This window comes from Crocodylus siamensis, chromosome 15 (assembly GCF_052110815.1).
Source record: "Crocodylus siamensis isolate JL-2025a chromosome 15, ASM5211081v1, whole genome shotgun sequence".
Classification (NCBI taxonomy): Eukaryota; Metazoa; Chordata; order Crocodylia; family Crocodylidae; genus Crocodylus; species Crocodylus siamensis.
The window spans coordinates 14,657,016-14,799,835 of NC_143409.1; the positions used below are offsets into that span (position 1 = coordinate 14,657,016).

General features: G+C 50.2%; 1 protein-coding gene and 2 long non-coding RNA genes across 6 annotated transcripts in view; 2 read left to right on the forward strand and 1 right to left on the reverse strand.

Moving 5' to 3' along the window:
- Positions 1-884: 884 nt before the first annotated feature.
- LOC149852127 (uncharacterized) lies at positions 885-45,901 on the forward strand. Its single transcript, XR_016439293.1, has 4 exons — positions 885-982; positions 10,995-11,064; positions 17,651-17,980; positions 45,127-45,901. It is a non-coding gene; the product is annotated as an uncharacterized LOC149852127 (long non-coding RNA).
- A 1,332-nt stretch (positions 45,902-47,233) lies between these two features.
- Positions 47,234-85,645, forward strand: LOC149852128 (uncharacterized). Its single transcript, XR_016439280.1, has 3 exons — positions 47,234-47,328; positions 84,493-84,642; positions 85,449-85,645. It is a non-coding gene; the product is annotated as an uncharacterized LOC149852128 (long non-coding RNA).
- Positions 85,646-123,343: 37,698 nt separating this feature from the next.
- RHCG (Rh family C glycoprotein) overlaps positions 123,344-142,820 on the reverse strand; it is a 20,056-nt gene continuing 579 nt past the window's right edge. Inside the window, exons 2-12 of one of the 4 annotated variants that reach the window (XM_090029086.1) lie at positions 140,052-140,269; positions 133,212-133,398; positions 132,310-132,460; positions 129,964-130,111; positions 129,017-129,183; positions 127,532-127,669; positions 126,498-126,634; positions 125,810-125,934; positions 125,073-125,146; positions 124,662-124,739; positions 123,344-124,139 (exon numbers count right to left, since the gene is read on the reverse strand). In XM_090029086.1, the coding sequence (XP_089885212.1) occupies positions 124,671-124,739; positions 125,073-125,146; positions 125,810-125,934; positions 126,498-126,634; positions 127,532-127,669; positions 129,017-129,183; positions 129,964-130,111; positions 132,310-132,460; positions 133,212-133,378 (1,176 nt within the window). In that variant the 5' untranslated portion in view covers positions 133,379-133,398; positions 140,052-140,269 and the 3' untranslated portion in view covers positions 123,344-124,139; positions 124,662-124,670. Of the gene's footprint in view, positions 124,190-124,661; positions 124,740-125,072; positions 125,147-125,809; positions 125,935-126,497; positions 126,635-127,531; positions 127,670-129,016; positions 129,184-129,963; positions 130,112-132,309; positions 132,461-133,211; positions 133,399-140,051; positions 140,270-142,820 lie in introns of all 4 variants that reach the window. The other 3 variants (XM_090029087.1, XM_090029084.1, XM_090029085.1) reach the window with 3 other exon arrangements.

Here is a 142,820-nt window from a genome sequence, read left to right on the forward strand (position 1 = left end):
TAGAAGAGGGTTCAGAGCGCGGCCCCGTCCCACCCGCGATCGCCCGGGACCAAGTCCCGCGGGCTCAGCCTGGGCGCTGCCCCTGCGCTGGACGGCGCGGGCGCTGGGTGGGCGCCGGGGGAGCGGGCCCGCGTGGGGCTCGGTCTCCGCCTCGGCTGAGCCGTCCATGGCCCCGTGGGGTCGTCCCCTGGCCCGGGCGGGCTGAGGCAGCGAGGCGCTCCGAGCCGGCAGCTCTGGGAGGCCCCGAGCCCGGGGAGCCTGAGCGCCGCGTGTCCGCGGGCAGCCGTCGGGCACCCGCTTTAAAGCCCCGCGGGGCGGGCGGGTCCGGGCGGGGCGGGGCGGGGCACCGCTTTCCCCCCCTTCTTCTTCTTTTTTTTTTTTTTTTAGGTCTGGGAGCCAAAAAAAAAAAGAGCGGGAAAGTGCTGTGATTTGAATGCGCGGGCGGGGATTGGCTCTGCCCGCGGTGATGTCACTTCCCAAAGGGGGTGATTAACATCAGAAAGGAGTCGAAGTTGGTCAGTAGGGAGGCGCCGGGAGCCGGCGCCCGAGCCCTCCGGCCTGCCCCGCCTGCGCGGCGGCCGCCCCCGACGGCGGCCCGGGCTGCGCGGCGCTGCGCTGCGGCCGGCCCTCGCCCCGCAGAGCCGAGCCGAGCCTGCGCCCACCTTTGCAGCGCACCCCTCGCACTCACGGGTCTCTCTCTCTCTTTTTGTTTGTTCTTTGCTTCCTCGCTGGCAGACAGACGAGCCCCGCGGCCCGGCCGCCCACCGCCCACGGCCCGGGGCAGCCCCGGAGAAGGAGGGCTGTTTCTGTCTTTGGTTATCTAGCTGTATGAGTGTTCTCGAGCCGTCATAAAGCTAGATAACCGAAAGTAGAAATGACTTCCCCACCGGCGTCCAGCGGGGGAGCGACGGGCCCGGCGGAGACGCGGCCGCCCCTTCGGAGGAGACCTGCGCCCGGCGCCGCGGGCACCTCCCCGCTCCAGGTACCGCCCTGCCGCGCGGGCTGCGCTCGCTCGCCTCCAGCTGCTCGCCCGCGTGTCCGCGGGCTCTGCGGGGCGGGAAGGGGAGACTCCCCATCCACCTCACGGCTCGGTCCCCTCGGCCGCCCGCGCCCGGGGCCGGCTGGCAAAGGCCGGCGCGAGGGCCCGCACACCTGTGGCAGCCGCCCGCGCCGGGCGCTCCCCGCGCTGCCGGCGGCGCAGGCCCGAGCCGGGAAACATAACGTGTGACCGCGGCTGGCAAATAAAACAGCAATTGGGAAATCTGCATTCCGTCCCCATGGCAACCCAAAGCGCTCTGCTTAGTCTCTCCTGGCGCATTTTAGCAGCCGCCTGGAGGCCGACGAGCCTCCGGCCGCGGCGCCCGAAGCCGGAGCAGCGGTCCCCGCCCGGCCGCCCCGCAGCAGGTGGGCGCGGAAGTAGCCACCTCGCTGCCCCTCTGCGGCTCGGCCCTCGCTGCACAGGTGCCCGGCCGGGGGTGACCTCTTGTGCACCAGAGCATGCTCGGGGCTTCTGCAGCAGTTCAGCAGGGAGGAGTAAGTCTAGGCAGTTTAAGCCTTGGCGGGTCTAAGTCTGGCTTGGCTAGAAACCTGCCACTGAGTCTCAAACTTTTGTCCTGAGAATGAAGCGGGTCAATGTGGGCGGAGGAGCTCTGGGGCATTCCCCAGCCTCCTTCATCTGGCATCTTCGTTCCAGCTCCCTGGTGGGTAAAAAGTCATGCTATGCCAAAGGGGGTAGTCCCTGAGAGAAGGGCTTTGCTTGGATTGAGCTTTCCACTGGCACTCTCAGGAGGAAAAGGAGCGAGAGCCAGGAGTCCTTTTCTTGTGGCCTTTGCAAAGGCCCACTCCACCTTGTATGCGTCCGAATCCACAAGTCCCACAAAGCGAGGGCAAAGCGCTCATCAACCTCGCAGCCAAGGGGTGAACAAACAGCCGCCCAAATAATAATAAATAAAGAGGCTCCAGATTAAAGTCAGACTATACATCAAGAAAGAAACTTCAGAGGAGCTCTTGTTATTATATATTCTAATGAGAAGTCTTTGGAGAAATTAAAAAGGGCAGAGGAAGAAGAGGATGCCTGCGCTAATTCCACAGGAGGCCTCCCAGGGAAAAGGCTGTGTGAGTTTGAACGCTGAAAAGCATGAAGGCCTGGAATTAGACTATCATTTAGAAAGCGTTACTAATCCGAAGTTACAGCAGTAATTCCATGATTTGCTGGGTCCCACACGCAGCGCCAGAATTAAAGATACGGATTTTCTAGAAATGGAACTCGACTGTGGCACAAAGTCTCGGCAAGATCAGAATGAATCATTCATTCCGAACACAGCAACACACGTGTCATTACGAATCCAACTTTGTTCTCTCCAAACCATCTGGAATATGTATTCCTGGTGTAATCCCAGAAAACTTGGAAGCAAGTGGAGGTGAGAAGGATGGACCGTAGCATTGTCCCTCCTTCCTGTTTTATTTTATTTTTATTTTGCCTCTGTGTTATAATGGAGGGCACTCTCAGATATTTCTTTGAGAAATAACATCGATCCAGATGGAAACTACTTGATCTGAGCTCTTTTAAAACTAGAATGAACAAAGCAAGGGAGAACTGAGCTGGGTGGTTAATGAATACATTTATTCATGAGTAATGATTTGATGGAAAATAATGCCAAAATTCACAATGAATATTATTCACAATGAATTATTCGACCAGCTGTGCTGGAGAACATATATTCTGTTGGGAATATTTCTGCACAGGCAGGGAGATTAGCTAGCTAAGCCCATAGGTCTCTTCCATTTCTAACTTCTGTAATTTGATGGAGATGAGAGTACAAAGAGATGACTTGAAAAAATATAGAAAAAATATGGTTGTTAAATATGACTTTATGAAATTAAACAGGCTGTAGAAACAATGTTTTCACATGCACCAGTTAGAAAGAATCGGATGCAAATGAAGTATTTCCTAGGCTCATAAAGTTTTAATCTAATACTCTGAGCCAACGCACATTGGATTTGTGCACCGGGCTCAGCACAGCGGCGTCAAACTTGAACCCCTTCACACGTTCAGTAGGTGCATGCTCTTTGGCCTGATTTTTTTGCATTCACGAATGTGTTTGTTTGCCCAGTGGGGTAGGTGCAGTAAGTTTCACCTGCAAAATTGGAGGTGGAAATTTAGGGAAGGGGCTGACCCATTAATGCCTCAGCTCCCAGGTTTTGTGCCTTGTGGGTCAGACTTAACAAACCCTACCAAGCTTTTGTTCTTTTTGGATCTGTCTGTTTTTCCCCAAAGAAAATAACTTGGCAGAGAAGTTGGCCTCCTGCTTTTATGTGTTAAAAATCTGTCCTCAGGGCATGTAGTGTTCTGAATGGAGAAACGGCGCTCCAAGTCTTGTAGTGCTTCAGCCTTGCTACTTGCCGTGGCTATTGTTGATTCATTCATCTGACCACCCCCTCCATCCATGAGAGGCAGTTCCATTTTGCTCAGCTCTCCTTCAAATGCCACAGTTACATCAATATCATGAAAGTCCGTCCTTTGGCAGTAGCTAGGGCTTGGCAAGACGCAACCTGAGCGTGAAGGGCCATGGGCCCACAAAAGGTTGAATCCTTTAGACCTTATTTGGCTCCAGTGGGATTGCTTCCGTGCGGCACGGTGGGGCTGAAGCAAGGACGCATCCTGATCTTCGAAGGGTCGTGAGTGCTTGTAACCCACACAAGTCAGAGGCAGCCCTGGTGATCGGATACCCTCGCGATGGATGTGGTAATGGAATCTGAAAAAGAATAGAACAGAACAAAATAACAGGCTGAACGTTTAGTGGATATTCTCTTTGCTTTCTCTTCTCTGTGGGATACTTAAGTTCCTTTCCACGCATGGTGGAGCTTCAATATTCAGCGTAGGCAATTTGGGAATGAGATTTTTCCATAAAGCTGCAGCTAAGCCATCTCTGTCTTTGCCCTTCAGGCAGTGCTCGAATGGGGCAGGTTAAGGTGGTTAGGTGCTAGCCGAAAGCGTCCTGAAAACGGTGTGTTTAGGGAGGCATGGACGTAGACTGTCACTCACGCCTCTGTCCCTGCGCAAAGCACCGCTGTGGGACTCTCTGGTCCCAATCCCCTTTCATTCTTGTTCGCTTCCTAGCTGTTTAGTCTTCCAGTCAGTTCAGATCAAGGCTGAAAGGGGAGTGATTTGCACGTGACGGTAGGAGTAGCCAAAAAACCGCAGACACCTACGGTGCATCTGAGGCTGTTCATTCCCTGCATGTTTGAGAACCTATCTGTGCTCAGAGAAGCTGTCTGAGACCTAACATCCTCTTAGACATCAGTCGCTTCCTACCACCGGGGTTTTCTCTGAGATCATTTGAAGCCTCGGTCCAAATGCTGATTGGATAGCAGTGCCTGTCATTTCTTCTAACTTCATCCGTCTCTTCCATGGGACCTTGAAGCCTGTCTGCTCTCCATACAGCTACTGTCTTTATCTAGCTTCACCCATAAAACCACAGAAGGTGGAGGTAAAAGAGGCCTTTTGGTTTTATCCAGCCGAAGTGCTGGTGGTCAGTGTGGGGCTGTCCTCTTTTGTACATTTACTGGAATTTCATCCAATCTTCTCGTAAATGTTCAGGGGATGGGACTCTGGCGAAAACGGGGAATGCTCAATGTCCGGCCTCTGCACGTGCAAACACAAGTGTGTGCTCGTATGTCAGAATTTGCATGCCTGTCTCCTAAAGGGACAAACGATTCTGGGAGGCCTGTGCAGGTGCAGGCATTGGAGCTGTTCAGGGGTGAGCAGAGGTGTTTGCCCCTGCCCAGAGATGGTGTGTGCAGAGTTATTCATGTGCCAAAATGGCAGCTGAGTAGACGCAGGACCCTGACGTCCTAATTTTATCACTCACAGCTTTGTAAAATGCCCATTTCTATTGCACAGGGTCTCCATGAGGTTCCTCAAGGGACCTGTGAGTGTACCGTTGCTGTGTGTGTAAGATGGCTGTGTTTGCTGGCCTTGCTGACTCTCTGCACCACGTGACTTGGTGAAGTCACTCTTTTCAGGCTTGTTTTGTGGCTTGTTTCTTGCCCCCGTCGCCTCTCCTCTGCTTTGCTGAGCCCAGCTACCTTGCTCAAGTAGATGGCTTGCTGCCCAAGGATGCAGGCAGCAGAACTGTCTTTTCCAGCTGTTTAACAGAGCTTTGATTCAAGTCAGTTCCTCTCCGAACTCTCCCTGTCCCCCTGTTTGACTATTAGGGGCCAGGTCTGGTGCCTGTGGAAATCTGCTTAGCGACCTTGACTTCAGTGCAGCAGTATCAGTTTACAGTAGCCGAGGATCTGGCTCCAGGTCTCTTCGGCAGGAGTCCCCATTCCAGGTGTCATTGGCTATGTTTATTCACTGGATCAGGTTCAGTTTAGGGACATTTGTCTCAAAAGCGCAGGGGCGAAAAATCCATTGAACTCGGTCTCCGTCAGTCAGCCGTCTCTTGGAAACTCAGATTGCTGTTCCTATAGAGACTTTCTCTTTCCCTTCACCCTGGTCCTGGCTTAAGTATCACTTAAAGTGGGCCCTGCTCATTCATAGACAGGCTCCTTAAAGCAATTGAGACTGAAAGGGTTTGAAAAGAGGGGACAGTCCTTCAATGGCAGGACCTTGGGCCAGGCTAATTGGTTTTGGTTCAAGGGGATACTGGATTTGTGAAAAGCCCAGGGACGCCTTTCCCACGCCAGATCCCAGCTCTGCAGGGGAGAGGTGAGGGGCGCAGGGTGGGGAAGAAGGAGAGCACAATGGCTTAGTAGGTGAACGCAAGTAATAACCCCAAAACTCACCTGGTTTGGGGTGTGTCGGAGTGCCTGGCTCTAGGCTTCCTGACTCCCGGATGTACCGTCCACACAGGCCTTGAGCAAACACGGCTGAACGATTGTCACAGCTTTGTTGCTCTGCACATTTAAGATACAGGGAGTGAGAACAGGGAAGAAGTAGAATTATCCTGTGCAGCTCATGTGAGAGCAGATTTTAGTCCCAATAACTTGGTAATATTTTTTCTTTGTATGTTCATGTGTCTTTTATTTTTTTTTGTTATTAACACTGAATCATGGTCAAACTGTGTTTCCGAGTCTTATGTCCTTTCCCTTTCCTTACAAGTCACTTCATTACGGGCCTTAACCCAAACATGGAAGCAGGAATGACTTATAGGCACATCATTTCTTGGTGCATTTTCTGTTAGGTCACATTTTGGGGCAGCTTGATCTCAGTGAACGCAGTTTCTTGGATGTGAAAAATAAAGACATGAGTTTTTTAGGGTCCCTTCACACTCCCTCATTTCTGTTACAATTAACATAAGAAAAAATGTAGTCTGTTCCAAATACGGTAGAGAAGTCTGGTTATCACAGAGCTTAGATTCCACATGAAAATGGCTAAGACCGACAATGCAACGTGTCCTTACCCTGTATTCCGGGAGGAGCTGGCACTGACTTCCATATACCAGTTGCCTAACACTTTCTATTACACAAGATTCTTGTAGCCTTTTTTTTGAGAAACTCTGACACCTCTATTGTTTGCTGCAGACCCTTGAAATTCAGCAGGGGAGGCTCTTGGGCTTGGAGGACTGCCTTTTCTTTGTCCTGTGAAATTCCATTCAGGTTTAGCTGAGTTATAAACTGTTATAAAAGATGTGCCCACACCCCGTTCCCTCCTCAGGAAAATTTTGGCCTCCTCCTCAAATAATAACTGAATGTGAACATTTTAGAGAGTTATGCACATGCCCCTGCCCACATTGCAAGAGGAGCAGGCACAGCTCTGGCAGGTGGGCATGGAAGGGGGAAATGCTAGGGAAAGCTCCCACTATAAACCTCTCAGGGCCCCAGCTCCTGGCTCCAGGGGTCCATCTCCAAAATTTGGAGGCAGCACAGAGGCTAGCAGTTCTTGGCACGGGGAGATGTGGAGCAGGAGAGAGAGAGAGAGATAGAGGGAGACTGTCTCACTAGACTCACTGGTCCAGTTCTCCCCCCCCCACCCCACTCTGGGAGAACAGCTTTCTTCTGTTTCCAGGTAATGTTAGTCCTGTATTTCAAGAAGTCTGTGCTGAGGTTTCAGGCTTCCTGCTCACAATGCAGGAATGTTACGGTTGGACACAATGATTTTTTTTTTCACTCCAGGGCTTTATCTGTATATTTAAAATGAACATTATTTAGGTTGCAAAGTCAAGCGTTTGGAAGTTCAGAGGTGCCAGATTTAAGATTGCCCATGCAACCTTACTGCAACCCCCATGCACGCCTGTGCCGTGATAGCGTCTTTAATTACATGATCACGTACTATTTTTAGCACAATATCTCTGCCTTTTTCCACATCCTTTCCAGGGCTGAATGGGCAGCTGTGATTTTTGGCATTTCAGTTCTTTCAACTGCTGGATTTTGCAAGCTAACGGTTTTTTTCTTTTTTAATTCTTATTTTTTAAATTAATTGTGATGTTTCTGTTTGCAATCAGATCTGCACTGTCAGGGAGTTGCACATATGGTAACGGCGGAGCTCTAGAGGGGAAAAAAGACTTACTAGATGATTGGCTGCATTCCTTTGGATAGATGGGGAGAGAAAACTGATCCTACACTTGATCTTAGCCAAATGGTCAAGAAGACATAGGCACGCTGAAGGGGGAATTTTCTTTGTTCCCTGAGAAATGGCCTTGATGTTTCCTTTGCCTTCAGTTCTGCCTAGGTTTGTTTCTTAGGGCATTTTGGTCGTATCTTGAAGAATCTTCAGCTTGTTTATTGGATTTATATAATCGGGAAGAAATAGATGCCCACAGGAACATATGTACACATGAACAACCCACCCCCCGCGTAATCACTCCACACAGATGTACATTGCAAGCTCACAAATATTTGCTGCCATTGCATTCTCTCCTTGATTTGCATACTTGTTCTCTCCACTGTCGTTAATGGGAGCTGTTCCATGTGTCGAGAGGAGAAGGGAGGCCTTTGTATATTAAACAGGAGATCTAATCTTTTTTAACTGCTGGAAGAATTGTCCATATTTTACTTTGGAAGTGATTAGACGCAATGCAGATTTATCTTTGCTTGGAATGGCCTATTTCTTTGTTGGGAAGTTCCATACTTTGGATTCTGTTATCTGTGAACAGACAATAGATTATCCCCCCTTTTTGCAGCAAACTGGACTTGGGTCAAGCAATGTATTTAGTTTTTATTTATTTAAAGGAAAGTGGATGATATTTCTTTTGTTTTATTTTTCCAGTGAATAAGATAGCTCTGGCTCCTTTTTGCGTGTGCTCTGCTGATCCAAAAGCATTTTTTTTTCTTCCAGTCAGCAGTGTATTTGCCATTGGTAAAAATGTCTGTGGTCTGTCAGACCCAAGGGTTTTTAAATCCTGACATCTGTATCTGATGGGTGTGTTTGTGTGCCCGCATTCATGGCTATATAAGTGTGTTTGTGTTTGCCCTGTGTTTGTATAAGCATACGTTTTTGTGGGTGTCTTTCAAATATCTTCACCCTCCTCCCTACCTGTACAAAAGTCAGTTCATTAATTAGACTGAGTAAAAGGGCCCCATCTCTATCTGTGATGCAGGCAATAAATGTCTATTCTCACCCTGCCTCCTGTTAATGAGATAGAGACAGGTAAGCATCACACATACCAACTTCCCTGCCTTCAGCAACATCAAGGAAACAGTGACAAGCTATTAATGGAAGCCAGTGGTCCTCGTGCTAATTAGTGCTTCCTTTTCAACTTTTACCTACCTGTGTGCTGAGATCTCCAGCCCAGTCTTTCCCCTTAGCTGATATCCCTTTGTTTTCAGTCTGTTTCTCTTTCCACAGATAAATCCATTGGTGGATTAAGCAAAAGTATCTCTCAATTCCCCAGTAAGTTGTTTTTTCCATGGGTTCAGACAGAATGCTTTATGTACCCTTTCACTCCTCTTTCCCCCCTGCACTCAGTAATTTCTGTCCTGATTCTACGTTCTTTGAGGCTGTTCATAGCAAAGGTCCTCTGCTGAGGAAGTGGGCTTGGTACCACCGCAGGATGACGGGTCCCTTATTAGGGCACAGCTAATCTCCACACTTGGTGCGTGACGCTGTTGGGTCAACAGTGCCCATGTTAGTGGAGTGGTTCTGGAGACATAAACCAACCCAGTCACGCCCCGGCTAGCTCTTCCCATATCTGTATGGTCTTTTGACATGCGTGTGGCTCCCAGCATCATGAGAGATGAGGGCTTCACAGTCGGGGCTTCCCCTTGCAGGAAAGATGTTTGAGACTCGGGAGCTCCTTGCTGTCATGTGGCCAGCATGGCTTTGCAAAGGGGAGAGTATGAGTCTCTTACGTTGAGTGTTGCAGCCTCCTGTAGGAATGATCCTTAGACAGCTGTGCCACTGGTGCTCTGTTATTTTGTTGGAAAGGGTGCGTGGGAAGCAGGAGCTCAGTGTGTCACCACCAGCCAGGTGCACAGTGCTGACCGGAGGCGGCTACCCAGTCGGATCACAGATCACAGTTATGGGACGTATTCAGCCAGTATATTCTGGGCACACTTGGCGCCAGCTTGAGTTGGCGCCCATTGACTTGCAGAGCATGCAGTCTAAATGAACACAGCATTTACCAGAAGCTGATCAAGCCATGCTGGGCCCATGTCTGGGCTTGCAATACTATAAGCCCCTGCCCAAAACCCATCCATACAGTCTCTTCCCAGCTCTGTTGTCTTCCTCCCAGACCCACCTCCTTAATCTTCCCCTCTCATCTGTTTTAACAAGGCCCTTGGTTTCTCACTGCTGTATCGGGCCCCCACATACTGCCAGGCCTGAATCCCAAGGAACCTGCTTTAATCTGCCCCTGCCATTCGCAGTCACAGACTGTGCAGACCCTGCAGCCTTGTGGGGATGCTTGGGCGGAGGGTGAGGGGTGGGTGGGTGGGTGGGTGGCGGGGCAGCAGGAAGAGTCAGCCAGGGCTTGCACATTAGCTAATTAATTTTCATGACTGAACTATGTCTGGTCTCTTCTCAGCACCCCTCACCCACCAGGATCATTCTCTCGTGCTCATAGACAGACGCACATGCACGAGACACGTCCTGTTTTGGCTTCAGACTCCTTCCAAAGCCTTGAAATGCAAACAGTTATTTTGTTTATTTTCCAATGGGGGTTTCCCTGCTTCACGATACACAGGGGCCCCTGTTTCACATTAGCTGAGTCTTATTAAAGGCCGTGCATGAAGGCCAGTTACTCCCAGCCAAGCCATATGCTGCCTCCCATCTATAAATCCAACCTTTGAACAAAGCCTTCTGTACCTTGGCCCATATTTCTGCCCAGCCTGCCCGCTTCTTTTCTCCCCCTCTCTCTTATGCTGAAGGTTTCTTAGTGCCAGGGAGATATGATAATTCTTGTGGAGAGAGCATGAAATGCCTCTGCTCTTTGTGTCTGTTTAATTCAATGAGAACCCCAGCCCCGGATGTCATGAATGGTGGCTTTGTACTGGCCCTTCCTAAGCTCCAACTGCCAGCCCTGATCTCTGTCTCTGTTGTTTCCCACCATTGGATACTGATTAACAAACTAAATTATTTTTTCTCCCTAATGATGTTTTCCCACTTTGCCCACCAGGCTGGAAGAAGCCATGGGGAGGAAAGGGTTCATGCAAAGGATGAGATAGCCAGAGAAAAAATTAAAGAGACAGTGTTGCTCTCTGGGATCTGGCCACACAGATCCGTTCTGCTTTATTTCCTTATTAGAGAAAATGATAGTGTCTTGCTGTATTTTACAGGGCTGCCTATGTTGCCGCTAGGGAATGGGGTTAAAAAACATTTGCATAAACAAAGCATTCCTGGATCTATAACATACAACTGTGTTAGTATGTGCGTGCGCGTGTGTAATACAAACCGTGTGCACACAGGGGGGCGGTATCTTGTGGGTAGTCCCAAATTTAAGACATATTTTGCAGCTGTTGCTCGGGGAGCAATGTTCAATAATGATGTGACATCCACCCATACATGTGGCAGCCTTTTGCTAATTGAGATGAATTCTCTCTTCCTTAATCAGACCTGACTGGAAGTTCACAGACTGGGATATAGTGGGAAGACGCAGGACCTCTCTGTGCAAGCAAGGAGAGGTGAGTCAATGGACAGAGTTGTCGAAGGCATGATTTGAACTTATGCTCTGAAGTCTCAATCTGCAGCCTCAATTCCAGGTCAACCCTTGCTCTCCCCGCACCCTTAGCTCACTTTTCCAATCTGGGCCAGCAGATACTTGCTGTTGCTCTGTAAGTCCCCCAGCAATAATTCCTCTCTCTATATATAGAGTAGGAGGTAGGAATCAAAGCCAGGTCAGGATGCAGCCATCTGCTTTCTGAAGCAGTGGTGTATCCTTGGCTTGCTCGTGAACTGGGAAGAAAAGCAGCTTATAGAATTTTTTAAAAAGAAATTAGAAGGAAAATCCATTGTTATTTACACAGAAAGAAAATGCATTGGGGAAGGCAAAGCCTCCTTTAACACTGGTTTTAAAAACAGAAGATAGGAAATGCTGTTTGTATTAAACTGTCCTAAGGTCGAGAGGTCAGACTCCTGAACTTCTCGGCAGAGAAGCTGAAAGACCTGCTGAGTGCTAGCATCGTGATCTGAGAACTTGTCTGCTAAGAAGTGGGAAGAGATCATGGACTTGTTTTTGGCAAGCTGCTGGACAGGTGGTGGGTGGTAAGTCTTGCAGAGAGCAGAGCCCTGTCTCTGCTGTCAAGAGAAGGGCCTGTAATTTGCCACAGGTATATCTGGTGTAGCTCTATCCACGGAGGCAGCACTGCAAGCTGGACAGGACTTGGATCCAGAGAGCAGGGCTGAGAGACATTGGCAGCTTAAAAAAAAAAAGCAAGCCCCAAACCTAGCTTATGTGGTGGCTACTGCCAGTGGAGCTATACCAGCTACTAAGAATGAGTGGCCTTACTTTTAACAGTTTAAGCAAAGCTGGAGAAAAATAGACTGGAAAAAGGGTGCCCTTTGTCTAGAGCCAACTGGAGCTCCCAGCAAATGGCGACCAGTCTGCCATCTAACAGCAACCCAGAAGAGTCACCCTCTGCATAACCCTTCCTTCCCACCGCAGTTCTAATCGCCCTTATTACTTCTGCAAGGTAGAACAGGGCAGCAAAATGGCTGTGCGATGGGCTTTTTCATATACCAGGATTTATTAAGAACAATAGGGGAAATCAATCCATCTATGTAGAATACATCGCAGGCTGCGATGGGATAAAGCATTTATTCCGCTCTTGAAGGGTAGAGCTATAACTCACAGGAGGCAAAACCTTGAGTGCATTGGAGTCACTTCCCCTCATGTGTGCAAACAAATACTTCAGCCCCTGGCAACCCGCTAGGCATTTCATTTGTGTGCAGTATTTTCTCCCTCCTTTTTTGGAAGAGATTTCACTCAATGAAATGCTCTTTTGGACCAATTAAGGGGTTGTCAGTTGAAATACATCATGGAATTCAGCGGGGAGGGGAGCGTTTGTGTTTTTTATAAAGCGGCTTTTACAAAACCTATGAAAAATCGAAGTGCCTCCATGATCTGAAAAAATCCTCTTGGAAAGAGTGTTAGTCAAAGTTTGCTGCAGCCTTTGCTACTTAACTCAAGAGGCAAAGGCTGAAATTTAGCTAGAAACAAAAATATAACTAACTAACCTGTGGAAGTTGAGCAGGGGAGAGAAATGCAAAGAGTAAAGAAACAGCTGGTGTAGGGAGAAATGCATCCACTGTTTAAACGCCTTCAGTTTTAAGAATATACAGAGCCAGGGAAAGTATCAAGTACTTATCTGATGATGTCTTTCTCAACGGGAGGTTTGGGATGGGACCAAGTTAGCAGGGGGTAAGGGTGATCTTTCAGGTTATGTGGGAAGTCATAAGCATGTGGGTGTCCGTGCACGCATTCACGTGCACACACACACAAACATGATATACTCTCATTTCAATACTCAAAGCAACCCTTTCCCTTAATCCATTTCCCTTTGGTCTCATCATGTTTGTGGTGGGTGGATGGATGGGAGGTGGATCTTGCCCGTCAACCAGGCAGAAACTGGGAAGATTCAGGGAGGTTGAAAGAATGGCAGGAGCAGCTAGAAAAGGTGTTGCAGAGCTGATCGACACAGCCAAGCATTGTGCAGCAATTGGGCAGAGACGGATGAAATTACTTCCTTCAGAAGAGATGGCTTTGTGGGTTACGTGGCACTGTGAATATGGGGTTAACCCTGTCATCAAAATCAAAGGGAGAGAGGGGGTGAGAGCAGGCAAGAGCAGGAATGTTTTATTAATGAAACCGGTCCCTCGTAGGCATTCGTCATGAGGCCAATCCTCCCCGTTCTCGGCATCCTCCTTTGGCTACTGTCTGGGCTGGGGTCTCACTTGGTACCTGTTCATTTACCAGGCAGCACCCACTCCTATGTGCTGTCAATACATGCTGTGATAAGCGTCACCGTGTGAGCTGGCTAGACAGGGGAAGGACGGGAACATACTTAGTAATCCCGATGGCCTGAGAGAGGGGAACACAACTTCAGATGCAGCGGAGCAGCGAAATGTGGGTTCATACCTGTGACCTGAGAGGCCCATCAGATTTCTGACTTTATCTGTAGCTCTTCATCTCCATCTCTATTTTGGGCATTTAGCAGTAAGAGAGGCCCTGTTTCGTGTGGCAGGAGGCAAAATTTCGGTCCAGAAAGAGAGGCCTGCCCTTCAACAAAAGGCAGGTGGGAGATTCGATGACCAGCTGCCCGTGAGCCCCTCCACCAGGGTCCTGGGCAGCCGGTGGCCTCCTGGGTGTCTGTAGTCGGGATTGACAACGTGCTGGAGCTCCTTCTCCGCCAGCATCCGGCCCTTTCCCCACATTGTCTGAGGCAGGTTGTGATTAATAAAGGAGGGAGCTGCGGGAAGGGGGAAGGGCTGTGGAGACTTTGACAGTTGCTTTGTTAAATCAACAGTCACAAAAATATATGTCTTGTTTATAGAGTAGGAAAGAGACTGAGCTCAGTCCCACAAGCAGCCTTTTAAGAGGTTGCTAGTATGGAGGGGTGTGCATGTGCCCGTGTGCCTTCCGTGGGTGGAAACGCCAAGCCCGGGAGAGGCTGGGCCAGGAGAAAGCCTGGATGGAAGAGGGGAAGGGGACCCATCACAGCACCGCTCCTTCCCTGCGGGGGCCCCCTCGGGCTGATGTTTGATCTGAGGTTCAGTTGTTCTGCTCAGACACCTCAGGATGTCGAGGGCTGGGCTACAGCCTGACGAGGAATAGGATTAGATCTGCATTTACATATGAATGTGCGTTTGCATAAATCTTGGGTATATGCCACATGTATGTGCGCACACACACGCTTGCCAGCTTACATACGCACACCTCGATTGATGAGAAATACCCGGGCGCTGTTGCTGTCTCAGCTCGATGGCAAACTCGTCTGTATGCGTGATTTGAAATGTTGACTTCCTTGGGGAGCTGGGGGGACAGCTCCTCTTCCCCCCGCCCCCCCAATCTAATCATCAGGACAGTGCTAGGAGTGCTGCGGTTCCTCACCACTGCACACAGCTTTTCATCCTGAAATATGGAGGCTCCCCCCAACTCCAAGTTGTGCAGGCACCATAAATGTTTTAAAAAGAAGGTTCAAATGGGTCACAGCGCGGTGAAGATGCTGACCTCCGGTCTACACTGTACCCTGTGGGTTGGCTGAGCAGCTCAGACCCATGCCTGTAAAACCAGGGGGTGACGTTATTTCACGGGCACAAGGAAGGGCAGGCGTTCTGCTCTGTAGAGCAAGGTGTCTCGGTGGTTTTACCTGTGCATGCTAGGTGCTGCTCCTGCTCTAATGGCGAGCATGAATTTAAGACTGCACGGTGTTATATTCTGGTGGGGGAACTCCCCATGGGGAGGACTTAACCTGAGTAGAAAAGGGCCTTATCAGGTTTAATTTACATCACTTTGTTAAAACGAAACTGGGAAAAGCCAGCTTTATTGCAAAATAAATTTGTCCATGCAAGAAGTTTCATCCATATAACTGAACCTCTGTAATTATACTGGTATAATTTCCCATACAGCAAAGCCCAGAGTGTAGCAGTTAGCCATCTGTGCCTTTTGTTTCTCTGCCCAACAAAGATGTGCATGCAGCACAGGACGCCCTACGCCTGTGCATGGCTAGAACCCCCCTCCCTCCCTATTCAGCTATAATCTGGGCAATGAGGCTCTGGTTCGGGCAAGGGGCTTTCAGCATGGCACTAGTCCTGCTGAAGTAAAATATGAATCAAACCTTCCCCTTACATTGCTTTCAAGTAAGCAACTGCCATCATCACCCCAAAGGCAGGTTGGAATCATGAATGGAAGGGGTGGTGTTGATGAGAAATTGTCTCTCTGAGATGTGATTCATGCCAGCTCAAAAAAATGTCTAGGAACCTCTGATTTAACACCGGAAGGTTTTCAGGAAATGGAGGGGAGCTGAGCTAATGGTGCTGATGTCACCTTAACATTTCCATTTTCTGATTGACTTTACATTGACAGCATGCAACATAAGGATTGGGGGTTTGATTTAAATCTATTATTATTTTTAAGGCACAGAGAGAGCATGGGAGAAATTGCTTAACAATGGTTAAATCTATTTACACCAGGGTCTTGAAACGTCAAAGTCATACTGCCACCCAAGGCTAACTGCCCACTGGGCAAGCATGGTTAAGGCACACCTGTTTCTGTAGTCAGAGGCACACAAGGGAGTGATGTGAGCGGCATTGCATCCTTTTACTCTCCGGCCCAAACAACTGGGTACCCACCTACAGTTGGCTTAATTGGGGGTAGCCTTTATCATGAGTCCAAAGTAGGCTTTGCACTGAGCCATCCAGAGTGGTAGCAAGGCACTTGTACCACTCTGCGACCATGGCCTACAGGCCTTAAGATGTACATCAGCAAAATTTGCAAATGTACAGGTGCATCCATTTATGTGTACAAATTCCCATCCTAGTGAATGCAGAGCTGATAAATGCACATATAAATGGTCTGCTAGACTTGCCTTCACCCATTTTGCATATGCAAGCAAATGCCCTTGCAGATTTTGCAGAGAGCTGAAAATGTTCATCCATGTGCATATAGCACAGCTCTATCCATTTATACTAAATTGTGACTTCAGATACAGTGAGAGTTTCAGAGAAGGTAAAATTCATTCTACAGAAAAGAGCTTGTTCACACTACCTATCCTACATGCTAACCATTTTTGTGAGGTTTAAATGCTCTGAGCACCAGGGTGCATTTGTGATAGATTGAGTGTCACCATAAGCTGAACCTTTTGAAGACCGCAGAAGTTGTGCCTGAGTAAGGAATGAGAACAAAGCCTTCAAGACTGGTCCTTTTATGAGTGTCACATTGATGTAACCAGCCACTAATTCTCTAAGCTTCCTCTTGAACTGGCTGGACAGCAGTCAGGTTTCCCTCTTTACTTTCGTTCTGGCCCTCCTGCTCCAAGCATTGCCTTTGATTCTCTACAGAACAGAGACATAGCATTACGTCTTTGTGGGTCGTTGTTTATGCAGCCTTGCAGTTCTCACACATGGACTTCAGTGGGGTTTGTGACTGGAGAAGAACTGCAAGTTTAGATCTTCTATCTGTGTCCTGATCTGTAGGTCACAGGGACTGATCCCAAGACTCAGTCCTGCAGTGAGGGGGCAGTTTGTGGTCCATCGTTGTTGTACTTGGCTATGGATAAGGTTGGGCAAGGAGCTGGCATACATCCATACCGGGAAGCTCTCACTTATGTTCTTTCCTCCCTGGAGCCTAGGGAGCTGTTCCCTCTAGGACATATCTGTGCTTTGCCCACTCTGGTTTTAAATATCCCAAGGGCACCCTAGGCGAACTGTGTTCCTTGGTGCCCCCCACCACTTCCAATGTAGAGGAAAATAAGAAGTCTAGAATGAACTTTTGCATGTACTTATCTGAGAGACTAAAAATTTTTTATTGATTATTTCACACTTTTCATTAACCCTAAATCTTAAATGCAACTGGTGAAATCTAGGGTGCTTTATATTAAAAAAAGGGTGGTTGGAAGGGAGAAGGAAGGTGTAGAAAATCAGTGTCATGAGCTGTAAGATGATATAGGAGTAGGGGTTCATTTTTTTAGGATGACGTTGCCAGCGGCATGCTCTTGTCATAAGTCCGCTTGAGAGTTGAAAAGGTAGGAGCAGCAATTCTGGTGACCTTTCCTCTGAGATTTTTTCAGAGGTCTTTCTCCCCTTGCCAAACCAAAGGCCTTAGACCAAGGTGGAGCTGTAGCCGGCCAGGGCTGTTATTTAGAATGATGCTCCTGTTATTTTGTCCTCCATATAATTTTGGTGCCCCCCAAATGTTGGCACCCTAGGCGACCGCCTAGTTCACCTGCTGGTTGGGCTGGCCCAGCCCAAGGGAGAGGGCTTGGAAGGAGACCCAAAGAAGAAGATAAGTAGGAGCCAGAGGCTCTCATTCATTCTCTGAGCAAAACAAGGGAAGCGCTTTGCACTTCGAGGAGAGCCTGGGTAGGAAGGACAAGCCTAGGATGGGTGTATACCCCTCCCCGTAGACTGAGGGGCTTTAGCCATGGGGAGCAATGCAGTGATCAATCAGTTAACAGGAAGGATCTGTTTTCTTCTTTCTGCGTGTAACCATGGCATTATGCCCATGTACAGTACTCGTTGAGTAATGGCTGTGCCTTATTGTCTCCTGCATAGAGCTTGTGCGACATTCTGCAGCAAAGATAAGAAACTCCCCATTCGGCATGAGCAGCGCAGGAGAGGAAGGTGGAGGGGGCTCCTTCCTGGCTAACCTCCCCTTTCCAGTTCCCCCGGTCTCCTCCCCTCTCCCCGGGATCATCCACCCTGCATGGAGTCCTCAACGAGTGCACGCGGAAGACAAAAAAGAGCGGCTGAGAGAGGCAGCCCCCGCGAACACAAAATCTGCCACGCCAGGCCACGTTTGCTGCCGTTTGTAGGCTGCTAGGTGCCAGGAAGCCATTTTGATGGAATCAAGTGCTGTGTGTAAGATGGCCGCATTGGCATGAGGTAGGTTGCAGAGCTGCCTAATCTTTACCATGCTACCTCCCGCACGCCCGTCTCCTCCTTATCTTGCTAATTACCAATGAAGGCAGAACAATAACTGGAGCTGGCATGCCCCAGTTCTTTCTCTGCCACCTCCTTCCTCAGGCGGAAAATCTGTGCACACACATGCACGCGCGCGCACACACACACACAGCTCCGCTGTGATATTAATTGAATTAACATCCTTTCTAATTTGCCGTGTGTGTGCGCGCGCACGGGCACATGTGCATGTGTGCGTTGGCTCCCTTCCTCCTTGTCATGATCACCCAACTGGTAGGGAAGACACAAATGCTTTATTTCCATTCACCCACTTGGCTGCATGCAAAAAATCCTTAATGACATCTAGGAAGTGTGGGTGGTGGGGGGCAAGGACCCATCAGGGATCTGGCAGACAGAGCTTGCAATATGTGCTGAGATAAACCACCTCTGGTTTATTGGCTGATTAAAATATCCATTTCCCTTGGATCCATTTATTTCTTTATTTTTGGGGGAGGGGGAATGGCCTGACAAGATTTTGCTCTTTTAGTGCTCATTGTTTCTCTCATTAAAAGGGCACATGCGATTTTTTTTTTTTCCCACCAAGGTGTTTCTATAAACCCAGAGTCCCCTCAGTGACAAAGAGAGAGTCCCTCTTTAGACTTGTATGTAACAATGACAAAAGCCTTTAAAACCATTTTTTCCCCCAGTGATTTCAGACGGCTTTCCCCTAAAAGGAAGTTAAATACATATCATTAAATCTAAAGCACTAAGCTTTGCTCCTGGTAACTATGCCATGCTTTTTGTTTCTGAAAGTATTTGTCCATTTGCTAGAGAGCAATCAAAAGAAGGAAGAAACCCTCCTCCCCCTCTCCCCCCAGCTTCTCCCTTTGTTTAAACCCCCAAATATCTCTATTTATTATTGTTTTAGAAAATAAACATGTTTTTATATGTTGCCTTACAAAATCCATATCTATCCCTTCCCCACTCCCCATGTGTGCTGTAGGGCACTCGTGGTCATGATGATGATCTCTCTATCCTCTATTTAAGCAATGCTTTAGTATTTTTCTGTAATACTTGGAAAATGCAGTGGTAATATTCTGAGTTTGGCTGCTTGGGGCTTCAGGATATTGCAGTATTTTTTTTATAAGGGGTAAACTGAAAGCTGTGATTTAAGTATGTAATGCAGAATACAAATGCCATGCCCTGTGCATATATTTCAGGGGCATAAAGGCCCACACAGAGAGCCACCATCCCACAAAAACTGGGTGTCAGAGAAAACAAACAGATCCTCTCAGATCCCAGCCAATATTGCTACTCTTCCACAATACGTGTATGTAACGTATTGATATAAATATTTCATTTAGAAATTCTGATAAATAGAAAAAGAGCTGAATTATATTTGACGTGTTATTATTAGAAAATGCAGGGTCCTACCACTGAATTTTGTACTTGTGTGGCTCTTGACTGCCCATGGTTATGGGTATGTACTTTAGTGCATATAAATCTCTGGCTGGCTGGCTATGTTCTTTTTCTCTGCCTCCCCATCTGCTTCTTGTGGTGCCTTGTCCTGAAACCCGCATAACAGTATTCAAAGGGGATAATGGGAATCTGCCTCTGATCTGTATCATAAACATGCCAACGTGGGCCATTATGTCAGGATCCAGCACTGACCAGATGGTGCCTAGTCACCTAGAATCGCCGTCTCTGGGCTCCTCTGCCCTGGCAACCAGCAAACTCCTTAGTATTGTGATCCAGTGGGATCTACCTCTTCTCTCTTCAGTCTAGGTAAAGAACCGCCTGTACCAAGGGAGGCACTTCCCCTAGGGGTGAATCTGCAGGAGCCACAATTCAATTATAGCTGCAAATAGGAGTGCCCAGGGTTTCTAGCTGCCCAGTGGTGGGTGCAGAGCTGCTTGCGTGGATGGGCACAGGAGTGTGAGTGTGGATTGTGTGGGTATACATTTTGTGCTCATTTCCTAAGTCCATCTCATAAAGACTGAAACTGGAGGCACTTCAAGAGACCACACTTTTAAAGGCGGTTCTGATGGACCTTGGCTTGAAAGTCTGCAGCAGGAAAAGCATCTTCCTGTTTTCTACTGTCTCAGAGAGCCCCGCTTTCCTGTGAAGAGACCCCCATATGGCAGTGATTCCTGAGTTACTGAAAGGAGCAGGCTCTTCCTATGAAACCTGCCAGGGAGACCCCCATGGGAGAGGCTCAGGGACGTCTCTTGCTCCTAGTTTTGCAGTGCAAGTCCTAAGTCACAGGGGGCAAAAGCGAGGGGGGAACTCGCATTGCGGAGTTCAGAATGGGATGACACTTAGCAATACTGAGTGACAGAAATATAAATGTTAAAAACTATGTGTGAATCCCAGCAAGGAGCAAGCATCTGCAGTGCTCTTGTGAGGGAGGTGAAGCCCTGTTTGAGGCTCGCGCTCTCCTCACCCCCACACCCCTCCCCGGTCATGGGAGTTCGAGGATGCACGAGCCGTGCCCCTGCATTCTGGGTTACCAGGGACTTGCCTGCCTATTTAGCAGGGTTAAAATGAACTAACTAGGAAACATACTGCACTCCCCTGGGCAGGAGCCTATCTGGCTTGCAGCCAGGCCCAGCTTTCCAGTCTTCATTGTCTAATGTTTCTAATGCATGCCTAGAAATCCATTATTTAGGATTTAGGTTACAGTTTTACAGGGGAGGGTTTGGCTTGGAATCCCTTGGCATGAATTTCTTGGGGCTGAACCTAACCAGGTTGTGAGTGTGCATACACAGCACGCTGAGGGTATATGGACAAGAGTGTGTGTGGGAGCAGATAGGTCTGGCAGATGTCAGGACATCTCCATCTGGGCTAGCAGGTGTTACATGCATTTGGTTTAGTTTTTGTTCAGCAGAGACTGGGCAGAACTTTCTCCTGGGCTCCATTATGGTGGGTGCCCTAACAAACAGTACAACTCTTCCAGTAGCAAAGCTGCACAGATGACATGGGCAACTAGTACCAGCGGGCAGGTGTCCAGACCAGAGCATCCCATATTGGCAATATCCACTTGCGGCCAATTCAGTGGGAGCTTTCCCCTTGCAGATCAGGATAGTCCCGGCTCTGAGCTCTGGCTGGGTGGGGCGTGGTGCTTTTTGGGGCCATCTTCGCTTGTCACATTATCTTGCACAGAGGAAAGGTGTTATTTATCTCTTATAGCAGCCACATTGCTCATTATATTGTCCAGTCTTTGGGTGGGACACAGCAGTGCCCTAACAGTGCCTGGTAGTGCTTAGTCTTGTCAACGCTTGGGATTTTTATCATGAATCTTGTGTACATTTTTAAAGCCTTAGGACCTACAGTCAGGATCTGGCTTCCCTTAGAAAGGAATTGGCTTACTTCGGAAAGGTCCATCTCTAGCCACCACAGCTATCATAGAAGGCTTAAAAACATAACACAAGCACAGCCTAAAGCATTAGAAACCACAGGGCAAAACAGGTCCAGGTGTTACTGTCTTAAGAATCTCAGGATTTTTAAGACAATTTCATCATTTGGGGGAGGGGAGGGATGAGGTCTGACTTGTGATTTATTTGAAAGTTTAAGGTTAGTGCTCCTGAATGCTGCGTAACTCTCTGGGACAGGAAAGCTGCAGAGACAACGTACAGAGGTAGGACATCAGCTACACCCTTCCAAAATTGGCTGCGACAGTGGAGTTAACAGAGGGTGCCCCTCGCTGAGGCTCCCACAGCTGCCCTGTAGCCTCCTGGCTATACCACTCCTGAGCTTCTGCTTCTGACACAGCCCTGCCACAAACCTCTCCCCTGGTGCCTCAAATTAGCCCCGGCAACTCAGGAGCCTGGACTGCACAGGTTACAGTTAAATTGGTTGCCAAATTGTAGAGGCTGGAGGCGGGTTAGCAGGTTTGCTTCCCCTCTTCCTCTGGTGTGTATTTGCTTTCTTGTTCAGCTGAGCGGTTCTTGCATGCGGCCTGGGGGCTGTAGGTTGCCAGAGATGAGGGGAAGAGGAGTGTGCAAGCAGCAGTGCACATGTGGACATGGTTACGTGCACATGGTTGAGGCCTGTACGTTCCTCCTCTCGAACCAGTTCAGCCTAATCCTCTTTGTTGCATCCTGTGTAAGGGAAGTAAGAGGCCTCTCAAGGCCCTGGCACCTGCATCTGGTATCATGACAGACATCTTGTTGCATGTCTTCGGGACAGGTGAGGCAGGGGCATAATCACTGAACAAAGCTTGAGCTGTCTTCCAGTAAGGAATTCCCTTTCCTTAATACTGATGTGTGTTAGGTTCACACTTGACTTGGGCTCTTTCACCCCCAGAGCTTGTGTACCCCCCCAGGGCTCTTATTTTGTCCCCCGGCTGCTTCCCCGTGAAAGGCTGTGTACATCTCACCAATTGCCCAGGTCAATAGACTGCAGGCCAATGTCTTTAAATACTGTGCTATGTAGTCAAGTGAGCTTGGTGTGCGTTAAAATGAAGGGCTGGAGTCAGGCAGAAGGCAGCCTAGAGGTGCCCCTTATAGACTAGCTGAATTAGAGATGCATACACTTCTGCAGGCCACAGCTCACCTCAGAGTGGGGCCAGGTGCAGGCTTCACCCCACCCTCCAGCTCTGCCGGTGCTCATCAGTCCTGACCTGCAGCACCCCCCGGCTTTTCCAGCCTTGAGCTGCTGCCTCCCACAGAGCTCTGCCATGAACCTCTGTCACGACGTCTCCTAGCAGCCCCAGCAATTCAGGTCCCCAGACTGCGCTTGCTTACAGCGGTGTCTCAGTGTAGACAGACTAGACACAAGGCTGAGATCCTTGTGCTTGTTTCATTGATGACAGAATTACCTGGCTGCTGTGACACTGTTAGGAGGAGGTTGGTGTGTCATATGCATGGAGAGTATCTTTCTGAGATGCCCTTTACCAACGTGTTTGCACAGAGGGGGCCTGAAACAAGTGTTTCCCTATGTCGCTGTGTGTTGTACCTGGATTTGGGGTTCACAGGCTTGAGATAAGTTAGCCTCGAGGGCTACAGTGGATGGGTTTTCAGCTGCCAGGAGTCCCTGAGAGCCCTTTGAGGGAGGGCTGGCCTCTTCCTACTAGGCTCCAGTGGGCAATATAAGTGAGCATCTGGGATGATGAAGGAAGTGGTAGTGGTGCCCATCTGTGTGTGACCCCATGGGCATGGCCTCTGCACACTTCCTGAGTGCTTTAAAATAGAATGGATGGTTTCTTTCCTTTCTAGCCTAGAAATGGTTGTGTGTGTGTATGTGTGCAAGAGAGAGTAGGTTTACTAGCCTTGGCGTCCTGTGCCAGGCGTGGGAGCTGGTCCCACATTTCCACGTGATCCTCCCATCCTAGCATGGTGGATAAGAGAAGCCTGGCTTGGGCTGGGCAGGGTGATTGGCATATGTCATTGGTTTGGCAACTCCTGGCTGACAAGACAGTCCTTTGGGACCACAGGCAACCCAGCATCAGACAAAGCAGCTGATTTCTGGCCTTGAAGAGGGCTCCCCATTGGGTTTGTAAGTGTCCCTGGAGAAGTCTGTGCTGGATCTAGTCTTAGCATGTTATGGATGTGACAGTGAAAGCTGCTTTGCAGTCTTCTTCCCCCCCTCCCCCAATTTGGGGATGCTGTCTGCTGTACCTATGCAGCTTTGTGCTATGCTGACCCAAGGGCTTTGGGGAAACTTGGCCCCACTTCTTATGTGGCATAAACCCCAGACTTCCCCCCTTCTCCCTGCTTGTTTCTTACTGCATCCTGCTTCCAGGTCACACCCTTTGCTTGTCCTCTTCTGGCATGACTGGCTGTCCCCCTTTACACGGGGAGCCCCTCTGCAAGCTGAACCACAGAGCCACTCCCCTCCTTCAGCCTCTGCAGGACCTGTCTCTACTCTGCTACCTGCAAGAAATTAGCATGGAGAGAGCTGATATTTCTAAGAAACACCATCCCTCCCCCCCGGCCTGGTATTCCTTGTTTTATACTGTGAGCTTCTTAAGGGCAGCATGTCCCTTTACTCAGTGAAGCCTGGAACATTGCAGGGTCTACGGTCGGGTTTCAGGATCATCTTTGTATGTATAACTGCGGGTGTCATTTAGCTCTCTCTTCTGCACTCGCCCAGGAACCTCCCTGCTGCAGAAGCCCAGCACAGCAGCTTGGGCTGGGCTCTGCCCGTGGCTGCCCCAGCTTGAAAAGATGCTCTAAGTCGAGGGCTGTGCAGGACCCCAGCTACTCGGGGCTTTCTGTAAATCCTGATTAATTTTAGGACTCGCTTTATGAAATAACAACTCTTTTATTTGTCCCCATGGCTGTGTGAGGGAGGGAAGCAGGATTAGGTAGAAAAACATTGGGGTCTCTATTTTGTGGCAGTGAAAACAGAGGCAAAGGACCCCAGATGCACAGCCCCAGTTTATTCTTGGATCTGCACTTCTGGCTAGAGGCGCTGCGGTCTAAACCCAGTCTCTGGGCCACAGCAAGGTGCACATTGGACTAGGAAGTGGATTAGCTTCTTACTCATTCTTCTCAGCCAGGCTGCTTCTCAAGTACTGCGTAACCTTGCCTATTGCGAAAAGTAACACAAGGTGCCTACTAGAGAAGCTAAATCAGCCGCAGATAGTAGATTGGAGGGATATTTGCCCAGCCCTGGATGGCACTGTCTCTTCAGTTGCAAACTTGATCTGGGGTATTATGAACTACCAATAGGCCTGGGGTTATCAAGAGACCTCAGCCACAAGTGGTTGTAATGGAGCTATGAATAACCTGTGCCCAAAGAAAAACCAGGGAAAGATTCTGGCCCCTAGGATGGGCTGGTATTTTCAAGGCCATTTTTGCCAGGAAAAGGACCATGGATTTTGTTAAAACAATGACAAAGGAGATTCTCCCTTCTGAGCCTTGGATCCTCAAAGGAGATGGCCATGGATCTGGTGTGACATCAGAGTCATCCCTGGGTGTGAATGACTTATTGATCTTGGCCCAAGGTAAAACAAACTAGATCGATAGTTTTAGCTCTGAAGGTGGTGAGGCTTGTCTCCATTCTTCTCTCTTGGGAGGAGGGGAGAATTCAAAGGTCTCAAGTCCCCTGAACAGCCTCCCTGTATCTGTCAACACTGGTCTAGTAGACCTGAGTTAGAGAGGTCCTGGTTTTGGTAGGAAAGAGATGTCTCAGGTCACCAGACGAATACTTTGCAATACCTTGAATCTGCGGCTGCTCTCGGGGGAGCCAGGGTAGAGGGCAGAGCACAGGAGTGCCGTGCAGCCTGCGTGGCGAAGTGAGCAGGTGGCTGCATTTGTAGCAGGTGGAGCTTTTAAAAAGGGTGTGAACAGCTTAATTCCCAGACCAGGTGGGATGTGAGCGCCAAGCCTACGCGCAGCATGTGGGCAAGGTTGAAGGCTATAACCACCATGGATGGAAATGAACTTTTTTGTGTTGATGTCTATTTGGGCTGCGTAGAGCTGATGGATCCAAAAGGGCTCTGGGCAAACTTAACAATTTGGCTGAGGGGCTAAATTGTGGGGAACCATTTGGAGGAGGCAGGTTCTTCAAGGGGATCCTCCCTGCCAGCCCCACCTTCGCCTCACAGGGTTCAGTTTTATTCAGCGTTTTTTCACGAGCTGCTGGCTTTTGGCTGGGGATCAACAAGAACCACTTACACATAGTGATCCCTGGTAATATCTCTGACAGCCAAGGACTCCCAAATCGACAAAAACACCAAAGCGCACAATGATAAAGATATGGACACCGTTTTTGTCATACGAAAGAAGAAGACTTTTGGCTCAGGAAGGAGAGAACCGGGAGGTGGTGGGGCTTGTGTCACACATAAAAAGGTGTGTGGAGCTGGCATTGTCTGAGCGTTGCTTGCCTTCAAGCCTGCGTGGCTTCAGTAGCCCTCACAGGGGCTTCGCATGGATGTCGACTCACGTTTGGGAGAGGAGGGAGCCTTGTAGGACTGTGCCGGGGAAAGATTTGGAGGGTCTGCAGGAGATCTCAGGCATCAGTCTGAGTGAAAGGGCCTGCGCTGCTCCTGGGAATTTAACAGCTTGTAGACGTGGGACTGGATCTGCGCTGTCGAATCCAACAGAGGGGCCCTGGGGGGTGAGAATGGGCCTGCTCCTTTTATCTTTGGATAGAAGCAAGCTATTCAGGGGACAAGTGCTGTCTCTGTACTGAGCCCTGGCCTGAAGCAGGACTGGGAGGGCTCCAGGATAGTAGCAGGTGGTGCTGGAGCGAATCTATTGCCGTGTCTTGAGCAGCTTTGCTTAGCATGGGGAGCCACGGCCCCAGACGGTAGTTTCTGAGGACTCGAAGCCTGGGGGTGGGGGGTTAGCCTCCAATGATGAACATTCACATTGTCACCCTCGCAGCCAGGAGACGGCAGCTGCCCAGCAGCCTGGCTGGTGCACGCTGCGTGTTGCCTGCACCTGAGGATCTGGCCTGTAGCCTTTACAGTTTTCGGCCTTCACTGCTGGTGACACACAGTGTCATGAATTGAAAGCCGAATCCAGCATGGCTTCCTGGCCCTGTCGCATGTGATCAGGGACCAAAGTGAAGCCCAGCAGCGTTCAGCAAGGAAAGCAGCTGCCTCGATTACTAGAGAGCGAGATGCAGGTGACCTGGCAGGGCTCTGTTTGCACGGTGCGGCTGCACCGGAGGCAAGGCACTAAAGGCCTTGCAGGCTTGTGACAAAATGATGCGCTGGCAGTGTTGCTTCTGAAGTGACACTTCCTTTGGCTCTGGATCTAATGGGGTTGTCCTAGATTTGTAATCAGATTAATGGCACCAGGCTCATGGCATGAAGTGGACAGCAAGCAGCTGCTCTTGGAAGGACTTTTGCATTCCTAGAGAGCCCCTAGCTCCTCTGTGAAGCTGGGAAAGCTCTTCCACTTCCAGGGGAATTAGCCCTTGATCTCCTCTTAGAGAACAAATGCCACAGGAACTAGAAGCAACCCTGATTATTTCTCCCTGCTTCGGTGTCTCTTTCCATCCGGGCTGTCCACGTCGTAGCTCAGCACTGATCTGCACAAGGAGCTCCGTGGTGAAACTGAGCTAGATGAGACAGATGTTAGATTTATTTCTGGGTTTTGATGCCCTATTTGCACGTTTATTGGGCAAAAAATCTGGCTTTGTGAGGGATATAAATACAGGTTGCACAGACACACACGCCTCCTCCACCCTTGTGCACGCGCGTTTATGGCTGTCGCTAGAATTTTGCAGCATTCTCGTCCCTGCCTCCCTTGGGGAGGATTTTTTTCCTGACTAAATCTGATGACAGTTACTTAAAACACATACAGTAAATTGGAAATGCTTCTGTGACGGCTTTGCAGCCAAGATTGATCCTCAGAACACAGGGCTTGCCTGATTTCAACCTTGTTACAGGAAAGCTGGGCATAATTCACTGTGTTTACATGTGTATGTTATGCCAGCGTCTTCCACGGAAAACAATGGGACTAGACGGGTGGAAGGCTGTGGAAGTCCTCTGGTGAATGAAGCCTAAGGGGTGTCTATAGGCACACAAATACTTACATTATGTGTGCGCTGCAGCAGCTTGTATGACATCCAGGCATGGATCTGGGCTCCATTCTGCTAGACACTGTCTAATAGATAGCAGCGCCTGGTCCTTGCCCATGAGAATTTACAAGCTAAGTATGTGATGAATGGCCGTGTTCTAATATACATTTAGGGGCACATTTTCGAAATAGCCTCGACTCATCCTCTGTAATGTAACCTGCGCTGGTGCATCTAAACAGCAATTTTATGGTCTGACCAGGTAGCAAGACATCTCTCTCCCCAATTTGCATGAATAAATGCAAGTCATGCACACATGCAAAATCACATGCTTGGTTATGGAGGCCATTTAAACATTTGTGCTATAGTCCACATTTCTTTGCAGTGATTTGAGGGTCTAGATAGCATAGATATTGATATTTCTACAGGGAGGTAGATTTATACTTTAATTTTTAAGGGGATACAAACCCTTTGAACCTGCCGGACCTGAATTCAGGAATCTACGCGGTGCCTGAAACAGCTGATGTCCTCACAGTTGCTTAAAATGGTGCAAGTAGGTTAGGAGTGTCATGGCTGGTTGCCAGGGAAACTGAGAACCTTAAACACCCCTTTTTGTTGGCCATTAAAGCAGACTTTTAACTACTTTGCCTTGGAATAAGGTTCCCCCTTAAAAAATGTAGAGATGCATCTAGTAATTATGAAAGATCTTGAAATAAATTTTAAAGAGTAATTAATGGTTCTTCTTTAAAGCTTTTCAGGAGTCTGTGAACTGTGAATCTTTGTGTGTTTGAGAGGAAAGGACATACCTATGACATGCAGGACATAGAGGTGTTAAACTATTACCAAGTCATGAAGGCTCCCTGGAGCCAATTGAAGATGCACCCATGTGGCTCAGGGCAGAGCTGTGCTCCATCTATCCTCTAGCTTGCGTGTGCCCACATAGGCATAGGCAGGATAGAGATGCACCTTATAGACTAACAAAATTAGAGATGCATAAACTTTTGTGAGCCTGAGCTCATTTCATCCGATGCTTCATCACATAGGCTGTGGCATTTTCAAGTGTGGTTTCCCTAGTCAGGCAAGTAATTTAAATATGGTTTTCAGTCACCCCTGAAGGGTCCAGGGGGATGACATCTTGTGAGGGGGGCTAAGGACTGGGCCCAGGATTGAGCAAGTTCTGTTTCCAGCTACACCAGTTTAAAACCTAAAGTAATTCAACTGACTTCAGTCCCATGGTCCAAATGGACAGCCATGGAAATGTGAGCTGAAGGAAGCACTGTGGAACTGCAGCTGTAACAGCTTCCTTTGGCTCTTAAAGTCTTTTCTCCAGCATCCCTATGTCGAGCCATGCCAAGCTGCTGTCTGCACGGTTTTGTTTCGCATGGTGTCTGCGTTGCATTAATGACAAATATAACTCTGTTCTTGTACGTTTGTGTGGCAGTGTGTGCCTATAGGTTTATGCCTAGGTATTAGAGCAGGGGAAACGTGACAATAAAACCATTCAGGGATATTTGTGTGAGTAAAAGCCAGAGATCTGATTGCTTAGCATAAGCTTCTTGTTACACGTGTGTGTGTGTGTGTGTGTGTGTGTGTGTGTGCATGTTACTTACGCACACACCTTTCTGACCAGTGTTTGTCCGAGTGACTTGATTTTGTGCTTGCTAGGATATCCATGGAAAACAAAAGTTGCCCCAAATTCTTGTGCTCCTGAACATTTGGCTAAGATTTGCCCTCAACTGGCTTTGCTGCCAGCGTGCGAGCGTGCATTCCAGTCACCTGATCCAGGTTCACAGACAAAAACCAGGAGACATATTGCTCAAATAAGGAATTTGGCCCTTCCTGGAGAAGCCACGAACAGCTCTCAACTTGTTAAACCAATTGACAGGAAAAGGTTGCTCGGTTCAAGCTTGGGGGTGCTTGCTCAGCGGGGTGATGTTGTGTTGCTTTTGCTCATCCATTGTGGAGTTTTAAATACCTCAGGAAGCCTCAACTGATCTGATATAACCCAAGATGGGATCTAGGAGGTAGATGAAAAGGAGCAGACCTTGTATTTGTACAGGCCTTGCAAAGGGTTCCCCAAGGGAGTGAAGTGCAGCCCTAAATAAAAGGGCTTGGCTGTTTGGCTCTGCAGAACTAGTGGGCACAGCCCCAACGTATGTGTCTGTCCTCTTCCCTCCCTGGAAGGCTCTTTGTCTGCTTCCCTCGGGGTGTCCTGTGCATGCGCATTTGCATACCTGGGGTATTTTGTCCCTCTGCTTTCCTTTAGCTCTGAAGAGCTGTGGGCATTTCCAAGCAGGTTGTATGCAGAGATTGACTGTCCAGACAAATGTACACAGGCCAGCTTGCTGAGACCCATGTGTGCTACATCCCCAAACCCGGCACCTATACAGGGCAATGGGGCATTTTTCTAACATCCCATCCTGTCACTTAATTTTCTGGAAAAAGGAAGAAACCAAAAGCCTTGAGAGAGAGAACCCAGCTCCCTTGCGCAGCCTGGCGGAGCCTCCTCAGCCTTCCCAGCTCTCCCCTTCCTTCCTGTTCTCACTTTCTGCTAGCCAGCAGCAGTGCTGAAAAGCGTCCCAGGAGGAAAGCCCGGGATTGCTGCGACATGGGTCCAGGTCCCGAGCTGTTCCTTTCTGAGTCTATAACATCTCACCAGCCCTCTTTTCCCCCCACTTCAAGAGTCCCCAGCCTCCAAAGTCCTTCCTAAACCAGTAACACCCATCTCCAGCCCCAACTGCCTAATGCTGTTTTCTCTGGTGTCTATAAACACCTTGGCCTGGCTCCCCCAGCCTGAAATCTCCTCGGGAGCCTCCCCACTCCTCAGGCCCTTCCCTGAGCCTGTTTTTCTTGAGGCTGGGGGTGGGGGGGACTGAGGGAGGGGAGGGGACTGGGCAGCTGCAGGGGTTGTGTTAGTAAACACTTTCTTGGGTTCACATTTTAATTCCTCCTCCCTCTCCCCATCCTCTCCTTTTTCTATATGCTCACACAATGAGACCATTGTCAAGGGGTGATTTGAATGAGGGGTCTCTGGGCATGTTCCCAGCATTGTCAAACGGGGTGGGAAAAAAAAACACAACCCTCGCCCAGCCAGGAGGACCAGACCAGACTGAGACAGATGCCTAAATTAGTGACAAAGCCTTTTGAATGTCCCCCCCTAGACAAGGCTTGCCTTGTGTGTGTGCGTGTGTGTATGTGTGTGTGCGTATGTGCGGCTGGATGGCAGCTTGCATGTCTCCCCATGTTAATTAGTTTTGCATGCATGTCTGATAAGGTGCCAATGAATATGTTTGTCATCCTTCCATTGGCGAAAGCTGTTTTAACGGTGGGGGAGGATGAAGGGAACTTTGGAGGTGGAGTATAGGACGTGTGCTGAATGGAGCCCAGCAGACTTGGATAATTGAGCAGTGAGGGGCCGTAAAAAGAAAGGGTTAAGGTTAAAGTGACTCCAGAGTTTCCAGAGAGGGGGGTGCAGGTTGTGTCTTCAGTGTTGGACTATGTGGAAATGTGATCTGATATTTTAGTTGAAAATTCAGGACAGGTTTAAAAAAAAAATAAAAGCGTTTAATTTGCTTTCTTTGTATTTCTCTTCTGTTTTGCCTCCTTGTTTGCTGGTCTTTTTTCCCCCCACATGTCCTCCTCCCAGTCCCTATAAAAGATAGTTATTTCTAGTAGCACTGCACAGATCTTTGTACACACACACACACAACAGGCACGCAAAACATTAATGACAAAAACCCAGCCTACTACTCAGAAAAGACATGTGAAAAATCCAGTGAAAATAATGAGAATATCTTAAAGGAGATGAAGTCTGCAGATGCAGAAGGGAAGAGTGGGGAGAACAGACAAGCAGTGGAAAAAGCAGAACAAGAGGTGTAGAGAGAGAAGAGATTTGGTGTGGTGTAAAGGCTTTATCAGGATGTGTTTGTGATAGACTCATTAATCACCAGGGGCAGGAAAAGGCCTTCTACCACCTTGGCACCATAGTGTGTAATATAGCACAAATTAATTCTATTTAGCATTAGAGAATGTACGTGTATGCGTATGTGCACACATCCCCAGATACACTCATACACACATATAGATGTAAGTATACATATGCACATGTTCATGGGGGGGATCCAATACTATAGATGAAAGGATGTAAAATTTAGCTTATAAGTTAATTTTTGCATCCCCTTGCTTCTAGAGACACAGAATATGTACAGATTTGGGAAGCAAAGTGTAAACAGGTAATAAGTAAATTTATGAGAAACCTTTTGAAAGGCTTTTTCTCTATACATCTGCTGCTGTATTACTACTGCATTGTGAAAGAAAGGGGGTATAGGTGGCTGATTTACATCCTGTTTGGAGCAGAAGGTGTTTCTAGGTTGTCCCGCTGCAGTGCAACATGGACTCTAGAACTGAAATCCTGGCCCTGAAGTCCAAGGGAATTTTGCCTTTGGCTTCAGTGGAGCCCAGATTTCACCCCTGATTTGCAAGTGTGCCCCCCCCGTTCCTGTTCTCACTGAATCCTGCTTCCAATACAGGGAGTCCATTGTCTGCAAAGGAGCAGCATGACAGCGGATGCAAAGCTGAGAGCACAAGGAGGGGAATGGCACAGCAGGGCAGAGCCGAGGAAGCAGCGTAGGAAAGGTGGGGAATGGTGGAACAAAAGTGCTGCAACCCCTGGGTGGTGAGCAGGAAGGACTTAGTGAGGTAAGGATGGAAATCAGCCTGTGGGACTCGCATGGCTCTCACAGCTGGAGAAAAAAAGGACTCCTGTAGGCAAAGAAAAATGGTTGAGAAGAGCAGGTTCCCTTGATCCAGGCAGGAGAGCCAAGGTTTTCCATGACTCCAATGGGCTTTGGACTGGGCCCTTGTGAGACCCTGGGCATTTGTAAGGGGGTGGGTAGGACAGGACCAGGCTGGCCTAAATACCTGGTTGCCAGCTCCAGTGTGGGAACAGGTTTGCAGAGATCTCTCTCTGCAGGAGACGGTGCAGGGGACACATTCAAGTGCAAGGGGCTGTGTCTAGTATTTGCCAGAACCTGGTTGCCATGACATGCACCTGCCCCCTCCCTCGCAGCAGCTCACAGGGGGTTAGCTGCCAAGAACGAAGCGGAGGAGCAAGCCCCCTGGTTCCATGACACGCCTTTCTCCAGCTGCTTCTTCCCGTGAGAAGTTTGGGAGGGCTTCCTGAGACCTCTTTATCAGCTCTACACACATGCAGGCTCCTCTCTTCCCAGGTCTAACCCTTGCAGCCCCTGGGGCTTGAGCATTTGTCGAATCGTTTGGTAGTAACCAATGACGGGCAGCTTTTACCATACTTGTGCTCACTAGGCTGCCTTGGAAAGTCACTTTGGATGGTGGCCTTCTCTGGATGGAACCTCTTTAAATGAATGCTTTCTTGGGCTAGTCAGTAACTGGATTTGACCCTGCCTAGTTAGAAAAGGGCCTGGGAGCTTGGACTGGAGGTCACGGTTCACACAAACCAATGAGAATCTATTAGCGCAGCCAAACTGGGGGATTTCCTAGGTGTTGCTTTCACCTGTACTGCAAGGGTGTGACAGACAGGGAGCTGAGATAGTCCCAGCCATGGAGGTGAGACTGCATGGAAGGGAATATTTTGTGTGGGTTGGGAAGAGCCTTTGTGAATGGTTCTGGGCCTGTAGCAATGGTCATCTGTGCAGGGGATCTCCAAGTGTGTGGTCACCTGGCCTTTCTGGAAAAAAACCTCTCTGCTGTTTGTATAATAGCTTCATTGGACAACTAGTAAAGTGTGTGGATAATTGATGGGCAGAAAAGGGGATGCCTCTTGCTTTCAGAGCATTGATCCTTCTGTCTGAGAACAAAAAGGCAATACTGCATTGCTTACCAGTAGATGACTGATCTCAGGCTATGAGTAATAAGTAATCTGCATGCCCACAAACCATTTGAACTGCTGTGAATATCTGCATGGCCAGGCCCAAAGGCTTAAAAATCCTGAGCCAGGCCCCACATATTATGAGATTACCTTTATCTGTAAAATGAGCATTGTGTTCTTTATATTTGCATTTGATTTCCGAGTCTTTAGTGGGGGGCCAAACACTCCCATGTGTTACAGCGCAAGCTGCATTTCTCCCTAAACCACAGGATTCCAGGAGCTGAGTCTGTAAAAATATACTAAATGTTGCAGGGCTCATGATAAGATGATGATGAAAGAATATTGAGCAAATTTGTGTCAGTTCAGACTTGATAGAGGATAACTTGAAAACTGATCAGATAAATAATTTCAGTGAATCATTTACTTAGTGCTAGCTCATAAAGCCAAGAGTGAGAGGTCTGTCTTTTGGACCACAATCCCATTCTGGGATTTGCTGGACCTTGCACCTGTAGGACCTGCCAAGGCCAATGGGATGTGTGACTGGAGGGCCTAGCCACACATAGGCACCTTCTGTCCGCTTCTTACACAGGTACATCATTTTTGATGGTGTCTGGAGGCCTTGGCTCTTGGGGTATTTGGGTACCTGGAGGACCAGTACTAATTCCAAGCTCCAGTGGTGGGTGTCAGTCTCAGAAAGTGCTCAAGAAAAAGTGACACCACTTAATTTAGAAAGCCAGACTGACCAGGGCAAGAGATCAGCATGGGTCTGACTCCAAGTATGGGATGCAAGGCCCGTCCTGCCCAGAGGAAAGCCCCAACTCTGAATTTACTCATTGTCCATTCAATTCTAATTGCAAATAAGACCTTGGATGGGCAAAGGAAAACTTCCCTAGAAATCAGCTCTCTGCCTGTGCCCTGCTTCAGGACACATGCCTGCCTAGAGATGGGTCCAGGGGGGCATGCACGCCCCCAGCCCTTCCTTCTCTTTTGACACCTCACTGGCTTGGCCTGCCTCTATGTAATTCCCCCCTCAAGCCCCATACCCCATCACAGTGTAGCACAAATCACTTTGTCACAATTCTTTACCAGGTTCATCTCCTGGAGACTCTTCCTGGTAGGATAAATGCTTCCATGCAAGCAAAGCCTCTTAATGAATCCGGGACAGCAAAGTGGGTAACACCACTCCCTGCCCAAGGCCGCTTGGCAGGGCTGGAGTCACGTAGTCAGACAAGAGTGCCAGCGAGGGCAGGGCAGGAGGAACTAAGCTGGAGACCACTAATCCATGTGCACGAAGCATAGCACAGATCTCTGACACTTCCTCCCGGGCCAGCCCCTTCTTCTTCCCCATCTCCTCCATCTCGTTCTCATCCTCTTCCCCGAGCAACCTGCTCACATACTCTAGATTCCCATCCCTTTATCTTCTCTGCTCTCCCATCTTCTGTCCCTATGTTCCTGTCCTTCTTCCCTCACTACCCTGTAGGTGTCCCCTTGTCACATGCCCTTTCATGTCTCTGGAGCTGGATATTAAAGTGGGAATGAGGGGCTGTATATTTTGGCGGTGGTGGAGGTCACCGCTATATGGGGATTGTTTAAAAGAGATTTGCCCACATCCCAGCCCATGTGACCAGCCTCAGCTGCAGCTCTCTCTTTCTTAATCTGGAGATAAGCGTGATTATCCGAGGAAGGGCTGTTCTGAGCTTTGTAACTGTGACAGGGGAGCTTTCAAGTCGCACTTTGCTGGCAGAGCAGCGCTTAAAGCTGGGGAATCAGATTCCAAGCGTGGCTTTGCATCTCTTTGCTGCTGGGAGCATGGTGCAGGGATGGCAGTGGGGATGGGAGCTTTATTAGGACTTTGCTTATGGTGCGGAAAAGGAGGGGAAGAAAAAAAAGGAAGGGAAAAACAGCCGGATTCACTAGCCCATTTCACAGCCAACACAGAGGAGCTGCATTGATCAAAAGCAGGGCTAGCTTGAGCCGCAGCACAAGTAGCTGACTCCTGTTGACTTTGCTGTGCTATCAACAGGGCTGAATTGGGCCCCTTGTGTTCCTTTAGCCTTGGGGATGATTTGGTGTGGAGTGGCCCAAATGCCTCTGTCGCCCTCAAAAAACAAACCGAGAGCCCTAAAACCCAAGGAAGTCAAGCTCAGCCTTGGGGAGCTAGCAAGGAGATCTGGAGCATCCCTCATCTGGGTCACAAGTGGGAATCCAGCCCAAATCATGATGTTCTTGCTGTGAGACCGTGGTTTGGCATGTGTGAATGAGTCCCACAATCTCAGCCTGTCTCCTGGGGGCAAAGACTCCTCTCATGCTAACTGAGCCCTCATGAAAGACCCAGCAGAGGGGCCTTGGTCATACCACACTGGTACAGGGCAGTGTGTCTGGGAAGTTTAGCCTGTGCCGCCCTTCTGTGGTGAGGGGCTTTCAGTCTCCCAGTCTAGGAAGGTGCCATCCTTCCCTGGCAGCAAACAATCACCTTCAAAAATCATAAAGCCAAGAGAAGCCTGGGGACTGCACAGCCAGAGAAGCAGAGGTGCTAGCCAACCTCAGTGGGCTGGGGAGGGAAAAATCATTTTGTTGGCTGGGATGGGTTGCAGGTACCAGTGCCTTTCCTGGGCAGGAATACCTGGCCCATGGGTGGCAGGTGACACTAAATGGGGAAATGCAGTTGCTAGGGTGAAGCCCTCTCCATATCCATGTGATCTGCCTCCAGATGTATGCATGGGGCTTTGTCTTGCACTGATTGGGCTCACGGTTCAACCTGCAGGCCCTTGCTCCCCAGTTCTAAGCACTGTGCAATTCCAGTGCTGGCGGGAGCCAGCTTTCCTCCCGATTCTGCACAGAAATCAACAGATGCAGGATCAGGCCCTCTGTCAAGAGCTACTTAGCTGATGAAGGCAGAGTTCAGCATGGAGGGGGAGGCCTGGTCCTACGTGACCCCCAAGTGTTGTATGTACTGAATATCCTGCTTTCGTGGGGTCTTTTGAAGGGGATGAGAGGAAGTGCCAGAAATTGCATACAGAGGCTCCACCCCAAAGCTGTGTCCCCTACCCTAGCTGCCCCAGGCTCTGTGCAGGTAGGTGAGTGTGCAGCCATGCTACAGAGACAGACTGCTGGGCAATCTTAATGTTCCTGTCCCTTGTACCAAGGAAGCTGGCAACAACACGGGGCAGGCAGGCTCATGCACCATGCTCCTGCTGGGAGCTTCTGCATTCAGCTCCTGAATAACAAGCCTGACGGTGAAACCCTGGCCCAGTGCAGCTGCCCATAGCTTTGCTTTCACCTTCATTGGAGGGCAGGAGATCACCCTGTGTGTGTGCTAGCTAGCAGGGCAGAACAGTGTGTAGCTGAGTGGGGGCCCAGGGGGGTGATGCCAAAGCATCCTCCCTTAACAAAATTGTACTGCCCTTTGCTGCAGTCAGAACCATTACAAAGCCAAAATAATCATTCTCAAGGGAAATGTTTATGGTCTGTGAAAGGCAATTTCAGCCCTAGCCAAGATGGTCCTGACCAGAGAGTGTCGTGCACTGGCTCTGCAGGATCCAGAGAGTGGCAAGCAAGCAGCGTCCATCTCCTCATTCCCTCCATATCTCGCTCTAGTTTGAGCCCCAGTGGCACATATAGGTACTTTCAGCAAGGAGTCAATTCCCTACATGATTTATGGGACTTGAGTTTCTCTTCCTGACAATGCAGGAAAAGGCCTGGTGGAGTTTTTTCACAAGTCAATGCCTCTGACTTCTCAGCTGGAATATGAACCAAAGTGTGTGTGGAGGGGGGAGAGTATCATAAATGCTTTTGCAGAAGGCAGCTCCATGCCGGCAGACTTGAGCTTTTCCTCATGACAGAATCATGAAAAAAGCCTCTCCAGCCTGTCTCCTTCCCCAGTTGGTAAGCCAGCCCCATCCCACTGGCAGCCTGACGTCCCGGGAACATCCCTTGACTGATCTGTGGTTTTACACCGGTTTAATTGGAGAGCCCAGTCATTGGGACAGGGCTGTTTGGGCCTTTGTTTGGTGTAGGGCTGAGGCAGCCAGAATGAAGGGGCAGTTCTGTTTTACTGAAGCATTTGGCATTGACTTCAACTCCAAGTTCTGCCCCGAACAACCCTGGCAGTACTGGGCCTTGCTAGTGAGCTGGGCAGGGCCTTCTCCTGCCTGGCTGGGTTAGTGCAGTGAAGGGGACTTGCCCGTGTCAGATGGGAGTTGTGTGTCGGGGCGGCCAGTTGATCTGAGGGCTCATGCTCTAGACCCGTCTTCTGTAGTGTAGTGCAGGGGTAGGCAGTGCTGCCTGGATTTTGGGGTGATGTGAGGGGACGATGGATGGTGGAGCTAGGTGTTAGGAGGATGGAATAGATGGGGGCACTCTTGCCTGCATGCTGCATTGGTACAGGCTGGATGGCAGGTATGGAACAAGCCAGTCCCTTCTGAGGTCCCAGAACTCAAACAGGGTTGATGTGGCCCTGGTTTGCTGTGATTTGCTTGTGGTACAGGGGGTGATCGGTGACATATGCATTGTCCTTCACTGCACAGGTCTCTCATCCTTGCTATACATCCTTAAATCCACCTACTGCACAGCTGAGCACTTCAGGCAAGGGTTTTGCCTGATGGCATACAGGGAAGTCTCAAGTTGCTTCTACCAGTGAAGTCCCCAAAGGGCAGGTTTTTGAGATTGTGTGCCCAAGACTGCAAGTGTATATTTGTATATACAATTGCACACCTGACTTTTGCCTGTAACTGCCATGGTTGGGCATACATGAGTGGTTGTTTGCATACACATGTACTTAGTTGGTGCACACAGTGCTGGGGACTGAGCATGCAAACTGGGTAAGGAATTGCAAGTATTTAATGCAAAGTGGTGTTGTGCCACCTAGCCTTACCTGAATGAAAGAGCCACCCTTGGTGTTTTGGGGGTGCTATTTTTTTTTGTTGAATTGCCTGCCTGTCTCCCCATCAACAGCCAGGCCACACTATGACACTTTGTGGGGGATGTGTAAAAAAACCAATAAGGTGAACACAGGATTATAATCTGTGTGACCCCAGATCAGTCAAGAGAATGCAGGTCAAGTTGTATGTATATTTGCAAGGGCCTGTCATCTCAGAGGTCCCTTAAAACTCATTTCTGCATCTAGGGAAAACATCAGAGTTTAAGCTTGGAAGGAAAAGATGGGTCTCCTCCTTTAAGCTGCTTCTGTCAATGTTTAGCACATAGAACAAGTTAAAGTACAGTTAAAGTATAGAGAAAATCCAAGAGTCCTAGTGATTAAAAATAGGGACCAGAACCCCTGGGATCTAATGTCTCCTCTGATACTGGTTCACTGAGCTAAATGTAAGTCTAGTACAAGTAATGCAACTTCATCAAAGTGAATAGCCCTGCTTTCTGACCCTCTGTGCCTCAGTTTCTCCAAGTCTACCATAATACTGATCTTTGTACAGTACCGTCAACTTCTTAGATTACTTTAGATTATTACATCAGTGCAAAGATTTTTTTGGCAGCATATGAGATCTGGATGGGATCAGCTGGAGGATCTACAGAATCTTTGTAGTACACAACTGATAATAGTGTAATAAAGAGAGGACGTGGATGTGTGCCTGACCTGCCCAGGAAGAGCCTGCTGGTTGTTTTGCTAGTTTGTGAAACAGCAAAGTGAATCCTTTAAGGAAAATGCTTCGTGTTGGCTTCCTGGGCCTTTAAGTGAAGAGGAAAACTATGTGGAAGGGGTTAAAGGAAGGATTCATTTCAGGGGATGGGATGGGAGTTTCCTAACAGGACGCACAGAAGAGGGAGCTGGAAGGGCTGTGGTACTGCTGAGTTTGGAGAGCTCTGTAAGCATGTGTGGAGGCACTGAAAAGGCGATATAGCTAAGGGATGCAACCAGGGACAGTGTGTGTCACTGGGACTTGGAGGCATCGAATGCAGCCAGGGTGGTTAGCCTTGTTAGTCTGAAGTCAGGCAGGAGGCAGGGAAGGGTGCCACTACAGAGACTGATTGGTTCAGAGGCATGCGTTTTTGTTGGCAACCACCTAGCATCTGACCAAATAGCCTGTTGCTTATGGAAGCTTATGCCTTGCTGAACTGGTTGGTCTCTAAAGATGCAATCCTGCTCTGCCTTCTGCCAGTGAAACAGCTGGATGTCTCATGAGGGAGATGGGTGAAATGAAGTTAGTTAAAACACCCGTGATTGAGGACAAAGATGGGAAGCAGGAACTATCCAAAAGTAAAGAAATGGTTGTGCTATGAGGGGCCCACAGGCCAGTGAGCAATGAGTACTTAGGGCCTGGTCTGTGAAGGGAACTCAGGAAAAAGACAGAGCATGTGAGGCTCAAGCCACTGGGTAGAGAGGGGGTGGGAGAGATGGAGGCAGAGGAGCGAGGTGAATGATTTGTATTGCTGGTGAATGAAAAAAATTGGCAGAGAACCTCTTGGAGATGGTGAAGGGAGATTTTCAGAGCTGGAAGAGTGATGCTTAAAGAGCTGAATGGTTGGCTCCAGAGGCCAGTAGAGTCCAGAGGTCAGGAATGGATGCCAGATTCCCAGGAGAAGAAAACCCGGAGGAGGTAGGATCATACCAGGAAATAAGATTCTCTGTAGGTTGACAGGGGTCCCCTGAAGATCTCAAGGGAGAAGGCAGAGAGGGGAAGAGCCCATGACAGAAGTATTCAAAACTCCTTGTGAAATAACAGGGGGATGAATCCGGAGGCAGAGGGCTGAACAGATTCCAGTAGGAAGGGATGATTCACCCCCTGCTTAGCTGCATCCAGCTGTGGGATGGAAATAGCAATCATTCTCCACCAGCAGCATAACACAGTGACTTTGCAGGTGGGTCATGATAAATTACTTTTCCAGATCAATTTAAGTAGGCAAAATGCAATCTCCTTCACTGGAATTTGGCCCAGGTGCTTTGCTACCACAGATGACTGGAGACTTCCTTTTCCCTGTCTGAAAGGCTGCACAATCCTCAGCCTAGAGTCAGAGGTCCTTGGGCGGTGCTGACTCAACTGGACCACCTGCCCCGTGAGCACTAGCAATGCTTGCAGCACCTGAGTGATGGGTGAGAGGTCTCCCATCCATGTGTCAAATAGTTCTCGTTCTGGTGACAGCCACAGGGGAACTGCTGTACAGCAAAGCTGTGACGGTGGGTGGACTGGGGCAAGGCTAGCACACCATTCATACCTACAGGGCTTTGCAACAATTTAGAAGCCTTGCTGTGGTTACTGTCACCAGGTTCCCAGCACCAGGTACACATGTCTATCTCTCACAACTGATTAAAAAGAAGAAACCTGACAGAAGTGCACCTGCTTATACAACCCTCATCAGCACAGAGTCCAAGATTCAGAGGATCCCTCATGAAGTAGAAAATGCCCTTGTCCCCATTTCACAGCAGAGGCTCTGAGTTCATGTTGGTACAAGTCTGAGTCTCCTGAATCCCAGCTCAATGTCTTAACCACTTCCCAAGGTCATCCATATTTTCAAATCTAACCTGGCAGGGCCAGGTTAAGAGAACACGTTGACCTTAGCTTGGCTGTTATTAAGTCCATAACACCCAACTAAAGCTTGGACAAAGCACTGCAATGGCTGCAAAGCCTCATGCAAGACAAATCCATGCACCTGCATGGTGAGAGGGAGGGTGCATAGGTTGGTGATAATGGGTGCCCAGCATTTGATGGGTTAACAGGGTCTCCAGCTAGTTTCTCCAAGCCAGCTCCCCTCCTCCTCTTTGCTTCTGTATGCAGCAGACAGGGCCTCAGCCTAGGTTCCTGCACTGAGCTGTTGCCAGGGGAGCAGTTAGGCAAGTCTGAGCTATGCAGGGAAAAGGCCTGGCCTGTCAAAGTGTCTGAGATGAACCATAGCCCAGTCCCCCTGCAGCTGGGCTCAGGCATGCCTCAGCCCTTGTTTGGAGCCTGGGAATGGCGAAGCCCAGTGAGGTTCAAGGGCAAACTTGCTATTCATTAGTCAGGGGTCCTTGACGTTCCCACTCTCTGTCTCCCTTCTTCTTCTTCTTTCTTTCTCTCCCTCTTTTGACACATTCCCGGGTGCTTTTGGTGCAAACTCCCCTCCTCCTCCTTGCCCTTGCAAAACCCTCTGCATAAACTTCCCCGGGAGACAAGGCAGGAAGGGGGACAATGACTGCATGAAGGCTATTCAGATAGGAGGCCCTATTAGCCTGGCTTCGGCCCATGGGATGTCCTTCCTCCCCAGCATCTCCAACCTCTCAGTCCTGGGTCCCTTTCTATTGCTCAGTGCGTGTGTCAGGGACAGCGTAGGCACTCGCTGCATTGGGATCTCAGATTGCCAATGTTCTTAGTATCTTGATATTTGCAGGAAATTGTAATTTGAGATAAGAAAATGTCAGTTGCATTTCCCTACCTCCAATAGCCCAAAGCACGGAAAAGAAGGTTCGCGCTTATAAAATGTAAATGATTGCCTGGCTGCATTAGCACAGGATGAGTGAAAGACCTAGGCAGTGTCCTGATTTATATATAACACACACACAAACTCACATCCATGCGCACAGACACATGCGCACACATGCACACGCACACACACCTCTAGTGCAGAAGATAAAACATGCTGTGTAGGCATAACACTCTTGGCCTCCCTTCCTACTCTACTGAATGGAATATTTCATAGCTCTTAGAATCTGAAGCTCCCTTGTAATTATCCAAGGCAAACAGCACGTGTTATTAGTTTAAAATGATTTTTCCCTCCCCAGGCCCCTGGAGCAGAATGGAGGTGTAATTGTGCTAAGGAGTTAGCAGGGGAGAACACAGCTTTTGGTCACATTCAAGTTGGAGGTCTTGAGCCAGGGAGGGAGTATGAAAGGCTCTTATTTGCATAAGCAGCGTGTGTCTGTACAGAAAGAAAGATATCAGGGGCTTGCAAAATTCAATCGAGACTGGAAGGAAAATAAGGGGAAGGAGGGGAAGCTGAAAAAAAATTGACAGTGAAAAGGGTTTTGCTAAGTAACACCCTGGAGAGATTAAATTGTCCAGAAAGTTTCTCCCTATGAGTCTATGAAATGGTCGATGGGGTGAGGCGAGGAGGAGGGGCAGAGTCCCTCCTTCCAAAGGGCATGAATAGGAAATTAGCAGAGGGAAGGAATCTGCTTAGGCAGAAAAGCCCCTCATGTATTTGTTATTGTGGTTCATATTCTGGTCCTCTCCCCCCTCAAGTGCTACCTGTGCTGCTGTCAGAGCCTCCTGAGCAAGGTGTGAGGGGTGGGAGAGATTTTTTAAAGACCCACAAAAGCTTAGCAAAACACTGAGCTGATTTTCTAGAAAAAATGAAAATAATGAGACAAAGTCCCTGGCCTATCCCCATGGCTCAGGCCAAGGCAGAGAGTGGACAATTTGTTGCAATTATCTACTTTTTCGTTTATGTAAAGGACAAAACCCGCAAAGTTATTGTTCATCCTCACTAAGGGCCCAATCCAAAGTCCTTGGAAGAGCATGGACAATCTACCCAGCTTGGGATCAGTCCCCACTGGGCTGCTGTGTTTCCCAACACTGACTGATCAGGGTCTCAGGCCAATGTAGGAATGATATTGTAGTGTTTCCTATTCATGGGTTTCCATATAAAGAGAGACGGAGGTCTGTGGCTGTGCACCAGGCAGGGCCAGTATTTGCAACAGAGTTTGGCTTTTCTGAAGCCCTCTGGAAGAGGTGGATCACGTTCAAACCTGTCCAGTCCTCCCCACGCTCCTCCCCTCCCCTGCCTCAAGTTTTCATCATATGCACAAAGGTGCAAACTTCCCCAAGGGAGCCGAGAGCTGAGCTGCTTTCAGAGCAAACACATCTTATTCCAATGTCCCTCTGCTTGCATAGGAGATGTGCCTTCTTCAGGCAGTAGCAAGCCCAGGCAGACTACCGGATGGAGGGGAGGGAGGCCACTGATCATCAGCAGCGCTGCTTCTCCTGCACTTTCAAACCTAGAGACGTTATCTAGGAAACCCACTAAGATACGTGCTTCTTTTTCCTTCTTCCTTTGAAAGTGACCTCTCTAGGTGGCTATTCAGTTATTCAGAAATCTTCATCTGCCTCTGGGTTCACAGGATGAAAATCCACGAGGTGGGAGAGTGAGCAAAGCAGAAATCGCTGCTTAGTAAGACCTACAAGAAACTAAATGAGCAACAGAGTGTGATCCAAATGGAGATCAGCAGGGGGCCATCACCACGGGCAGAGGGAGCCATACTGCCCATGGCAGGAGCAGGAAAAGAGATCTAGCTGAATTGGGCAGGTAGGGCCCGATCCTTAGCCGTGGAAGCCTGCAGAGGGTCCCACTGATTCTGGCAGATTTTGGATCGGGATGGGATGCTTGCACTAAGAGAGAGGCCAAATGCAGTTGGAGGTAACAGGTGCTGTCCAGTGACTTCACTGGCCCTGCATCTCCTGGCATTTCACTTCTGCTCACATCTCTTCCATGACCACCCTTCTCCAGAGCAGAACCAGGCCAATACAGAAAGCCTCCCACTGACAGAGAGGCCATCAAGTTTTAAAATGAATGTGCTTGAAGCATAATTTAATCCTTTCCTCTTCACTTTATAGACCTGATCCAGAGCAAGGAGCCTTTCCATTGACTCTAGGGGCTTTGCATCACATTTGTAAAGACTATTCTAGCAAAGACATTTAGGATAGAAATGCTCGGGAGATTTTTTAAGCATTTTTTAAGTATTAGAGAACCTCCCAGAAAATCAGACTATATTCACAAATGCTGATATTCACATGATTCAAGCTCTTACACTCAATGATCCAATCATGAGACAGAGACATAAACATGTGACATACAACCAATCAAACACTGACTACTCTGTAGGGACTTCTCAGAAAGCTACAGAGCAAAAAATATTCATTAAAATTATTTTACTAATAATGTTGAGTAGAAGATCGGGGTTCTTAGGACAATGTGATGTGTTTAGGGGGAAGTGAAACCAATGAAATGGTTCATTATGAATGATGAATTATCTACCTGGGAGCTGGAGCAAGCCCACCATGTGCACAGCCAGTGGATGTGAATTAACCAGGGAAATAAACAGGGGAAGGCAAAGGCAAAGGACTGGATCTGTGTCCATTCCAGTAGAGAAGTGCTGGGGACTGGGGAAAACGTAGAGAAAGAAAAAGGCAAAAACTAAGGGGAAGAAGTGTGAAAAACCACAAGAAAGGGGAAGAGAGATGAGATTACTCTGCCTTTGAGCAGCTTTGGCTCGGCCTAAATAGCTCAATATCACTTTCTACAGACAGGCCTGCCACAGACAAGGGCTTTGAGACCAGGGAAAGTTAACATGGAGATTAAAACATCAGAGGGCTGTTTCTTTAGTGGCTCTGACATGCCGAGTAATCCCGTGCCCCAAAGCCTTCGAAGGAAGGACATAGAGTAACGCCTCCCACTGGCTGGCCATATGCAGGACCTCTGATCTCCGAGAGGCTCAGCTCCTCTCGGGAAGAGGCTGGGAGGTTTACCAGGAAGGCACGGAAGAAAGAGCCATCCGGAAGGAAGGGAACCAAGTGTTTCAGTGGCACAGGGGCCTTGTCAGTCACAGAGAGGGATTATATCCTGCCACAGGCCAGGAGCAGCAGCACTGGGCTGAACCTCCGGGGATGCTGGGCATGTTGGAGGATGGGGCTCCTGTTTGGTAAGTGTGGGGTGGGTGGGGGTTGTTCCTGCGACAAGGAAATGCTTCTGTGAAATACGGCCCGTGAGCGGGCACTGGCGTTATCCATGGCAGCAGCGCGTTCCTGGGTCGCTGCAGTGATTCTGGGCGTGATTCTTTCATTGGAGTGGGCAGTAACAGCTGGGCCTTTGTTTGTGTCTTTTTCCATAGATTCCTGTCATTGGAGACGGTAAAGAACATGGGACGCATTGATTTCACCAGAGCCGAAACTGCGCTTTGTGTCTGTGAATTTACCTGCAACTCACTCCCTTGCTAACAGCTCCAAAAAAAGGCTGCTTTCCACAACGGGCCTCGAGGGCTTCTGGATGGCGTGTGCAACCCTTGTGGGTTTCGGAGGGTGAGGGCTGGGGGGCAGCGAGCACCTTGGTTGTGCGTGTGTTGCAAGAGGTCTTTCTTGGGAGTCTTTTGTGCCTGCCTACCTTTCCTGCTGCTTTCACAGAACCCCCTGGCTGTGTCCCACCCCTCTCCTCTCTCCTACTGCAGGGCAATTATTATTATTGAGACAACATCCTTGGACCCTATGTGGATCTGATTTATTTTGCTCTGTTGGACTGAGCCATAGCAGGTTTGCTAATTAATGCAGGAGCCAATGCTACCTTCTGCCTAGGTTTTTAAACTCTCTCTGGTCACAAGATTCCTCCTCTTGGCAAAATAAGCTGCACATGAAATGTATGAAGCGGCAAGCGTCACGGGCACGCTGTATTTTGAGGAAAAGACCTCATGCCCCCGAGGTTACTTTGTTTTGAAAATAGATGTATTCCCCACAAGCTGGTTGTTTCGATGTAGGCAGACACCCCAGCTCCTCCTGTACAGCAGCCTTGGTATCAAAAAGGCCTTTATGCCTGTAAGAGAAAGGTAGCAGCTGGAAATCCCTCCCTTCAAGTGTTTCAAGCAAAACTGTTAAAATAAAGGCTTCCCGAACCAACATGAGCTGTGTGTTTGGTCCCTTCTAGCAACAGGGTGAGTATGGGCAGAAGGGCTTTGGTTCTTGTAAATAAAATAAGGCATAAAAATGAACTGAGGGTGGGAGCAGCAGATTATGAGGCCTCCAGTCCCTGGCTTGTACAAGGTAGGGGGAAACGAGGCAAGGCCTCTCCCCGCTCCCAGCCAGCCCTGACTTATGGCTGCTGAATGATCTTTCCCAGGCCGAGCCTGCTCCGCAGGGCTGCTGAACCCGGCAGGGACAGGCTGGGCCAGACGCTGTAATGAATACTCGCGGGGACGGTTTGGGGCCTGCGGGGCCGGCTCGCCCCATTGTGCCCCGATTCCATGCCTGCTCCCTCCACAATGCCGGAGGTGACTGATTTCCCAGCCGAAACCCGCAAGCCAGACAATGGGGCAACCCGCATTGTCTCCGCCGGCGCGGGCAGCACGGCCAAGTTCAAGGCTGGGCGGGGCCGGCTGGGAGGAGATGCTAATGCGGGCTGTGCCGGGCGGGGATGCGGCGCCCGCGGGTGCGGCCGGCCGGGCTGCGGGACGCGGAGCAGGGAGGCCGGCCCCGGCCGCGGGGGTGACCACTGTGTCCCGGGGCGGGGCGGGGGCTCCCCTCCCGGGCCGCTGCCGCCTGCCCCGTCCCTTCTCCCGGGGAAAGGAGCGGCCGCACGGGCCCGCACAAAGGGGCGATTCAAATTTGTTTCGAGTTTAGCGGATTTGCATGAAAAACGTGTGAGAAAAGCCGGCTCGGATGACCTCATCCCCAGCTGCCATTAACGTTCAATTAGGGGCTGACTAAGGGGGGGCGCAGGCGGGACGTGCGGAGAATCCAGCCTGGGGCTCGGGCTGTGAGAACCGGGAGGCGCTCGGGCCGGCCGGTGCCCCAGCCCCCCGGCAGCAGGCGGCCCGGCCCGCGGCTGTGCCGCACTCGGGCCGGCGGCCGAGGCCGCGGGGGGGCGGGCTCTGCCCTTCCGGCCCCCGCGGCGGGGGGGCCCGATCCCCGCGCCGGCCCCAGACACGGGCCGAGGCGGCCGGGCCCCGCAGCCCGTCTGCGTCCCGCCTTTTGTTCGCCTCTGACACGCGCGCTTCATGCCCCGGCCCCGGCCCCGGCCCCGGCCCCGGCCCGTGCCACAAGCACTCCCGCCCGCGGCCCCGCCACCCCCTGCCGCGCCCGGAGCCGCCGCCGGACCGCGCCCGCCCCAGGTAAGAGAGCGTCGCCTCCCCCGCTCCCCGGGGCGGCCGCTGGCACCGCCCGCACGCACCGCCCCGCGGCCGGCCCCGAGCCCCGACGGCGCCGCGGGCCGGGCAGCCGGCTGTCCGGAGCGGGAGCACGGGCAGCCGCCGCGCCCGGGGACGCACGCACGGACACAGCCCGCGGGGTGGGACGCTGCGGAGCACGTCGGGCGGATGACAGGCTGAGTACGTGGAGAGGGAGACGCTGGGGGACAGGCGGGGGGAGGTTGCGCGGGACGGCGAGATGCGTGGGGTGGGTAGACGGAGGATATGAGGCAGAGGTAGGTCGCTCGGCTGTGTGGGGGTGGAGGGGCAGCTAGGAAGATGGAGCACAGGTGCCGCGAGAGACAGGTGGGGCGACCTGCAGGGCCCGGCGGAGTGCACGGGGCAGCGGGCGGCGCGGGCTGCCGCCGGGGACGCTTCCGTGGTGGCGGGCGGCGCCGGCTCTCGGCCTCGCACCGGCTCAGCACAAAACCTCCGCTGGCCCGCGCCCCCGGGGCGGCTCTGTCCCCTGCCCTGCGCGGGGCGGGGCGGGGGCTTGGGCCCGGCGTGGCGGTAGCCCCTTCCCGCGGGTCCCGGGCTGCTCCAGCCGGGCGGGGGTGGCGCGGGGAGCGGGCGGGCAGCGCTCCCAGCTCCGGGGCAGCGGCAGGAGCAGCCCGGCGGGGCTCCCGGCCCTTCCCGCGGGGAACTAGAGCCGTGGCGCTAACCCGCGTGAGCGGCCGCAGCCCGGGGCAGCCCCGGGTTTGACGCGCATCCGGCTAGGCCGGGGCCCCGGGCCGGCCCTGGCCCTCTGCGCTGGGGGCAGCCCCCGCCGGCTGCTCCCCTCCGCGCTGCCGGGCACTGACCCCAGCTTGATCCGCACCCAGCGTCGCCCCCGCCCCTGCGGATCAAGCGGACCCCGGCTGTTCCCGTCGGGGCCGCGCTGGGGGGAGGCGGCGAGGCTCTGGGGCGGCGGGGGGCTGCGCGGAGCCGCCCGGGCACAAAGCAGCCCGGGCCCGGCCACCATTCCCAGCCGCCTCGCTCCCCAGCCCCGGGGGGGGGGGGGGGGGGGGGGGGGCTCCCTTCTGAGCCACGTCGGGAAATATATTACCCGCCCGCTACGCGCTCCCATTGACGGAGATAAAGATGCAAATGAGGCGATTTGCATGCGATTAGCATACAGGCAGATCGCGGGAGGAGGGGCCGGGTGCGCAGTGCAGCGTGGGGGAGGGCGCAGGAGCCGGGAGCGGAGCCCGCAGTGCCGCCCGCTGCCCGCGCCCCCGGGAGCCGAGCCCCGCCGGCCCCGCGGCTGCAAGCGGCGCCCCCGCACCCGGCCTGGCACTCGGGCCCGTGTCGCTGCGGAAGGCAGCGCCGTATTCTTGCCTCCCGAGGCCGGGGGCGACCTGCCCGGCCCCACGGGCCTCAAGGGCGGGAGGCGGCACGCCCTCGCCTCCAAGCCCCCGGGCCTGGGCAGGGCCTCGCCGGGCACCGGGGCTGCCGCTGCGGGGCACTGGCCGCTGCCCGCCCGCGGCGCCCCCCCTCCCCTCGTACCCACACACGCACCCGCCGGCGTCTAGGCCCCGCGGGATCGGGCCGCCCGGGGACCTCGGGGAGCCTCCGTCCCTGGTCGCTTCCGAGAGCGGCCGAGGCTGCGGCCGCTCCGCCGGGGACCGTCCTGGGCCTGGAGCAGGCGGCTGGGCGGCATGCGACCGCCCGGAGGTGTGCGGGGCGGGGCGGGGGCTGCGGGGCCCGGCTGCTCTCGCGCACCACAGGCAGCCGAGGGCGGCGTGCCTGCGTGCGGATGGGGTTCACTTCACATATATATATATATATATATATATATATATATATATATATATATATATATGAATAATAGATATATGAATATAATGTTATATTATACCGTATATTTACCTTAATAATATACAGTTGTTTCGAATATATAATACGATATAATCTATTTCCATGTAAACGTATGTACTATATTACAGATTATATATCCTATAAATAATATTTCATAATATATATTACAACCAGAGAGAGAGTAATGTCCATATATGGGCCAGGCGGAATCGCAGCCTTTGCGAGGTGGGACGGCCCTATTATATTTTATATATACACACACATATCTATCTATCTATCTATCTATGTTTATTTTGCCGTTATATTTTATACATACGTTCATATATGTGTGTGTGTGTGTGTGTGTGTGCATGTGTGGTATATAATAACATTACAGAGATTTAATTATATAACGTGTTAAACACACACACGCACATGCACACGCAGCATATTACATACACGAGGAGTGGCCACGGCTCTGAATAATCTAGGTATAATCACATGGCAATACACAACACACCGTGACATTTATAGTCAGTATATTGTGGTGAATTAAACATATATCATATCAATATTATTATGTCATAGTATTGTTTTTAAATAAGCATAATTTTATAAAATACATTATATATAATTATTATCATATAATATGATATATATATATTTGTACACGCACTACATTATATGCTAAACATGTATTATATAAAGAGGATCTTTTCAGTCTACGTGTCTGGTATATATTTAATATAGATTTGTCCACAGACACGCAAGCACACACGCGTCTACACGTATTTCCAGGGCTCGGATTCACAGACCAGCCTCACTCTTACCCGGCTCCTCAATCACTGGGGCTTGTGCTTCGAAAAAGAGCCGGAGCCTTTATTTCCTCGAGCCTTTCGCTTGGCTGTAGAAAAGTGGGGATTTTTTTTTTAATGTACTTCTATTTTTCAAAGCCCAACGGAGGGACCTTGGAGCTAAAGGGCAGGAGCAGGGGGCTGTCAACAAGGGGCCGGCACCGGCGGAGGTCTGGGGTATGGGGCGGCTGTGAAATGCTCTGGGGCTGCCGGCGCTGTGACACGGCGCCACTCCGGATCAGGACCAGGGGCTCTGGAGGCGCGTGCTCTGGCTTTGTGTGCGTGTGTCCAGCTCCTCGCTCTTTATATTACATATCTATCTATCTATCTATCTATCTAGATATAGATGTGTAGATCTAGATATAGATAGCTAGATGGGTGGATAGACAGAAAGAATGATCTGCAGCCCGGGCTGCGTGACACGGAGAGCTCACGTCTGCAACCCCGCGCCTGGCCGGGGATGCTCAGCCGTGTGCCGCGCCGCGCCCGGGCTGCTATGTGGGCAAACACCATTCCCGAGATAAACCCGGGGGTTTCAAACGAGAACCCGCGGTGTTAAAAACACCCTGCCCCGCGCTGGGCTTGCTGAGTTCGTTGCAAGAGAAGAAGTAATGCTCGCGGAGCTTTCCGCAGTCACAAATGCAGTGAAAACGAAGAGGACTTTTCCAAGGGGTGCCTGGAGCCTAGGGCGGGGGGGCTCGGGTGTCTGGGGGGCCTCGAGTCTGACACCATGCCGAATCGCCGGCCTAGGTGGTTATGGGCCCTATCCTCTCCCTCTCGATAGACAGCCAGCCGGCCAGCCAGCTATCGACATGTCTGGGCAGAGAGAGCCAGCGCTGCTCTCTCTCGTACCTAGAAGACCCTTCTCTCACCCCGTGGAGAACCACGGATCGGGCTTCGCATGGGCCGCATCCGATTTCTCCCACGTCCATCGGCGGAGGTTTGCGCCTGAAGCCTTGCGGGACTGGAGCTCGCCCAGCTAGATGTGAGAGAGGGCCGATACGGGCCGTGACAGTCGACAGCCGTGGTTCCAAACCTTAGAGATGGTTCACACGCGCACACGCACGCACACACGCATACACGCACGCATACACACGCGCACACACACACGCACACACACACGCGCGCGCACACACGCAAACACACGCATACACACGCACACACACGCACGCACACACATATGAGAGAGAGAGGGGTGTTGCACCGCTCTCTGCGTAGAGAGATCTCGATAGCTGTCTGCCTGCGAGGGACACGGAGGCAGGATGTGGCCCATACCCAGACGGCACAGGCCGTGACTGAGGCCCGCCGGCCGGCGGCTCCGCGGGCGCGGGGCGCGCCGGGAGCGGGCTCTGTCCGGAGCGGGGCAGCGCGCAGGTCGCACCTGTTGGACGCGCGTGACCTCCCCGGGCCCGCGTGGCACAGCGCACGGGGCGACTTGCACACAGGACCCGCAGCCGTGCCCCGCCGGCCCGGGACGCGCGCTGGGCTCACGCACCCCGGCCCGCGGCCGCCCGCCTCCGTCTTCTGTTTGGCGCCGGCCCGGGGCATGATCCGCTCCCGCCGCCGCTGTCCCGACTCCGCACCCGGGGCTTCCCCAGCGGGGCCGGCAGCGGCCGGCTCCCCGCGGCGGAGCGAGCCCGGCCCGGCCCGGGGAGCGAGCGCCTCCTCCGCCGGACTCGGGCTGCGCGGAGCCTGCGCGCCCCGGGCCGAGGCAGCGGCTTCCCTCCTGTCCAGGGTCCTGAAACGAGCCCCCGCCCTCCCGGGCCGCACGCCCGAGGCGCCCCGTGGAAAGGCCTTCGCGCCCCTCTGCGCCGCGCCCGGCTGCTCCCCACGCCGCGGACGCCAGCGCAGGCGTGGCCGCAGGGGTCGCCGGGGTCCCGTCTCCCCCGGCCCGCAGCCTGCGCCCCGAGCCGGGCCTAGGGGCAGCTACCACGGAGCGGGGCAGACGAAAGGCGGGGAGCAGGGCCAAGGGGGCCCAGGGGGCACAGGGCAGAGCCGTGCCTGTGCCGTGACCGGACGGCAAGCGGGGCCGGGGGTCAGGGACTAAGGAGGGGGAGGGGGAGCTGCTCCCTGCCCTCCTCGTTTGAGCTCGCAGCAGTCCCTCTCTGTGCAGGCCGCTGAACGGGGCCTCAGGACCAGCCTTGCTCGTGCTTGCCCTCCCCGGGTCCAAACGCCCGCTCGGACCCGAGGGCCCGTCCGGTCACCAACAGCTTCTTCCAAGCGCCACGTTTACCGGGATCGGGCAAGTGGCTTCAAACCCCAGCGCCGGGCTCCCGACGTGCAGGGCTTTTACTAACCAGGGAAACTAATTGCAATTCTGCCCACTTTATTACAACGTGCTTGATGTGTAGGTTTGACAGTTGCGGCTTTAAGAGCTTTTAACACTCATTCCTCGACTAGCATCCGAGCAGGCTCTCAGCTATCTTTCAGCTGGTGCCAGAAACCCTTCAGATCCCTACACAGACTTCGCAGGGGCCCCACGCCCCCTCGGAAATCACAAAAAAGGCACCAAATATTCCCTCCAAAATTAGTCGAGAGAAGAGGACGTCAGCAGTCATCTTTCTGTCAAACGGAGCCCGTAGGAGGAATTTGAAAAGAGGGCCACTGGCCTGTCGATACAATAGCGTGTGCTGGCAACCACCTATAATCTGGCCCTTCTGCATGTAATCAGGTACCTAGGGTCCTGGTAAGCGAGATGACTCACGTGTGGAATCAAGTCCTGAATGGAAATGGGACTTAAATAAGAATCCAGGCAAAAAATAGAAGGAAAGAAGCAAGGAATTGCTTATAAAGAAAATGTCTGCAGGTTTCAAAGTAAGACACCTGTCTCAAAAAACCCAAAACAGGGCTGGAAGAGTTCACCCAAGTCATCTAGGCCAACTGCCTGCTCGAGGCCGGCTCATCCCAGTCAAACCATCCCAGGCAAGGGTTTGCCCAACCTGCACTAAACATTCCCAGTGACAGCTTCCTCCAGCTGTTTTGTGCCCCTGCTGACCCATGCTCACAGCTGAAGGCTTCTTCCTAAGATCCAGCCTAAATCCCCCTTGGCTCACTGCCACAGACCTTGCTCCTTTCCTCTCTGTCACACTTCTTCTAGCCACTCTCCCCCCAGGACCTCCCGGGGAAATCCTAACCTCACCTGTGTCCACTGTGCATGTGTTTCTCTGCCCCTGCTGGTCACTTTGGGCTCCGCTCACTGCCTTTTCTCTCCCAATTCATTGTCTCAGCAGTAAAATCTCTGTGGCCCTGCTGCCTGGCCAAAGGGCTGGGTGACTGACACCCACCAATTTAAAAATGCCAGTGGAGAATAGAGGCTAAACACATGGCCCTGCAGTGGCTGGGGATGGTTTCCCTGACCCACAGCCAGACCTAAGAGTATATACCAGGGTCCAACACACAGAAGCAGTGCCCCTTCCATGGGCAGCCATTTGCAGACTAGAAAGGAGGCTATCTCCTAGCATGGTGAAACGGACTGCAGGAGTCCCTCCGCATCCTGGTATCGGGGTGAGAACGGGAGCATTGCACTGTGGTCACGTCCCTAACAAAGCGGTCAAAAAAGGTGTGCTGAGCCCTTGTGTTCACCACCAGCCCCAGAGCGACTGCGTGGCACAGCTGAAAGGGCTGTTTACACACCGCCTCTCAATCTTGTCTGCGCTGGGGGAACAGATCAGCCCTTTCCTTTGCAAAGGCAGTCTCCAGGCCAGGTTAAAACCCTTTTGCAAAGGTTGGGGCAGGGCAAAACTCCCATATTTTGTGCAGGGCCATGATGGGTTTGAAAAACCTTGGGGTAAGAGAGTGGGAGCAAAGGAGGCTGGAAGGGAAAGAGACTCAAGGTGATGCAGGGCCTTGAAATGAGCACAGAGGAGCTCCTGTAAACAGGCCGCTGTGGCTGGCGGCCTGTGATTGCAGGTGGAGAATCACGTGAACCGAGTTGATGACTTGTTTTAATTCGTGTATTCTTCCCTGATTTTCTGCTTGTCAGAGGCAGAAGACTGGGTTGGGGGGAGGGGGGAACTGCTCTGCAGAGCCCCAGACAACATCTTCTTGTTCCAGGCAAGGCTCTAGACCAAGGAAAACAGCATGTGCATCTCTCAGTGCCTAACTGCTTCCCAGGAAAGGTGTGACTTCACCTTGGCAAGGGAATCCTGCCCCAAGGAAGGGGTGGTGGAGGGGTAGGAAGTGGTTGAGGAGGCCTGCATGTGGGGTTTGGGTCATGTCGGGGGAAGATCCGTTCCCTCCCCTGCAAACAACATGGATCAGATCAGGAGCAAGAGGGAGCTGAGCCTTGCAATATTTGTCAAACAGGCATCTATTTTAAAAAAGATCTGTGGGGAGGAAATATTCTGGAGAGGAAGCTTTGTGCAGGAATATGTACGTGTGAATTCGCAGCACTCATTAGGCCACTTCTAATTTCAGCTCTGACTCACAGCTGAAAATAAACCAAGAACAAGACAATGAGTATGTGTGTGTGTGCACACTGGGCCCGCACAGGCTGCGTGCACTCCTAGGGGCTGAGGCTGTGATGCTCTGCTGTGGCACGGGTGGAGGCATTGCCTCTGCTGTGTGAGCTCTTTGTGCCCAAGCATCATGTACATATGTGGGTCAGTGCCAAGGATGCTGTTGCAGGGGTGTGCATGGCATGTCTTATATTTTGTGGCTGTTGCAATGCGTGTTTCGGGATGGCTAGAGCTTTCCAACATGTGCAGTCCCCCTGTATTGTGAGTGATAGCTGTAGATGTGCTGATTGACTGTGTGTGTTGTGGGTGGGTTGCTTGTGTGCTGATGCTGTGAGCTATACGTGTAATTTGGTTCTTTGTTGCCCATGTGTTGATGCCATGTTGTACGTGTGTTGGTACTGTGCGGCGTATGTGTGTTCTACCTGTGTACGTGTGCACGTACGCTGTACTGTCTCCGTGTACAGCCTGTTTTTGTGTGTGTGCAATTCTATGCAAAGTGGCAGCATCACACAGTTCCAGGGCATCACTGCTAACTTTGGAAGAGTTCAAGAAGTTGGCCGCTTTGCTCTCTGTAGCCAAGCCCAGCCCAAACAGCCGTGTCTGACACAGAATATTTCACTACAAGATGTGGGGGGGGTGACCCACTCTGGGGCTCTAATCTCCCAGGCATCGTTATAACTGCCCTTATTGAGAAGTAGGGAGGCAGGACTGCAATTAGCCATAGAGCTGCTCGCCTTGCAAACAGAGAGGCTAGGATTATTGCAAATTCATTTCTATTTTCCAGGCCAGTGCTTGTATTCTCTGTTAGCATAAGAATAGAGCCAGGCCCTGTGAACTCCTCCGACCTACTGACCCTTCTCCCCAGAAATGAATAGCAGCACTTTCCGTCCCCCCCCCAGCCTCTCCAGCAGACTTGAGCCATGCCTAAATTCCTAATCAGGGTAATTTAATATATCTTAAGCCCCTGGCTGCTTTATTTTCGCTCCTTTTTTAGTTTGTTTTAGGCATTCACTGGCTCTCACCCCATCATTAGAGCTCCTTATTTGACGGATGTAAGGAGCTGCTATGAGACTACAAGTCTCTTTTTATCTTCTAAATAAGCTGTGCTTCCCTGTAATTAGAATGGTATTCCCAGCTATTGAGTCCTTTCAGGGCTGCTTAACAAAAAACTTGCAGGAGATGAATAATCCCAAACTATAAACTCCACGTCCAAAGCAAATAGCTTGGAGTTTCAAGGCAGCCCTGGCAATGCCGGGCTCAGAGGCTGCAAACCAGACTGAGGGGCAGGCATTCACTCTGCAGTGGGCCTGTCTACAATACACAAAGCAAGGGAGAGTCATACATCACACACACAGACGCACACATTGTACACACACTCACACGTCCACACGTAGATGCATATCTGATGCACACACATCCACAGACATTCTCCTGCCTGCCTCATGTATTCTCACACACACAGAGGCTCTTGGACACATATGCACATATATTACACACACACACTCATTTATATTATACACACTCACATATACACACACACTTTCCACACATACATGCGATACACACATTCACTCCCTCCTCTGTGTACACACGTTGTGCATACAGGCTCTCTCTCGCTCTCTCTCTCACACACACACACAGACATCACATCTTTCAACTTCCAAGGATTTAATCGTACTTGGAAAATAGCTATTTAATCCACTCAGCCAGTGAGAGTTCCTTGTACAGAGATTAAAAATTAAAAGGAGACTCTCAAGCAATATTTAAATAAGTATTTTATTCTCCGTTGTTTGTAAAACTCTAATGGAAGATGGAAAATCCCATTTCTTTACTTGCAAGATGTGTCCTTTCTACACATTTAAGGCACAGGTTTTTCCTGCTGTTTTGACATTCTGAGGACTCTCTTTTGTGGGGGAAAAAAATCAGGTTGGGTGGGAGTGAACTTGTCCTAGTGTAACAAATTGGTGTAGATGCCCTCCGCATGGATGTTCCCGTTTTGGGGAATGGGGCCCAGGACCACACTTCCACCAAACAGCCAGCAGGGGGAGCACAAGACATTGTCATTTTGTAGGTTTTGCAAAACCCTTTGGAATATTTAGAAATTAATTTGCTGGGTGATAGAAAGGTGGATTAGTAACTAAATTAAGGTAGATGGGATTCATCGCCAAGGACTCTCTCAATTAGACTATAATAGCTTTAAGAGGGATCAAAATTTGGGGTCTAATCACTGGGTAATGAGTGACCCTTTAAAAATAAATAACGCAGTGCTTCCCCCATCTTGCAAACCACCCGCGCCTTCAAGGCTTTATGTAACACTGAGGGAGAGGATGTGGCTGAGGCATTTCCACAGCAAGCAAGAGACTGATGGTATTGCAGTGGCTCTTACTGGGCTGTTTGCTGCTGGGGGGCAGAGGTGAGTGAGGCTGTGTCCATTACCCTGGCACCCTGAGAAGCATAGTCCACCTGACAGGGTAGGCAGGTGACCCTCTCCTCTGCTCTGCTGCCGAAGGCAGGGCTGCATGGGGACCATTTCTCCCCACTCAGTCCATGGCTCAGCAGGGCCTTGGCACCCTGATTGGCCTATGTGTGTGTCAGAGCTCAGTGGGAGAATGCATAGCATCCAGACTGCCTGCTGCAGCTCATACCAAGCTCAGTCCCCCGCAGCCTTCCCCGGCCCCTTTGTGCTTTCGATTCCCTGCTGAGCTGCAATACCAGGCCACCTCACTCACCTCCTCCCCGTCCTTCTGAAAAACCAAGTGTTCCATGACATCCACAAACCCCAGGCCTCAATATTACTGGTATGAGAAAAGAGCAAGACTCCTCTCCTAAGCTTTGTGCATCACTATTGTTCCTATTATTATAGTAAGATTTGCAGGCCTCAGCCAGGACCAGAGCCCTGTTGCTGAGGGGGGCCCTGTACACATAGGTCTTTCCCTGTAGGGCTCTCTTTTTCTTTGGTACATAGGCAGGAACAAGCCGTAAAAACAAGGTAGTGCCAGTAGCACTATCCATATGTGGGCAGTCACCTGGGAAGGCCTGAAGGACACAGGAGATGCAGATCCCTCATTTGTAGGTGGGCATCACCCAAAGAGTTTTCTCTGCCCATGAAGAAGACAGTGAGTCTGCCACATCCTGCAGATGTGCCAGCCCACACCACAAACCTTGGACCACACCACGAACCACACCACTGAAGGTCACCTATGGACTAGGCACTAAACCCCACTCCTCCAGTAAAAGTGGCAGCACTGACAGACACACTGTAATCACTAACATGAGGATGTCAGGCTTTATCAAGGGGGTCTCATTTCATGGGACGTTGCCTTTTATGATTCGTTTTTATTTTGTTTCTCTCCACTTTTATGCATCTTAGAAAGCATAAACCTCAAGTTCCTAGCTTCAAATCAAGCCACTCTGCAACATCTCAGGTGCCAGAAAAAAAGCAGTTTTTGTACCAGCCAAAGCCAATGGAGAAGCTATTCAGTGCAGGGTGCTCAGAGAGAATCTGATGACCCCTGTGTAAAACAAAGGAAGGGACATAATAATCAGACAGCTCCTGAAAGATGCCTTTGAGCTGCATTGTCCCCTCCATACCCACCTCTAAGCAGAGACACAGGGCAAGGGGCCATGCCAAAAAAATGGAGCAAGGGCTGGGGTATAGTGGAAATCAGGAGCCCATGACAGAAAGAGTCTGTCCTTCCACTCCTGCAGCATGATCTGTGAAGGGACAATACTGCCATTGGCTCTCAAGCTGTGGCAGGGCCCTGGAGCCTGGGAGGGGGTTAGTCATAATTAATAGTGAATACATCACAGGGCTGTACAGGGGTAGGCAGGTGCCAACTAATAAGCTCCAGTCCCAAAGAGCCTGCAATCTAATAGCAAAAATGATGGCAGCCGGGGGGAGAGGAGGAGGGAAGTCCATGGGGTGCCTCCTCCTTCTCTACAGCCTGAGCACTACCCCCTTTTCCTCATGATTAGGATGGTTGCCAGCAGGAAGAGGGGATTGAGAAATAAAGACGATGGGCATGGAGGGAGGAGGGTAGCACTGCACTAGCTGAATTCCTTCAAGGAAAGGAAAGGAAGACTTCACGTGTCCTGGAAATCCTAAAACACAGGATATATTGGCCTGCAGCTAAAAATGGAAATATTCCAGCGAGACAGTACGAATATTTCTTAACAGCCAGAGCAATTAGGCTTTGGAACAGGGTCCCAAGGGACCAAGTCAAGGCACTGCCACTAGAAGGCTGTTGAAGGAGAGATCAGATAAAGCACTAGAGGGATGAATGTAAGGAAATGTCCTGCATGATGTCGGGTGTCAGACTAGACGGCCCAGGAGGCCTTTTCAATGGGGCCTTATGCACTGGGGTTAATCATAGGCATTTTGCACTTTACAGAAAAACCTGTATCGTTTTTCTCTTTTCACCTTAAATAAAACACACTGTGAAGATGAGAAACAGACACAACATTTTGCAGTTCAGCTGTGCAGCAGCGCTATGGAGCTGACAGGAACCAGCCAGAGCAGAGGCTCTCTAACTGATCCCTGGCCTACTGCACACAAAGCTCAGTCTCTTGGTGCCCTGGCGAGGGGTGTTCCTGGTCTTGCTGTGTGTCCAGAGCTCCCGAGTGCCAGTCTAAAGGGAGGCCAGAACTGAGGCCTGGAGAAGCCGATGCAACTCTGTATGGCAGCTCTCCAGCGACAACCCAGCATTGAATGCAGGGGTAGGAGTTGGTCAGGGGTGTGTGTAGGCAGAGAAGCGATGAGAGGGGGGAATAATACAAAGAGAATTAGGATGCCTTTCTAGAAATCTGGTATGTTGGCTCCTTTGGATACCTGCAGGCGGGCCAGGTTGCCCCTCGCATAGGAAGAGAGAACAGAGTCACTGGGCTCGAAAAGACTGGTGAGAACGGAGGCCCCAACAATTCTCATAAAAGAAGAGGTTGAAGAGCGGGGCTGCACTCTTTACAAGGAAGTAAGAGGGCTTCCAAAGAACGCATCTGAAATCACAGGCAAAAGCAAGAGTGTGGGAAGGGGGTTCAGAAAGCAATGGCAATTTTGAAATAAAACCATTTTGTGTGTAATGAGTGGAAAACTACACAGCAGTGGGGAACATGTGTAGTGGCCCTGGCAGCTGTGGCCATTGTTTACAACTGTAGAGCAGCAATGTGGTCCAGTAAATGATGAGCAAACCCTCGGTGCTCAGGAACCTCTTCTCACAGGGTGTGTGTGTGTGTGTGTGTGGGGAGAGGGGCAGCAAGTAAATGACCAGGTATAATTCCAAGGAAATCCCTTTTCACACCAGACCAAGGAATTCACTTTTATGGGAGAACTTGTGAGTGAGATGGAGACCTTGATCTGATTCAGAAAAGGATGCACGTTTAGCCAGGTATTGAAAGTAACTAGAGCTATGCTGAACCATGGGATGAGGCATCAGGTCCTCAGCTGATCTCTCCTACAGACCAGGCTGAGAGCTAATGCAGGGGCTGGTGGGAACCAACAGGTTATCGCTGACCTGCAAAGTATGAGATTCTTGCACTATGCTCTGAAGCACCAGTGCTGCCCAGGGCCACTGGATAAGACTGGCTTCAGGTCTGATTTACTCCAGTACTTCCTGCCTGGCACCGAGCTGGCATGGTGGATGGTGAAATCATGGTGTCCCTGAAGCCAGCTGCACAATCCCTGGGGCCCTGCACTGAGCCCCCAGGGAGGTACCAGCATCCTGCATGGGGAGAACTGGGACCCCAGTGACTTTACTGGGGCCAGGAGTTGGCTCTGGGAGTGCAGTTTACATGGCAATAATAGTACTACTGTCCCCTGCAGAATCCATTCCCCTCCCACCCCTCAACCCCCCTGCCCAAAGTCTATCTCCTATCCCAGGAGTGAGCATGGGGACAGAATCAGGCCCTCAGCTGACAAAAGGGGGCACAGCAGGAAAATGATATAACGGAGGGTTGTCAGACAGAGCAGCACTCTTAACTCTCACCTCACCTTTTCCTGCCCTGTCACAGCCCGAGCCCACCTCTCCCCTCTCTGTCGTGACAGTCCCATCACTCAGGCATGTTTGACAAACCCACGGCATGACAGCTCTGCTATTTTGCCATTCCTACCCACTCAGATGTCGTTCTAATGAACTGACATCAAGGGCCCAATCCCACAAACCCCCACACGCTCAGCAACCATTGCAATCCCTGGTCATGGGCCTGTAGCACTGTCCTTCCCACCCCAGGCATGTTTGTGTGTGCGTGAATTCGGACATGACTGCAAACCACTGCTGTGCCAACATGGGCCTGTTCTTCAGAATCGGTCCGCAATAGGCCAGTGCCCCCCTTAACACCGGTGAACGCTGCCTCTACGGCCTCGTGCCGGGTTTGTCCAGACTTTGCACCTCTGGGCTCTCTAGCCTTAGTGCTGACCTTCCCCCAGGTGCTTTCTTGACATGAATATAACATCCTCACACCAACACTGGTGCTGCAGCCCATTGCTCTGGAGTGAGCCACACAGTCTTCGGTGTGCCACCTCTGCAGGTATGCATCAGGATGGGGTCTGGCCTAGCATTGCACTGAGGCAGGAGCAGGGCCAGGCTCTCCCAAGCTCCTCCTCTGGCTCTTTCCCTCCCCCAGGGAACATGCTGCAGGCCATTGTCCCCTGCCAGCTGCCCCTTCAGTGGCATGGGCATGGCATTGTCCAGGAGCTTTTTTTTAAAAAAAGAAAACTAATAAAATAAAATGGGATCTCTGGGCTGCTGCCTCTGCTGCTCTGACTCACATGGTGAATCCCCCCAGGCAGTGATTGTCAGTCCAGACTGAGGGGTCGAGGGGAGCCTGATGGCCACCATGCCGGCGGGTTTGTTCCCAGTTAAGTCCCCGCCAAAGAGGTGGTGCGGGGACCAGCTTCGCGCTTGGGGTCGGGGTGTAGCACACAAGAGGAGAAGGGGCCGGGCCCGGGGTCTGCTGACCCGCTGGAGCGGGATGGCCGAGACCCCCGCCCCCGCGCCCAACCTCTGCTCGCGTCTTAACGCGGGTTGATCTCCGTTTCTCCGCTGGCCCCACGTCTGCGCCCTGCACGCAAGCGGACCGCAGCTTGGCTCTCCCTGTCCCGCCTCGGCGGTCCCGGCTCCGGGGCCTCCCTGTTCCCGTCGGTTTTGAAGGTTTTCCTCTGCTGCCCTTTGAGCCTCCCGCCCTGCTGCCCCGGGCCCGGCCGAGACTGAAAGCCGCCATGAGAGACGAGCCCTGCGCCGAGTCCCGGGCTCGGTGGCCGCGGGGGGCTGAGGCCGAGGGGCTGCTCCGCTCCCCGGCGCCTGCAAGGGCCCCCGCCGCTCCCCGGGGTGCAGCACAGCAAGCAGATCCCCTGCCCCGAGGGGCGCAAAGCAGGAGGGAGCTTGCAAGACCCCGGCCAGCAAGGCCACGTCTCGCAGCCGAGAAACCCGGCCCCGCGCAGCTGCCCCGCGCCCCCTTTGCGCCCCGAGCCGCGGGCGCGGCGGGGCTCGCTCATTACCGGCCCGGGCGCGGTGCGGCCCCGAGGCGCAGCCCGGCTCCGGCGGAGCCGCTGTCCGTGGCCGAGGCAGTCCCCGCCGCCCGGCCTAGTGCCCGGCTCCCCCGCGCCTGCCCCGCTCGCCCTGGCCTCTGGCGCGTTTGCCCCGGCTGGGGGCGCGGGCCCAGGGCGTGACCCCGCGAGACCCCTCCGGCCGCCGCGCGGCGCCAGCCCCGCCCCGCCCCGCCCCTGCGGCCCGGCAAACCGGCCCGGCACCTTCCTCCGGAGCCACCAGCCCCGGCAGCCCAGGGCCTGCCCCCTCTGCCGGCGCCCCAGCCCTTCGACCGCGGGGCCATGCGGGCGGCCCTGCCGCCGCCCCGGGGGTAGCCGCGGGCCGCCGGCTCCCGCGCCTGCGGGGCAGCAGCGGGTGCGCGTGAACCCCGGAGCGGGCCCAGGGGCTGCGTCTTCCCGAGCCGCGCCGCCCCAGCCGGCCGCGCCCCGCGCTGCTCCGCGGCTCGAGCCGGGCCCCGCTGGCCCCTGCTGCGGCGCGCCGCAGAGACGCCGGCGGAGCCCAAGCGGCTGCTGCTCCGCCGCCCGCGGCCCGCTGCCGGCTCAGCCGGGCGTCGCCGGGGCCCGGCCCGCCGCCTCCTGCCCCCGGCCAGCTGCGCCTCTCGGATCCGGGGCCCGGCGCCGAGGCTGCCTGGCCCGCCCTGTGCTGGGGTGAACAAGGCTCCCTTTGAAAATCCGGCTGCCCGCGGTGTGCTCGCCCCTGGGACTAGCCCGGCCTCCGGCCCCGGCCCCGGCGGCCTGCAAGCGGCACGGGGGCTACTTTCGTTCCGGCTCGTTTTCGCTAGAGGCGCAGGGAGCCCGGGCCGGGTGCGCAGATCGATTTTCAAAGCTGCGCGGTGCAGCAGCTCCGGGCCGGCCGGGACCGGGCGCTTCTGGGACCCGAGCTCGGTGGCGCTGTGATGAGCCTACATCGCTGTAGGGCGGAAGCGTCTGGGCCTCGCCCCGGCGGGGGCAGCTCCTCCGTCTCCCTCGCGTCTCCCGGGCACAGACGAGCCCGCCCCGCCGCCTGCCCCGGAGGAGCAGCTTTGAAAATAGCCCGGGCGCGATCCCGAGGAAGCGCGCAGCGGCCCGGGGCACCGGATTCGCATTCCCCACGCCCGTTGACACGGGTCGCTCGCCCCAGGGCGCCCGCTTCGTTTCGGAGGGGCGGGCTTGGCCGCGCCGGGGGAGGCGGCAGCGCTGGCGGGAGCCGGGCTGCAGCGGGTCCGTGTCCGGGCGGCCCGGGGGGTCGCGCCGCTTGCTCGGGGGCGGACCGGCTCGGCTCCAGGCGGCTGCTGAGCCCCCGCACCCACATCCGGGTCCCCGAGCCGCACCGGCCGGCAGTGCGGGGGCCGGGAGACGCCACCGGGTCCCGGCGCGGGCGGGCTTTCCCACGGGCGGGACCGACGGGAGCGGCCCGCAGAGCCGGGCGGAGCCGCGGACACGGCCCGGCCCCGCGTCCCGCACCCGGAGGGCCCGGGGTGGCCGCGGCGGGGCGCGGGCAACACACGCCGCACGCTCACCCCGCATCGCGCCTGGGCACAAGCGTGTGCTCGTCGGTGCGCAGACAAGCCCGCAGGCACATGTTTATACACACGCGTATAAACACATATGAATAATATGTGAACGCACACATACACACTCGCACGCCGGTATACACACGCATATACATATACACATATACACGTACGCACAAAATAAATATACACACGGAAATATATACTTCCACAAGATATATGCATTCCTATCTATGCACACATATACACACATACGCGCGCATCAATATACACACACACATATATGCGCACACGCACGCACATAAATATAATACACACAACTATATAACCACACGCATATTTATTCCGTTTTTTTAGCATCGTGTAAGCATTTTTTTTCTCCATTTTATTTCAGACCCCGTAGCTGAAAATGAAAATAAGTTCCAAAATGAGTTGGAAAATCAGACTGAACAATGTATCACCAAAGAGGGTTATATTGAAGTCTAGAAATTTGAGCCGTATTGTGTTAAACCGTAATGAATTCTGCTTTCAGTCGCCGTTTACAGTTTGCTTCTATCATGTGTACATCCCGAGTTATCACAGTTGAAAGCTGCACAAGGACTTTAAAAACACCCTTATAACCCCCCGGATTTATTATGATATGATATATTAGTATATAGACACACATGCGAATATGCAGACGCGTACCCACACACACGAATCTAAACACCGACACGCACGCATATATACACGCACACAAATATATGCATACGCAAACACAGGCGCACATACAAATAATCACGCACATGCGCACATGCAAACACGTACGCGCACATACATATGATTGCACACGCGCGTGTACGCGTGTCAGCCGCGGGCGTGCGAGGCCGCGGGCGGACGGCGGGCCCGGGTGTCCGTGCCCCCGCCCGGGGCCGCGGCTCCGCTGTCCGTCCCCCGGTGCTGAACGGGCCCGGGGCGGGTGCCGGGTGCCGCCTGCGGCCCTGGGCCTGCGGGAGGGGGAAGCTTGGCAGGGTCCGGGGCACCGCCTGGCCCCCGCTTGGGGCAGGGCGGAGCTGAGCTCCAGGCTGTGCTGCTGGGCACGGCGCGGGACTGGCGGGCTCCGGCCTGGGCAGAGGGCTGGGAGCCTGGCTGGACTCTGGGCTGAGCTCCCCATCCCCCTCCTACCAGGCTTCCTCAGGCTGCTGTGGTACCGCCCCCCGCCCCCCTTGCCAAGGCCTCAGGACACTGAGCAGTGGGCTGGGTACATAAGGCTGCTGCCTTGGTCCTGCCTTGTCTAAGGGCACACATCCTCATGCTGGCTTGGGCTAGTGCCTGGGTTGGGAGAACAGGACAGGCTCTGGGTCCATTGCAGAGCCTGGCACCATGTACCAACCTCCGGGAGTAGCTGTGGGGCTTGTTGGTGTGGATACTAGAGTGCAGGTGCCCAGAAGCCCTTGCTTTTCACTCAGTGGGGTCTAGGAAGCGGGGGCAAGTTTGTGGCATCATCTAAATAACATCCAGAGCGGGGATTCACTGCCTGTCCAGTGAGTACTATGGGAGCTCACCCTACCTAATGCCTGTGGGCAGCCAGGGGGAAATGGAGATCACTAACTAGGGCCGGTCCTGTTTTGCTGTGGATTGCTGGGGAGGCTGGGGGCGGGTGCAGCATCCCGTCTTGTCTCTACTAGCATTCACAGGTATTGCAAAGTGTTCACTGACAAGAGAATAAGTGAGGATGAAAACCTGGGATCTGATTGCGGGATGATGAAAAAGCCTATGCCATTGCACTTGGAGCCATTCATTCACATGCAATAACCCTGGGCAAGACAGAAAAGGCTAGTGAGCCCTCAGGAACAGACTGAGGAAGTGCCTGCACACTCAGCATCAACCCTCTGTTGCACATGCTCTTTCACTGGCTTGAGCAGAGTTGCCCTGGTTTAAATGTAGGGAAAATTAGGTTCTGCCCTCTCACCTCGGCACACTTGGAGACAAAAGAAAATCATTTTTCAGCCATAGCCAGGGGGCCAGTTTGTAACCAGCGGATGGGAAGGCACTACCAATGGAAGCAGGCCTTGCAGTCAGTTGCAGGTCCCTTACTTGGATCACCTAAAAATTTGGCTGGGACCCTTAGCAGGAATGACGCTCATGGAGAATCAGATCAGCCCCTAGGCTCTTAAATGGTCCCGTTTTTGTCCCTTCACTGAGGTTTTAGATGTCCTAGTAACGATGTCATGTCTGGAAGCTCGGCCCTACGTTTCCAACCTGCTCATCTGGAACAATTCCTCCCTACCCGCCTGTCTACAGTTATTCCCTTGTGGGCACACGCAGACACCCCACATCTTAGATCCTCATTTCTCATCTGTTAGAGAAGGTACCAAAGCCCAGAGATAAGGCACTGGATTGGGAGGCCGAAGACCGAGCACTAACGCTACCTTCCCATGCAAACCTGGCCAAGCAGCTTAACTTCTCTCTTTCAAAGATCTCGGTTTTCAAAATGGGCATTTACCTTGCCCCTCTGCCCAGTCTATTTCCACACTGTCATCTCTTCAGCATGGAGCCCTGCTCCTCAGATGTGAATGCAATAGAAGGTAAAAAGTCTATTATTCTCCTCCCCTTGCCTTTCATAGTCTCGGCACGTCTCTCGGGCATGCACTAAATTCCAGCTGGAAAAATGCAAAACCAGCCCATCCCAAAGTGGGAAAGTTGGGGGGTACTGCTCCGGGATCATTCACCTAAGCAAAAACAAGGCAGCTTTCCATGCAAAGCATTGGCCTGCTGTGGGGTTAGTATTGCCACTTCCCAACTCATGAGCACAGAGTAGCTCTGCCTCACTACAGCTTGCATTTCCATTGCTTTGATGAAGATGCAGGTGTAAATTGCCATAAAGATACAAAAAAGCACCAGCAGCAGAGAGGCCAGCATCATTGAGGCTTCTCATCAACAAAGCCCCTTGAATGGAGAGCATTCAGAGAGACCAATAGCAGCAGGAAACTATAATTACGGTTAAATATTGTTAGCATCATTATCTTTTATCCACGATCAGATTAAAACAATTACGGCATTTTCAGGAATTGTCCTGGCATTTTCCTGACCAGCCTTATCTGTCAGACAGGAAATGCGGCTTTCTCCCTGCTTATTTGGAGAACGGCCAGCTGTGGAGCGCCTGCCCCCACATCGGGCGGTGTCACCCTCATGCTTGGCAGTGACAGCATCAGAGCAAACAGGGGACCGGATCTGCATCCAGAATGGACCATTTCTACTTGTCTCTGCATAACCAGCCTCCGCCTCCGTGCAGAAACAAATGCTGCGTTTGAATCAGGGAGATTAGAGATGGGAACACCTTATTAGGTCCTATTTTCTGGGGCTAAAGCAGGATTGTTCCCTGCCATGTATTCTCTAGGGCTCTGTCTGCCACATTCCCACCCATTTTCTACCCAGTTTTGCAAAAAGCCAGGAAAAACAGCCTCTTTTTACAGGAGCGTGGGGGATTAATTGCAGGGAGCTCAGCCCATCGGGCTGTGGCTGTAGGCCTCTCTTCTGCTCAGCTGTAGCACTGAGGGGAGTGCAGAGGGTGGGGAGATGATGGGGAGGTAGCCAGCCATCTCCAGTCACCTTTTAAAATAACAGTAACTGAATGCCAGAGTGAGTGGGCTTGGCAAACACTGCTTCGTGCCTGAGAGCCTGGGTGAGCAATTTACCAGAGGAACTCATTTCAGGAGATCTAGTCTAAGTTAATTAAAGATGGCTGGCTGGGGTCATTGCCTTGGCAACAATTAAGGACAGGAAGGACGCCTCATTAGTAATAGTTTTAACAAAAAACATTATTTTTCATATCAAGACAATTCCTGGCACATTAGGGGGAAAACACTTCTTCCTTTCCCCCCTCTCTCCATGCTTTTCACTCAGTGGTGAGCCCGCAAGTTCGAAATCCTGTAGGTCATGGAATCACTGAGAGCAAGTGGGAAAAGGGAACTGAAAGGAAAAAGGACCCTCAGCTCCACCCAGATCAGCCCTGGTTTGCCCCTGGGTACTGCAGGGCAGAGAGGGATGGTGCCTCCTGGCCACTGTACGAGGGGGACGGTATTTCCTTTCTAGGGTGCGACCACGCAGGAGCAAGACACTCAGGTGGGACAGACGTGTGACTAAAGAAGCTAACGGGGGTGGGGGGCTGTATCTGGCGGTGCAGACACAGACAAGTAAAGCAACTCCCTCCCAAGATGCCTGCTGGTCCAGGGAAAGCCTGCAGCTTGCACTGTACTGAGGACAGTGAGGACTCAAAGGCCAGGTGCCACTGAACAACTGAGGCAGTCCCAATCCCCAAAAGTTTACAATTCCCCTCATCTCCACCTGAGAGAAACTGAGCAGGTGGGAAAAGAGATGGAGCTAGGAGCCAGAGCTATCAGTGGGATTCCCTTCCCCCCCTTGAAAGGACAAAGCAGGTCACACTCAAGAAGCCCAAGCTACCCCAATTCCTCCCTGTGTGAGCAGTTGCTGTTGTGAGCTTGTAAATGGCAGGGAAGATGGCAGGGGATAATGTCTCTCTAGATGTTGCCTGTATGCCCCAACCATAGTCAGAGCAGAGTACCCACCACAGGGGTCTGAAGAGGGTTTTGCCCCTAGTATTTTTGCCTCCTCCCTCTGAGCACCAGTGTTGGAGGGCCAGCCAGCCTGCCAAAGGTGACTGTACTGATATCATAGGAACCCTTGGTGCAACAATAATGTAAATGGTGTCTCCCTACTTCCTGGGGCTTCAGATAAACACCTCCCAAAACTAGTACTCAAATCCCTCTGGGATCCAGGCAAACTGCAACCACAGGGAGGTATCAGAGCAGTATCTCTGACTGGCTGAGGGGAGGCAGCCTGGCCTGACAGGGCTTGGGGCAGGGAGTCAGGCCTGAGCTCTCAAATTAGACTTCAGGTGCATTTGCTTGGGTAGCCCCTTTCCCAGGGAAATAGGATCAGGCCCCACCTGTGCAAACAGGGACATGTGAGCCAGAGCACACCTCTGCTGGACTGGGAGGAGGTGTGCTGGATTACACGTCTTGGCCAGAAGAGAAGGAGAAAGCAGCATCCCCTGCCTACCTTTTCACTAGTGACTGGTGATACCGGGAGCCTCTATTCTGGGTGCCTGACTTGAGACTCTTTAAAGGGCCCTGATTTTCAGAGATCAAGGACTCAGCATCTGGCCCCTTCCAGAGGTCTCAGGTTGAGCTGCCAAAATTAGCGGCAACCCAAATCCCCGTGGGGCACATAGATTTCATAGATTTCATAGACATTAGGGCTGGAAGGGACCTCGGGAGATCATCGAGTCCAGCTCCCTGCCCAAAGGGCAGGAAGTCAGCTGGGGTCATAGGATCCCAGCAAGATAAGCATCCAATTTACTCTTGAAGGTGTTCAATGTAGGTGCTTGAACCACCTCCTCTGGCAGGCTGTTCCAGACCTTGGGGGCTCGGACAGTAAAGAAATTCTTCCTTACGTGCAGCCTGAAACGGTCTTGCAGGAGTTTGTGACCGTTCGACCTCGTCATCCCTTGGGGCGCTCTGGTGAACAGACGTTCCCCCAGATCCTGGTGGTCACCCCTGATAAACTTATAGGTGGCCATCAGATCACCCCTGAGCCTGCGCTTTTCCAGGCTAAAGAGTCCCATGGCTCTCAGCCTGTCATCGTAAGATCTGTTTTCCTGACCTCTGATCATGCAACCCCATTCCCTTCAGGTCCCAATGCAGAGGTGCAAACAACAGCAGCACCATCCCCTGGGCTCCCACTTCACTGGCGCAGTTGCTGTGCTAGGACCCTCCATCCAGGAAATCCACCTGCCTTTGGGGTGCGGGGCCTTGGGCTTGCTCCCTCCGTGTGCTTTGGTTCTGAGGCTGGGGCATTCGGGGTCCAAAAGGGAGCACTTTCTTCAAGAGCTACAATTATTTTCCAATCTAGAAATCATAATGCCGCTGCTTGCTATTGCCAGGCCTGGCAGAGTAGCTTTATTTTCTACTTAATTAACTGTCAGCCTGTGATTGATCAATTAATGATGGAACCATCATTGTAATGTTCTGGAAGCTGGTCTGTGAGTGCCGGTGCCAGTGACGTGGTCTCGCTCTCACTCCTACCTGCTTGGGGCTCCCCCCACCTCACCCCACCCCCTTCCCCCACACTTCTCCCAAAGAAGTTCTGTCTCTAATTCCTTCCCTGACAGCAAAGGACAGCTTGACAGATGGGATATCCCCTTCTCCAAGGAAGTTTGGCCATTTGCAGGGCAACAGTGCGAGGAACTGGGGAGCGAAAGCAAGTCATGCTGCACTCCCCCTACCTTCCTGTGTTTCAAAGAAGTATTTGAAGAGTGGTTGGGATCCACAAAGCCCCAAAGGGCTGGAGTCTGGGCTCCCTGGGGAACTACCTTGTTCCTTGAGGGACACGGTAGCCACTGTGGGAAGCTTCCCCAACTATCATCTAGGCCAAAATGGACCCAGCAGTCAGGGCAACAACATGACTAGATTTGATTTTTAGGAGACAGGGATGAGATGGTATTGCAAGCTCAGCCAGTGCATCTCCTTGTGGGTGCCAAGTGGACTGTCTTATTTTTCTTGTCCGCCATCACAATCTGATTAATAATACTGTAGTGCCAGGACACTGCAGGCCTAGCTCATCTCCCTGTTGTGGCAGGAGCTGTACAAACACAGGACCCAGGCAAAGCCCTTCCCCAAGATGCATTCAAGGCTTTGTGATAGGCTGCAGCAGGCCAAACCCACACTCTGCAGTGGGATCTTCATACAAATTAAAAATTGGGCTTCTGTAATTACCTACCAGTGGCCAGACCTAACCTACTTGGCACAGTGCTCTCAACTCAAGGTCCCTGGGGGTGGTAAAGATGGAAGTGTTGGCAACTGGGACAGGGCAGCCTGGGAGGCGGAGGCGGGGGCTGGGGGGTTAGCACATGCGCTGGCCTTTTCTACTAGAGTGGCCAGACTTGGAGTAGCTGAAAATGGGGCATACGCTTAAGGTTTCAGAACTGTCTTGCCCTCGTCATGGACAGATCAGCTCCAGGAGGTAATTTCCTGCGTGCTCTGGAAGGTGGCAGTGCATTGGCTGCCCTTGGCTCATATCAGGGAGATTTTCTCTGCCACCCTGAGTGCCAGGAGCATCGCATTTCCAGCGGAGATTATACTCCAGCACACACTTTGAGAGCAAGGACTATGGATACAGCCAGCCACATGTTCATTCCAGGGGGACTGCTAGGGCCAGGGCCATGATTACACTGCCATTGTGGGGCAGGAACCAGCTGGAAATGTGCTCATTACAAACAGTCAGGATTAGTCTGCTCCCTCAGAGTGAGGGGTGATGCGGGGCTGCCTTCACCCTACTCTGTTGCATGCAAAGGACATGTGCTGCTTGCTGTGCCCACCCTGTGGGGTACTGATGACCCCACTGTGCTCCAGACCCCCAGGGTACAGGCTGTGGGGGGCATAAATACAGCCTTTCCTTTTCCTGCGCTTTGCAGGGCACTGAGGACAGGGGCTGCAGTCCCAGAGGACCTGGCACGGGTCAAGACTGGAGGTGTTGTGCAGAAGTCTCTTACCACCCCCCCCCCCAAAAAAAAAAAAATTGCACAGAAGAGCCAGAGAGAAGTCAGCCAGTAGCAAACTTGTGGACAAAGGAGACAAGACAGCACTCCCCACAACTGAGCGCTTCTTAGCTTGACAAAGTGAGTGTAGTCTCCCCTCCTGAAATCCACTGGTTCACGGGGAACTCTGTGGGTTTCCTCCAGGGCCACTAAAGCCCCATAAAAGACTATATACATCTTACATATGTCTAACCCACTTAGATGCCTTGCTAATTAAAAGGCCAGCTAATTTCTTGAGACTCAAAGCAGGCCCAATCCTGGTGTTATAGTAGCATAAATCTCTTGCACTATTTCATTCTGTGCAATTGTGCTTCTGATGCTGAAAACAAGGTCACACGTGGAAGGGTCCTAGGGCCAAAATGCTCTCTACTGCCTATGGACTCTGTTAGTGCCCAGGAAAGTGAGAGGCCAGATGACCTGGCTACAGCTGAGAGAAATGTGAGAGATGGTGAAAAAACTCCTCACCTAGCTCCACAAAGCACCACATTCCTGATCCACAGTGCCCTGCCAAATGCAGCTCCAAGACATATCTCACAGACCCCATGCCCACAGTCCTGCCAACATCTCCTATCCTGCCCACAGCCTCCCTACTACTTTAATCCCCAGCTCCCTGCATAGTCCTGCCAAAGCTTCTCTGTTTCCTATATGCTTTGCCTCTCTTTGAAAACATGTTGTACAGCTATTACAGATGTACGGGTTACAGTATGAAACCTATTGCAATATTCATGGGGTCATACAAGTTAGAGATGGAAGACGACTTTGTTAGGTCATCTAGCTCATCTCTCTGCTGGTGAAGGATCATTCCCTTCGTTGTTCCCTGTTATTCTGTGGAACTAGTAGAACTGGTCAGATCACAATAAATCTCATAAATAATTTGTTCGATGAAAAATACCCAAATTACTTAAATTATTTGTGCTGAATAATTTATTCAGTGGTAAAAACTAGTATTATGCTTAAAAAGCTATATAGGGTTTTTCTCTGTCTGTGTATATCCACACATCTCTCTTTCTAAACACGGAGAGACAGATTCACACATAAATGTACCCAGATGCTGTGTGTGCATCTATAGGCAAGTAGAAGCTATTATACATTTATCTGAGCTGTACACAATTATCCTGCTGCTTTATTATGGAAGTAGAGACTGAAATGCGATTGGAATAGATTTGAGTCTTTTTTTAATTGATTATCCATTTATTGTTTTCCAGGAGCTCCAGATTTAGCCCTGGGAATGTAGAGCTATTTGTTTTTCCTCATTACCTTGCTGTATTAAGCATGTGTGCATGCATGTGTGTCTTTAAGCCTGAGAACAGTCCTGAGCTTGGAAGGATCCTGTTTTAACTGGCAGATGTCAGTAATTTTCAAATTTCTCCATAAACTCCCAAACTAATAACCAATCCTTTCCATTGTCAATAAGCCACATTTACAGAATAGATGTGTTAGAGGTAAATACAGGATCCAATAATGCCTTTGTTGGCAAAGGCGATCCTTTCACTGGTCTATCCGTTAGGGTTCTGCTCGCACCCTTAGCATCTGAGTCCCTTTTCCCCTTTGTCATTTCCATCTGGGTGTCTTTCAGTAAATCACAAATGTGGTCAAATGCAGCAGTCATTTAAGGGGAAAATACTCTGAATCTCTCTGGTGCCAGCACCATCAGCTGAAACTAACCTGTGTCCTCCGTTCTGCCTCTCTGTCTTGTATTTACTGATCATGTCAAGACAAGTCTTACTCTGGATCCAATCCTGCAAAACTTCACTCGTGGGGATTTCTTTCACAGCGATGGTCCCTCTCACTCCAGTTACGCTGCTTGCCGAATCGGACCAGTCTGTCTTGGGGTCTGAGGGGCTGGTGCCTTATTTGTCTGTTCAGTGTCATGGACATGTATAGTGCTACATAAATATGGGAGAGCTGCCCAGAACCTCCCAGAGTACATTGGTACAAACACAGCCAGGCAGCGTGCTTGGCAGAGATCCGCAAACACAGCTGTGCTCTGCCACGCCGATCCAACGCAGCCCTGTGGGCGTGCATGGTAACTGGGTCAGACAAGAGTGCTAAAGACCAGTCACAAAAACGCTGACATGCTTGTGGGATGGATAGGGCTCCCAGTTATCATGGAGCTGAAGCTGCTACAGCCAGGTTAGAGTTACGGGGGTGGCTCTTCACGATGAATGCCACGGGCGGCTACCAGCTCCTGCCAGCAAGCCAGGCCGAGAGGATTCTCACTGGTAAAACACAGACAGCCTGAGAATCAATTAATCGCATCCCCACAAGAGCCAAGTGTTGGAGTGGGCTCCCTCAACTATTCCCCAAGCTCAGAGAGAAAGGCCCAGTTCTCTCTCCTGGCTACCGTCCCACCCTAAAGGTCTCTCATGTCCTGGCAGAAAGATGCCCTATGGTACAGCTCAGCCTCTACCAGGACAAGTGTCCACTTAACCACAACATCACAAAGCCCCGGGGATCCCTTTCAGGCGCTGACCATTGGGGCAGGGGGAGGAGGAGCAGACAACGGGGGAGGCGGGCCGGCCGGCTTGCTCCGGCACAATGGAACCCTTGACCAGCCCGTCCCGGTCACGCCGTGACCCTGTGCCCAGCCGCGGCGAGGCAGGGCTCCTGGCGAGGTCATTCTCATTGTGGTCACTCCATAAAAGAAGTTATGAGCAGGAGCTGGACCAATTTAAAACCAATTAGCAAGCTGTAAACTGTCCCGGCCCGCACCGTTCATTAGGCAGCCACAAAGCAACATTATTTTCAAGTTGGAGTCCTTTTCAGAGAGAAACTTTTTAAATATGTAATTGGCTCTGGGAACCAGGACCCAAAGGGGAAGGAGAAAGCAGGGAAGCAATTGCCTTAATCAGTCCAAGATCCCTGATTTATTTATGTATTTATTTCTATTTCAAAGCAGCGCTGCTCATCATATCAGCCCTTTAGAAGCACAATTATTCTCTCGACAGAAGACCTAACCTAGGCTGTGATTATTTGCCTTTCTGAAATGCAGCATCTCTCCATCAGCGCTCCTCCCAGCACAGGCACACACACCCCCTCTCTTCTTAGAGGGATTTCATTGCATAAAAAAACCCTCCGATAGCCAAACAACAAGCGCTAACGGTTAGCATTTCTATAGAGCTTTACAGCTTCAAAGCACCGTGTAAATGTTAACTAAATAATGCTTCTTTATTCATTTCTTTGGCTGGCTTTTAAGTCCCCTTAAAGAAATGGTATGGATGGCCTTGAGAAAGGTACCTGAGGTCCCATGTGAAATAGGTGTGGAGGTCTTGGCCTAAGGGGCATTTGTCCAGGTCACCAAGAAAGACGCATTTGATTTGAGGCTGGCACAAGGAAATGTTTTTGTCTCCCAGCTGGAATAGCAGGGGGAGCTGCAGGCTTGGATTGGAGCACACAGACAGCTGTGGGTAGGCAGCTGAAAGACTGGCAGAGCAGAGGGTTTGTAGGGACAAATCATACTACAGCAAGCAAAGATGCAAGTCAGCAAACGATGACTTCTCACAATCACTGGGAGTCTAATTGATCATCTTTGCCTCTGTTATGTTCAGAGATGTCTCAGCAAAGCACAAAGGCAGTCGGGTTTGTTCTCTCTGCCGACAATATTTATCCAGTTTTCAAATGTGCCACCCTCGCACATCCAGCTTCCCGCAGGACTCCTCCCACTGACACACTGGGCACGGTCTTTGTTCAGAGGGTAAGCCCCAAGTGGAGCTGCTTTCCTGCTCCTGCGTACTACCTCCTACCTTCCTTCTCCACGGTGTCCCTGTGAGTTGCTGTGCACCCTGGTACAGTAGGTCTACCAAGGGGTTGTAGAGGCTGGGAGGCTGAGGGAAGAACTGACAGTGCAGGCAAGTCTCAGATCAATTCTGAGTGCTCAATGCTGAGCCACATTGGTATCATCCCCACCGCAGGGACCAAGGAGCCTGGGGTGGGACTTAGAAGCCTGGAGGTTACAACAACCTCCCTGGTGCTGCCTATAGATTGAGACAATCAGAAATGCATGTACCAGCATGTACAACTGTACCACCCTTCCCATCCCCGCCCGAGCTTCTAGGCCTGAGCTTAATAGGGCAAGGAGCAAAGTAGTGCCTATGTGTGGTGCATTCTCCCCTACCCCTTGTTAGCTGTTTGTAGCTCCAAAGCTGCCTACAGCTTGAAGCAAGGGCAGAGCCCCTCTCAATTTCTTCTCCCCAACCTTGCACAACCCAGGCTATGATTTTCTCTGGGGACCTTAGCACCCTCATCTAATGCCTGGCTAGAAATGTGTTCAAAAAGGTCTGTCCCACCGCTCTCCCCATCACGCATATTTTGTGAACATTCTTTGGCTGCAATTATTGAGTGACACAGACCCTGGCATCCCGCCAGTCAGAACAATAATCAACCCGTTTAATACAAATTCTGCTTCTAAACAAGTTCTGCTGCTGAAGCCAGCGCTGCAGCCTGGCACTCAGAGAGGCAGCAGATCAGAATATCTCGCCTGGTAAGGGATGGATTTACCAAGGAGGGAATTGTCAGTCTTTCTAGCCCGAGAGGCCCCTGGTGGTAGTGATTAGCAGGAGAGACTGTCCCAACACACTTCCTCCTGTCTCCATTTCATCCACGTTCACACACGTTCCCACTCCCTTTTCCCCAAGCAGCCGTGGGAACGGGGCTTTGCCTGCTCAAACACTGGGGAGCAGCCGCTCTTTGTGCAAACCTCTACCGCTGCAAGCGAGGGGATGGCGGGTCAGGCTGGGCTGTGATTCAGGAGCAGAAGCAATATCGCACACCCTGGATCGTGGACACCCTGTGGACAAAACAACTAGCTTGCAAAGAGCTCCTGGGCAGAAACCGGATGAACAATCACAACTAGCCTAAGTCACAAACATCTGTTTGTAGGACATGTTTAAACTGGGAGAAAGACAGCTCAGTTCAGAGCCAGGATCACTGTTGTGAGAGAACAGAGTTTCAGAGACGCTGCCTGTGTTGGGGCATCTCTAGCTTGCAGGCAAGACCCAGTCCCCTGGAATCAGACCGCTTCCTTGGAAAGCATCTTTGCTCCTTCCTGGCCCTTGCTGAAATGGCTGTTGTCCATGTCCAGACCTGTTTCTGGGTATAGCCAGCTTATACACAGCTGCCTAAAAGTTACCTCTTTTGGAAGCACCCAAATCTTGATGAAAGTTTATTCAAATAGTCTCTGGCTGCTGCAGGGGGTAAATTCCCTCTTCCTCATGGCAGGCGTGTTCTCTTTGTCTCCAGTGTTGTGAAATCTCGGCAGACGTGCTCATGATGGATCTGCTCTAGCAGGGGGAAAAGCCTGAAATGCCCTCTCGCTTGGGGCAGGTACAGGAAAGCGGCTTTATCTCCCTGTATCCTCTCCGCCCTGCTCCAAGGGAGAGCACAGGGGCTGCACAGAGGGGCCCACTGTGCCATTAGCTCCACTAACCGCTCTCATATTTTGTGCTTACTGCCCTGGGCACCCAGGGAGAGCAGAAGGCAGAGCTGAGGGGACCAGTCCTGCTTCTGTGGCAATATGCAGTCCTGTTAAGCACAGCAGGGCAGCCCAGGTGGACACGAGGCCAAGGGGTCCCCCTCATCTGAGTGCTTGAGATGGTGTTTGTCAAACCTGACAAAACAAAGAGCTCATTCAGCTCCCACCAGAAGAAATCCCCCTCTCCACGGCATGAGTAGAGCAGGCCAGAACTGTACGCTCCTCAAGGCACAGGCTTTATGGGGAACAAGCTCAGCCCTTCCCAAGCTGGCACAGTGGTGCTGCCCTTTCCTGAATAGCCTCCAGCCCTGGCCTGTGCCCGTAGCAGCCGCCGCTCCGCAGAAGGCTGTAGGAATCTACTTCTTGCACTGAGCAAGCCAATAAAAAGGCCATTCAGGTCAGCAGGAGTTTTTCCACTGACTTGATGCAGCTTTGGATCGGGTCCATAGTTCCCGCAGCACGGCTGTATGCTTAAGCTGGGTTCGGCACGCTGTAGCTCCCACTGAGACACGTACAGGCAGCTTCTCACAAGGGCTCAGCATCCCTCCTCTCCCCCCCAATCCTCCCCACCACATCCCTCATCTTGATGCCTGCCTGGGAGCAAAGCAGTCCTGAAACCCTGGCCCTGGTCATGGGTGCTGAGCTCTCAAAAATTCCAGCTTGCTGTGCCCTGGAGCTGAGGCACGTATTACCTTTCCCAAGCAGTTCAGACAGAGCAAGGGCACAGACAAAGCCCCTTCCAGCCCCAGGATGCCGTTTCTGCAGAAGAGCTGCCAATGCACTCTGACCATCTTGCTAGGACTTGCTCTGAGGGGGCAGGCTGGGTTTTGGAGCGTGGTAAAATGAGCTGATGCTCCTTTCAGCTTCCTGCGGTTCAGAATAAAGAGTAGAAATTTACAGTGCAACCCAAATGCCCCAAATTCCCTCTAAGGAGCCTGGTTTAATCCTTTAGGTTCAACGCACCCCTTGAATATATTTTTTTATGAGGGGAGAGGAGAGGAACCACCTATGTGGATCACAGAAGCAGCCTTGAATTGCTTTTCTGCTTTAAAAAAAATTGTGAAGAACAAATTGTGTTCTCTGTCTGAAGAGAGACTAAACTCTTCCCCTTGCATTCAGCTAGCAAGTCCCTGCCATGCCAGCGGAAGATGAAGCTAAATTTCAAAATGCAAAAGAAATTCGTTTTTTTGGTTTTTGGGTTTTGCTTAGTTTTTTTTATAAATTAGTTTAAATGTAGAATTGGGTCCTAACCTTTTCTGTGCATGGCATGTAGAAAAGATTTTTTTCCCCATCCCATCACCAAGGGTACTGATGTGAGCTTTCAGGAAAGACTCTTTCCCTTGACAAAAGCACCAAGGTAGCTAGTGATGGAGCATTTATTCGCTGAAAAGCAGACACAATTTATTGAACAGCTACAATGTGACAATAAATAATTTTAATGTCAATCAAAATCTGATGATTTTTCAATCCAAATTTCAGTGACAAGATAAAAGCGAATTTAAATCAAACAAACTGAAATGATTTCAATGTCTTTGTTCCAAAAGATAAATATTTTGGGTGGGTGTTTTAACATCTCATTCTTAATAATAGGGGGGAAAAAGTTAAAGGGGAAAAAAGTGTTAAGACAGGAAATATACATGCATTTGTGGGTACAATAAAAAAGAGGTTTATCATCCAAAGAGAAAAGGAAATAGCTTATTTTTTTAAAATGCTTACAGAAAGGAACTATAAATTTTTCTTTTCTACTGCTTTGGTTTGATAGAAAACCATACGAGTTAGGAGCTATTGTGAAAAGAAGTCTTTCACACTGATATCATCCCCTCTTTTCTTCTGTATTGAAAATTACAAGAATATACTGTCCACCCCCTTCAGCCTGACAAAAATGCAAACGTGGGGCACAATAAAGACCCAAAAACGGGACGCACCCGATTATCTATGCCGGGAAACTTAAAATGCCGGGGCAGTCGTTCCTCCAGTACTAGTTACTCTCTTCTAAGCCCTGTTTCATGGTTCTTTATTTTTGATGTAAATACATTTTCAACAAGAAAAGGCCGGGGGAGGGGAGAGTAGAATCAAATATGTGCAGAAAGTAGGAAGCTCTGGGACAAAAAGACCCAGGGTCCCTTGGAAGAAGCAATACTGGGAAGCTGCAGCACCTGAAAAAATATGAAGCATTTTTGCTGTGAGATTTGTCACAAGAATTCACAAATCTGGTCACGGAGAACGTGTTCTCCCCCTCACCAATACAATTATTAACACCAGAATTATGGTTTTGCATTTAGACTAAATTATATGTTTTCCAGACATTTCTCCAGGCCCCCCCGCCTTTTTTGTTGTTGTCATTTTTACCTTTCCTTTTTGGTTCTGTGAAAAACAATAGAAAACTGAAGTAAAACCACAAATCTACCACTAATGTTATTACTATTACTGTTGTTTCTAATCACGCTGACAGCGCACACAGCATTTTAGAGGCACAAGGACAACAACTTATTTCCCAGAGAGGGATCCTAAAAATCCTTCCCTGTTTGGGTTGCCCAATTAAAGTGAGGAGGCTCTGAATGCTTGTAAAATATACTCATAGAGGTAAAGGTTGAATGTCTGGGATGTGAGAGAGGCAGAGGAAGGAAAGGTGTGCAGCGCCAAGGGGAACGATGAAGCTTTGCTGCACGATTCCGGTCACTTCCAATTTGTTAATGGTTCGGGTTTTCTTTGATCGTGGTCTGAGTCGTTAACATCCAGGGCTTCGATACTGTAATGATGAGCAGTATAAAAAGCCCTTTGGAAACTCATCATTGCTGTGGGTGGAAGGTGGCTTGGAAGGTCTGTGAGAGAGAAGCGTTTGCTTTTCACACACAGCTCCCTGGGCTACACACACCACTCCAAATGTTGTTCATTGCATCTCGGCTGTGTCTGCTTGCCCCTGAACAGCACAAATAAATGGCTTGAGGCCAAGTTTGCATGGCTGCTATTTACTGGGACATAGCCGGGCACACACCAGTGTGTAGTATGGGACGTACAAAAATTGGGCGGCTCTGAGCCTCCTGACAAGCACATTTTAGGCAAGGTGCCTGTCTTTTATTCTCCCTGTGGCACATGGATCTGTTTCATTCCCAGGGCAGAGTTCCTGCTCCTTTTGCAATTATATGAACACAATAATGGATAGTATAATAGAATATCCACAGGAAATTCAGTGCATCATGCTTGGGTTAAAAAACAACCCCAACAGGCATGCATCCGAGTGTGTGTGGCGTGAGTAGGTATTCAAGTTGTAGCTGTCTTGGTCTTGAGACAAAAATAATTAAATATATATATATATTTTTTGCAAAAATCTAGTTGGTCTAATAAAAGATATCACCTCTACCACAAGTTCTGATTCCTGTGGAGTGAGTAGCATTGGCTGTCTTAAGTTTTCCCATTAAAACAACTGGTGCACTGCCTGGAATTTTTTGGGACCACACGGGCTTAATCAGGATGGGGGTGACTGAATTTCAGAGTGCAGAAGGGACAACACTCCCACATCCCTTGTGTTTGTAATAAAACACATCTTCCAAAGCAGACAACATTCAATCGTTTGACCTGCAAATATATTGTGGCCCTAAGCGAACATACAGCAGGGAGCAAGCCTTTGTCATCCCAGAGACAGACTATGAGGAACTCAAAGGCTTTTCTCTCTTCTCCAGTCTCGCTCATTAGATAGCTTCAGGGTTTTTAAAGAGCCAGGCACAATGGGAAAGCCCCTTTGTGGGCCCAGCTCCCATGTCACTTACATCCATAGCCCCTACCGATTCTGGTGGAGCCCCTCCTGATTTACACCTGGGCAAACAAGAGAATCCAGCTCTCCCTTTGCCAACACCCTCCAGTCATCAGGCTCCCGTCTATGCTCAATTGCACAGCTCACAAATGGAATCTCTCTCCTTGCTGTGTTTGTGGCCATGGGAGTGGAAGAATTACATTGGGCTGAAAATAGTATTTACTTTTACTGATTGAAAAATAGATGTTTTAAAAAAAAGCAAAAGCAGGAATTGAAACTATAATTACAACAAACCGTATGTAAACTCCCAGGTAAACACTGATTATACTGTGTCACTTCAGCCAGATTTTATTAGCAAGGCAAGAAAAGAAGATTCCTTCTGCATCTCAGCTCTCCAAGAATTTAACAGAGGAGTTTCAAAATAATCCCACTGGCCTACAGCTGTAGCACACCTTTAATCCTGCAGGGCCCTAGATCTAGGGCCAGATATTTCAAATGCACAAATAATTTTCCTCATCTGATTTTGCAAGGATTATCAGTATCAGTAACATTATGTACACTTGGCAATGGGGACAGAAATGCTCATAAAATGTCCAGCAAACCAAACCCGTGGATTGCCCCATTGCTATCTGCAAATGGAAGAGCAGCTGCACATACAACATGACAAGGGCTTTGGGCTGGGCGTTGTTAGAGCCCCGTTCCTAGAGAAGCATTATTTAGCAGCCAGAGTAGACAGGATTTTTGCAGAACCTCCGAAGGATATAGACGGGGTGTGAAGGGACTGCCACCAGCCTGTTGTGGGAATGGAGAACCTCAGGCAAACAAGCGTCAAAAGACATTGGGCTTTATTTCTCAATGCATGCTTGTTGAGGAAGGGACACCAGTGGGAGCAGAGGCACCAGCTTACTGAACTGGAGAGGGGTCAAACGCCTGAAGGGGACTGGCTGACCGGAAATGGATGGCCTCTAGCTTTGGGGTTCACCCCAAGGGCCTGTGATTGGGGTCTGACCCCCAACTAAGCAAGTAAGGGCTCAGGAAGAAACAGGCCCTCCTTTCAGCTTGTAGAGACAAAGGATGAGGAAGAGTGAGGAGACCAGTTCTGCTCCCAGTGACCAGCCGGCCACCCCTGCTGCACTGAAGTAGAGCAGGGCTGCAGGGAGCGAGGTGTTCACTGGGGAGGGAGCTGACTGAGAAGGGGGGCAAGGGCAATGTGATTTGGGGAGGAAAAAGGGTCATGCCACCTGGCCTGAATTTCCAGGCTGCAGGCTCAGGCAAGGCGAGTGTCAGGACTGAAGTCTGCCCTGAAAAGCAACAAAAACCATGTCTAACCTACAGAGGGAACGTGAAAGAGCAGCATGGGCCAAATCCCTCAGCCCTTTATGGAAGGGGTCTTGTGTGGGGGTTTAATTCTCCAGGATGGCTCTTCCTCCCCTATAGTCTCCCCAGAGCCGTGACAGATGTGCTAGGCATCCAAGTGTCAGACTTGGGGCCTGCTTTATGCCAGCCTTGCTTTCCATGCACCCCATCCTTCAGGGCGTCCCTGGCAAAGTGTGGCAGGCAGGGCAGAGGGCACAACTACTGCCTCACCATAGGGTTATCCCCCTTACCGAGCAGACAGGCAGCGCAGGACCTGCAGACCAGCTGGAACAGGTTTTCATTTACAAAGGAGCCAGGCACATTACAGCCTGTGTTGCCCCAAATTCACACCAGTCTTTTCTGTTCCAAAGCCTTCACAGATACCCCCAGGGAGCAGCCTGCAGTGCTGGTGGAGTGGGGCAGGACAGGGCTAAGGCCAGCTGCTGAGAGGAAGCCAGGCGATCTAGGCCACCTCTGTGGGAAAGTGGGTATATTCAGCCACTGCTGCTGCTGTCTGAACTGCAGGAGCAGTAGACCTTGCTGGCTCTTCAGAGTGCTTCCTCCTGGCAATCATCACCGGCCCTGCCTTGCCTTGATGGCATTTAAGCCCACAGGCCTGTCTATGTGATGTGCTCACTTTGCACTAGCCATGAGGGGAGCAGGGAACATCTCCAGCTGGCCCAAAGGAAGTTGACCTCCAGCTGAGCATCCTCCACTCGCCTCTCTCTTGATCCCTTCCTGAAGAGCAGAGGCAACCCTTGTAGCAAATGCTTTCCATGAAGAGCAGCAACCGCCCGAGTCCCCAGAGCCCTCTAAACCACTGGTTGGGGAAGCAAAAATACCAGGGTACTGGTGGCATGCATGCCAGTGGGAGGCCACCTCCAATCCTCTCTGCCCTGGGCCTGCTGCTGAGGAGGACACAGGTGTACACTGCCCTGCAGGTGCACCCTGCCTTCCAGGTACCCAGCACCCAGTGCCCACATGCTGCTGGGTGTCGTGCCAGCACTGTCATGCTGTCAGAGCAGTTTCATATGCAGCCCTGTGCTTTGCTTTCAGTGGTGCAGGGAGGGAAGGGGCAGGTTTCCAACAAAATAAGAAAAAATACAAAAAAACCATTAAAAATCCAGACATCTCCTTCACAGCAGCCGAACAGGCCTGGCCTGCAGCTCAGGGCTTTGCCACAGCAGCACCTAGCGGTGCAACACACAACGGCAGCATCTGTCAGAGGAAAGGCTTCCGGGGGAAAGAAAAGGAGGTCTTTTTCTACACGCTGTACAGCACAGCCCCACTGGAGGGGCTGCACGTTGGACAGCCCAGCATGCTGTTCCCTGGAATCAGCCAAACCACGGGAAATTCCTCAAGCGCTCTGTGCTGTTTGTTTATGGGCCCCTTCCCTCAGGGTCCGAGGAAAGATGCCCTCTTCTGTCCTCCAGGGCTGTCCAGTGGTGGCCTGGGGGCAACGGGGTCCTTGTAATTCACCTGCCATTGCAGATACCTGGGTTGAACTGCCAGAAGAGGTGATGACTCTTTGCCTTTGCTTCAGCCTAGTCCTATCCCCCACTTCCCTTCTTACACACACGCAGCTCCTTCAGTGGGGTCAGTCAAACCCATGGATGGAAGACCGACCCCCTGGTTAGGAGGATGACTCTGGAGATCCATGTCTGATTCTGCAGCAGAGTCACTGTTGACCCTGGACCTCCATGTCCTTTCTGGTCAACCTGCAAATCCTCTACCTGTACCAGAGGGGTGCAGTGGGCTTTGATTCATACTAGTGCAGCTCTTTGGCATCCTGGTGATGAAGCCAGGTTCTCATCAGAACAGACACTGCTCTCAGCCATGCAGTCAGAGAGGACTTTGTTTTCCAGCTGTCATTCCCAGGTGCTGCCATGACTCTTCCCATGAAGAGATACTGCTGGCTGGGCTTCAAGGGGTTCTGTGCGTGCACATGCACTTGTGCGACAGTGCTTTTGCCATGTGTGCCTGATCTCAGCTTCTTTCTGGGCCCTGCATTAGCAGATGCCTTACCCGGTGTTGTGTGGGTGCGTGCGTGCAGAGGGGGCGTGTGCATGAAGGTGAGTGGGGAACTGCATCAGTGGGGGGAAGCGCGCGTGTGTTTTTCTTCCTGGAGCAGACAGAGACTGACACAGTGAGTTCTTTGTCTGCCCGCGCGCCTGCCTGTCACAGCTCCCCAGCATTTTCAAGCCACCTTTCACAGCACAGAGAGACTTTGTCAGAAGCTGCCTTGGAATTTTAATGTGCCTGATTATCGGGCTTGCGATGCAATATGCAGAGCTCAGTGTATTCCGGCTTCTGAGCCTCTCCTTAATGCAATGGATAAATAAATAACAAAACAAAGCCCCCAAATTGCGTAGTCACAAAATGAACGCAGCTGAGTGCGCGCCTGATAAAGAGAGGCGCCATTGCCTTCTTTTCAGGCTGCAGAAAGCTCAGCTCGAATAGGCCTCAAGGTCTCCATGCCAGGACCTGCTAAAGGCAACAAAGAAAGAGGCTGGCAGAGATGGGCTCCCTCACTGGTCCTGCAGACATTCAGGCCACAAGCATTTCATTCTCCACATGCAGCAGAAATGCCAGAGTGAAGCACACCAGAAATAATCTGTTCAGCAGGGCCCAGATACCCTGGAGTTGTCCTAGGGGAAAAAAAGAGGTGGGTCCAGAGGTACTAGTGTTTTAGAAAAGTGGGTCCAGCATCAAACTAAGATGGAGGAGGGGGACGGTGATCTTCCATCCAACACTAGTCTTGGGACAGACCCTAAGATTTGGTCCAGAATATTGAGCTCTAATGTACTAAGTTATTCACTGCTTGCCTTTATTAGAAGAGGGTACATGAGAAGTAACAAAAGGAGAGCATGGTCTGAGGACATTCGCATCCCAGGAGGTTTTGTTCTGGGAAAGGACTATTTGTAAACTCTCCTGTGAAGCAAATTATAGCTGCTGAGGAGATAGCCCTTCCCTTACCATGACTCTTACCTAGTCTCTCTTTTTTTCCCTTGCAGCACTGCGCTCTCCAGTTTCCAAGGAGCTGCATGCCTGAAAGATTCGAGATGCAATGCAGAAGGGAATCCAGGACCCAGAACCAGGCCAAGATACACACTACTTATAGGAAGACACCCAGGGGCATCTGCCTTAATCATGCCACGCTGTTGGTGGGTCATACAGCCTACTTAACAAAGTGACAACCCTTGGAGATGTCTGGCACTTCTACCTCAGCATAGGGGCCTTGCAGTGAGAAACCCTGGAGCACACCCCTCACTACAGGCAGGACAAAAGAATGAGGCATGCAAGGGTGCTGGGGACAAATTAGGCAGCAGTGTAGGGGTCTGGTGTGCAGTCGCATAATCCAGGCATATCTAGTTTACTATCTCCTATGTGCCAGGGTAGGAAACAACAGAAGCAAGAGCTCTGGGTCCATCCTGGAACCACAGATATGGACAGAATTAAATCTGGCTGGAAGCTGGATCTGAGCTCAAGTGACGGCTAGGGTATGCAACCTCAGGGGAAGCGCCCTCCGAAGTACTAACAATGCCAGGGATAGAGCAGCCCACTGGTCTCACAAAGTTATCTCTAAACTGGAGCCTCTGTGAAACCAGGCAGGGCAAAGCTGGACTGTAGAGGTAGGGACAGGGGCAAGAGCAGGTGAGATGGAGCCGGTTAAGAAACTAATAAACAGGAAGAGATGGAAAAGGGGAAGGGTTGAAAGACAAATGAATGGCTCACTTCTGTCTCTGTATATAAAGCAGCTTCTGAGAGATGGAAAATTCCAGGTACAGAAGAGACCTGGGCAGGTGATTCTTTTCTCTTGGTGTCTTCTCATCAAAGGAAAACTGCACAACAAACAAAAAGAAACAGGCGATCAGCACCGAAGATAGCAGGGCTGCCAAGAAAAGGTGAGGAGGGGGAGTTATTGACACAAAGGGCACATTGCTAAAAATGAAATATGTTCCTTCCTCAGCCCATGTTTACAAAGGAGGACAGGGAAGAGGTGTCAAAACCAGACACACATTTCCCAGGAGAGGATGAAATACCGAAGGAAATCGGAATTGCACTAGAACAGGAAACCAGAGCTCGGGAGGCTCCAGAGTTCTGAGGAAGAGACCGAGAAACAAAGAGCCCAGGGTAAATATATTCAAAACCCCTTTGGAGACCAGGGAGGCACTGACAGGCTGGAGAGCCCTTAATGAAACACACCCAGGCAGAGATCTACGAGCCCTCCAGAGGTTCAAGCATGACTTCAGCAGAGGAGAAGAGGCAGGAAAGTCTTACAAGAATGGGGGAGCCCCTCACCCCACTTCTGTAGGGGGTGACAAGCATATGGTGCTAAAGAAAAAAGAAACCTGCCTGAGTGTTTGTCCCTTGGCTAGCACCATTTCAAAAACTTCAGCTTCTTTGTGATTCTATAAATACAGAACAAAGGACAAACACTGTAGCTGAGCTCATCAAGAGCTGGTAGACATATGTATCCATGTGTCTTCTTCCCAAGGCTTTCTATATGTATTATCACACAAGGCACCCAACACATTGGACTCCAATTCCCATTGCAGGGTTTGGGTATTACTGTGACCTAAATATCTGCTTTTATTATTACTACTCCAGAAAGTACAGGAGACAGAGCAGCCAGGGAAGTGGCTGGAGCACGGGGGTAGTAATGGAAGTTAGGACAATCATTATGCACATTGTGTATCGGTGACCTGGAATTCAATTACATGGTGAAATTTACTTGGGATGAGGGATGTGATTGTGTTTGATTTAGGCAGAGCAGGGGACCAGCAAGCAAATGAAGAGATATAGGAAATAAGGCTCCAAACCAAAAACATCATGGAAAATATCTGTAGTGTTTGTGGTCAGTGAACAGGAGGAGAGGTGTGTAGTCTTTTGTAGAGACCTACAGGATTTACCCCCAACACCTAGAAACAGCAGAACAAGCAATTTAAGTCTGATTGTGTGAAATGTGGGAAGGAGATCTGACCAGTACAGTACTTTAGCCAATTAAAAAAATGTTCTAGGCCATATCTAGAAGTCTATGTACTGAACTGACTGCTTCATAGGAGGGATACTATAGGAATGCAATAGTAGAAGCAGCAAGAACACCAGAGTGAATCATCAGCTACTGAATAGCATAGAAACACTTGTATATGCATGTGTACCTTCTGAAGACAAGCATGCAGAGAAGGGAGAGGAGCTCTGGGAATGCTCACAGGCTATTTGGAAGAGGCGTAAGGAGGTTATTTAAATTCGCTAGATAGGAGAATGTTGTAGGGGTAGAACTGAAGGAATTTGATCCGGTTTCTTGAAGAACATAGCAAGATCCAGAGATGGGCATTTACATAGATGACAAGAACAGTAGTTGCAATGAAAAGTTTTAGAAAGGCTAGAAAAGCTCATGCTTGCAAGGTTTCAGCTCATCTCTAACCATTAGGGATTATGAAAAGGATTTCACACTGCTTCTTACAGGCTTTATCACTCTGTCCTTTGATGTATCTGGTACTGGCCTCCATCAGACACAAAATACTGCAGTGGAGAGCGGATCTGCTACTGCAGTTCCTCTGGTTATGCAAAGTCTTTCCTGAGTGTCTCATTGATGTCTGCCTTCATTTGAGACCAGGTAAGAGAGAGAAGACACCTATGTGCTTGTAGTGTCTCTACCCAGGCTCCATGATGCATGGAATTATATGCATACATGCCCCCATACTTTGCAGGCCTTGATAAATGCACACAAGCGCAGGCACAAGAGTAGAATATGTTCAGGCAGATGTCTGGGGTTGAAAATCAGTGCTGAAAGTGAAACGTACTTCTTTGTCACTGATAAATGACAGAAAGGAGCTGTGCAGCTGAAAGAATAAGGCATCTGATGGGAGAAGATGGCAGAAGAGAGCAGGTTCAAGCCAGGCTTAAGCCCGATTTGATCTAATGGGGTTAGAAGGACATCTCAATGATCACTTATTGGCATTTAACTTTTGAGTGCCAAAAAGTCAAGGATGCTCATGACTGGACCACTTTCATAAAGAGTGATACTCAGTGGCATTCAAGAGCACCCAGAAAAGACCATATAAATACCAAGTGATGCAAAACACAATGTTGTAGGGCTTGGAAAGCAACAGGAAATCTGGTTCCAAGGTAGCTTCCAGTTTGGATAACCTTGGTAGTCCAGTTGTGCCAAACCAGGGGAAGCTTTGTTAAGTAGACTGCACAACATTACAGAGGACTCAGGCATAAGTGGAGGTGGAACAGCTTAAAGAGGAGGACTCAGAACAGCCAGATGATATGAAAGACAAGTTGATTGAAGACCATGTTCTCCTCTGTTTGAGCCAATGTAGCTCTTTGGGGGAGTTACGCTGAATTAAGCTGGCCAAGGATCTAGCCCTGAGAGTTTAAGACTTAAAACTTCAACAGTTGGATAAGTCTAACCTGATTAGGTCCTACCAATACAAAACCTGTAAAGGCAACATTGTCGCTATGGTCTGGACAAGTCCCCTAGATGCTAGTGAAATAGCAGAGAAAGGTGATTAAGAGAACATCTTTTATCAGGATTCTTACAAAGCAGTTTTGGACAGCCTCTTGTAAGGTTGCCAGGGAGATTAAATAATGGGGTAAGGGGCAAAGTCTTGCAGTCAATCAAGGTTACAAAAAAAGGGGAAAAAAGAACACTAGAGAAGTAGCCACAGTCCTCAGAGTGGAGAGAGGTAGACATTGGGCGGTGCTAAGGATCTATAGTGGCACTGATGCTATTTAACACATTTACTCATCATTTGTGGAGAGCAGGTTGCTACCATTTGCTAAGAACACAAAGCTGCATTTGTTTATAAAAATCAAGCAGTTTGGGGAGACCCTCCAGATGGACTCCAATGCACTGAGCAGGGAGAGAATTGACAAGTGATGAGATACAGGTTGGGTAAAAAAAAAAATTAAGCAAATGCCAAGAAGCCAACCCTGCTCAAATACCACAAACAAACCCAAAGCAGAGTTTTTAACCCCTCCATAGAGGGGAAGCAAGCCCAGGATGCCACAGCAGTGAAAATATACTGGGATAAGACAGCTGTACGTATCTGTTAAGCTACTGCCTGTGGCTAAGTACCATACACATTATACAGACAAGGTTCTTTGGGTAAACCTGGTATCCTTTATTAGACCAACTGAAATATAGTCCAACTCTGCCTATTTCCTTAGACCAGCATGGCTACAACCTACACCCCTATACACATTATACTGCAGGCAAAGTCCAAGGTTCCCATTTCTAGGGCTTGGGAACTATGGAATTTCCTTAGAAAGCTCCTAGCTTCAGGACCTCTTTGGCTGACATCATCACCCCAACAGGAAGGGGAAGGGAAGAGAGAAATGCTAGGACCAAGGAACTGAATGGGCCTACAGTTTCGTTGCTAGGAGAGACTCAGGCTTAGGATAATAGAGAGTTTTTAAAAATACGCATTCCCCTTCCCTCCCCCTTCCTGCACAGCAGCCAGGACTGAGATGCAAGCAGGCCACAGGGAGTCCATTTCTGCTTCCTGCACAGGGCTGTCACTGCTTGATAACCATTGTCTTTTGGGACTTTTGTTTGTGGCGAGAAGGAAATGCAGCCTTCCCCACCCCCCGTGAAGGCGTCCACAGAGGCTTGGCAAATGGTTACCTTCCAAAGAGGCAATTCACTGTCTCATTGCTAGGGCTGTAATGAACAGGGGTGTATAGCAGGCCAGCAGGACTCACTCCATGCCAGCAGTCCAAGAAAGAAAGCCTTGTCCTTCTTGGCTTAGATCCACCACAAGGCCAGTGAAGGAAGGAAGGACTCCTTCCCCCTCACAGATCGGCAGGCCCTCTGCCACCTTCTGGCCCCTCCCTCTTACAAATTCTCACCAGAATTAGAACAAATCCTTTAGGACGCGGCGGGGCAGGCTCAGAGCTGAGCAGATGCACGGGCAGGTCAGGAAGCAAAGCAGCTCGGTCCCCCCAGAGGGATTCTCAGGAAAGCAATGAAACAAAGTTACCTGCACGGGGGAAGCCCCTCACCAGTTCAAACCTTTTTGCAGCAATTCAGTGGTCTCATGGCAGCTACGTGTGAATGGCTGGGTGTCTATCTGTGTTTACCCAGGAGAATTAGATTCACTTTAGGAGATCAATAATGTTTTGAAAGTCAAGTCTATCCCTGTGGTACCTTAATTGACTAAGAAGTGGGATCTTTCCCTCTGACACACAGTAGGCTTATAGTCAGCCCTGTTTGACTGGAGGTTGGCAGCAAAACTCACCAAGTTTGGGTTTGTCGAGGAGCATGATTATTTCAGGAAGGAACGAAAGAAAAGGACCTGTACCTCACAAGCATTTTCCCTTAAGAGGCCCCCTCAGATTGTCCAGTCCCATTCACCAATGCCTCAGTATCAATCAATTCCACGCAGGCCCAACAGCTCAAGAGGGTTTGTGAGAAAGGACTGCACCTTCTTCGCTGCAATGGACAAAGCCAAGAAGCCTACCACAGGGGCAGCTTTCAAGTCCAAATCATCACCTTGTTTTGATTATAAAACAGCATAGTATCTTACAAAAAAATAGATCGGGAGGAATGACACTGATACCATGTTCTAGAAGAGCCACCAGTGAAGAAACAAAGCCATGTTCAGACTATATACTGGTGACCCGAGGAATTTGGGCAGTCTTGTTCTAACAAGACACAGTATAGGCCCCGGCCCCATTGCAACCAGCGGTTCTTTCAACCCACCCATATTTCCTCTCCATTCCCTTCCCCAGTAAATGTCACAAATAAGACAGGGCAAGGCCAATTAGTTTCTATCAAGTCACATCTCCCAGGAGTTTCTACAGGTGCTTTCCTATTGTATCTGTCACACACTTTTGTCTATCCTAAGTTTAAATGTCCTGAACAAGGGGCCTTCTATCTTTTCCCTTTGGGAGAGGATTTTACTGCCTTGTATGTTTCCCTGTCAAAACGGTTTTTTGTATTGATATTTAGATTATATTTCCCCCTTTCTTAATTTCACCCAGAGTTTGGTGCTTCTTTCTAGACAAGTAATTTCACTCCGTATTCTCTCTTAATGCCCTTTGGGTACCTGTAGATGTTACCAGGCTCCCCACCCTCCCTGAGCTGTCTCTAAGCTGTATTTGAAATATTCTGTATGTGGGAGGAGAAATTCGGTCTGACAGCCGTTTAAAACACTGCACCATTTGGCAGATTTAAATGCTATTTTAAATATACACTGTGACACAATGTACAAAAATAGCATTGAAAATACCCTGTCATGTTCCATATTGCAAGGAGCAGAGAAGCAGCCCAGGCTGGAAGAGGTGGGCTTTTTTCTTTTACATGTCTGTGCAAGTATGTTTGTGGAACATGGAGCCAAATAAAATCCTGAAAATCTACCTACTCTTTTCTATGTGGTGTCCGGTCCCATTTCCATTCTATAGTATAGAGAAATGTCTAGCTTAAGGGTTGGCTTGTTGATAACAAAACTATCCCAGGACTTCCAAAAAGAGATCCTGACTTGGAATTATGCAACCTGGCCATTCCTCCAGCCTTGTGTACTTTTCGGTGATTTACCCTTTGAATCAGATTTTTTTCTTCCCTCTGAAAAAGGCACCCTAAAATAGCCAGAAGTGATTATTAACTTAAAGTTTCTGGTTCACTGACCCCTCTCACCAAGCTGAGACATGAGAGCAAAGCACTGTGGGTAGCAGCAGGGCAAGAGCAGCAACCCAGAATGAAAAGGGAAAACTGTCTGCATCCACTAATTTATGCAGCTGAGTGTAAAACACACAGTGAATCCCCCAAAGATCAACGCTACCACCCCTGCAGCCAGAGTCTTTCTGCTCGTTTGCTGATTAACGGCTGTGGAGCAGATGCAGACTGCCCCCTGATTGGCTGGCATAGGCCAGTCATTTAGAGAAGGACCCTTAGCTGTCTGCTTGGTTTAGGAAAAACCTGTTTATATGAGTTTAAATATAGAGCCAATGAACAGGCTGCCTTTAAGGGGAGCATTTGGATTGGAATAAGCTCATGTATTGCAGCAATCAGTTGTGGATTTTACTCAAAACCCAGGCCACGCGGCCAGCACAGGGAGATGACAGCAGCAAACAACTGAACAGAACCCCAGTGGGATCACAGGCCAAAGCAATGCCATCACCATCACTTTCCCTTCTTGGTTCATCAAGGGAGGATGGAGGGGGCAGATATTGCCTTGGTGAGCATGTGGTTTGGCAAGAGCTGCAAAGCCGTTACCAGATTTGGATTTGCAGGGGCTCTGTCAAAGTGGGGTTGGCAGGGTGGGGCCAGGTGCTTGACTCTGACTTGTGGGTCCCAGCAGGGAAGCAGAGGAGGAATTCCTCTTCTAATGCCATATCTAAGCAAATGAGCTTTGCAAGCTGCTGCTTTCTCTTCGCCTTTTCTCCAGCGCCTTCCCCACATGCCTCTACTTCCCACCAGGGGCAGTGCCTGCGGTAGGTTCCCTCATCCTCTGCACAGCAATGGGAGGCAGAGTCATGATGCACTTGGAACAGGAGGGATGAGAGCCAGCTCATTTGTTTCCAGTACTGATACTGTATCGGAACTGGGGTAGGACACCCAGTCTAGATTCCCTCTTGTTATATGGGAGGTGCAAATCAGCAGGTACAGGGACGTCAACCTTCAGGAAGTACACTGACATCTCTGAAATCATTTCAGATTTGTACTTGGTAACACAGCCAAACTGCACCATCGTTCATTTCCTTGCCAATGAAGTGAGGATAATTTAACCCATTCTTACTGGAGGAGCAAGGGGGTTGCCTATGCCTAATACTTCAACAGCACTGTAAAACTGAAGAAAGAAAGGGAAGGCCAACTCCAAGCTCAACGATGGGCTGTCCCAAATTACATCAGCATCAGGGCTTCCAAGACCAGCGATCAAAGGAAGTCTACAAAGAGAAGAGCTATTCACTGCTCCTCGCTTTCTTTTCTGCTGCTAAACTGAAGGTGTGTGCATGTGCATGTGTCCACTCTCATGTGTCCAAAACTGGTTATGCAGTTTACCAGACCGCAGCTAGTCTGCTCTGCAAGCTCTTTAGCTTCTCCACATTGGCATAAGAGTAACTTGCCAAGGGAAAGACTGAAGTGACTGCTGAAACTTCTGGGAAAGGACACTGGACCTCCTGGAGATGCTCGTTCACCAGGCTCATCCTCCTACATGCCCTGTAAATCTGTGGTGTGGAAGGATGTACAGGTGTATTTTACCTGTCTGGGACACATGCTTCTAAGTGTATCATACTGTGAGCATGAAAAACACAATCAGACCCAAACTCTGCCTGAAACAAGCCACTGCTAACTCCCTGTGAGCCAACCCAGTGCTCACTCATCCTACAAGAACCTGGAGTAGGTGAATGTAAGTAGTCCCTGGTTTATGCAGATGTAACTAACTGTACGCCAAATTTGGGCCTCACTGACCCCTAGCTTACACCAGTTCCACACTGGACTCCCACTGAGTTACTCCTGGCTGACAATAGTGTAAGTGAGAGGGCAATCAGGTCTTCTTACATCCTCGGTGTGAGTTCAGTCCAACAGATTTGCACATTTACACACAGACAAACTGATGGATACCGATTTCCTAGCTGTCTCATTCCCACCACCATGTCCACTGTCACTGAATTTGGTGTCACATGTCCCACCACAGCAGCATTTCCTGTAACAAACAACAGATTGATCTCCAGGTACAGGCCTACCACTTGTTTGGCTGGAAATAAAGGGCATGCATTTCTCCCCCCTCCCCCAAATAGGTTGGGCCAGATTCTGATATCAGTGAACAAATAGCCTCAGGACGACCCTGGATCTGGGTCAGACACAGCTGAGTCTGTCAACAGATATTAACCCTGTTAAAGTGAGGCAGTGGGCAAGCAACACTCCCCTCATGCCACAGCATCCATCATTCTCCACAGCACCAATGCAAAACCTAGCAAGGTCTCTGCAGACTACTTCTCATTCTTGGTCACTTAAATCCAAGACTGGCAAATCCACATGAAAGAAAATGTTTATGCAACCCCCCTCAGCCACAACCACTGTGTTGTCTTGGGCTCTTTAAATCAGTTCAGACTCCAAGATTGTCTGAATTTAGTCTGTAAATGACAGCTTTTGTTTTTCCATACAAAAGAATAATAAGCCCAGCTTGTGACTTCTGGAAGTCAAGAGTATTGCATGAATCTCAGTGGCAGGTACAACTTTCTCCCCGTCTAGGACAGGAAATGTGCATCAAACACTTCGGGTGTTAGGTTTGGTGTTCACTAGTCAACTCTGCCAGCTCTGAGTTGTCACTTGGTTTTTGACTACAAAGAAATAGAGCAATTCTTCCGTTCCAAAGAACTCAGAAAGACCACAGCAGGTCAGAGTGTTTTTGACACTATGGATTCCTATTTGAAAACTCTGGATTTATTTTGTGAATCATATTGTACATCTAACAGGGCTAGCTTCCACTAACAGCTGTGTGCTTTGCAAAATTGTGTGGCACTCTGATCCTTCCGAAGAACCCCTGGAAGGATCTCAAGGCACCCCAGGTGCCCTGGTTGACAACCACTGCTTTAGACAATGGGTTTCTGATACCTACTCAGTGACAGGTTATTTTACATGGTGCTACCACAAGCGAATCAAGCAAAGTGCATTACAGATAGTGTTTCCATTGCAGTGCTTTCCAGAACAAAGGACAGCCCCTGAGGCTTACTGCCCCTCGTAAACCTTGGTCCATTCCTCATTTTCCATCCCCCCTCTCCCTCCCAGCTGGTATTTTTTCCTCCTGTTTGATTCTGAGACAGCTCAGAATACACTGGAGTCTGAAAGCAACTTCTAGTTTGCAGGAAATGGTGCACGTTGCTGCTCTTCCATGCATGATGTGGCAAACCCTGGGCACTACAGACTCCAGGACACACTGCTCAAACTTTAGCCTTCCGATCAGTGGAGCCCCCATTCCCAGAGTCTGCTGTTCCTGTAGGCCTGCAGCCCACGGAGCTACCAGGAAGTCTGTCCCTGCAACTCTGTTCTGCCGGAATAGGCACTACTACCATGGAAAGCTACGGGCTTTACAAAAATGCATCATCTCCACTGGAATTTCACTTCAGAAGAAAACAGGATGTTGGGGGAGGGCAGAGGGGAAGAGATCTCATTCAAACCAGCCACCAGTCTCAGCTGGTCCTTGTGGAGTGGCTACTACCATGTTTTTAAATGCTTCAGTCTTAATGATAATACAACGCAACGTTTAAACAACTAGAAGTAAAATATTGCAAACCAATCCTAACTCAGAACAGAGTCATATTTCAATATCCCCAAATGCTTCACCCAGTGGAAAGTCTGTCCCCTGCCCGGCTCTGCCTAGGACAGCCCTGGCATACGTAACATTAGCAGGAAGGAGATGGAGTTTGTTGGTGACTTGTACAAGATGCAGACAGGCTAAGGCAAAGGCAGCACTCAATGAATGTTTAAAGTGACAGATAAGTATCCTTTCTGCTGTCTGTAAGCATATCGCTGTTTCTCCCAGCTGGGCTTCAGACCTATAAATGCCTCATCTCCAGGTTTTCCTTCAAAGATTCTGTGTAACAGGAAAAACAATGTCCTACCTTGCCTGAATCTGTATAGTCAGATTTCTCAAGGCCTCAAAATATAGAGGCAGAAGATCTTTATTATGAAAGACCATGGCAGGCAAATGACCCTCCTTTTCCATTCTCCATATAGATCTCTGCAGACAAACCACTAGCTATGAAGCTTGTGGGTCATCCTGATCTCATCTGCTAGTTGCAATTCCCCTTGAGACTGCTGTAGCTTGCATAGCCACAACCCTTTATGCCATGAAATAAGAGGGAAGCTCATATTCCTGAGTTGCACACCATGCAGGATAACTAGGAAGCAGCACTGGTGCCCTCCACAAAACATACTGAAGGCAAGCAAATAAAACAAGAAGGTTCCTCATGCCTACAGACTGTGACACCTTGAGCAGACACCAGCATCTTCTCAGACCTCAGGCTAATGTGATTAGAGACTGTTAGAAAAGGGCCTCAAACCACCACGTTTTCAACATCCCCAAGTCTGAGGGTGTCTGGAGCCAGGGTTTGGGTTCTGGCAGCTATAGAGTCAGATTTGCTGAGCTGAGGCCCAGGTTCAGACCAAGTCCATGCCTTGACCCCCAAACCACATAGCCTTTATATAGACTTCCACCCTCTGAGCACGTGGCCAAGCAGCCAAAGCATTCAGCCTCAAGGCCTCCTGGGAAAAACTCAAACCAGAGAGCAGGAACCAGTATCAGAGCTAGGATTTGAACACAGGCCAGTTTGCACTGGGAGCCCATCCACAAGCAATCCCTCCTGCTGACATGGAGGCAGGTTTGGCTATATCAGACCACTGGGTCCTGGCTCCCAGCCTTGCAGACACAGGGTTCTAGAAACATAGCTCCTTTTCACACAGCTGAAAGGATTTTTCTGCCTGCTTGGCAATTTGGCAGCAGGCTACATACTTTTTTCTGCTTCCTTCTCATCATGGCCCAGGACACTGTTTGTGCTCTTTGCTCTCTAGTGTTTCTGCTGACTCTGCTGTAAATAAATGCTATGACTTGGATGCCACGTCTCCTGGGGGGGTTGTGCAGCTCCCAATGCAATGGGCCTTTTCTTATGCTTGAGACTTCTGGGCTTTGCCCTGCTGCAAATTATAACAGTTCAACACATGCAGCAAGGAAGGGAAGCCCCTTCTCAGCAGCGAGAGTAGCACAATGTGGCATTACTGTTGTCAGGCACCTTGGCACAGGACAGCAAAGAGGAGGATGAGCTGTAGGACATCTCCTACCTGGTGGGCATCATGAGATTGCTGGTCTAGGAGCAAGGACCTGGAGTTAGGCATTATATAATATTTGGTGCCACTTGCAGGGCAGCCAACGGCATTCCAGCCCTGCCTTCTCCTCTCACCCTCACCAGCTGTGAAGGCTGCTCCGCACTCTCTCTTTGTTAACTACTGAATTCATCTGACAACTCAAAGCGCGAGAGAGAGAGGAAAGACCCCACAGCCCCCAGTGGCCTATGCATTCCCCAGCTCCCCCTCTGCCCTCATTTTCAATGCTTGAGTGGGGATTTCTCTATTTGCTAAGCTAACAATGAAAGTTCCCAGGGCCTGGGATGATGATGACATCACTGCAGTGCTGAGCAGGGGGGACGGAGAGAGGCTGAGGGCTTGGGAGGGGGATTGCATAATGCACAGGCAGGCGTGGGAAACCAAAGCATCTGCTGGAAAAGTCTCTGCCAGCCGCTTTCAGCCTCAGTCAAAGGAATCCCAGGGATTCAAGCAAGGCAGGGAGTGCGAGGAGGGCCATGTGACCAGAGGAGGGACAGGGTAGCCTCACGTCCTCTGCTGCCAGCCCAGCAGGGAGGGATGTGGTATGTAGGGGCACGCACGGATTCAGACTGGCCTCATGATTTCTTCCCTTTGGTCTTCTGTCCCACACCTTCCTCCAGCTCCCTTCTCTCACCCTCACACTCAGCTGTCTCTGGGCAAAGTCTTTCTCCTCTGTGACTAAAGGGCACACGGTGACACACTAAGACCCTGCTCTTTCAGGGCAAGTGGGTAATTAAAAGGCACAGGCAATGTTGGGGCAGCAGAGCAGGTCAAGCAGAGAAAGGTAACTTCAGGGCCTCCCTGGGATGGTATGGATGAGCTAGGGGTAGGGAGCAGCCAGGCTAAGATAGGGCTGCTATAATGGCTGTGCAGAGAAGGGGGAGGGCTGCATGGAAGTGGTTTCATGCATCACCTGGATAGCAAAGGCAGCTAGAAGTGTTTCTTTGACCAGGATTACTTAGCATCCCGGAGTGGTATCACAGGGTGGCATCAGGACAGCCTTATTCCCAGGGAATCACTACAGCAGGTAGGAACAAAACATAGCCAGCACAGCAAGGGCAAGCAGCAGAAGGGTGTCAAACAGGTGACTCCTTTATAAGATGTAGCTCAGGACCGAGACTCTCCCACCAATTTAATTCAGGTGTCAGATGGTAACAACTATAGAGCACAGGAGGCCTCAGCTGGAGGGAAACCAGAGACCTGGAAGTAAAACGCTTGGGTCCAGGACCTCTAAAAGCTTCTTTCTGCAGGAGAGGAGAGGTAGACCTGGCCCTGTGACCACAGCCCTGTTTGCAGCACACAGTGAGTTGCCCTCTGGTCACTAATGTGCAGTTCCATCAAAGGGTTAACACAGGTTGCCCCCTGACTCTGACCTGCCCCCACTCTGGGGTCTGCTCATTACAGGGTTAATGTGGAGATGGCACTTGCAAACCCACAATTACACAGGCTGCTCAGGAAGAGGCTTTATTAGCGGTTGCCTCCTTCATTAACTGCTTCTCCACAGCTGCCTAATTATGGCCACCATTAAACTCTCACTGTCTCCCCACCACCGCCTTGACCCACAACCCTCTTATTAACCTTAATTATACCTACTTCCTTGGGTGAGTTGTGCTCACCTGAACTGGGTGAGACCATAAGGAGTAGGGGGATGGGTCACTAATTGTTGGCTTATCCCAGTCCCAGCAGGGAGCAGGGAGTGGAGAAAGGGAGGCCCGGACCTGTGCCTTTCAGCCAGCCACACGCTATGTACCAGATGTTTGCTGCTGAAAGGCTGAGGGCTGCCCTCTCACTGAGCTAAGAGCAAGTAATTAGATCACTAGCAGGGCATTGAGGAATGCAGAGAAAGGGGCTCCCACCTGAGCTGATGGGTCTGGGCTGGGCCTGCATCTGGGATACTGCCAATTTTTCAGAGAAAGAAAGAGAGAACAAGGTCTCCTGGCACAGGGGATGCATTATGGATGCTGGGCAGACCTGTGCATAGCCCCACAGAGTGCAGTAGTTGACTGGGGAGGCAGCACAGCTCCAGGGGATAGAGACTGGATTGGCCCTGTGAGACCTGTAATAAGTCCTGCTCTGCCATTGAGTTGCTGTGTGAACTTGGCGGAGTCACTTCACTTTCCAGGGGCCCTCTCATCCATCTCCTCTGCTTAGCCTGGAAGGTTTCCCAGGGTTTATATCTGGCATTCATAGAGCCTTGATCTCAACCATAAGCAATCAATGGCCTTGATGTGGGTTTGCTTCACGTGCTAGCCAAGTCTTGAGCATCAGGGGAGAGATGGTCATGTTCAGTGCAATCTTCACCTGGTGTTCAGACTGGCTTGGGGACCTGTTATCTGTCAGTTCTTCTTTCCTTCCCTGAGCTGTCATCAGCCCACCCAAGTCACAGTTACAGAGAAATTCAGGAGGCTGACCAGCTGCATGCAAGCAGCCCCTTCTCACTCCAGGCCTGGGCTGCTCCCTCTCCCCTACCTAGGTGTGTAGCAAGGGTGGCAGAGCACCAGCTGCAGCATCATGCACTGAGAGCAGGGTATCAGTAGGTCATGCTCCATCCTTTCTTTGTTCATTGGACGCGCCCTCTCAGTGCTTGAGAACAGGGACCCTGCCTCACCCCCTCCATAAGGCATGATACAGAGCTATGCCAATCTTGGCATGTTTCATAAGCAATCACAGAATGGCAAAGACAATAGCATGTATAGGCACTATGGGCTCTTCCACTTAGGAGCCTTTAGCAGGTCCCTGAGACATCCTTTTGGGATGGGGCACTATGGCACAGGGAAGGGTTCTCACACTTGGCAGCTGCTAGGAGAAGGAGCATCGTGTGCCTCTGTCGCATGTGGTGGCCACTGTAGCCTTCCTACCCTGGCCAGGCTTGCTGGGCTTCATAATTGTCAGCACTGTACACCTGAGTGCTCCTGGCTAGGGGGCTCCTTTTAAACAATCAGTATGAACAATCTCCCTTCCACATCCCTCTTTCTAAATGAGCAGTCATAAGGACACTTTGTTTCTCCCCCTCTCTTGTGATGGATGTGACCAAGCAAAGGTCCCCAGATTTGCGAAGAATGGGACCCTCTGTCCTGGCTTTCCTCACAGCTGCCTCACATGTGAAAGATCCCAACTCCCCCCCCTCACTCCCACCCCACCCCACCCCACCCCACCTCCTTCTTGGGGGAAAAATGGATAATAAAGTTCTTATTTCCACCACATTTGCCATTTCCTGGTCTAAGTAAAGAGTGTCATAAGAGTGACAAGCTAAAAGCCGCTGATTACTGTGGATTCATGGCATTTATTCTCCCAGTGAAAAGAGCAAACATCAGAAATAATGTGGTCCAGCCTGCCTCAGAGCCTAACCCTGCAATTAATCAGCATTCATGTGAAGAAGGTGCAGGAGCATCTGATATGCACAGAGAGAGAGAGTAATTAAAGGCAGATGCATTCTTTGCTACTCGGAGGCATGGGAAGAGTCACCCGCATCCTCACTGTGGATACAGCTCTCAGAGCGCTGCTGGTGCCACCATTCCCAGGCATATCAAACCTCTCTCCGCTTAGGAAAAGCCTCGCCATTGCTGCTTCTGTCCATTCACCCGTCCTATCTGCTCTCCACATCGCCGCGGGAGAAAGCTTCCTCAGGGCTGCCCTTCCACCCATCCATCCCCATCCCCATTAACTTGCTTCCCTGCACTTTGGCAGCCAGCCCAGCCCACTGCGCAGTGATGGCCTGTTCAGAATGAATCTTGTGTGGTTTCCCCGTCCAGCCACTCTCAGCCCATCTCAGGGTGCAAGCCATATCAGCAGCCTGTACAGCTGTCTATCTCATCTTTGGAGTAAGATGTAAAATGGAGGCTCTTTCCACTTGTACCCTACAAGATCCTAGGGCTCTGGTCTCAAAGCCAGGGCTGCTCTTCTTTGAACTGTGACCAAGTTTCAGTGCTGGCTACTGCCCTTCTGCTGACCTATGTTTCCCACTGGAGCTTATGTTGGACGAAAGGTTTTTTCTCAACTCCGTCTGCTGCATAGTGTCACTTTGTGCTGTGACACTCCACCCCAACGGCAAATGTATTCTGGTAATGGATGAAGCAATTCTAGCATATGTCTTATTCACACTGAGCTTAGAGATCCTTTGAAAATGCAGGACTTCAGAGGGAAGCAAAATATAATCACCTGCAAAGGCAGCTGTTCTCACATGACTGAGACCTCTCCAGCACGGTCTGCTCAGCACTCCAGCCTCAATATTTCATAATCTAGAGTCCACCCCATCCTCTCAGACATATACACAGTCATGTGCACAGAAACACTCTTACACACATATACATCCTGATCTGTGCTCACATCCAGACAGAGCACACCCCTGGTTGTGGACCTTAGCTCTCATTTCCAAGCAGGCCCTCCTGCCCTGACTGCAATTCAGCAGCTCTGAAGCTGCACAGGCTAGTTTGGAGAGAGCTGCTCTCTTTTCCCCTGGCTGAAGCCCTATTCCCCAAAGAGGAAAGGGCCATTTGTTTAGCTCAGCCAACGAGAGGATTTGGGGCAGCGCTATTTAGCTCAGCTTCCGATTATTTGAACCTTGACACAGCTCAGTGATGCGGAAAGAGGAGGGGGGCAGGTCCCACGAGGAGGCAAAATTGTTCTTGTCATCAGCTTGCCCTGGACTCATTCTGGCCTGCTCCCTCTTGGGCCTGGGAGGCCATGCTGACTGATCTTGTCGAGACCTTTAATCCATGGGGGATCAGTAAATTAATCCGCCAAAGCATGAAGGGCCTGTGCTGTGTTCAGCCGCTCCCTTTTGTGTGTGAGGATGGCTAAATGACCATACAAGAGAAAAACCCACAGAGGGGTCAGAGGGGAGCCTGTGGGCGATTAACCCTGCTCACCCTCTCCAGTCTGCGGGGCAGGGTCAGACAATAGGGCCTGACCAGCAGCCATGAAACTGTCGGAAAATAAGGGCCCTGGAGACCACGATCAGGTGAGAGGCAGAAAACATAAATCTGTCCAGCTCTGCAAAGAGCAACAGCTACAGGGCCCAGCAAAGGGAGACTGGGCAGTGGACTGAGAGCCAGGTACTGCAGGGGGAGTCTCATGTAAAGATGACTTCTGTCCTAGCTCTATCGGCCGCAGAGGCGCACAGCCGAATGGACCCGTCTGGTGGCTGTTCTCCTCACTGTGGTGCTTCGTTCTCAGCTGTATCCCACGCGAGAAGGAGGCTGCCTACTGAAATGTCTGATAGTTTTGCTTCCGTATGCAAAACAAGTGCAATTTTTTAACTAGGGGTTGGTGATGCTGGGAAGAGCCTTTTGCTGCGGAGGTGTCGCTTTCCATCCAATCTCAAGGCAACAGAGGGCAAAAGTTGTTACCAGCCCATGGCTGTTTCCAGGCCTCTGTGGTAGGAGCTGGGGGAGAGGGGAGGAGGACTTGGTTTTCAAACTGGTTCCCAGGAGACAGGCAGCCATCCCTGCAATTAGCACCAGTTATCTCCTTTATTGGCAGCCTCAGCAGAGGGGCCAAGGACTGGCTTATGCAGAGGTTGACCTCCCACTTCACCCCTTGAGGAAGGGTCACTCCAGGCCAGCAGTGGTGATAGCAACTAGGAAGCGCAGGCCGTGCCAGCGATGTGGCTTAGCAAAGGACTCGGTCTCTGACGCAGCCCCATTCAGGGGCACTAAATTCAGGAGCACCAGTCAATGCACATGACTTCAACAAATAACTGCGCAAGCCCCCTGCTTCTGGCTTCCCCCTGGTGCTGATCCCCCCACTCCCCTCCCCCTTCAATTTGCTTTAAAAGGAGAATAACCTGCAATATTTTTTTTTCTTTTCTGGAAACTAATGGACTCCTTAAATAGCAAAAATTGCACCCTGTAATTAAGATCTTGCTTTTTAAATGATTAATCATTCTAACCCTTTCCAGCGGCATCCCACTTACTGCTCCTCTCACATTGAAATGCAGATCTGAGAGGGAGGGCGCAGAGCAGAGCTGCCACAGACTAGAGGAGCAATTAAACCTTCCCAGCTGTCGCTCGTCCACTGACTCCTTGGCCCCTTCTGGGAGTGGTGGGCACTGGCAGGGTGGGCTGCTCTGCTTGGTGCCCCCTCTGGATACCTGCCTGCATCCCTGGGTTGGATGGTATTTTCTATGCCCCATCCTTCACCTGCACAGGTGGCTTTCTATTGCTGTGGTGGGCAGAGCCCATTGCTTCCGGTTATGCAATAGGCTGTCTTCCTATCTCTCCCCATGTCTGGTTATCACAGACAAAGGGATGTGAATTCAGGACTGGGTATCATCAGCTGAGCCTATAGCAGTGGGTTTGTATCTGCTCAGAAGCATCTATTCTCGTTGCATGGTATGTGCAGGCTCAAGCACCATACAGTTGTGGAAATCAAAAAAAAGGGTCAGAGGTCTACCTGAGCCTCACAGCCCACTGGGCTGGCATGGCTAAAGTACCCCAGTTTTGATAGCCAATGGCACACATGAGATACTATGACTAGCATCACATTCAACTACCTCACACTCTTCAGACTTGTACTGGAGCAGCGTGTAGCAGAGGTCCAGAGCAGCAGTTGAACTCACACCTCCAGAGTCATCACAAGAGGCTTCAACCACTCTTCTATTACCCATCAGACCAGAAGTCACATGAACTGCATAAATACTCTGGGACAGTGATTTTCAACCTGTGGTCCATGGACCCCTGGCAGGTCCGCAGACTATGTCTAAAAGGTCTATGAAAGATAATTATGATCAATCAAAAGTATATGAATACCTAAACTTAAAATTCAAAGGGCTCTGTACCTCCATTTGAAATTTTTAGGGGTCTGCAAATGAATAAAGGTTGAAAACCACTGCTCTAGAAGACTGTGAACCCCAAGGTAAAATACAACCCCAGAACAAATACAGCTTAGTAAGAACATGCAGCCTGCAGACACTTGCAGCGAATGGACGGGCAGAAAAATGACCCTGTTCCTTTGCCTACCACAGGCATTTCTCCTAACCCTGACTACAGCACACACGCAGGGCTTGTATATACTGCAGCAGTGACCAGTCCCAGTTATTGACCATTGACCAGACCAGTCCCTGTTTCATGAAGGCTAAAATTAAAAATATTTTGGTTTTGTGGGTAAAAAAAGCTTACTGGGGAGATCCAGCCCCTTCAGCTGTAGACACTGCCAAAGGACCCTAAGAAATTACCTGGTCCAGCCACCTGTTTTGAGGCAAGATCACATAGACCTACAGCATCCTTGAGAGAGGTTTGTTTAACCTGTTCTTAGCAAACACCAATGACAGGGGTCCCACCACCTCCCTACGTCACCTTTACTGACTCACTAGCCTGATGGTTAATACCTCTCTGTATGGTTAGAAAGTTTTTCTTTGATATCTAACCTAAATCTTCTTTCCTGCAAATCAGTCTGATCTTGTCTTGTCCTTGTGTTGGCAGACACGGAAAACAACTGATCCCACTGTCCACTTTGTAATGACCTTTTATATATTTGGAGACTGCTACCGTGGTCCCCCTTAGCACCCCACAGTCTTCTCTTTTTAAACGCAGTTCTTTCAACCTTTTCTCATGCATTTCACACCTCTTAGCATTCCTGCTGCTCACCTCTGGACCCTCTCTAATATGTCTGCATCTTTATCTCAGTCATCTGTAGCTCCTAATTTATGGGGGAAAATGCAAATAAAAGAAAAAGCCCCTCACCCCAAACAAACCAAACCTAATACTCAAGTACATTACCTCAGGAAGTATGTTACCTGTGCATACAAGTTACGTGAATTACCACATTTGTCCCCTTTCTCGCTCTCCTATATATATAGAAGGAGAGAGAGAGATACATGAAGGATATCAGAAAACTATCAAGAAAAACAGCATTATGTCTAAAAGGTCTGTGAAAGATAACTATGATCAACCAAAAGTATATGAATACCTAAACTTAAAATTAATAAATAGTATAATTAAGGTTATTAAATACATATCTATTTATAAATATATTTGTGATCAAAATAAACCCGTTGAGTTTATTTATAAATTATGCTTTAAAAAGTCCTTCAGTCCTGAAATCCCGCTGCAACCTAAGAGAAGCTGATGTTTGCTCTTTACATACAAGTCAGGTTTTCAGTCCATTGTTAGATGGTGGAACTGTGACACAACATACCTCAATTAATTAGAATACATAGGTTTGTATTAATCATCATTGATTCGTTAATCACCACTGGTTTAGGAAAGGCACAATTATTCACGGTTGGGGAGGTCAAATCCTAAAACTGCCCTAGTGACATCATAATCACGATGTTTCACTCTTTTTACTAAGGTAAATGAGATGAGACTTCGTTCCCTGGGAAAATGTCCTGATAATACCTCTCTCTACACCCTTCCCTGCCTCTACCCACTCTGTCCTGTTGCCGTCTCTCTAAGCTCCCTCTGACTTCAGTGGGATCAGGATTTCAGTCTCAGTTTCAGCCTTCAGTTAGGTCCGGTAGGCTAGACTTTATTCAAGGAGGCTCAGCAGGAGCAAGTCAGCAAAAAGGATTTGGTCACTCAAGTTTATATCTCTTAGCAGTTCTGACACCAAAGTCAAGAGAGAGAGGAGACAGGGCATGACGTGGGACAGTGTGAGATAGTGCTGAAGGAAGGGAGGGTGAAGGGACCTGAAAGAAGGGGACTATAGGTGGGGGAAGGTGAGACAGAGGGGGAACATGTTCCTGATGTGGATAAGAGAGAGAAGGAGCAACTGCATGACTTTAACCTTAAAAATTCTACACATTTTCTAAACATCTTTGGGGAAGTTTTGCTCATAGCATGTTTAGGTTAGATATTAGGTAAAACTTACTCACTAGGAGGGTAGTAAAGCACTGGAACAGTTTACACAGAGAGGCAGTGGAAGCTCCATCCTTGGAGGTTTTTAAGACCCAGCTAAACAAAGCTTTGGCTGGGATGTTCTACTTGGGGCTGGCCCTGCTTTGAGCAGGGGTTGGACTAGATGACCTCCTGAGGTCCCTTCCATCCCTCACTTTCTATGATGCTATGATTCAAAGGCCTCCTGAAACTCCCTGCAGCAATAAGTTGTCTTCATCCCCTCCCACCCCAAAGGAGTCTATATTTGCAGCACTGCCCAGCAAACCCATCTTGGCACCCCATGGTCAGAGATTGCCCAAGTGCGTACAACAAGGAGCCCAGGCAATTGAGAGGAGACCATAGCATGCTATCAAGACCCTGGGACTGAGCAGTGTTTTGGGTCCCCCCCCCGGCTCAAAGCCTAGGCTCAGCAAGGACACTCTGTATTATTCTGTGGAGATTCAATTCCACCATGAACAACAGGAGGGTAAGCTCTGTCCACACTGTGAGCAAAACTAGCTAACATGGTTGTTGCTGTTGCTCCTAGCTTTGGTTCAAAGCCTGTTTTATACCATGACTTCATTCATGTTGGGTTACAACATCTAGTGACAACAGGGCTGTTCCCCTCCTTGCTTGCATCTCCAGACTGCTGAATAGTGTGGGGACAGAGTTCTGCCATGGCTGGTTATACTGTGCCCTCACCGCCTGCCATGGACATAACTGAAATGTGAATAAGGTCTGTGAGAATCATGACATCCATGACATGCTTACTGTGTTCCTACCAGTCACTTTCTTCTCCATCACAGTCACCCTTGCTGTCCATTTGACCACTTTCTCCCCTTATCTTTTTCATGCCTTTGCCCAAGCTTCACCCTGTTCCTGGATTGTCCCATCCCATCCCAGTTCTTCAAACCACCTCTCTTGTTTCATTCAACTACTTATTCAAATCCACTCCTGATTTCAACAAGCAAATGCAAACACCACTGAGTCACTCACTCCCCAAACACACACCTGTCTGGATTCTTTGGTCTGTCCCAAGGTGTGTTTCTTAGGTTTCAGACAGACTAGGGAAAGGATTGCCTTTATTTCTGCACTTCAATAGGTACCAGCCACATTGTTGGCATGAATAGGTCCAAATCCTCACCTTTTCCTCATACGGACTAGCACCTTGCCCTGTGAATCAGTCCAAAGTGAGGTGTTTCTCAGCATGAGCATGATGATGCAGTCTGGCTTATGATAGTGAGACAGAAATGATGCTCACAGTGTTGGGGCATCACTTCCCTCCCTGTCCTGCCTGGAGTGTGGACCACAGCTGTCTGCACTATCCTCCACTTCCCCAGGGGGAAGAAGAGACTCCAGGAGGAGATCACCTCTGGCATAAGACAGACCAGCTCCTGGGTTCGTACAATAAATGGCCAAGCAGGAATGTAGCTAGGGAGAAGAGCCTGCCAAGAGGGAGTGGAGGATACTGCAGATGGCTCATAATGAAATCAGACTCTCAGCATAGTGGGAGGAGTGTCAGGAAGACTACACTCAGTTCTATATTTGAGTCCCATCCAAGCTCCCTGCTCATTTGAGTGCCCCTTTTTTCTCTCTCTTCTCCTCTCTCCTTTTCTCTCTTCCACTGTGCCCTCAAAGTTTGAAGACACAGGACTCAGGCCTCTCCCAGAGCCTCCTGTGCACCTTCATTTGCATTTTCACCAGCCTTGATTAATGCCAGAGCCTGTTTATAGAGTTACAATCTCCAAATTAGGTTGCCAAAGGCATCCTGGGCTGGCCTTGAAAAAATCTCCCTGGCTGAAAGGAGCCATAACTAAGCCTTAAGCAGACGTCTTTATTCAGCTGTAATTGACGTTTAACAGACGTCTGTAACTTCGTCTGGACTTTAAAAAAAAAAAAAAACAGTTCTCCCCCTTTCTTTATGTTTCCCCCTTTTATCCAGCAGTCAAAAGTATAAGAAATCAACACAGAGGCCCCACTCCGTCACTATTCGGCAGGGGCTGTGACAATAGTGGGCCTGAAACAAAGAGTCATCCCCATGCTGCACACAGTGGCTGCTTGTATGTCTATTTACCTCCTAGAGTGTTTTATGCTAATTTATTGGCAAGTGGCTACCACTTCTGCATACTGATTTGACTCAACTTCAGTCTGAGCTGGGGTCTGTTGTCTGCAGCAAGGACCATGAAGTACCCCCTCCCTTGCTTGCTAGAAAAGGACATCTATGTTGTTTGCAGCATCTGAGTGAAAGGCAAAGTTCCCCACCTCCTTGAAACGGCCATTCTGACTACATTAAGGCTTTTCATTTCAGTCATCTTTGGTCACGTAATGATGGGGTGAAGGGAACAGACTGGCCAGACTAAACAAGGGATCCCAGTCTGAGATTCCTCCACTGGGAGGGATTCCCATTGAGGACCAAACAGCTCCCAAAACAAGGAGAAGTGAAAGGGAATCATTATACATCATTTGGTTCCAGAAGTCTGTGTATTCATTCAGGGAATTTTGGAGGGATTGGCGTCTGTTGTCCTGGAAAAGGACAAATAAAGAGGACATTCAAGGTACTCCACTTGGTCCTAGGCTGAAGTTAGCAGAAGGAGACTGAAACAAAGCATGTAGCATAGGCAAAGATAACACAGATCAAGATATTGTAGACAATTACAGTGAGAGGTATGTGCAGTGGGTTTGTACAGAGTCCCTGGTGACATTTGCAGCTCTGGGAGGATGGTCATGATTTGCAGGGACATTATTGGAAATCTTCACCATCAGGATTTTTCTCCAGGACGGATGGCTGACTCACCAATATGGGCTATGTTGGTGTTGCCTTTAAAGCAGGCTTTTGTTCCTCTCCTATAGAAGGCATGATCCACTCTTCCCTTCTACCTTATAGATTTCCTCCTTTTCTGTCCTATGGGTGAAGCTGTTCCCAAGAGGCTGGATACCTTTGTCTCTGCAGGTCTTATTTGCCATGGGTGGCTGCCTATCCAAAATAGTCTAATGAAGGCTTTTATATAGCATTACAGGGCCTAAGGACAATAATCCCACAATTCAGGAGCATAAAAGCCCAGAACAAGTGTATTTTTCTTTTACCATCCCCTCTACATTGACACTGTCAAGCACAGATGACATGAGCCTCATCCCAGATCTGGTGGTCAGGGTTTCCTGGAGACAAGTGTAGCAAAACCAGCAGCCACTGCTCTTTGGATGCAAACAAGCAACCTTCCTCCCTTGTCTACTTGTGTCGAGAATAACCCATTGTACTGAATGGCAAAGATGAAGCTGAGAGAAGCAGCTGCGGGACAAGGAGCAGAATTAGGAACGGCCTGTTCTGGTGGCCGCATCTTTCCATTTGTAGCATGTGGAACTTCCAGGAACGTGGTTATTGCTATGAGGACATGAAGGTTAGGGTGAGGAAATAAGCCATAGGTGATGATCAAACCTAAGCGTGAAGCATTTCCCTGAACAACCTGGGACAAAGTGCTGCTTCAACTTCCTAACTGTGATAGTTGTAGCACATTCATAGTTTCATAGTTTCTAGGGTCGGAAGGGACCTGAGCAGATCATCTAGTCCAACCCCCTGCCATGGCAGGAAAGAGTACTGGGGTCAAACGACCCCAGCAAGATGTGCATCTAACCTCCTCTTAAACACCCCCAGGGTAGGGGCCTGCACCACTTCTCTTGGAAGTTGGTTCCAGACCCTAGCCACCCTGACCATGAAGTAGCGCCTCCTGATATCTAACCTAAACCTACCCTCTGCCAGCTTGTGACCGTTATTTCTGGTCACTCCCGGCGGTGCTCGGGGGAACAGTGAGACTCCCCCAATGCCTGCTGATCCCCCCTGACTACTTTATAACAGGCCACAAGATCTCCCCTCCGCCTTGTCTTTTGGAGGCTGAACAGGTTCAGGTCCCGTAGCCTCTCCTCATAGGGCCTGCCCTGTTGTCTCCTGATCATGCGAGTGGCCTCCTCTGGACCCTCTCCATGCTGTCAACATCCCTCTTGAAGTGTGGCGCCCAGAGCTGGACGCAGTACTCCAGCTGCAGCCTGACCAGTGCCGCATAGAGGGGGAGGATCACCTCCTTGGACCTGCTCGAAATGCATCTGTGGATGCATGACAAGGTGTGGTTGGCCTTCCTGACTGTCTCTCCACACTGCCGGCCCATGTTCATCTTGGAGTCAGTGATGACCCCCAGATCACTTTCCGCCTCCGTGCTGACAAGAGGGGAGTTCCCTAACCTGTAGGTATGGTGCCAGTTGTTCCTCCCCAGGTGCAGCACCTTACACTTGTCTGTGTTGAAGCCCATCCTATTCTCGTCCGCCCACCCTTGTAACCTGTCTAGGTCTGATTGTAGCCTGTTGCATCCTTCCAATGTGCCCATGTCCCCCCACATCTTAGTGTCATCAGCAAATTTGAACAGGGTGCTTTTTACCCCCTCGTCCAAATCGCTGATGAAGATGTTGAGCAGTGCGGGCCCGAGGACCGAGCCCTGCGGAACCGCACTGCCCGCGTCCTTCCAGGCTGAGAAGGACCCATCCACTACCACCCTCTGGGTGCGGCCCTCCAGCCAGTTGGCGACCCATTTGACTGTGTGGGTGTCTACACCACAGCCCCCTGGTTTCTTAATGAGAACGGGGTGAGAGACAGTGTCAAAGGCCTTCTGGAAGTCCAGGAAGACTATGTCCACTGCTACCCCTGCATTGACCTTGGAGTGTCCCTCAGGGGAGGTTCTCAAGAGGAGATTGCATTAAAAAGCAAGTGCCATACCGAGTCAGACCAATGGCCTAGCTAGCCCAGTGTCCTGCCTCTGGTAGTGGCAGATGTGGATGTTATAGAGGGAAAGTACTGAACCACATTTAGCTAGTGATCATTCAGTACCCTCCCTGGTATCCCTGGTATCCCTGATTTTTGGTTTAGAGATGCCAAAGGAAACATCTCCAGCCTTTCTGTTCAATAACCATTAATAGATCTATCATACAGGAATTCATCTAGCCCCTTTTTGAATCTGTCTGTGCTCTCTGCCTCCACTACCTCTTCTAGCAATGAATTCCACAGGTTGGGTTAGCATTTCTCCGGGGTGGTTTAGAAACAATGAATCCTAGCTCAAATCATTTAAAAAACAAGATGCTGTTTCCTTCCATCATACATGAAGGGGCTGTTCTGTCTGTTGCTTGGACCAGCAACAATTTACACTGCATCACATAGCACAAGGTGCAACAATCCTGGAGAGTCGCATGCATGAGGCCCCTACTGGTTGCCTTTCTAGCTGGTCACAGTCATGATCATGTAAATGTGACTGCTGCACTTCCATGCTGCAGACGCATCCCTCGTATCTGCACAAGGAGAGGAAATGTGGTCCCCCTAGTTCTTTTCTATCATGTTACCTACAGCATTGCTTTTCTCTGTACCTTGCACAGCAGACAGACTAGCATGTCACCCCGTATGGTCTGAAAGGACCTGGCCACTTTCCTGTTAATGAAATATCTTTAGTTTGAGTGGCTTTAGAAGACTAAAACTCTAGGGGCTGAGTGAGGGAGAGAAGATGTTGCCTTTCCATGGCTGGATTTCCTGACACTTGCCAGTAAGGAGAGGAGCAGGAAGCTAACCCAGGGGCTTGGGCTCAATGAAAAGAGAAAGGAAGGCTTAATGAGGAACATTAATGACACGGTGAGGTGTGTTGGCATACGTGTCTTGGAAGGGAAGCTTCCCAACACTCGGCCTAGTCAGCATAAGCCATCCACAGCCACTGAATTCCCCTACAGCCCCTGACAACCCCCCTTTCATTTAAGACAGTTTTAAGAAACTCCTAGGCTCCTTTAGGGAACCAAGTCTCTGAAAAGATAGTGCTTCCCACCCCAAACTTTGCCACTGCCCAGGCACATGTGGATGGGGGATTTTTACTGGCTACTGCCTTGGGAGGATTGTCTGGTGTCTCTGAAAGAAGCGCAAAAGAGGTGTGGAGAGTGAAGGCAGCATGAAACCTTCATATACAGCCTAAACAAGCACTGGGAGCTTGGGCCCAAGAAATGCCTAAGGAGGTTTTTGGGCAGAGCTCTGTCTGAAAGAAGCTGGGAACTATAAGAGAAGGAACCGTGTCTTGTAGTTTGATTCCTGCCATGGTCATATAAACAGGGCTGAGTTTGTTCTGTGTCAATACATGGGACTGCACCAAAGAAACATCTGCCTCCATCAGCAATTTCTCTCCCTAATTGGAAGAATGTTTGAGGCCCTGATTTTTTGGTTAAGTGGATCATGAAGTGTAGTGGGTTGTTAAAAAATGATCCACCTGCCCAAGCAGCAATGTGTGCAGCCCACAGCAGTCTATATTTGATTGGGAGTAGGGGTTGAGGCTCAAAGAATGCTTTCCCTTTCCAACATGACTACCCCCGGTCTGTTTTTTTACCTTCCCTGCCCCTGCTATCACAACAATTCCTCAAAAGCCTGCTGCGAGCACTACCCCTTCGTTACAGGAATATGCCTCCTCACAGGAAAGATGCTCAGACCTGTAGGGAAAAGCCAAACCTGCTCAGAGTTTTCCCTCAGTCCTACTGTTTCCGGTGTGCGCAGTGGTGGCGAAGTTTCAAGCATCCCAAGCAGCCACGTATGTGCCAATGAAGCCAAGTACAAATTATTGGGTAAGCACTGGCAGCAGGAGACAGAGACGCTTCTGCCCTGGGATCCATCTGGTCTCAGTACTTGATGGGACCTCAGGAGCAGAAATTCATCCAGGGTCAGCAGCAGAACTCCTTTATCTCTAAGGGGTGAAGGGCCAGTCCTGCACTGCACAATGCCTCTGGACCTCCAGTGATTTCACCTTAGGTTGGTGGGAAGGGACTGGGTAATAGGTGGTGATGGAGTATCAGTGAGAACCCAAAACAAGCTGAGGAGATTGAGAGAGAAGACCCACTCCCCCAGCTCTGCTTCCTTCCCAGCTTTAGGGCTGAGGAAGCTGTGCTGTTTCTTCGGGGGTTAAATTTATGAGGCGGGTAACCCCCTCCTCCTCAACAGCTTGCCTGCTGCAGGGAGAGAGGGAGAGAGCACACTTTGGGAAAGTAACAGCCCTCTTCTGTACCTGGGAACTTGACAGTGTCCACGCTGTTCTGTCTGTGCTCCTGGGCCCGGTACAAAGGGCCAGCCACATGCGCGCGCGCACACACACACACACACACACACACACACACCTGCCTGCCTGCCTGCCTTGGAGAAGAGAGAAGAGGAGGGTGATGTGAGCACCATGCCTTAGGCTAGGGCACCTCATACTGGCAGGTCCAGAAATAGCTAAGGACCTTTGTTTTAATTGTTCCCTTTTCTTCTCTTAGGGCAGGCTGCCCAAAGTGAAGCAGGGAGATGTAGCTCCCTCCCTGCTGGTTGTGGGATGCATCACCTACTTTGCTTCACTCCTTATACAAACTGGCTGATGGGGGAGAGAAATACTTTCACAACAGTGTTGGCGTGCATGGGCCAGGAGCTCCTCCTGTTTACACCATGGCTGAGTTTGGCCCGGACTGTCTTAGCCAGCAACAGCATTTCTGCCCCATATGTCAGAAATCATCAAGGTATATTTGACAGAAAATGCAGTCTGGGTCTTCAGGAAGTTGTCCATGATCTCACGGTGACATCAAACCAGGAGGCCCCACACCTATTGCTGTGTGGGGCATTCTCATTACATGGATACTAGGGTCAGGGGAAATGGTTGAGCAAGGTGAATATTTCCCAGAGCCACTCTTCACAGTACCGAGATAGGAGGGAGCTATCTGCGCCAGTGCCCAGTTCTGCCTTTGTTCCCATTGCCTCTGAACTGCATAGGAAATGTTCACAGTGAAGTCCAAGTTGTTGAACTGCAATTCATGAGCACCTCTCTCTCCCGTCAGTCAGCCAGGTGGCAACTCCTGCTCTAACCCCCCCACTCCTGCAAGGCAACAGAGTCCCCAGTGTTGTCCTTGCCCATCCTATCATGCCACCCACCCTCAGCTCCCCCTGAGGACCAAACTCTTCCCCCACCTCCCCAGTATACTAGGATCTCATTGCCTTGTGGATGGCGCATACAGGTGGGATGCAGAGTTGTGAGTTGGTCGAGGTCCAGGCCCCCTCACGACAGAGGTAAACATTTCTCAGGAGATAAGTGAAGTCCCAGAATCCAGAATGCATAATTCAGTTTGATAGTCCATTATAGCACTCAAACATAGGAAGCACAAGAGCCATACTGCTCTCAGGCTATCCCAACCTTGAACATCACCTGTTGACAATGGGAGGTCCCTGGTAACATCAACTCAGCACAGCACTGGGCTTCTCACTCCAAACTCTCTGTTAAATGTGGGTGATGGCTGTCACAGCACAATGCTCTTTGAGCTGCTCTAAACCTGCAAGAGAGGGGAGGAACCTGTGAGACCCGCCGCCCGGAGCCGTAAGGTGGGGAAGTGATGGCAGCACTGGTTGGTGTCTGGTGCCCGAGTGACTTGGGGCCCAAGGAACATGAGCAAAATGAACATCTCAATGGGAAAGGTGGAAGTTATCTGAGGGAGCACTGGGGACCCCAATTTCACTCCTGAGATCCCTTTACTAAAGGCACCTGGAAGATTTTGTTCTCTCTGTGATTAAATGGGTTAAATAGCAGAGGAGTTTGTAACCCACCCTGTAAAGTTAAGCCCAGGCATTTCTATAGGAGGGTGTAAAGGCCATTCCCTGTAGTGGGCCTGTCAGAGACACTGGGAATCAACAAATCTGCAAGGGAAATGCTTCTAAAACATCCTTTTGCAACGGCTTCCCCAAAGGGCCTAGGAGCCACGGGGTTTGCATGAAGACGTACAGTCCGCGTGTGGGAATGGAGCAGAGCGGCTGTTCCTTGGGGGATGAGCTTTATAAATCAAAGCCAAGAAGTTTCAGCCCGGAGTCCACAAATCCTGATTCATGGTCCGCGCTATAAAAGCTGCTGAGGCTTTTCTTTCATGGCCGCAGAATGAGTGTCCCACCCTTCCCCCCACAAGACTTCTCCAGCCTCCACATTCCCTTCCATAGCCCATAACTCACCAAAGCCACCAAGGCAACAGGAAGCTGCTGGGATTATCCAGACTGGGATCATGGGCGAGCTGTTATCTGCCAATCAAATGTTTATGAAAAAAGAAACCCCACAAAACAAGATGTCTGGTGTGAATCTCCTGATCCCCTTAACCCGAGGGCTCTGCCAGACTCGGCCGGCATGCAATCACGGGCTCCATGCCTTGCCTAGCAACAGGGCACCGAACAGCCTGAGGCCTCGCTGGAGAAAAAAGGGCCATTCTTGTCTCTGAAAGATTCATCGTTTGGGCTGAAAGTGGCCCCTCCCCTCTTTCAAATACTTGTCAGCAGGGAGAATAAAGCTTAGATACTGGGCTGATCAGATCATGGCTAATCTGTTATTCGTTGCCACTAAAACTGCCAGAAGACTTTCAAACAACTTTACTGAGAGTGAGTGTGCCTGTGTGTGTGTGTGTGTGTGTGTGTGTCTGGAAGGAAGCAGGCAGGAGGCAGAGGGACGCTCTGGCCATGGTGCATATCAATGAAGGCTGCTGAAGGCACAGCCAGACGTGCATGTTCCTCTATCCATCCAGGATGCAGAAGGGGCACTTCCAGGTTGCAGCTCTCTGGGGGGATATCCCAAGCAGATAGATCCACAATGTTGCCGCTGCCCCACCCCAGAAACCATGAAGGATTAACTTTGCTCTCCAGTCCCCAGCCCTGACTAAAGAGACAGCTCAGGATGGGGACAAGATGCACTCTCTCACAAGGGGAGATTTCAGGGGCTGTAGCCTCGTCCCAGGTGATGGGACAAAAGCAGTGCAGACTCCACAGTGGGTATCAGAAGGGAAGGCCGGCCACATGGCATGTGTCACCTGGGGGCTTCCAGGCTTCACAGCAACGTGGCACCTTCAGAGAAATATCCCTGCAGTTGTGAGCCTTCCCACTCAGAGAAAGTATTGGCTGCCTGGCACTTAAATTCACAAAGCAGGCATGGCTGTGCCCAGCAGCGTCAGTGGGCTGACCTGTTGGCAAAGCATTGAGCAGATTGACTGGACCACGCCACCCCATTTGCCAGGGATGATGAAATGATATTCCCTGGCCTTGATTCCTTTCTCGTTGCACCGGAATAAGCCAGAAGGAACTCTGCAAATATCGGCTCTTCTGAAATGGTATAAAACTGGTGTCAGACTAGAACTTGGTGGGTTTTTCTTTGGGACGCTTGGGGTCCAGAGGAGCACACAGAGGTAGCAGTATACTACCCAGAGGGGTATCTATGCTCAGAGACAGAGGATGGGACTGCATGATAAAATGAAGGCGTGACTGTAGCACCTTCTACTATACCTGTGCTTATTTGTTCTAGCTAGCACGGGTGCCAGTAGCAGTGAAGAGTCATATACTGGGTACATATGCAGGGTTTATGATGGCTACTTTGCAGGTGTGTTGACATGAGCTACTTTTCTTGTGCAGCACAGACATGCCCAAGAACACAACCAGTACAGCTGGACAGATGGCTTTCCCCTGTATGAAAAATGTTAACTTCGCTGAAAAAATTAAATATTGATTTTTTTGTGGTAAAAAATCATATAAGTTGTTGCCTGAAAATGGTTTGGTTTTGGTCAAAATGTCTGGGATTCAAATGCAATATTTTCTGCAAAAAAAAAAAAAAAAGGGAATACTTTTTTGCTTAAAAAAAAGCTTTTGGTGGAAAATATTTAGTCCGCTGTAACAAAGTGGGGGGGGGGGGAATAATACTAGGTAATCTCTGGTGAAAGAACTCGGTGTCTGCACCCTTTACTATGTCCATTTTGGGGACTTGTCATGATTAGCTTTACCAATGGACCTCTGTACCCTAACTGTGTCTGCCTTGCAATCCCTACACACAGCTTTCCTGACCCGCAGAAGGGAGAAACCTTCAGTCTCACAGTCCTGCTGCATCTGAGATTTGCGGAAGACAAGGGTGACTCTAGTGCGGTGGGCCAAGTGGCTGAGAACTTGGCAGGAGTGGGACAAGGGGTTCCCACTTAGCCTGACAGCCACATTGCAACCAGGCTCAACAATCTCCTCTTAGTCAAGAATAATTAATTACCTTGTTGAGGATCTCAGCCCTGCCCTGCTCATGCGCCAGCCCAAGGGAGGAGGAGGAGGGAGGAGACATGGAGAAGAGGGTAGAGAATTAATTGGACATTGTGTTGGGAATCGCCTCCTGGTTGCTGTCAATCTTGTGAGTGAACAGCCTCTTGTCTCACTCAATAGGAACTTTATATGCTCCTTTAATCCTTCAGTCTGTATTGTCAGGGCTTCCCCCCTCCTCCTGTCTCTCCTACCCACCCTAGTACTTTTGATGACCTCAGCTGGCAATCTCCTGTCTGAAGCAATACAAAGAAGCCCCTTAACTAACACACTGTGATCTATACAGGCAATAAAGAGGCTCCCCTTTACAAGGGTTTGCAGGCAAAGTATATGCAAATGCTTGTATGAGTGTGGGTGGGTAGGTGTGGCACAAAGCAGGGACCCAGCTTGGCTTGATTCAGTCATCACTTAACGGAGGCTCAAGAGGAGACTAGCAGGAGATGCTGCCTGTGAGGTGCTTTGACAGCATCGGCATGCAAATCGGAGGGGTACAGCAGGTAGGGCTTGGTATGTGCTATCAGAGCTGTGGAGGGGAGCCAAGGCCAGGAACAGCTAGCTGTCAGGATTGAGGACTCTGCATTGGCAGAGCTCCCTGATGGGAGCACACAGCAGAGGATGTTGTGGGTCAGAACTAGATACCTGGAGACCTGGATGGCATGTCAGGCTTGATCTGATTAACCCCAACACAATAGGTAGCTGCTCAAACAAGATAGTTTTCATCTGGGCCTGTGCCATGCCTAGGAGTCCCATTCACAGCCCTCTTTCCCTCTGTTGCTGGGTGGGAGGACTGGCCCCTCCACCCCGAGTTTGGCAGTGAGAGAACACAGCATCAGGCACCCAGGTACAATGGCAGTGCCCCTGTACGGGCCAAGGTGAGGAGACCGGATTGAAGATGGTTATGGGGCTCAGGACCAGGAGAAATTGCATTAACATATAACAGTGATTTACAGTTTATAGCTGCGCTAAAAGGCCACAGCCAGGCTCAGGGCTCCATTCTGCTGAGTGTGATGCAACCAACTACATACAGCCTTGACTGACAAACCTACATTTGCAAAAGAATTTCCTTCATACATCCTAACAGGTAGGGTACCATCGCTCCTCAGCTGCCTTTCAGCCCAGCCAGCACTCCCTGGCTGATTTATTATAGGTGCCCCATAGAAGATGGACTGGGAAGAGCTGAAGGAAGAAGGATAGTGACCTTAAAAGCCAGTCCAGCAAAAGTGGTTCATGTGTAAGGGCCTGTGTGGAAGAAGGTGAGAGAAGCTGACAAGTGGGCAGAAAAAGCTGGTGTCATAGGCTGAACAGGGTATAATGCATGGCATGGCCTGCAAACCTCCATCCCATGTACACTATATTAGGGTACCCAGAGACTGCCCTCGAAGATTACTTTAATTCTCCAGAATATCCCTTTGCTACAACAAGCTAATTTCCATTCTGGACTGTTTGTCCTGTTCATCTTCTCCTTCTCCAGATCTTTCTGGGATGATGCAGCCTCCTGCTGTCACATCATGTCATTTGGTCATGCCTTCCCACCTTGGCCTCCTCTATCACTGGCCTGATCAGCAATTGTACCCGTCTCTGTGATGACTTCTCTGGAGACTCCCTGGCCACCTTCTTTCCTTCCTTGACTGAAACTTGTGGCTTCCTCAGGGGCAAGAGGAAGAAGCCTCCTCAAGTGCAGCTTCACCTTCTCCTGCACTGCCTGCAGCCTTATCATGATCCTGAGCTGTCCCTCTCCTTTGATGTCTGAGGCCCTCTCTTCCACCTCCATCCTGAGTAGCATGGGTCCTCACAGGAATCCTGACACAAATCAAAATCTCCTCTTGTCTAGAGGACTGCCAATCCCTTTTCTATGACCTTCCCCAGACCCATTCTTCCAGGTACCCAGGATGCTGCTTTTGCCTTCTTATGCATACAAAGAAGGCTGGCCATTTTCAGAAATCATGCACTAGCAATCTCAGCACTGTCTTCCTGGTGTTAAACACCCCCCCTCCACACAACTTTATGGAGCTGTTTATCTTCATTTTTCTGCCACTGGCTTCTTGTCCCTCCTTCCCTGAGGTCTTGTGACTATTAGAGCAGGATTCTGGTCCTGTTCAGGTCTCTGCCTTCTCCTTGCCCTCATCTCTGATAGCTGCCTCCCTCTGATGAGCAAGGGCTGCATGTAATGCTGGAAAGCCCTGTATGAAAGTCGCTGCATATAATATGGTTGCATCATTAAGCAGTTGAATTCCCCCATCTGCAGCGTCCCTTCCAGTAACCATGGGACAAGGAATGGAAACTCAAGTAGAGAATGAGAGACTCAACAAAGTGACACAAGAATGAGAGAAGTTAGAGCAAAGCAACCTGTTGAAGGCAAATGCCCCCTTAGGAGCCCTCCTCCTGCCCCATGACCTGGGGGCTAGAAGGGTCTTAGCTGCCAGCAACCTGCCAAAGCTTCTCCCCTGCAAGTCTGAGTCACTGGGCTGGGAGCATGGGCTGTCCCTCCAGAGGCCAGCAGCATCTCCTGAAGTCAGGAGGCCATGTTCCTTCCCACATTACCACATGAATAGGGCTGGGGGAGCAAGCCCCCACTGTCCACTCAAGCAAACAATTTGGCTAGCAAATTGACATAATTACAAGGGACAGAGAGAAAAGAAAGGAGTGCCCCCTCCTCTGCGCTCCAGAGGGCCCAACCCCTGCCGAGTTACTTAGACCCTTTGTGAGACTCAATGCTAGGTACTGATTAGAAAACGTATGCCCTTTTCAAGCGCTCTAAGTGATTGGCTGCCTTAATCTGATTACAATTTACAGAGCTCCTTAAGAAGGGTCTGAAGAGCCTTTCACATACATGCATGGACACACTCAGACCAACATGCGCACACACGGACACATGGCAGCTGACACACATGGGCACCACAACTGACCTGTGTATATGCATACACACAAGGAGTAACATATGCACGCACGACTGAGGCATGCACACTCATGTGCATAGTGATTCCCACGCCCTGGGAATGACATGTGCACACATCATGACTGACACGTGCACACAGAGATAAAACAAAGATGGATGCACCTGTGCATACACTGGGAGTGGCTTACATGGGCATGAACATGTATGCACAGACACACTCAGACGTGCACATTCATGGATACAGGACACGCACACAAGCATAGACTCACCAAGACCAGCACGTGCATGCACAGACACACAAGGCTGTCACACTCACATGCTTACGGCATGCTACACACTCCCCAGTGGCAGATGCGCACAGACACAAACACACACTGCCGACAGACAGTCACACCCCCCCACAGGTGCACAGCAGAGCTCCTGTTCTAAACAGGGGCGCTAGCGATCTGACTAGAGGCCGTCTCTGTGTAAGTCGCTCTGCAGCAGCCCTTTCAGGAGCTGGAGCATGATCTAAGCCCACCTGCCTGCCTATTAACCACAGGATTAAGCACTGCTGTTCCCCATCCCGCCCCCTTCCCTCTTCCAGCTCTGTCTAACATCGTCCCCCTGGGGAAGCCGCCATCTTTACATGAGAATTTTTTGACCTTTTTTTCTGCTTCTTGGCCTGTAGATCCCAGGGGATTAGCGGCCAGGCCAGGCCTTAGAGCCTACTTGAACATGAGTTGTTTCAGCCACAAAGGTTCCCCCCCTGGGAACCTCTCTCGGGGACAGCTTTGGTTAATGGCTTCATCACCTCCCCTCCAATTTGTACCTCCTAATCCCCTAGAGCCTGGGCCTGAGGCCTTCAAAGGCTCTGTTTCCCACACGTCCTCCTGCCCTCCAGAAATGAGCCAAACCTGTGCTCTCCACAGTCCCCTGCGGAGAGGCTCCTCGCCTACTGAACAAGGTGTCACTGAACTTCACCCGCTGCACTGGCTTCAGCCCAGCATTGTTCACCAGGGCTGGCTGGGAAGCAGTAAGAAGCCGCTGCCTCATGCACCACCTTGCAGGGGCAGGGTAATGAACTTGCAAGCATAGGCAAAGAAAACAGGAGGGCAGGGGAAATGCATCAGGCAAGTGGAGGGCTGTGAACAGCTGGGCTCTGTCTGTCTGACAGACACGCGCAGAGAACAGGGCAGGCTCATAAAGTTCAGCACAGGCCCCACACACGCTCTCCCCCCCAGGGAGACACGAGCTAGTGACCTTGTTAAAGCAATGAGGGTTGTTTGACCTTTTGGCCACTGACCTCCTCTGCCCCCTGAGCAGTACATGGGCGGCCAGGAAGAGCGTGCACGAGGCCCAGAGCCAGGGACATGAAATCCTAGCACAGTGCAAGGCAGCAGGAGCTGTTCTCCCCAAGGGCATAAACTAGAGGGGCTGGCACATGCAGCAGGGCACAAGCAGACCGTGGCCCTTTGAGACCATGCTCAGAGATAAATGGACAGCATAAGGATAGGGTTAAAGCTGCCTGCTCACAGCTATACTGAATAATAGACACCCGGAAGAGCCTGAGAGCCATAAGGAGCTCTGTCTCTATACACATGGTTGTTTGTTTGAGGCCAAAACTTTAGGATTTGTGTTGCAAAAAGGGACAATTCTCAGATCCCAACCATGAGTGTGCCCTTGGACGGATTAACCTGGGGTGAGGGGGTGCGCAAGAAAGCAGTGTGCTTTCCTCCCCCACTAGCAATACTCTGGGATCACCCTTTGCCTCTACACCACTGGGAACCCAGTCTCCAGCCTGTCAAGTTAATGCAGGGAGCCAGAAATGGCTCTGTTACTCCTTCCTACATCTGTGGCAAAGGCAGAGGGACGGGAGCAAGATGGTTTTAAGTCACTCAGCAAGCTCCAACTGTGGGTGCGTGCTGGGGGCAAACTGGAGCAAAGCATGCTGTAGAAAACCGTCACAGGAGAGAGAAACCCCACTGCCCTTCCTCTGTCGGGTCTGGAAGGGACCTACTTCACAGTTCTGGGCTGCTCTCTTAGTGCACGCAAACACAGCTCCCAGGGCCTGGGAATAGGCTGGCCGGGATCTTTGCCGAAGTGGCACTGACCTTTGGAGGTTGTGGTCCCTTACTCTGCTCCCCTCCAGTTGAGTCAGCCCTGGCATAGAGTGGCATCACCTCAGACAAAGTGCCTGTTTCTTCTTTACCCTGCATGTCGTCTTGCCACTTCCACTAGTGGGAAACCCAACAGCTAGGCTTTGAGAGCATTTCATGCTTGTCTTACAATGGGCAGGGGACTCCACAGGGCACAGGTGACCCCAGGCCTGTGATGTCAGGGGTGGAAGAGAGCCCCCTTAACAGAAGATCAGGATTACCTCCCAACCACCAACCCTCTGAGTTTTTTCCCGCTGCCTCCATGCTCACTTCACCCTCTCTACCCTCGGCCTATCCCTCCGCAGTGCTCCGAGCTGCAGTATTTGAGGCCATAACAGCAGAGTCCTTTTTTCTAAAAAGGTTGTGTCAGGTCAAACCAAGACAAACCCTGGGTTTCCTCGCCCCACGTCCTCGCATCATGCCAGGGAAACACAGCGTTTCAGAGCCTCCTCCTTTGTCACAATGTTTTTCTGTTCCACCAAGCAAACTGTCCAATTAGAGCAGGGCCTCTTGCTTCCATCTTTGCCGACATTTAATTAACATGCTGCTGCTGGCAGCTGCTGACAAATTCCAGAAGCATGTTGTAAAGGGTTTTTGTCTTTACCCAGCATGGAAAATGAGGGTGTCATATCCCAAGGGGACATGAATAGCTACTTTCGACTCCCCGCCTCAGGTGTGAGAATTACACAGAGAAACAGAAAAGACCCATCAGTACTCCCACCTCCTCTCTCCCTTCCCCCCCGTCCTTCACACATCACCCTGGAAATTCCCTGGCACTAGCATGAATTGTCCCCAGATTCATGTCCTCACTCTGGTTTCTTCTGAGTGAGGCTGATTGAACTGGAGAAGCCCCATTAATATGGAAAAGGGCTCTATATCCTTATGTGTTGGACTCAGAGGGGCTTAGAGAAACTGTAGGAGCAAAGGAGATTGGTTCATTACAGGAGCCATGGGAATCCATAAGAAACCAGAGGAGAGGAGAAAGCCTTATCAGTGAGTATCTGAGCAGCAAACCAGGCTTCTCGGAGGGGTGAATCAGGCCTTCCCACTATCATCAGTGGGGTAAACAGATACAAGGACTCAGCCTGGAAGGATTCAAAAAGCCCTTTACACAAGGGCTCAATGTGCCATAAATATTACCACAAGGTAGGAGATGCATGAGATGTGGACCATAAACGCTGCCAGTTTGAAGAATTTAGAAAAATGACAGAGGTGATGCCATGGGGTGCTGCAGGAGCCTGCCTGTCAGAGGTAGGCACATGTGACCTTTGTGTGCATACAGGTATTGGGATTACATACACAACCAATGCCCAGCCACGCATTGAACCAGGCAGTCGCTTGTCACTGCATCCACACTGTCCATGGGCCAGATTCCTTGAAGAGCTCAGGGCCAGATCTTCAAGTGCTCAGTGTTTGCATTTGTGCCCATGTGCCTGGAGAGTCTGGCCAGTGGTTTCTGTGTCTTAATGGGAACTGAGTTCTTGAGGAAATTGGACCCTATGGGGGCACAGTGCCAAGCAGCTGGGCTGGGCTGCTTCCCAGGTACAACAGAGCTCTGAGACTTTGGTGTTCTCCGTGTGCAACAGTGTCTGAAACTGTTTTGAAGCAAGTTAGTAGAGGCCTAATCCCCAGAGGTGTGGGGTACCACTGCTGCCCCGGAGTTCACAGAAGGCTGGGGGGTCACTGGCTGAGAAACCTGCCTCTGTCTTTCTAAAGGACTGCAGTGTAGACGGTGCTGGGTGCACGGGCCAACCAGCATCCCCTGAGAATCCTCTTGCCCAGGACCTCCCCGGCTCCGGGTCACTCTGGAGCGTTCTAGCTCCTTGACTTTGTCCCAGACCTCCATACAGAGCCCTGAGGAGCTGCATACATGCTTAGTCCCTGAGTGGCCTGGGTAGGAGAGCAAGTTAGAGTGATCCTGCTTGAAATCTTGTTTTGTGGCAAATCTGCCTGTCTCCCCAATTCACCCAGAACGGCTTCTTCTGAATCACTCCTGAGGAAATGGGCACTGGCCTTACACTCCCTGGTCATTAAATAATGGGGCACAGTGCTGAGAAAAATAGCATTGACTTGTTTTATTCATATCTCCAAGAAAAAAGTACTTGGAGAGAGAAGGGCAGCCACACTCTAGGCCCTGGTCACTAGGGTGAGAACTTAACCATTCCTGCTGAAGCAGCATAGCAAAGGAACAGAGCACAGAACTAGGCACCCAGACTCGCATCCTTGGAGCACATCATGCGTCTTTGTTTTCCCAGTCTGCAAAATGGGGGTTATGCTGCTTCCCCAACTTCAGGGGCATTGGAGTATTAATAAAGCTCCAGGTATGTGCAAAGGATGATCACCTTCTCACCAGCTGCAGTGAAAGGCTTTCTCCTAGCCCCTAATCAGATCCAGCATTATTAACCATTTCCCTCCATCACATGCCACTGGTGGAGACATAGGGTCTGGATAACTGTTCAGAGTGAGTCTGGAAAGCTTCAAATGGAGGGGAGCCAACCAGCTCCCAACTAGCAGACACACAATATAGACGCACCCTCTGCTGCTAAAATCTCCCTTGTTTGCTGCCCCTGGCCCTCCACCCTGACCCCAGAGATAAGAAAGATGCCCCCAGTGTCTGTTTCAAGTCTCTGGTTCCTTGCTCTCAGGTAAGCCATGGTAATAGCTGAGTGCACTGCTCCATGTGAACAGGCCTATCCCACACTCTCCCACCTAGGATGGGACCAAAACAAAAAAAATATGAAGCCCTTTGAGACTCCCACGGAGTATTCCTTCAGCTGGGGCAGCTGCTAGCATCTCCCTTTCCAGGAAGCCGCCGATCACATCACCTCTCTGGAGACCAAGGAGTCCATGTGACACCTGAAGGGATCCCAGAGGGAGAGGCGGGTCAGGTGGTTGTCAGTCATCTCCTAACAGTAGGAAGAGAAAGAGCCCCCATTCCAGCTGGCCACCTGGTGCCAGTACCCCCTCCCACAGCAGGGTCTCCTGTCAGGGCTGGCTACAGAGCTGCGGCTCGCAAAATGTCATCACTTCGCTTTGCTGGGCATGGCAGGTGGCACAGAAGTCATGCCACTTTAGTGCCCCAGGGCAATGCTGCTCCCCCCTTCACCCACAGATGCCTCAGGGCCTAGCATTTCTGCCAAGAAACCAAGGTGCGGCTGCCAATCCTGGCCCCCAGTGCCTTGGTCTGTTTGTACTTGGAGGGCCTGGTGAATGGTGCCCTCTGCTTGTCACCCTGTCAGGCAAGGAGGATCCACTGCTCTCAGCCTGGGTAGCCCTTGAAGGGTGAGATGCTCTGACTGGGATGCCCTCTGCTCACTGGATGTGTCCCCCCCACAGCTTGAGTCCTCCCTCTCAGCCACTTGTCCCCCTTATGCCTACCCAGGCAGGCTAGGGAGATGCCGGCTTGAGGGTGGGATCATGCATGTGGTATAAGCCGCTCTCCTCATCCTCAGGCACCTGCAAAGAGAGCAAAACTTCCATCAGACCCTGGTGTCCTTCCATGATTTTATCACTAGCGTCATCCCAGGCATAGGGAAGCAGCCTGCAAGAAGGCTGAGGAGGAAGTCTACAATGACACCTTCATCCTGCAGACAACAGTGCCACCTTGTGACATACCTTGGGCGATACACAACATGTTGCCCAAGCTGTTTGCAGCAATCAAGCCCCTCCACCAAGATCCAAAGTTGTAAGCCCCAGCCGCATGGACACCAAATCCCAAATGCTGGTCAGCCAAGGACACTGCTGGAAAGCCCCCTGTCAGAGCCACAAGGACCGTGCCCTGGTGCTCACCTCCCAGTAAACGTCATCCTCAAAGCAGTTCTCATCTGCCGCGTCTCCCCAGATTGGCAGTTTCAGGATGCCCCCTGGAAGCAACAAAGCAGAGTGAAGTGCTCCTGTCACTGAGAACTAAGCTATAGCAGGGGTATGACCGAGCCAGCACTGTGCGTCTAGGGACAGGCCGTGCCTCTCCCTCCATCCAGGGTTAGTTTCAGCTCATTCAGCCCTGGCCTCTTCTATTCTCCTTGCCTTGCAAACCAGAAACACCTTGTGTGTGGCATCATTGTTTCTCAATGAACATCACTTTGCGAGCAGGGAAGCACTGAAAAGGACCGTTTCTAGAGCCTGTGCTGCATTATAGCAATAAAAGTGATTCTATGGGAAGAAGCTGGGGAGGGACTACTTCCTTGCTTATTATTTGTGACATCTGTGTAGATGTTGGGACTGGAGAAGCACTCCCTCAATCTTAGACCAGCTGCTACCTGAGTGGATCTACAAGACAACTGTCCTCATAGAAGGGATGGCTTGAGCTAGGATGGCTGCTGTACCCTGGCTGCCCCCGAGGTGGCAGCAGGGAAACACCAAGTGGGAAGACGAAGCTCCTCTGATTTCTACAGTTCCTGCAGCCAATTGGAGGCAGGAAAAAAAGAAGCTGAGACCTGTCCTGTAGCCCAGTGCTGAACCGACTCAACCCCAACTCACCTGCCAACTGACTAGGACTGTGAGCTGCCCCATACCCTTCTACTCACCCACAATGGCCCCCCCAACAAAGGCCACGGCCAGGGACACAAAGATGCCAGCTGCCTGGTACCCTCCTTGCACCATGGGTGTCCGATTCATGTAGTCACCAGTGAAGTCAAAGGTTTTGATGAGCCTAGGAGGAAGAGGATTGATGAGAACTGTTTCCAGAGACCTTCCCCTGAGGTGGGGGAGGCAGGAGACCAGCGTCCTCTTGCCTTTGAAGTCATCTGGGCAGTAATGAAGGGACACGCCTGTGTCAGAGAACAGGGGGACTGCAGTGACAGCCAGGCTTCTGGGCATTTGTTCCTTTCCTTCTAGTCCTCCACAGGTTTGGGCTTGGACCAGACTCAAGATGGGAGGAGGTTGAAAGCAGTGAGACCCAGGTTGGATTCTAGACCCTTTGGATTTGACTTGGGAATCTGCCCCAGAAAGGCAAGCAAGAGGATGAAACCAGCTGCCCTCTGAGATCTGGATTAAAGGCAGCATCTGGAGTTCAGGAGCTCCCAATGAGACAACTCAAGGGTCAGCTGGAGGAGACCAAATGAACAAACATGACCAGCAGTGCCCTGGGTAGTGAGAGGTATGCAGGTCACAGCTGTAGCTACTAATTTCTCACTCCCTTTGCTCCCAACTAGCTCTTCTCCCTCACCAGTCCCTCTGCCACCCCATCCCCACAACAGTTTTGAGCCTTCTTACCCTTCTGATCCATATACCCTCTTAGTGGCTGCAGCTGCAGTGATGGCTCCCACAATGCCCCCAATAATCCCTGGCATGCCATGCAGGTTGTGGATGCCACAGGTGTCCTGGATATGCAGCCTGGACTCCAGGAATGGCTGGCAGGGAGGGAGGAAGAGAGAGACTATTTACATCTCTATGGGCTCTGAGAAGAGATTTTTCTGGAGGGATTCCCCTCCAGAAAAAATCAGGAGAGGTGAGACGACAGGAGGCAGAAATGAAGGAGGGGTAGGTTGTATTTAAGTCGGCATTTAACAATAAAAGCTCAAAGTAAAGGTGAAATGGCAAGGTGTGCTTGGCAGACATGCCTCTCTCTCTTCCCATATTGGAAGGGACCTAGGGCCATGTCTCTGTGTTTGAGACACCTACTCCTGGCAGAGCTAAGCTGCTAGATCCCTGCTGGGTTACAAGTAGTCAAACATACATCATCCAAAGGGCCCTGAAGTTGTTTAGAAGGCAAGAGCAGATATGCCGACAAAAGAAGCGGCTCCACTTCTCGCCTACAGGAAGCAACTGATGGGGGAAAGGGGAAGTGTAAAACCCATGCACAGAAACTACTTGAATTCAGTAGCTTAAAGAACTCTGCAGGAAAGCAGAAATGGAGGGATGAAGAAAGCCAGTGAGAGTGGAGCAGTGTGAGGAAGAACTTCAACACAGCTGTGGAAGAGAGAGCTGGGCAACCCTAGGGTGACCCAACTAAGGCCATGGGCCCTGGAATGGAGGCGCACAGCTTGTGGCCCAAGCTGGGAGCAAGGGAGCTAGCTGTGCACTGAAGGGTCAGCATTAGAAAGCAGAAAGATCTGCCCCTGATTCTTCCAGGGTTAAATTTACCCTTGTTGGATGGGGCTACGCAGCTCTTAGAGGTCAGCATACGTGTTTGCAGCCTTTTGGGGTTTTTTTGTTTTTTGTAAGTCAGGACAACTTAACACATCCTAAGTTAACCTGTTCACAGGGTTTAAAGGTGCCACACTGAAACAGCTCTGAGCAGCACTTACCGTGAGGTAGACATACCCGATGGTGGACACGATGCCACAGATGAATCCAACGATGAGGGAACCATATGGAGGCAGCATCATCTCAGCACTGGTGCCCACTGCTACGCCACCAGCCAGTGTTGCATTCTGGATATGAACCTACACAAGCAGCATACCTGGCTCATTGCCTCAGCTCTAAGATAATAGTGTCTGAAGCTATGTTGAACTAATCCAAAGGGTTGTGGGGGAGGGAGGCAGCAGGATCTGGCTGTGACAGTGTTCACAAATAAAAAATCTGGGCCCATTTTACTGCTCAGTGGCATTTACTCCCTGCCCCTGGCAAGTCCCTGCTCCTGAATATGCTCTGAAACAGAGAGTGTCCACCCCTCATTAGGAGGAAACTAAAGGTGAAGTGTCAAGAGCTGAGAACATCTGTGTTGCTGGCCAGCTACTAACCTTAGTCTGCACTGGGACAAATACTATCCTGGCTGGGCCCTGCTTTAGCCATAAACATACCACTTTGTGGCTCTGCTTTCACAAACCCACCACCACATGAGTGTGTGCTCTGTCTTTCTCCCTCGTAGACACACGTACACACACGTAATGTTGTAAGGTCCTGGCTTTCACATAGGTCTGCCCTTGTAGGGAACTATGTGGGGAAGCTCAGTCCCCTATCAGGAGGCCTTTCACACTGCTCTGCTGGTTTATGCCTCTACTCCTTGAAGTGCCAATGTTTTCATGGCCCTGCTGTATCACCAAACACACAAGTGATCCCTCAGCTCCACTCCTTTCCCACTCTGGTTTTATTACTGAAAGTTTGCTAAATTACAAGCTCTACTGCCATGGTAGTGGCCCCCCAAATGACTCTTGTACCAGGAGTACTGGGGATCAGGGGCCTTGCCTTTCCAATACCCCATGAAATACATTACTTCCCAGCACAGGAAAACACACCTGCCTGTCTGCTTCCTCCATCATCTATAGAATCATAGAAAAATACAGCTGGAAGGGACCTCAGGAGGTCACCTAGTCCAACCCCATGCTCAAGGTAGGATCATCCCTATCTAAACCATCCCAGACATTTATCTAACCTTCACTTAAACCTTCCCAGGATGCAGATTCCACAGCTGATCGAGGCAATCTACTTCAGAGCTCAACTCCTGGTTAGATATTTTTTCTTAATATCCAGCCTAAATCTCCCTTGTTTAAGCCCATTACTACTTCTGCTGTCACTTGCAACCAGAGTGAACAACAGATCTCCCTTTTATAACAAGTCTTTTTAAATTGGAAGATTTAAATCAAATCTCCCCATAGTCTTCTCTTCTCCAGATCAAATAATCCCAATAATAATCTTCCAACCCCTTTTCACAGGTCATGTTTTCAAGACCTCTAATCATGTTCATTGCTCTCCTCTGGACTCTTTTCAGTTTATCCACATCCCTCTTGGAGTGTGGTGCCAGAAATCCTCCTGCCAGCACAACGTAGCAGGCATCTCTAGCCCTCACTTACCATGTCAAGCTTGCCTTTCTTCTCTAGCATGCTAGAGAAGGCCATTGTGGTGAGGACACAGGCTGCCAGGGAGCAGTAGGTGTTAATGGCAGCTCTGTGCTGTGCATCCCCATGATTGGAAACAGCTGAGTTAAAACTGGGCCAGTACATCCACAAGAAAATGGTACCTGGGAAAGGAAGGCAAGAACAGGAAGGTGCAGGGAAAGGACAGAAGAGAAAAAGGGAACAACAAAGGGGTAGGAAGGTAAAAAAAGAGCAAAGGAGATGGTGATTATATGAAGAGAAAGGCTCAAGCCCTTAGACCCAAATTCCTGGCTCCACCTCCATGGTCATCTCTTCCCTCTTACTAAAGTGCTCAGACCAGGAACTCTTAGCTGCAATGAGACCTTTCAGGCATCAGCTCCAGCCCACCACCCCAGCCACAGACTGAGAGTACAACTTAGTGCTTAGTGGGCATGCCAACATGTGCACATTTACTGTGCAGTAACTGAAATTACTGAACAGTATGGGCATGTGTCTGCATGTGCACACCCATACTGTGCAGTAAATATTGTGACTTACATCAACGTGAGTGTAAATTTAATACCAGCATCATATAGGTATCAAATTTACAGCCGATTAGTAACTGCTCAGTAATGTGTGTGTAGATGCCTTACTATGCAGCAACATTGTGCGTGGACTGATTTGGCACTAAATTTAGTCCTTAATCAGTTCACACACAGTGTTAATGCTTTTTAACACCTGTATGTGTAGACTTCAGCCTATTCTCACTTAATGCACAGTACACTTAAGCCAGTGTAAACGCACATGTAGACACGCGCAGCGAGCAGGGAATGGGATAACAAGTTCTTCTTCACTAGGGCACCAAGCTGGCCTTACACTGCCTGCAGGCAAAGAAGGCTTCTTTCCCACCTTTCAGGATGTCTCTGAGCCCACTGCTAGCTCACCGATCATAGCAAAGATGTCTGAGTGGTACACAGAGCCCTGCTTGTCTTTGCTCTGTTCCAGGTTGGGTCGGTACAGAATTCTGGTGACGGTCAGCCCAAAATAAGCCCCAAAGGTATGAATGGTCATGGATCCTCCAGCATCTATAACCTGCAGCCACAGAGAGAGATTCACATCTGAGAAGTAGTCTATCTGATTGGCCAACTAGCCCTCTGTCCTTCCCACCTGTGCTTGGCCACTGGGGGATGGGACAGAAATGTTCCTTGTGCCGCTCACTAAATATGACAGCCACATCCTTCTTATCAGGAGGCACCAAACCAAAAGGGAATATTTGATCTTTCCATGGTACTGTCCCACAATGGCAACCCTAAATGCAGAATAACACCAAGGTGCTGGCTTGAGCCTAGGCAGCTAATGGAAAAACACAGGATGTGACTCATATACACAGTGGATGGCTTCTTGGACTCTGGGGGCCTTCTAGGATAGAGACAGTCAAAAACCCAGACCTAGATCCCTCCCTTATAAACTGTGGAGGGTGCTCAGATATTGGATCCAAAACTCATAGCTGGTCCTTACCTCCAGAAGGACTATTAGATCCCAGCTCCTATCACCTCAGAGCCCAGGGGAGATTGGGACATAGCTCTAAGGTTTTTTGGTTCCAGACCACCGTGAATAACAAGCCCTAGTTGTCTCTTTGTAGCTCTCTGCTCCCTCCATCTCTCCCACTTCATTACTGCTGCCTCATGCTCTTGGGGTTTTTTTGCTTTCGCTCCTTCTTTTTCTTCTTTCTCAGGATTCACGTGCAGCTGCTGAAATTCTCTCTCTCAGAAAGGGAGCTTTCTGAAAGCATTCTCCCTGGCTGAGTTCATTGGTGTCAGGAGGATGAAATATAGGGATAGAAGTAATGGGCAGTCACCCAGAATGTAAAGGGCTGAACTCCCACCCCTACACACACAAACCCCTGTCTGGACCCTTCTATGATTCACCAATGAGGCTGGAGGGAATTTCAGAGATGGGATTTTAAGGGGATACAGTTAAATTAATCATCACAAACAAACAAAAGTTCCCTTCCTTGCTTATGGGTATGTCTACACATGCTTTTATGTGCAACTAAATTTAATACGCATTTGTCTAATGAGCATTAAGGTGATTTAGGCACGTGTCTACATATGCATGTGCTAAGGCACATTAATGTGGTGTGCAGACTGACTTGGAACTAAAGTTAGTCCCAAGTCAGTCAATATGCACAGCATTAATGTACCTTACCATGTCTACATGTGCATTAAGGTGCTTCGGCTATCCAAGCATAAATCTGATGCCTGCTTTTGCAGGTATCAAATTTAGGCACAAATAGCCTAAAATCACCATCTTTAAGGTGCATTAAGGGCACACACATATAGACCCACACCCTTAATGAGCCTTTAAAATAGCTAATGCACCTTAAATTGGCACATGTAGACACACCCTATAAGCACAATCTTACCCTCACTGTTGGTAGTAATAATAACACGTTAATGAGCAGCCTCAAATAGTCTACATTCCCTGCCCTGGGTGTTTACTTTCTCACTGCCATTCAGCTGAGCAGGGCAGTCTCACTTCTTGTTCTCCTCTGGATACTCCTGTGCCTTTGTGTTCCCAGCACTTGGGGATTGAAGTCACTCAAACTGTGTTTGCTGGCACTTACTTTAGGTACTGTGAAACCAATTTCCTTCACTGGAGGTTTTGTGCCTCCGCCCCCATACCAGACTAGACCCTACTTGCACTTTTTGTGGAAGGTTTCCCAACCAGACCAGTTCTCTTTTGCCAATAGGCTGAGACCTCCTTCACATTGCAAGGAGCCTCTGTGCTCCTTTAACAGACAACTCTTCTGCTTTACATCCTGCTCTGATTTTTTTTCAGCAGCAGGTAAAGATAAGAGGAAAATCTCATGGAGGTGTAAGGACAGCAGCAGGCCCTTTGTGTGCAAACTCCCTATTTGCCTTAGGAAAGCCCCACAAGATGGCACCTCATTCTCTTCAGTCACTATCACTGCTTCTAAAACTCTCAGAGATATAAAGTTGGGCATAGGACAAAGGGAGTGGCCCAAGCTGATTTATTCATTTTACTGTGAATTTGAGTGGATTGATTTTAAAATTGTTTATGAGAGCAAAGCGTTAACAGATCTGGCTTGAGGCAGACACAGTGAATAATATGCTACACACAGCTCTGCTGGGCGCTGCTACCCCTGAACTGAGCTGCCCTCACCACAGCTCTGCTGGTGCCCCTCACATCTGGCCTCTAGCCCCTGTGCTATTATGCTGTGTTTGCTTTACTGGAGAGGAAAGGCAGGAATAGCCCTGAAGCCTTACGTGAAGCAAGTTGAGGAGGATGTACTCGTTCACAGAAAAGAGAGTCACTTGAAACAACGTCATGATGAGCAGCTGCACAGGGCTGCTCTTGCCCAGGATGGCCCCAAAGGCAATGCAGACAGACCCCACACAGAAATCTGCATTGATCAGGCTGAAAGGGGAAAGAAAACAAGCTGAAGGTTAGTCATGGAGATCCTAGTCCCCTACTCTCATGCACACATCTACACTCCCTAGAAAGTTTCCATATTAGCAGAACAGAGAAATTGAGCCCAACTTGGGGTTCCCTTGGTCCTTCCCTGAATGGTTTCTTGGAGCATGACCAGGACACTGTTCATTCATGAGAAGGGCTGGAGTCTGCAGCATATCTTCAATCCCCTCCTGTAGGGCTGATGTTGAGGTAAGTTATGGGTCTCTTGTCACTGGTTCCCTTGGAAGAGTCCCATTGTAAAGATAAGAGCCCCTGAGCCCTTAGCAAGTAGAAAAGGGTACAGTGAAGTTTTGTCAAGTTTAGGGTTTTTTTCCTCCAAACTGCTTTGAGCAATGGAAGTCCCGGCACTGAGAGTGCATGGGCTTGGAGAGTTAGATCTTTGCTAGGGATCTGCCAATCTAACCACTGAGCAGTACTCCCCAAAATGCAAACTATTGCTGGGGTGGAAACTAACCAGGGATACATAGTGTCTTGCAGAGCACCAGAGGTGAAGAGAGCTTCAGGCCAAAGACTGTTTCTTGTGGCATGTGCTCTCTAGAGTCTTTGATGGCCATGCAAAGGACATACTCTGCTTATCACTTTCTCTACACTGTGCAGGTGCAGAAGGTCCTTGCCGTTTTTTCCCACCTGGGTATCTCCCAGTTCGCTGTCTAATCAAGAGATGGCTTTTCCCAATACGAATCCCTTCTCTTACTTTTCTACTCCGATGAGTATCTTTCCATCCTTGAAAGAATGGAACCAGCCCTGCATCAGGATTGCCCACTGGATCCCAAACGAAGCCAGGAGGAAGTTGAACCCAACAGCTCCAAAGCCATAGCGCTGAAGGAATGTCATTAGGAAGCCGAAACCAATAAAGATCATCACGTGGACATCCTGGAAAGCTGTGCCAAGGAAAGGAAATTCATCATGATCGCAGTGGGAGGGAGGGTGAGCAGGAGGGAAGAGGGTGGCAGCAAAAGGCTTCAATGGTCAGTTATTTTGGAGGGAAGTTTTGAAAGGAAGTCAGCTTTATTTTCAATTTTTTTTCTCAGACAACTTTAAATCTGAAACTGAAAACTTTCTTATTTTCCGAAATCCTTTCCTGAAGTTGTTGGTTTTCAGTAAAACATCTGGTTAAAAAAACTGAACTTAGTTGTATAAAAACCTTTAAGGAAAAATCTATCAGAAGAAATATGATAAAAATATATCAGAAGAACTTAGCAACACCTTTCTAGTTTTCTGTGTCTGCTTTGTTTATGAAAACCCTGGCAATTATGACTAAAATGAATATCTTTTATGTTAAGTTTTGCATCGCTTACAAACCCCCTTTTATGGGAAGTAAAAAAACTAAAACCTCTCTCTTTACTTCTGCTCCACAAACATGTTTATGCTGGTTCAGTACCCAACACCTACGATTCTTCTTCTTCCTGCTCTGGGAGATAACCATGCCTTAATCGCAAGTAAAAGTCAGTCTTCGTGAATGTCTATGGCTGCTCTGCTGGACACTTGTATGAACTAAGCCTGCTGCTCAGTAGATGGCCGTTCCCTGGGGGCAGCTACTTTCACAGGGGAAACGAGCCTCTTGAGAGGAATTCGTGATGCGATAAACCCAGGGTGAATGTTAATGTTGCTTGTTTCTTTCAGATAGCAATCAGCCCCCACCATGGGTTATACATTAAACCATGACAACCGCTTGTGCAGAGGCCCCTTGACCATGGAGAGAACAGGAGATGGGACGCTGGGCCCCTCCACCAGTTCCCCGGGGGAATCCTACAAGAAAATCAGCATTCATTGCACTCTGCATCCGTGAATGGGTAAACGTTCTGCATTGCACAGATATTTCGGGAGCATTTGCATGAGGCACGTAGGCAAAACATTACACAGAAGGCCAGAATACTTGTGGTTTAAATGCTGCAGCACTGTCTGCTAGTCTTACAGAGCATGCGAGCTCCCAAAAAAGAATTGGTGCTTCATGATGTGGAACCTGGCCTAGGATCTACCATACCTACTGGCTTTTTTTTACCTTCTCATTAGCTCTCAGGGAGAGGCCAGCCATGCTACCTGCATTGTCATGGCTAGTTTATGCCTAGTGAATAAACACATTCTACATTGAACACCTTCAAGACTAAATTGGATGCTTATCTTGCTGGGATCCTATGACCCCAGCTGACTTCCTGCCCCTCGGGCAGGGGGCTGGACTCGATGATCTCCTGAGGTCCCTTCCAGCCCTAATGTCTATGAAATCTTGTGAGCTGTGGAAAGATGATCCAAGTCAGCTCCCACTGAGATCAGTGGGCTTCTTTCCATTGCCTTCAGTGGGAGTTGGATCAGGTCTTGAATAAGGCATAGCTCTGCAGGACTTCTGCTTTGGTCCTTGAGCACTTTACAAGCTTTGTCCAGGTGCCTGGGGAAGGATGACTGGGTGAAGCCTTATCACATGGTGCCAGATTGTGGAGTTTTCCTTTTTGTCTTGAAAGAAAATATAATGTCATCAAAATGAGTAAGGTGCCCAGAGCTGCAGGTGGTAAAACCAGTATATTTCCTTTCTCTTCAACACAACTCTGCCCGTTTTCACCAACTGACAGTCCAATCCATGTACATCTGAAGTATCCAGCTGCAAGCACCCAGTTTTATGACAAAGATGCACCAATTTCTGCTCTAGCTAGTTAGCTACACTTTTTCTCCAACACACACATTAATTATGATATCAGAAGGCCTGCTGCCAATTCAATAACAGATCAACAGACATTTTCCATTTTGGAGAAAATAATATGTACCAAAATCAAGATCTCAAGCAATAATATGGCAAAAATCATAGAATCATAGAGAAGTAGAGCTGGAAGGGGCCTCCCTGAGTCATCTAGGCACAAGACTCCCAATTCAGAGACTGTGTTATTGAGAGGAGATAATTATTTGCCATAGCTGGGAAACCCAGTCATGGGTCAGATACCGTATGAACACAGGCTGGAACATGCAAGTAAACCTTTCCTTGCCCGAAAGGTCTCACAAGCAAAGAGCTTTGTACTTTGTTTGCATTAGGGAAGAACAACGTGTCTGTGTCTCCTGCGGGCACAGCAGGAGCAGTGATGCCATGAAGTCTACATTACTTTGCTGTTTAAGAACTTGGGTTCTGTGGGAGGTAAGTACCTCTTTGTCATTAAGCAACCAGGACTGGTTATTGACAGGACGTGTTTGGGCTTTGGGAATTCTGTCTAGGCTGAAGAATCTTTCTTCTCACTCCCCCTGAGAGCAGATGATTTGCCCTCCAGGGAATGTCACCATCTGATTTTAAATTAAAGATTGTTTTTGTGCTGCTAAACAGGACTGAATAGACAGCTCAGGGTACAGACTTCCTCAGAATAGTTACATCCTCAGAATCTGCTTCTCCAGGCTCAGGTTTCATAACTACCATGAAGGGACAAGAGAGAGATTCGGTTTCCCAGGCATGTTCACCCTCTGCTTGCTCCTATCCTGTTAATACCTTCCACTGTTACACAGCCAAGGTCACTTCCATGGGCACTGGCAGTGACAGGGGCATTTGTATAAATGATTCCTTGATGTTCTGACCACTTCAACCTGCTCCAGTTAAGGTCTGACAGCACCATGGTAAAAATGCCAGTGCTCAATCCCCACTAGTTTTCCCATCATTGCCAGGAAGAGATTAACAAATAGCTCAGAGCAGACATAGCCTCAGACTAACAGGGCATCCAGTTGATCTGAAGGCTTTTGTGAGTAAATCCTCTTCTGAAAAGCCTAATACTTTGACAAATCTGGACTGTTCTTATAAGTACCCTTGCTTTAACTATAGTACACTGTATTTGTAAAGGAAATATTCTGTGTACTGTAGAATAGTGACTCAGTCCCTGATGCGGTCTTAGAAACAATCATCCCTCAATGAACAGACTTTTCTAAACCACAACTAAGTAGCATGACAGGTACTATGGAGCAATGCCAGCCAGCTGGGTTTGTCAATCATAATGAAAGCCATAAGAGTTTTTGCTTATTGAATAATCCCTGCAGAAACATGAGGAAATGTTCCAGACACATTGGCAAGTTGCTGGGAGGCAGGAAGTACTCAGTCATTGGGTGCGGATCAGTTTTTCCCCCGGGAAGCTAGATCCTTTCATCTGAGAATGGGAAGTATTGCCTATCCTGAGACAAGGTGAGGCCAGAAAGTGATAGTCAGTGCCCTAGCCTTCACCTTCAGGCCAAATCCAGTTTATTAACCTGCTGAAGTGAATTGAACAGTCTCAGCCATTCACTCATTTCCTAGCGGGCACTTGCTCACCACTCAACACTCTGGGTATGTCTGTTTGCTTCCCTAGTACTCCTGGGGGGCAGCTGTTTTTGAGTACAACCCGTCCACCTGTTCCCACACTGCACATGCCATACCCCGACTTGAGGGAGCAAAACTGTTCTGAGCCCCACACCTACATTGGAGATTTGTTTCTGGTGTTGTTAAGGGCTGTGGTCATGGGATTTTGTCCTCAGCATGGTTTCCTTGTCTCCCTTTGAGGTTTGGTGGACATGGAGTGAGAGTGGTGCCCTTGAGAAATGGTGGAGATGTATGGAGCATTGAGTTTACAGCTCCCATTAACTTAGTGAGACCCTGTGTGTGCTCTTGGAGAGGTGGAAGAACACAACCTAGGGAGGAAACAGTACTCTGAGAGCACTTCTGTAGCTTGAGCCTGTTGGGACTGATTTCTGGAAGCTCCCAGGTTAACTGCAGAGGTCACTACATTTCCTGCAGGTATAAAGAAAAAAATTGCAGTAAATTGTCCTGCAGAAGACAGGGTAGATATAGGGTATGTACTGAACCATCCCCTGGGCAGAAGCTGAACAGCTCCAGGAGGCAGAGATACCATGGAGCTGAGAACAAGCTTCCTGCAGTTGACAATGGCAGAAGGCTGGGATTTTGGATGTTGGGGAACTTAATCCTACCCCGCTGCAACATATGGAAACCCTGTGGTGCTCACATTATCTAACAGTATCTCACACTGCAACGTTCTGGCTTCCCAGGGGATATGTCCGGGTGCCTCAGGTCCCCTCACATCCATTTGCTTAGATGCCAACCTCATCGTCAGGAGAAAGGGCATTGTGGCTGGCTGTCCCGCTGGTCTTGTGCTATGTAATGCAGGATGGCTCCTCCTTCTCTGAGATGGAGTGACCTGCTGTCCTGGCCCCTCGCTGTACTCTGTGTCCTCCCAGTGGGATTTCCTACTGCTGGAACTAGCAGGAGTTTGCTTCTTTTGGTTACCCATGTTACTGCTGGTCCTTTTAGGCATGCACCTGCACATGTCTGCCTCTGCCCTCCATGTACCACATCTCTTTTTTTCCCAACTCCTAACACAGCTGTCTGGGCTATAGGAGGTCTGAGTTCTCCCTTTGCTGAGTGACTGCTGTCTGCAGTACTTGGAAGTCAGTGTCCAGTTCCACGGTTCCTTCTCACTCTTCCCCAACGAGCTGTATACCCCCACTTTTAGCTACCTCCCCTGAAGCTCTACCACCACTGGCCATATCACAGCATGGGGCACGCTTGCTGGATGGTATTTGCCACATTCTTCCCTGGGACACAACTAGGTGGGACCTCACAGGAAACTGGCCTCATGCACCTAGTGCTGGGGTTCACGGAGGATGAGGATGTCTCACCCCCACAGTACTTGATGAACTGAGCTTAACTTCACAAAAACTTCTGCTATACATCTCTGATTCAGTTAATCTATAAGGTTCAATCTGCCCTGTCTTCTGCCTCACTCCACTCCACCATCCTTGAATGCCAGCTAAATTCAGAACAGCTGAGACCTTCGCCCATGCTTTTGGGCTTTGCTAGTTGCCCCCTTCCATCTTTTCTACGACATGTTTCAGGATGTTTTTAAGCCTCCCTCAGAGGCATTAGGTGGTGGCTACAACCAATGCTGGGGACTTTGACTGGGTGTGCTAATGCTCCTGCTGGGACCCAAGCTGGAGGTTCCTGGCTAGGGGGTCTTGGCCCTTCACTCAGGGACTGATGGATCGCCATATTTTGGGTCAGGAAGGAATTTTACCCCCGGGTCAGATTGATAGTGACTGTGGGGAATTTTGCCTTCCTCTGTAGCAGGGGACATGGATCTCTTGAGTGTATACTGACAACATTTTATAGAAGCAGGATGTTGACTGCCATGGTTCCCCTATTTTACCTGTGGCAGGTTAAGGTGTCAGGTCTATGTTGTGCCAGGGTTGAGGGTAGTCTTATGTAGAGTTTAGATTATGGATTGTATGGGATGGTTTGGATAGGAATCGTCCTGCCTTGGGCAGGAGGTTGGATGAGATGACCTCTGGAGGTCCCTTCCAGCCTGACCTCTCTATGGGCCCATCTACACGTGCATATTAATGTGACACAATAAACTCTGGCACAAATGTTCCCTGCCTTTGCATTTTGAATAGATGATTACCCAATCTCACACCTTTCCTGCCCTCACTCTGGTTTTCCACCCCCAACAGCTTATCAGATTTTCAGTTGCACTCAGCCTGGGATGCCCACTTATGCAACTGCTCAAAATTTTATACTAGCACCTAGAGGGTTAATAAGCCAGAATACATACTGGCAGGAGTGAAACAGCTCGAGTTCCCATAGACTACAATGGCTTGGTACATTGAGTGGTTGTGGTGTGTGCTAGTCCCCAGCTGTTTAATTAGCCAGAATCTGCTGAGTGAGCTGCCTGCTGCTTCCGAACAGACACCGTTTGCGGATGCTTTTTGTTTTTTTCTTTTTTTTTCCCCTGTTTTTTTGCACCAGTCCTAGAAGCACGCAATACCAGGTCAATGCATGGAGTGGATGGAGCAAGCTCCGGTTCCACCACCCAACACCAAAAAGAACCTGCTCAATATAGACCTCCGATGGAGGACATATCAGAGACAATCACCTGCCCTGGGGAACCCACCTACGTGGTCACGCTGCTTCCCCTGCTGCTGAGACTGACCCATTCTTGTAGCTAGCACTTGCATTTCAGCAAATGAAGCATTTGTTCTGAAAGCTCCAGTGAAGGTGCTAAATACAAAGACACAACCCCCTCCCCAATTCCTCCCGCCTGCCTGAGTGACTGGGGAGGGCCTGGGGAGGTGGGAGAAACAGCTCACATGTGAGTCATATATCACATCTGAGATACAATCGCCCTCTCTCAGGCCCTGGTCAGTCACCTCCCTTAATCTGTCTTTCTGCCCTGCATGAAGCAGCCTGTGTGCACATCTTTTATTCACCCCTGGATGGGATACAACTTCCTTGTGGCACCAACTTTGTGGGTATCTGGTATCAGATGCTGGCTGCTGCTTGCCAAGAATGCTGGCCTCTCCCTTAAGCTTCTTATTGTACTACTTTCTGAGAAAAATACCTGTCATGGGGCCAGTGGCAGAGGGTGCTCCTGAAAGCTTGGGGGGGCTGGGGGACGGAGAGGGTGACTCCTCCTACCGGAGGGATAAAAGGCAGTTGTGGCTGGGAAGGGAAGATCTGGTGTTATTTTTACATTCCCCACCCCAGCCCACCATCTTGCAAGCTGCCAAGCCGTCCCTATGAACATACAGAGTACGGGAGTCTCGTCTGCAGGTTAGCGAGCTGCTTCTGAGCCTGTCTTCATGCAGGACCTATGTGGCACAGGGGTGCTGAATGTGGAGAAAGAGGGCAGAGAATCCAGGTGTTTGTTTCTCTCTATAAACAGAAGTCTTTTCTCTGATCCCAGCCTAAGAGAGAAGGCAGCAAACAGATGCCATCAGGATTCTGGAATCACTGAGATCCTCTTCCTGGAGAGAAAAAGGAGTATATTGCTGGTGTGGAGCTCAGCAATTAGTGCCTGAAAAGCATGTAAGAGGGTTTACACCCTTTGTTTTGGTATTATCCAACCCTGCCCGGAGGAGAGCTCTGCTCTTTAGGAGTATGTGACCTGATGATACTGAGGAAGTCTGTGACAGGATCAGCAGCAGTGGCAGTGATATCAACAACAAAAAGGACAGGGAATGAACTGAGATTTTAAACCCTAAAAGGGTTTTTTTGGACCAAGGGACTGCAACTGAATTAGGGAAGGGTAGTGGATGGGTGCGCAGGGCCCCAGGGGAATGGGTGTGTTTATTGTAATTCATGTGCAGTTCTTGTGTGATGAAAGCTTTGTGATGGAGGATACATACATATATACATACAGAGAGCGAGAGAGAGAGACAGAGAGAGAGTCATCTCTTGACCACCAAGGTGGTTTTCGTACTGGCAGAGGAAAACCACAAATGTGGCAGGGGTAATACTCTCAGCAAGGTAATGCATAATTAGCTTCCCACTTTCACTTCCAGTGGGAAGATCTCAGCTATATGATGCCTGTATGGAAACGAGAGACTCCTTCCCAGCTTGCTTCTGCAGCCATACAGCTGAGGGCAAGTGAAATTCAGGGGCAATCGAACCCAAGCCTCTGGGTTTGGGCCTGCACTTAGGATGCCTACCAAAGGATTTGGAAGTATCTGAACCCCAGGCAAGGGTGGAGGGTGCTTGCCAGTAGCAGGGACATATATGGTTCTCGAATGATTCACATGGATTTGGAATTGATTTGGCTGATTTGACTTGGGACACAAGAAATTTTCCTTTAAAAAAAAAAAAGTGAATCATCTCTGACAGGTGGGAGGGAACTGATTCCAGAGACAGGGAGATCACTCCAACTTTCCTTTTGAAGCGGTTGTGGGATTTTGAAAAGTAAGATCTGGAGTACAATGGTGTGCTGTATCCTAAGAAGGGTATGAACAGCTTGGAAACATGCTGCCCACCGCCACTCTTCCTCCCCTGGCATGACCTACGTCATCTCAGACTACATCCATTAGGACATTAAGGCAATGCATTCACCTCTGGAGTGAAGGATAGTTTATGTGTCTCCAGTGCATGTCTTACTAGAACCAAAATCTGGAGCCAACAGGCCTGAATATCTATACAGTGTGAGCAACTACACAAGATGTTTAGTGTGGAGCTGACTAATTAGCTCTGCAGTAAAATGTCACCGTCTAAACGTGCAGTTCTATCAGGACAGAGAAAACTAATTAACTCCACCATAGGATAGTAGTGCTAGACACAAGTACTTTCTTATGGCAGAGTTATTTTACTCTGCTGCAATGCACATATAGATGTTGATGGGGCTGGCTCGGCATGAGGGTGCTTCAGAGCAAAGGATAACTGCTGGCTAGTCCCGCAATGAAGCACCCTCATGCTCCATCCCAACCCTTTGTAGCACGTTCAGCTGAGTCAGAGCAGCTTTGGGCCAGCAGGCTGATCCCTGGGACCCCCTGCCAGCCAGGGCTGCTCTGTTCCAGCTCATTGTGCTGCGGTCCCTGGCACATATGCAAACGCAGCACCCAGGAGCAATAAACTCTAATGCAAACTGTGTTGAAGTTTATTGAGCCACAATAATAGCATGTGTAAACACACCCTATCTCTCCTACAATATAAACAGCAGTCACAATCGATTCTTCTACTGTTTCACTTTCTTTCCCGCACATTGGTTTTAACTAGATAGGCAGTGAGCTTCCCTGATGGCCTCCACCAGTTTACCAGGGTACCCCAGGGCAGGATCCAAGGGCTAGAAGCCTGCAGGATAATGTTCCCAACTGTTCCCAGCCCTACTGTTTCTGCCCCCATGCCCCCATGTTTGTAGCAAAACAGATGTATGTGAGTGTGAAAGGAGTTCCACCTCTCCACCCTGAAGTTGTATCCAAACTATAACGCCAACCAGCATGACTTAGGTACCCTCTCCCTACAGAAGGTTTAATGCCTGCTGGTGGGAAGCCCAGGACTGGGATACCAGGTAGGGCTATAAATCAGAACTTAGGTACATTGGGAGGGCTATGATGGGATAGCAGAGGGGTCTCTGGGGTATGAGGTACGTGGGAGGATGGGACGTGGGAGGATGCAGGGCAAATGAATTGCTCAGGAATGCAGTAGCAGGAGCTAATATAGAGTGGGACTGAGGTACATAAGCAGACCTGTGGGAGGCAGGGGGATGCCTGTGCAGTCCCTGCCTCTGGCTGGGTCCACTTATCTCAGACATTCATAGATTCATAGACATTAGGGTCAGAAGGGACTTCAATAGATCATCGAGTCTGACCCCCTGCATAGGCAGGAGAGAGTGCTGGGTTTAGATGACCCCAGCAAGATGCCTATAAAACCTCCTCTTGAAGACCCCCAGGGTAGGGGAGAGCCCCACCTCCCTTGGGAACCCATTCCAGATTTTGGCCACTCTGTGAAGAAGTTCTTCCTAATGTCCAGTTTAAATCTGCTCTCTGCTAGCTTATGGCCTTTATTTCTTGTGACCCCCAGGGGCGCCTT